The 144179-nt window shown below is 36.2% G+C and overlaps 1 protein-coding gene across 3 annotated transcripts; it reads left to right on the plus strand.

Moving 5' to 3' along the window:
- The first annotated feature begins 18280 nt into the window (after nucleotides 1-18280).
- On the plus strand, nucleotides 18281-94187 carry LOC149559510 (RNA-directed DNA polymerase (reverse transcriptase)). 3 transcript variants are annotated; one of them, XR_016365174.1, is made up of 3 exons: nucleotides 18288-18506; nucleotides 27880-28068; nucleotides 94173-94187. XR_016365174.1 is itself a non-coding variant. In XM_089833421.1 (2 exons), the coding sequence occupies exons 1-2, from the start codon at nucleotides 18443-18445 to the stop codon at nucleotides 21028-21030; spliced, it is 2505 nt and encodes an 834-aa protein (XP_089689547.1). In that variant the 5' UTR covers nucleotides 18281-18442; the 3' UTR covers nucleotides 21031-22051. The 3 variants fall into 3 exon arrangements, 1 of the variants encoding a protein (XP_089689547.1); XM_089833421.1 differs by lacking the exons at nucleotides 27880-28068; nucleotides 94173-94187 and adding an exon at nucleotides 18590-22051 and having other exon boundaries at nucleotides 18281-18506; XR_016365173.1 differs by lacking the exon at nucleotides 94173-94187 and having other exon boundaries at nucleotides 27880-28176.
- Nucleotides 94188-144179: the final 49992 nt, after the last annotated feature.

Raw genomic sequence — 144179 nt, forward strand, 5'->3', positions numbered from 1 at the left:
TGTACACTCACACTTAATTACATTATTTGCAAAAAATACATTTACAAAACAAAGAATAAGAATAGGAATTATCCAAGGTTGAGACACCTTATTCCTAACATTCTCCCACTTGTTGAACACCTTGTAAGAGCAATAGGAACTAACTACTATAGGCCAAAAGGCTCATAGACTCTAAACACCATCTGAACTTCTCTGTGTCCACTGGTTTTGTCAATGCATCTACAACATTCTTTATAGTATCTGCCTTCTCCAAATTTACCTTTCCATCTTCCACCATATCTTTCATAGTGTGAAACCCTAAACATTTCCACCACAAGAAAAAAATTACTTTTATTTTAAAACATAAAACTATAAACTTACACACACACACACACACACACACACACACATTTCAAATTTTAGATTTTAGTCATATTGCATGTCGTCTTCCTATCAAAATACAATTTTGCATTAATAATGGTGTATGTTATCTTCCTATCGCATATGTGCTCCTATACTATACTCTTGAATTTCAAAATTTTCCAAGTCCCTTGGAAACACCTGTAAAACAAAGCATTTGAAAAATGTAAGGAAACTCATGTGTGGAAATAGCTTCCTACACTAATCCCTTAAGGAAAGTATTGTGCAAATTCCTATTAAATCCTTACAATTTCAAATTTGATATTATATAAACAATAATATTGCAGTCAACCATGAATACAAAAAATAGATAGAGAAAGAAAACACATAAATACAAAGATATGCCAGTGGGGAAAAACCTTTTGGTAAAACAACCCCACCCCTCCAAAACTTGCATAATGTATTATCTTCAACATAAAAGGTTACAACACACTTCTAATGCATTCAGAACATAGAAGACCAATCCAATAGTTGCATATCACTCCAACAATACACTTTTTTTTTACTCTCTCCTATCTGTAACCCTAAAAATGCTTATATCATGTACTTTCCATTTTAGGACAACTTCCAAAGAACAATTGTATTAGGGTTTTACCATTCTTGAGAAAAGTAGGAACCCAAAAAAAATTTGGGGCTAGATGGAGACTCGAGTGTATAGTACTCAATGATCAATTGCCACATGTCTTCATCTCTTCACCCATCATCAAATCTTCCAAAGATAGCTCTTCAATGTCATAAGAATTTGTCATAACCTTTTTAGCCATGATCTCCTTACACACAATTCAAGATGTTGACACATACAAGTGGAGTGACACATCAAAATGCCAACTAGACATGTACACTCACACTTACTTACATTATTTGAAAAAAATACATTTACAAAAAAAAAAAAAAAAGAATAGGAATTATCCAAGGTTGAGACACCTTATTCCTAACATTCTCCCATTTGTTGAACACCTTGTAAGAGCAATAGGAACTAACTACTATAGGCCAAAAGGCTCATAGACTCTAAACACCATTTGAACTTCTCTATGCCCACTAGTTTTGTCAATGCATCTGCAACATTCTTTACAGTATCTACCTTCTCCAAATTTACCTTTCCATCTTCCACCATATCTCTCACAATGTGAAACTGCACATCAATGTGCTTTGTTCTGGCATAGAAAGTTGGATTCTTTGCAAGGAAAATAGCACTCTGACCATCACACCAAATAGTAATCTATCCTACATCAACACCAATAACAGAACATAATCTCCTAAGCCAAATGGCTTCCTTACAAGCATGAGTAGCAACCATGTACTCAACTTCTATAGTGGACAAAGCAACCACAAGTTGTCACTTACTCATCCAACTGATGGCACCACCAAACATAGTGAACACATAAGCACTAGTGGATCTCTTGCTATCAATATCACCTGCCCAATTTGAATCTACAAACCCATGAATATAAACTAAATGTAGAGCTCCATAATAGTTACCATGATAACAAATGGAGTAATCTGATGTACCCCTCAAATATCTAAATACTCGCTTAACTGCATCCCAATGTACCCATCCAAGATTAGTCGTAAATTGGCTCAGAACTCCCACTGCTTGGGCAATGTTTGGTCTAGTATAGATCATAGCATACATAAGACTACCAACTACACTAACATAAGGTACTCTATTCATGTCCTCCACCTCACTAGGAGATTTTGGACAATCATCTATAGATAACTTTGTTCCCATAGAAACAGGAACACACAATGATCTACAATCTACCATGGTGAACCTGTCCAACATAGACTTCACATACTTACTCTGACTCAACCAAATTTTTTTGTTAAACCTATCTCTACTAATTTCCATACCCAAGATGTACCTTGCTACCCCAAGATCTTTCATCTCAAATTGTGTTGACAACTAAGATTTAAAATTAGAAATCATACCCTTACCATTCCCAAATAACAAAATATCATCAACATCTAATGCAATAATAAGAAGGTGATCATTTTCAACTCTAAAATAAACACAATGACCTGATTTTGATCTTACAAATCCAATTGACAACACAAAGGCATCAAACTTAAGCTACCACATCCTAGGAGATTATTTCAAACCATACAGAGACTTCTTTAATATGTAAACCAAAGATTCTTTACATTTAACAATGTAGTGCTCAGACCGTGACATATAAATCTCTTCCTCCAAATCACCATAAAGGAAAGTTGTCTTCACATCCATTTGTTCTATCTCTAAATCATATGATGCATCAAGTGATAATAGAAATCTAATGGATGTCAACATTGCAATAGGAGAGAATATTTCACCATAATCTATTCCCTCTACCTTTGAGTACACCTTCACAACCAATCTAACTTTGTACCTTTCAACACTGTCATCTACACTTAATTTCTTCTTAAACACCCATTTGCTACCAATAGGTTTATGTCCCTTAGGAAAAGGCACAAGGTCCCAAGTTTTGTTTTTATCCAATGAAGCCATGTCATCATCCATGGTCTTAATCCAGGAACCTACATCTCCCTTATCCATAGCTTCTTTCATAGAGCTAGGCTCATCAGTATTAGTAATCAAAGCGAAGGCACAACTAGAACCCAACATAGAATGACCAAACCTTTCTAGCTGCTTTCTTACTCTCATGGATCTCCTCAAGGGCTAAGGTTGAGGTTGTTCTTCCTCTTCTTTTGAACTATCAAAGCTACTAGAACTCTCCTCATCATTAGACCCAACATTGTCTTTATGTTCAGTCTTCTCAAGAGTAGGAGGCAATTGAACAATATCTTCCTTCTTCTTCGTTTTCATCTGGTTGTAGCACAATAGGAGAAGATTTTGGCTCTCTAAAAATAACATTTTTTCTATACAACACCTTACTAGTCATAGGGTCCCAAAGCTTCTATCCTTTCACACCAACACTGTATCCGATGAAAATACATTTGACAACTTTGTTTTCCAACTTAGACCTTTTCTCCCTTGGAACATGTGCATAAGCTTCACAACCAAAAACATGAAGATGTCTAATTGAAGGCTTCTTACTAGACCACAACTCCATGAGTTTCTTACCAACAAGAGCTGATGTAGGAGATCTATTAACCAAATAGCAAGCAGTGGCCATAGCCCAAAACCTTTGTTCAAGACTAGCTCCACTAAGCATACTCCTAGCCTTCTCCATCAGTGTCCTATTCATTCTTTCTACAACTCCATTTTGTTGTGGGGTATAAGGAGTTGTCTTATGCCTCTCGATACCTCATTGTTGAGATAATGGGTGTTGCACACATTGCATAATATTGTTATATTGTACTATTTGATATTATTATGTAATGTTGCACCTAGATAGACATGCAATATGTAAAGATGTTGATGGGATACACTTGATGAGTTGTATTGTGGGACTTGCTACTATATAAGCAGCCAAAAGGGTAGTTCTAGAGATAAGTGAGAATAAGAAAGCAAAAAGGAAAGAGTCGAGCAGGACAAGGCTTGACAAGTTATCCAAGGGAGCATTTGTGAAGGTTGGAAGCATGCCATGGGATGTGTGGATTCATGCTTGTTGACATGGATTGCTTAGTTGTGGCTATGGCTTCGAAGGCTTTCATAGTTGTATTACAATGGTATTTTTGTTGAATAATACATGGTGATGGATGCTTTTGGAGGTTGGGTTTTTCCCTCAATGAGGGTTTCCCAGGGTATATCTTGTGTCACATTTTTTGTGGGTATGTTGTCTATTCTCTTGCATGTGGATTTTAATTACATATTTATTTCAAATCTATTATGGGCTATGTGGAAACAATTATATTCTTTATTGCAAGTTTCCTTACACTCATTCTTTATAGAATTGTTCAAACTTTGCTGAGCAAAACTCACCACCGTTGTTAATTCTCACACACTTAATCTTCCTACTAGTTTAATTCTCTACAAGGGCTTTAAATTCCTTGAATTGACTAAATACGTGTGTCTTACTTTTCAGGAAATAAATCCATGTCCTTCTATTTTAATCATCTATGAAAAATTCAAAAAATACAGACTTGGAGATTGAAGGAATTTTTACAGGACCAAATACATCAGAATGAATAAGATCCAAAACATCATAAGATTTGTAAGAACTAGAGTAAAATTGAACACATTTTTGTTTACCATAAACACAATGTTTGCAAAAGTCAAGCTTGAGATTACAATCACTTAATCACTCAATGAGGTTCTTGTTTTTCATGGTTATGAGACCCTTCTCACCAATGTGGCCAAATCTCATATGCCACAACATTGTCTTTTTTGTAAGAAGCTTACCTTCCAATGTGTTTGTACCCTTAGGTACACATGTTGCACTACCATTAGAACCAATAACCACATTCTTCTTTACTGCTTGTTTAGATGGTGGGAATGAAGTGATAATTATTCTCTTCTTTGAAACAAAAGAACTAGTGCATAGAGGAATGCATGCATCAAGCTGAAATAGAGTACCTCTCCTAGTACCCTTAGCAAGCACCATAACTCCTCTCATCATCTTGCATCTATCTTTAGAAAAAACAACTTGCATACCTACATCATTCAACATACTTACAGATAATAGATTTTGTGCCAAACCAGGGATGTGCATTACCCCATTGATCCCCTTTACTCGTCCATCAGGGAATCTGATAGTGACCCATCCTCCTCCAACTATCTTTAGGTGAGAATCATCACCCAAGTACACCTTTCCACAATCAAAAAATTCATACTTTGAGAACCAACTTCGATGAGAGATCATGTGAAAAGAAACACCCGAGTCTATCAACCACACATCATCAGATGCATGCATACCAAGGATACAATGAAAGCATCACCATCTTCTTGAGATTTTTTTGAACCTAAATCTGAGGCCTTCTTCTTCTTCTTTGGCTCTTTATAGTCTTTATGGAAGTGCCCAGTCTTATCAAAGTTCCAACATTTTTCCTTGGACTTTCCATGGGATTTGGATCTACCCTTTCCAGACTTGTTTTCATTTTGCTTCCCTCTATCGTTGGATCTACTACAAAAAGAAAGAGCTTCCTTAGTCGAATCTAAAGACTTTCTCCTCATCTCCTCAGATAACAATGAAGACACACATCATCCATTCTGAAAGTGGCTAAAGTACTTCCAAGAGCCAGCACAAGATGCTCCCATGAGTTTGGCAAGGAACATAACAAGGTCATACATCGATCCTCCTCTATCTTGACACTAGATGATGTCAAATGTGCAATCAGTAAATCAAAAGCATTTAGATGATCTATAACAGACCCTCCTTCCTCCATTCTTAGAGAATACAAATTCTTCCTTAGGAACAACTTGTTCACTAGAGATTTGGCCTGATACATAGAACCAAGCCATGTCCACAAACTGTTTGTGGTCTTCTCATCAAGAACATTTAGGAGAACTAAATCAACTAGATAGAGTCTAATGAGACCCTTAGCTTTCTAATCCTTAAGATCCCAATCTGCTTGAGATATTGCTATAAGTCTCACATCAAGTGAAGCCACCTCCTATAGATTACAATCTTCAAGAAAGTCTTCCATCTTGAGTTTCCACAACTTGAAATTACTGCCATTAAATTTCTCCACCTCCATTTTTCCATATGATGAACTAGCCATCTCAATCTGCAAATAAGATTCAAAATTCTCTGCACAAAACTCCCACTCAACTTGAGATTAGCTCAAAAAACCCTATCCAACAACTAGGATAAAAAGTTGATCAAGCTATGTTACCACTTGTAAGGAAACTCAGGGTGCGGAAATAGCTTCCTACACTAATCCCTTAAGGAAAGTATTGTGAAAATTCCTATTAAATCCTTACAATTTGAGATTCGATATTATGTTAAAACTAATATTGCAGTCAAACCATGAATATAGAAAATAGATAAAGAAACAAAACACATAAACACAAAGATATGCCGATGGGGAAAAACCTTTTGGTAAAACAATCCCACCCCTCCAAAACTTGCACAAAGTATTATCTTCAACACAAAAGGTTACAATGCACTTGCAATGCAAGTTCTTTTGAAACATGGAAGACCAATCCAATAGTTTCATATCATACCAACAATACACTTTTTTTTTACTCTCTCCTATCTGTAACCCTAAAAATGCTTATATCATGTGCTTTCCATTTTAGGACAACTTCCAAAGAACAACAGTATTAGGACTTTACCATTCTCTGAAAAAGTAGTAACCCAAAAAAAAATTCAGGGCTAGATGGAGACTCAAGTGTACAATACTCAATGATCAATTGCCACATGCCTTCGTGTCTTCCCCCATCATCAAATCTTCTAGAGATAGCTCTTACGCATCATAGGAATCCATCATAACCATTTCAACCATGATCTCCTTACACACAATTCAAGATGCTGACACATAAAAGTGGAGTGACACATCAACATGCCAACTAGACATATACACTCACACTTACTTACATTATTTGCAAAAAATACATTTACAAAACAAATAATACGAATAAGAATTATCCAAGGTTGAGACACCTTATTCCTAACAAAAAACATATGGATCCCTTCAACTTAACTTTTGGTTTGTACTTGTCCTCCATTAGAAAACTTGGCCTTGCTTGAACTTGTATCTTTTAAATTTTCCCTTTCTCCTTCATTTTTACCTTTGGTTTGTCATCTATTGGTAAAATAACAATAATTTGTTGCTCACTATACATCCACTTCATAATATTTTGAATTTGTATGGTTGCTACATACACTTGTAACTTCATCACATTCTAAATTTTTATTATTGCTTCATACACTTGAATCAAGCTACACATGCATGCATGCAAAGATATTTTAAAACCTTTAGAAAATTAAGCTACATATGCATGCATGCAGATTTCATAATTTTTATTGAACAAAGAGTCAACACATGAAGATGTTACCCATTCAAATATGCATTACATTTGGGTTTTCCTATAACATGATATGAGACAACAATATGGAAACAAATAAATGCATGAAATTAGAGAGGATCCTACAATGGCTAACAAATACCATTGGAGGATCTTTAGAAAAGCCCCACGCAAAGACCACTCTCAAAATGACAAAGACATTTGGCTGATAGGAAATGAAAAATAAGAAAATGCTAAGCTATTAAGATTTGATTTTTAGATTTCTTCCAAAATGAAGATCTAAATACAAATAGAAAAATTCATGTTGAATACTACACAATCACATCCATACAACACTAGAAACCCAAGAAAATTATAGGAAAACTCAAGGACTTCATTCTATTCACTTTCTCCCAAAACTCTCTCCTAAAAACAAAATCTCTCTCTTCTTTTACAGTATGATCTCCTTTCTCCTTTTGAAAAAACCTTCTAATGTAACTCACACAAAACCATCATAGCTTTCTTGTGGCAGTTACATTTTGAATGTGAACACATGATGCTTCTAGGAATATTTGTCATTTTCTTCCTTTTGATTTTCTCCCATAAATCATTTTCAAAAATTAGAAACTTTTAACACACCCAAAACAATTTAAAATAAACTCATACTAAGTCCTAAGTGGATAATGTTGGGTAGGCTTACAAGAATACCACCTAACATTTCCACCACAAGAAAAAAATGACTTTTTTTAAAAACATAAAACTCTAAACTCACATGCGCGTGCGTGCACATGCACACACACGCGCACACATGCACACACACAAACATTCCAGATTTTAGATTTTAGTCATATTGCATGTTGTCTTTCTATCACCACCAGACTTCCTGTGGCAATACACTTCTGCATTAATAATGGTGTATGTTATCTTCCTGTTGCATAAGTGCTCCTACACCACCTATTGCACTCCCACCATGGTCCACATGACCTTAAACAAACTACTTCCAAAATGCCCTAAAGGCACACACACAACAAAAAAAAAAAACTTGGATTGATTAAGCAATCCTTGGGTACTTCTGCACCAAATAATCTTTTGTGGTGGCTATCATCTTGTCTTCATTGATCCAAATTCTATTTAGCAAAGTGTCTACCTCCATCAAGATGAGAGTCTTATTATTGTATGTATTTTGTTTATCTTCATGTGCTTTAAATGGGTCCTTTCCTTTTGCTGGCATTTGGAAAAAAAATTATATTTTCTTAGCTTTCTTTCTAATCATGATTAGTTTTGTTCTTTCAATTATGGTTGGAGGTGTCTTTTCTTCTACTTTTGTCTACATTTTGCTATCTTTCTTTGTTTGGATAAGTTATGATGCTTTTCTTCTCTTGAAAGGTGTGTGCTCCCTTGGTTGTTCTACTCTAGGGATGATATTTTCCTTGTTTATCTCTACCCAATTTAGTTTAGCTCCCGCCCTAGTTATGAGGATTTTGGGTTTGTGGGGTTTTCCTTGCTCATCCTTCTCTTTATTTGACAATCTTTCTTGGGATGCTCTTTTTTGCTCATGTGTTGTATTGTGGTCTTTTGTTTTGATTATTATCTAATTTTCTATTATGCTTTGAGTTCATGTACATTCCCTTGAACCAGGATCCTCTTTTGACAACCAATCATTCTATTTTGTTGCCCTTGTATTCCTTTGTTGTAGTTTGTCTTGCTAGTCATCTTTTGGGATAATTTCTATGGTGTTTCCTTTACCCTTGTGATTTCCTATTTCACCTTTGCGACTCCAAACTTCTCTTATACTATTTTATTGCTTGTTTTTTCTTCTTTGGGAAGAGAGGGGTTGTTGATATGTTCCTCATGTGGTTTTCCCCAAAGTATAAGTTATTCCTCTATGTCATTTTGGTTAATAACAATCTTTAGTTAGTTTGCTAAATGTAGAGATGTTGCTCTTGATTTCCCCTAGGGAAATGCTTCTCATGCATTGAGTGTAGCATTGAAGGTGACTAATATCCTCTTCAAAATGGCAATAGGTGTGTTTGTTTACTTCTTCTAACCCAATGACCTCATGAATTCATTCTTCCATTGTGTCTTTATTAGTCTTATTTATTGCATATTATTTTCTTCTTTCTACATGCTAATCTTGGGTTTGTTCCCTATTTTCTTCTTCCAATGATTCTACCCTAATCTCTCCTTCATCTAGATCTTCTTCCTTGTGTTCAATTTTGTTGTTGATCCTAAGACTCTTCCTACTCCTTCTTAAGGCCCAATTTTGGGGTTCAAAGTTCAAATGTATGTTGTATATTATCCCAAATATCTCCTTAAGGTTGGTTGTTCTATATATGAATTCAAGATAATGGGGGTTTTCAAGTTTTTTTTTGATGATTTCTTTTATCTTTCCTTCAAAGGTATTAAAAGAGAGATTGTAAATCACTTTGTTAGTGATGATTTTTTTGGTTTGAAAGTTAATTTGGCCAATTTCCATATTTATCAGGAATTTAATGTCGTTAGAGATCTCAAACTCTGAACCAATTCTGATTAATTCTTCTAAGTTTTCTCTTATTTATTTGAGGATTTAGAGATGGTTTAGTTCCAGGAGTAGGGTTTTGCAAGTGATCCATATGGGGGCTATGTGTTTTCTTCCTATCGAATTAGTAAAGTGTGCTTCCCATTTTATAAATTTGATTGAAAAACCTTTAAAGCAACAATATAAAAAATAGGCAAGAATTGTATCTAATTTCTTTATCTTTGCAATGTAAGTAAACAAGTCTTTCAGTTATGGAGGATATACTTACAAGGTCCCCTTAGAAAGTTTTGAGCCAGTATAATATACTATTGTGTTTAGACTTGGGCCCATTCCAATATACATAAATCCCCAGGTCTTGGCATTCTCCTCATCTTGCTTTACTAAACTTGTTGCTAATGATCAACGTGTTCTTTGGGCCTATGAGCATCTAATAGTCTTTGATGAGGTGCTTGTTGAGGGATAGGGATCATAGTTCTTTGTTTTGTGTTGCTATTTCTCTGCTTCTTGCTAGTCTAATATTTGGTGAGCTAGGCCTACGCATTTTCCAAAAATACGGAGGAATCCTTGATTTTTTGTGGGGTGGGATATAGACAATTGTCTTTGGATATTCCTATTATTTGGAACAATTTCCTTGTGATTCCTATTAGGATTTTATTTTCTTCGGACATCCTTGGGGATAGTTGGGTGATAGGGTTTTTGTCTAAATCTTGCTTCCTTTATTTTGGTATGCATCTACTTCTAATCCCTTCTGGGTTGTTTGATCTGATAACATTTGAGGATTTTCTCTCATTTAAGTTCTTACATTCTGCTTTGCATATTTTGTCTTCTTGAAGAATGTTACCTGTTCTTCTAGGGTTTCTCTCTATTTTTTGCACTTTTTGTGGATGTGAATTATTTCTATTTGGAATGAAATGAACTTGTTAGTGGATTCCTACTTTTCTTTCTCTTGTGCACTATTTTTCATCCATTATTGGCATTAGCTTTGACAATGATCTAAATCAAAGATTGGGCTATTTCTTTCTTGTCTAGATCATTTTCCATTTGGGTGTTGCTAACTAAGATCCTGGGGTTTTAGCCAATTTTTTGGTTCTAACCTCATGGAGTTTCGTGAGTGCTTCAAAATTGTTGTAGCAGCGCACTTGGAGATTTATCTTTGTGCCTTGTTGATGCAATTGGAGGCCTTCTTTTTGTGTGATTTGGTTTTTACCAAATGTTGTCTTAGGGTTTAAGCAAGTTTGCCTTGCCTTTTGTGTTTTTCTTGTAGCTTGATTCACTTTGTTTGTTGTCATATTTGCAATAACTCACGATACCTTGTATGTATTTTTCACAATGTTTATAAAACTAGAAAAAATGACAAATATTTATTTTAATTAGGAGAAAATTAAAATAAAATAATATTAGTTTTAGATAACATTTTTTATCTTCTTATATTTGTATATCTATTTATATATAATTTTTTTTTTTTTTTAATATTTCTTTTAGTTTGAGATTTTTTATTTATTTTTGCCTCTATTTATGTTTCTCTTTAGTGTTGTTGCATGCATATGTTAATACATGTATATGTATATGTACATGTTTATCTATATGTAAATTCTATTTCTTTTTTTTTTTTTTTTTATAGTCATTAGTTTTAGATCTTATTTTTTTATTATCTTTAATTTGTATTTATATATACTTATATAATCTTCTTTATTATTTTAATATGTATTTTGTTTTGAGATGATATTTTTTTATTATCTTATATTCATGTTTTTCTTGAGTGTGTGTGTGTGTGTGTGTGTGTGTGTGTGTGTGCATGTGTGTGTGTGTATTCCCTCAATTTATTTAGTGTTATATTATATTATATTTCCTTTATTTTTATTTCTCTTATGGGCTTCTATTTAGGCTAAGGGTTGGCATCATCTCTTTAATTTTTCTTGTGGTTGTATTCCTTTGAAATGTCTAATTACTTTTCTTGCCTTTCTTCTCGATTATTATCTTTTATCTTTTTTCCTTTCCCCCTCGTTTAACACATTTCTCTTTTGGCCTTTTTATTTCCTTTAGGAGAGGTTGGCCTACACATATTTCTTTCTTTTCATAACTATGGCTTTCTTGTCATGATGATGGATCCCATAGTGTGATATGAAATGTTGATGATTAAAAAAATACACAATTGAATCCATAAACTATTTGGTTTATTGAAATGGATTGTGAAAATTCAGTACTGTTATAAAAAAATATATCTCCTCCCACAAATATCCTATTGGCCAAACTAAATCAATACTTAAAGTAAAAAATAAACTAATTTAAAAATTAAAACTTCAATTACAAAAATATTCTATTGACTAAACTAAAAATCAATATTTAAAGTAAAAAAAACTTAATTTAAACTAGTAGTTGCACATTTTTGTACGTGCAACAATAAGCCAATAAGAGTGATATATTTAATGGGATGAGAATTTGATCAAAAAACATACTTCACAAATTTGCTTCCATTCCATTAGATGACATAAAATTTAATTTTTTTTTTAAATTTAAAAGAAAGAGCAAGTAACATTAGCCCAACAACACATGTTTAGGTCTCATGAGGATATTATTTCATATTGTTGAAAATAACATCTTATTGACAAGCTAAAATTTGCATATCCATGCAAATTATCATGTATTTTTTATCTCATTTTTAGATTGTATCTTAATATGTGTACATATGCAAATGATGTTGTCTTGCCCACAGTTTGGCTTATTCCCCTAGCCTTTGTTTATACCTATATACACATAAATAAATCACACATGTTTATGTTAATGAGTCTTCAATAACATATTATTGACAAGCTGAAATTTGCATATCCATGCGAATTCTCATGTATTTATTTGCTCAGTTTTGGACAGTATCTTAATATATGTATAGATACACAAATGATGTTCTTGTGCAGAGTTTAGCTTATTACCCTAGCCTTTGTCTATCCATACATACATTCATATATTTAGCCCTAACTTACCCTTACACAAAAATATTGTTATATAATTGGATATTATTGAAACAATTAAACAAATATTCATACACTAACTCCTAGGACTTGGCAAAATTTAAATTTAAAAATGGGCCAACTCAATTTTTTTTAAAAATGTTTTTGCATTGAGTTGATAATATTTACATTACATCACTTTAATCAAAATTAGTCTTTCAATGCAATTGTACATACTATTAGCCTTAAAATATTAAAAAATAGTTGAGGAAGTGAATATAAGTTAGGAGAATAATAAAGAGAAACTCTACATTACGTAGGATGAAATCTAGATATAAAACAAACCTCTAAAACTTAATCTTGAAAATTTAAAAACAAATAAAGTATAAATTTGACTAGGGTTTGTAAGGCTTCCATCTGAATCCTTTTCTTTTTTCCACCTATCATATCGCATTTACTGTGGGATTTATTCTAGGTTATAATGGCCTCAGCCTTCTTCGGCCCAATAGTTGTTGTTGGTGTTGGAGCTATTGCTATTGGCAAGAATGGATCCGCTGAACAAACACCCACACAAGTTTGTCCCCAAAGTGTTTCACAAGGTAATTCCTCACCTGATATTATTTTCAATGTCATGGAATTTGATAGTGCATGTACTTGGTTAGAATAACAAACCTTGATTGGTTATTTTGTGGGTCATGCTCCTTCTGAAAGCATGTTGCGTGAATGGGTTTCCAAGGTTTGGACACCTTAGGGTGTCCACCTTAAAGGTGTCCAAAGCCTCACCAAGGGCTTTTTTCTTTTTCGCTTTGGCAACCCTAGCCATATTGAACATGTGTTTGTTTGAGGTCCGTCCTTGGACTATTAGGTGTTCCCTACTTGTCTTCTAGCGATGGTCTCATAATTTTGTTGTCTCTGATGACCGTAAACTCAAGGTCCCAATGTGGGTCGAGCTCCCTAGGCTTCCCATTCCATGTTGGTCCTTCTTGCAAGCTATTGTGCAAACTATTGGTAAGGTCATCTACATTGATCCGAACAAGTTTTCTAATGCTTGGCCTCAATGTAGGGCTTGTGTTGAGGTCAACCTATCCAGGGACCTCAAAGAATCTTTGGAAATCCATTTAGGTTGTCCACCTTCACCTAGAATGTGCTTTACCTGAATCTTCCAAACACTTGTTATAGGGGCTAGTCTACGAAACACAAGATTAGGGATTGTCCCTTGCTCAAACGAAATAGTCAACTAGCCTCGAAAGCCAAACTAGCTCCAACTACCAAAAAGGAAGAGTGGACTATTGTTGTAAAGAAGGGAAAAGGCACTGCTTTGACCAAGAGAGGCTCTTTGCCTCCGGATAATGGTCGACCCAGCTCAAGTCTAGTGCCACCAACCTCTTTGGTCCCTTTTCTCATGGCTTCACCCATTTCAAACCTTGGTGCTCAGGGTACGATGGACATTCATACCCCAAAATCTCTCCCCATATGGGTTCAAGCATTGCAAGTGGATTCAATGATCTTGTCACAATCCCTTTGTCATTCACGCAACCTAGAAGGTTAGGACGAGGTTTCTGATAATCGAGAAAATATATAGTGGGTCACCTCTCGTGGTGATCCCTCATTTGATTTCTCTACATTTTTTGTATAACTTCTCCTCTCTTGGGGATGAGGACGACATGCATGTTGTGTTATAATGAATTGTCTCTCATGGAATGTATGGGGACTAACAAACCTCCCTAGAAAATACTATGTTCGTGATACCAGACATTAGTTTGGTAATCTTGATGTTCTATGCCTTCAAGAGGTTAAATTTGTTGGGTTTCTTCTCAATTCAGCCTGCCATATTATTTGGCCAAATAGTGCCATATTTTCTTCCTAGCATGAGGTTGGCTAAGGTGGTGTAGTAACTCTTCTCTCCCCTTGTTTACTTTCTTTAGTTATTTCACATGGTTCTGACCCCATGCAAATGATTGTTTGAATTTTGCTATCTTTATAGAATCATTCCTTTGATATTGTTAATGTTTATGCTCCCAGTGATGCAATTGAGCACTCACACCTATGGTGTTGTTTGGTGGATCATCTGTCACCTATCGCTTGGCTTGTTTGTGGGGACTTCACTATTGTTGAGTTGGCTTCTGATAAGGAAGGGCTCTTGCCTTTTTGATGGTTAGCTGGTGAAAGAGAAGCCTAGTTCTACATGTGTAATAAGATGGGCCTTATTGATCCCAATGCTAACCATCGTTGGTCTGGTGGGGTTTGGCATACTTGGTCCAACTTTCGAGCAGGTTTTAAAAGGGTGTTTAAGAGGTTGGATAGGGCCATGCTTACTACTTAGTCCTTTTTTTCCTTCTCACATGAGTGTGAGTTACCCGTTTACCCTTTATTAGATGTGACATTGTCAAACCATTTCCCTATCCTTTCTTCCATTATTTGCCACATAGCTCAGTCCCATACTTGTAAAACTTAGTTTTATCTTAATATCTCCTTGCAGTCACATCTATCCACTGTTGCACACATTCTTTGTGTATGGAACCTTGAGCCCCAACCCCACACCTCTATTGGGTGGATTCAATGGTGGAATGATGTCATCTATCATACTGCGAGATTTTTGCAAATCTCTTAACAAAGTGGTTCTAATAGGCATATTTCAAATCTCCTAACAAAGTCCTTACTTTATTGTAAGTGTAAAATACTTTAACAAGGTAAGACCTAACAATCTGAAACACTTTTAAAAGAGCAAACCCCTCACAAGGTAGATCATCTGATATGATCAAAATTGTAACCCTAACATGTTAACTTTATTGTTGCAATAGTGAAGATTTGTGGGTTTCATCCCCACCCCAGTTTTACCTTCATATTGAAGTGTTTCCGGGTAACCAACAACATTGTGTTATGTGTTGATAATATTCATGGATGTTAGATAGATTTCATTTGAGAATTACATGTTTATTTTTATATGGTACAAGATTTGAGATATGAGATGGATCATGTGTGAATTATTTTATTAGACAAAGTATTAAAGATCCTAATTCACCCCCCTCCTCTTAGTATCTCGTTTCCCAATAAGATTTTGAACAGTTTGTTTAGTAGTAAACAAATAGATGAAATTTTATTCGTGCCTTGATATAATTGGGAAAATTATAGGGCAAATCCATGAGCATAAAGTAAACAAGAGGTTAGAGGACACAAACTTTGAGGGTAGAGGTAGCGATCACCTTCATTCTCTAAAAACTTTCCTTAGAGAATTCAATCTTTATGTAGAAATGGTAGATAGTATTGTATATTTAAAGCACGTGCAAGAAACAGAGGCATATATTATGATATATTTTATATAACAAAAATTGTCAAAAGTACTTTACGATCCTAAAGTGAATGTAATCTAGAGCATCTAGTAGCTTTCCAAATCTGCAATAATCCCAAAAAAACTACACATTCAAATTGAATTTTCTGTTACAATATTGACAAAAAGCGGTAAATATTTCACACTTTATTATTTCACATGAATCCAACATTTTCTTACATAAATTGGTTCATATAATTTGGAGGCAACTTAGTCTAAGTTTGGTCTTTGACTTCTACAATCTAAAATCTAATACCAAATAATTTTTTACTCGCCAACACAAACCCAAAGGTTGTATACTATGCGATTGATATCATACTACAAGTTTCTAAAATTGGTTTACAATTACAATTTGCACATATTATTTGAATTAGCTAATCAACTGATGCCACTAATTATTATCAACTTGCTAAGCACAAATCTTTGAATCGATTGATAGAATCCCTTTAATATAAACCAATCTCAACTTATATCAATTTAAAAATACCTTAGAGAATGCTATCATTAAAGGAATTAGGTTCTCCACTAAATCTGATATATGAAGGAATGAATCTTTATGGATTTAAATATTAATAACCATTTTTAAAAAAGTTACAATAAATAGAATCACATAACTTATAAAGCCTAAATCAGAGCTTTGGAAAATGTATCGGGTTATACCCAAGTACATTTGAAGAAATTGATGAAGAAGTACCAAGAATTAAAATTGTGAAAAGGCAACCACAAATGTTTACAAAGCATAAACATATCTTAAACTAGACTTTGATGTTAAGATTATAAATCAAAGCCTTATCATTCAAATCAAATTATAGGAAAAGGTCCCTGGAGTCTTCCAAATCCACAATCAATGGATCAACAAACCTAATATCAATGTAGATAAAGAATTTCAAAACAAGATTATTGCATGTAAAAAGGGGTCAACAAGAACATGCAATCTCAAATGGATACACATATTTGATTTTCGATAGCATGGATCAAGGAGATGAGCAATGAAGTGCATAAATATGATATGATAAAGTATTTAATAAAATGCTTGCACCATAGGCAACCCACATTAAACTTTTTATAAAACAATTAAATTTATAATGCAAAAATAGGGTCATTTCAATGAGACTATAAATGTTATCTAAAACCTTTTTCCAAAATTATAAATAAGAGGCATTTCAGTGAGACTGAAAATGCTATGAAAATAAGATGCTCAAATGTACAATCTTATTCCAAATTATCAAAAGACACCCAAAGTGATTTTATCTATAGAATAATAGAAAACTCACCAGATAGAGTAAGGATTGCACAACCCCTTCAAACCATAGCCATTACCACCACTACAGAAGAATTTTTCATAATGCTCAAATGAAGAAATTGAAAACTCCAAATAGCTAGACAATTTAAAAGCATGACAAGCTAAAAATACTTCCCATGAAAAGGAAAAACAAAGGCAAATGGAAAAACAAAAAACAAAGTGATCTTTATGGAATGGGGAAAATTAAAAGAAATAAATATAATAGAAAATATACAAATAATAGAAATAAATAAATAGAATAGAAAGAATACAAACAATATAAATAAATGATAATAAAATAATGAAAGTGACTAACAAAGAATAGGGGCTCCAGTGGCCGACGATTTTGGTGAATTTTAGCTCTCACATATAAGTCTATCAACTTAAAAATAAATTAAAATAATTTAAAAACTAAAACTTCAACCACACAGATATTCTATTGACTAAGTAAAGATCAATATTTAAAGTTTCAAAAAAATAATTTAAAAAATAAAACTTCAATCACTTTTAAAAATCAAAAGTTAAATAAATAAAAGAAAAATATGAATTAAAAGTGAAATAAAATTAATTATTTTTCTAAATATATAGAAAAAGAATAAGTGTTAAAAGTGAAGATAATTTAAGATTCATAAATTAATAAATTCTAATGTAAATAAATTAAATTATAAATGATTTTTAATTAAATTAAAATAATATTTTATTTTTTAAAAATAAAGACTAATAATAATTAATTAAGTTAAATAAATAAATTTAAAAATAAAAATTAATAAAGGAGATAATAGAAATAATAGCTAATTAAACTAAATAAATAGAAATATTTAAATAATGTATTGAGAAAAAAAATAAAGAATTAGAAGTAGTTAATGAAAATCCATATCATTTTAGGAAAACAAAGTTCATTATATTCATTATATTTCAATTTTCAATTTTTATTATTTATAATTAATTAATAATTACAATAAATGGTCCACTTTGGTTGCCGCACAGACGTTACCCTGATTGCAGTACCACTGCTCAGCAAATTTGGAAGGCACGGGAACACCAGATCAATTTTAACACATCGCACTGTTAGAATTGCCTGCACGATGTACTGGCAGTCGAACTCCTGACCAAGGGAGGAAATGAAAAGGAAAGCAAGAAAATGGGAACCCTGGGCCGTTGTATAATTTACAGATTGGGAAAGCCAAAGCCAATCTTTAAACAAGGTATAGTACCCTGAAAACTATATTTCGAACACTTTCAAATCATTAAATTTACACTTCACTCACCTAATATTTTTCATTTTCAGATAGGAGTTTGTTTCATTTTATTGCCTTAAGAACACCAGCTGTTAGGGCACGGATGGATAAAATAACGTATTTGCAATATAGAAGACCAAAAACCACTACGGTTTTGCCGGCCAAGAACATTGTACTGAGAACTCTGAGCCAAGACAAATTCCAAAACCTTGTCAAAAGAAGGCTCAGATATCCTAAATGGCATAATCTGGTTGAAAACGTAATAGCCAGGCCACAAGTGTTGTTGACTGCCTATGAGAAGCTGAGTGTCAATTCTAGTACAAAGGTGGATGATATAGTAGCCAGGGCTGCCAATGATGGCATTGATTATCTATGGCTGAAACACGCCTCAAAACAGCTCAAAGAGGGGAACTTTGATGTGAAGGGCTGCTGTGTAGAAGTGATGCCACTTAGGCGAAAAGGGGAGCCATTGGTTCTTCCTAATTTGAAGCTTAAAGTGATAATGGAGGCGGTGAGAATGGCCTTGGAGGCAGTATACGAGCCTCGCTTTGTGAATTTTGCATATGGTGGGCGAGTAGGGATCGGGCGACATACTGCTCTACGATACATCAAGAAATATGTGACTAATCCAACTTGGTGGTTCACCGTTGCATTTGAGAAAGAGAAGTTTAATTCAGAAAGGGTAGGGATACTTGCTTCCATTTTGGTGAAGAAGATAGAAGATAAATTGCTCGTTGATCTTATATGCAGTTTCTTTCAAGCTAATGTATTGAACTTAGAATTTGGAGGGCTTTCTCTGGGACGCGGTTTCCCTCAAGAGAATAGTCTGTGTTCTATGTTAATTAATATTTATCTGGATTTCTTTGATAGAGAGATTGAGAGTGTTCGGAGAAAAGTTGATGAAGAAAATCTGGAGAGAAGGCATGGGAGTCAAACAGGAGATCCTACGTCACTAGTATTGCCCAGGGAATGTGTGTTGAATGACATTCAAAATATGGAATCTATGTCTTCACTTAGGACGTGGGTGCAAAAGAAAAGACTGCGGCAGAGTTCAGAAGAATTACCCGTTTTCTTTTACAAACCTATCAAGGTTTATGCTTGTCGCTATCTGGATGAAATTCTAATAGCTTCTTCAGGGTCCAAAGGACTTACGTTCGAGCTTAAAAAAATACTAGTTGAATTTCTAGAAGGAAATCTGAAATTGAGGGTGAATCAATCAAAAACAGCCTTACACAATGCCATTGAAGAGAAGATAGAGTTTCTAGGAATGGAACTCCAGGCTGTTACTCGTTCTAAATTATTTCCTCCAATGTCAGACAAAGCAATTCGAGCTTGGAAGAAACTCATAAAACGCCGTCAGGCACGGGCTCAAGAAAAGAGGAATGCTCGGGAGACCATCCGTAAACGCATAGGTATGAAAATACTGTCACGAGTACTAAGGAAGTTGAGGGATGGTAGTCTTCGGGACCCTCAGATACCCATAGTGCCACAAATCAACAGCAACTTCAAAATTTGGGCACAAGAAGTAGTGAACACATTTTTACAGTCAACTGAAGACCGTTGGTCTTGGCATCGACAGTTCACTAGTGGTAGATTTCTGACTATTGAGGCAGTTCGTGATCAATTGCCCCAGGAGCTACTTGATGCCTATGACCAATTCCAGGAGAAAATAGACAAATATCTTAACGTTGATATAAGAAGCTCAATTATAGAAACACAAAGACACACACAACCAGAGGATGAAAATAATGCAGAGCAGACAATCAAGGATCTAACAAAATTATGCATAAAAATCCATGCGCCAATGGAGTTGCTAAGGCAGGCCCTTAGGCTTGGTGGTTTGATAAACTCCATGGGACGACCTCAACCTATAAAGTTACTCATTCCTCTAGAAGACGAGGAGATAATACTATGGTATGCTGGCTTGGGAACCAGATGGTTAAACTATTTTTGCTGTTGCCATAATTTCAAAATGGTGAAGAAAATTGTAAATTATCACTTGAGGTTTTCTTGCATACTCACTTTAGCAGAAAAACATGAAACGACAAAACATGAAGCCATAAGGCATTATACCAAAGATCTAAAACTTGCTGATATGGACGGACTTGAAGAAATATACTTTCCCCTAGAAAACAAGATAAAAATGATGGGTGACCAGAACCTTGCTGATCCCAGGCCTGCTGATGGTCTTCTTTGTTTAACATTTATCAGAATGCTTTCTGATGGAGTACATTCCAGATGCTGGGCTCAATGCTGTAATAAGACTGATATTGTGTTATATCGCATACGTCTCCTTCAATTTCGGCAGAATATAAATCCATGTGATGAAAAAAGGTGGGTTTTTGGATTAGGTGCCATTCATGGAGCTTTAGACAGAAAGTGCCTACCACTATGTGCGGAACACAGCAAATATTTATTCTCAGGCCAACTCACACTGCAAGATATTGACTATTCATTTATTCCAACTTCATGCAATTTGGCACTGATGTAATTCAGACATCATTGTCTCATATTTCTCAGACCATCTAACTGGAGACATGGTTCAGAAAGAACTGTATGTGAACACAATCAGCACATACTTCAGCGATTCAATATATCATATCTATTTTGTTGGCATGTGTGTTCTTTCAGGCTGTCTGTCGGTTAGCATTTAGTTTGGTAGGAGGAACAGTATCAAATGAAAATGTAGGAAACACATTCCTCTGTGTACCAGCTATTATATTGTGCAAAATTTAAATGAGAAGACTACAGGATCTTATGAAATACAGATGAAAGATCAAATATCTAGACTCTACTGGCAATGATAATGATCTAATATGTTCGAACGACTTGGGATTGGCCTTGAACATCTTGATATATTACATTGGAGATGAATCTGAAGGAGATCTTGTATTGTCTTGCACTGTCTGTCAGAAAATCAAGGACAGCTATAACTGTCTTTTTGGTTACTCCGGGGATTCTGTATCTCCATTCATCAGTTACCTGGACACTGTGTCCGCTGTAGCTCTTTTCAACAAGAGGAACTGTATAAAGATACATTGAGTCATTTCAGGTCCAGGCAATCACATCATTCTTCAGACCGATTGGTAATGAAATGAGCAATATTGCCTTTTCTTTGAGTCTCAAGCTCCTCAGTGGAATGGCAGACAGTGCATTAATTCTGCTCACGATTAAACTTGGGTAGGCCTTAGAATGATCTGTGACAGAATGAGAAATTGAAGGATGATCAGGTTTCTGATGTGAATTCTCAGTCTTTGACATCAAATTGCAAAAGAGCAATAGCTATGTCCAAGGTAGTGCTAGTGGCACTGTGGACAGCATATACAGCTTTAACTAAGATTCCAACAGCTGGAGCACATCCTTTACTTGTTTCCAGCCACTGTGAATATTTATTATCAAGTTTTGGGTTACTTTAACACTGTATATAAGAGCTATCTATCTGTTAGTTCTCAACTCTGTCCATTTATTATTCCAAGTTATGTGGAGCGACTTGTTCGGTGTTGGGCCTAGCACATCTTGTCTTTTAAAAGAAATCTATAGGGTATTTGAGCATTATGAAGTAATAATCTAATCTGTGGTATTATGTAAGCTTCTGATGTCACAGTTATGTCCAAACAATGCACTTAAATTTCTTTCTTGGAATGTTCATCCTATTTCCTAATATATCAACAATTTCATGAGCAATAAATATGTCAAAGCTCACAAATTATAGTTGGATGATACATGAAGATCCATCAGCATCGGTGCCTTAAGTAATGCAAAACCATTCTCATGGCTTGCAGTAACTATGGGTAGACTTCCATGGATTTGCGGTAAAGCAAAGCACCTCCCAGGTGCTCATGATAACTTTAATACCATTTGTACATCTGCAAGTGCCACAGAGCACTCTACATGAAGTTATACACTCCTGGAGTAAGCAGACTCCAGTAAAACATTCAAGGGTTTAGACCGTGGTCATAGCAGGGTCAAACACACTTCCAAATCAAATTGTAAAATTGCAAAATCTAACTCTTTTTCTAAGCAACACATTTAGACTTAGAACATCGTAGTTAACACAGCAATCCAGGGAGCACTAATGATGCTTGGCCTATGCCAAAGCCATCCATCAACGCATTGCACACTCACTAGCAAACGGTTCAACACCTCATAACCATTGGGAGATTGGAAGTCATGCATTGAAATGGTTCAACTACCGTAACGGTTCTTGGCTTCACAACATTTAATTTTTGTAACGCCAACAGATATACATAAGACAGAAGTAGACAAATAGGTAAATATATGAGAAAATAATAGGCGTACATCTTCCTCAAGAACATTCCATTTAGAAGCCAATTATATAAATAGTAATAATTAATAATTATTTCAATTGTATATGTCTCTCAATTTTTGCATTATCCTGTATCACAAAGCTTCTGCGTATGAACATAACTTCATCTAGATAGTTGTCCTCTAGGATTCAACCCAGACTGTGGATCAGTTGTATCAGAGTGCTTAACTTTCATCTTGCACAACCTGTCAAACTCAATCTAAGTATGTAAGCCTTTACATAAATTTATAATGCAAGAACAATCAAACTACCAACTCTTTTCAAGATGGCCAAACCAACACAAAAGGAGATACACATGATCAAGAATGAAATTGAAGAGACACTCATGGACCAGTGGAAATTTATGTTCAATGTCATTTTGACTTAATATACAACTAAAAAAATCAGAATTTGGTTGTGAACGAATATAACAGTTGACTGAATTCTGAAAGCAACACTTTTATTATGAAATTAGTACCCCATTTACAAAATATAGGCTTTATAGAGGGAGATTAACAGCTTACACAATTCTTACAAAGAAAATTACAACAATCTAACCTTGACTTCTAATGGGTGTGACATAAGTGTCTTACCTAGTTAGTTCATTGCTTGGGGGTCCTCTTCACACGTGTTACTTATGATCACTTAGGGTACAAATAGGTTCTAGGAATATTTCTAGAAGTCTTAGGTGTCTTCTGATCTTATCCTACATTCCCCGGGGACACGTCCCTGTCCAAAAAGGCCAAGTTTCAGAAACAGGGATGTCCCGAGGATAGGGGAACGGGTATGGGATGTTCCCCCCATCCCCCTTTTCTGAAAATTCCCAGGAAACGTCCTGGAAACTTGTGGGCTTCAAAAAAAAAAAATTTCGGGATGTCTGTACGTCCCAGGAATTCCTTGGAAGTCCTTGAGATAGCTGGGCATCCCCAATTTTACAGACAACATCGGCACTTATAATTTTATAAAATATTTTTTCTTTTTTAATATTAAAGTGGGCCTCTCCTTCCAAGTTCACCCTAACATGCTTATAACTGTTTGGCAGTTAATTCCTGCTATTTGGGGCCCTCTGATTAGTATTTGACAACATTACGTTAAGAATCATGGAATTAGTATTGCTGTTATAGTCATGCTACACACTCAGAATTATATAGCAGACTGTTTGCAAGGTGCTGGGAAAGTCTGAAAAGTGCATTGTAGACCTAGAACATGCATCCTTATGTCATTTTCTGGCAATACATCAGTGCTAGGTTGGTCTTGGGTTGATCTAGGTCCTTTGTAGAAGATATGGTGAATATTAGTTGCATCAAGATACCGTCTTACTATAACAGACCTATATCATGATCAGAACTCTATAGAGGACATTTTTGTATTAATATTAGTCCACTTACAATGAATTGGAAGTGTAGTTTCAGAATTAAATGATAGTAGTGTGCTTCAATTTGAAAGGTGGGTTATTGTTCTTGTTCTATTGAAAATGAATTCTAAATTATGTTCTTGAGTATATTTCAATTTTTTTTGTTATTATTTTAATATTACATGCGCATTGACAATAATTCCAAATTATGAATACATTATAGCATATTGAACATTGAGTTTGATTATTGAAATGTTGTATGTTAAGGTTCTATGATGTTTAAATGGCATGGTTTATCCATGTCTTAATATAAATGTAATGTATATATGCAAATTTTCCTATATATTGTATATTTTCGGATTTTCCCTTTATATATTTAGCCGTCCCTTTTTGTCGTCCCCCCTGTCCCAATAATCGACAAAAACTTTACCATCCCAAAAACCTGTCCCGCTGTCCTTGTTCTGAAAACTTGGGGGAACATAGATCTTATCTTATCACGTTTACTTCTTGTTTCCTAGGTAAACTGATATTTATCATGTTGAGAATCTCAAGTCATAACATTAAAACATGTCATACTTTGCAGCCCTATGGTCACCTTCACCTATTTAAACAAGGGGTTTCTTTTGTAATATTGTTTCATATTTTATCAATATATCATTTGTATTCTTTGATAGAATGACATTAATCTTTCATAGCTGGTCTAAAGTTCCCTTTCCAGCACTTATAGCATGATGACGTCATTACCTATTTCCCCTTGGTCCCATAGGTTGTCCAAGAGATTTAAGCATAGTTCCCAAACACAGACTTGGTGTGGACTGAACAAGGCTAATTTGACTCGGGACTCAGCAAAAAATCTGCAAGACTTGACAAAAACTAAGTTTTAGGGGAGTTTTGCCTTGGTCGAGTTTCTGAAGAGTCATGGGTCACTAGGACTCAACTAGGGTGACTCGACTTGGAACTCACCAGTTTTCAAAGAGTCTTGGAGAGTCTAGGAACTATGCACTTAAGGAACTTAGAGGCCATTTGGCCTAGAGTCTAGACAGTTTTGGTTGCAATTCATTCCGAGGTGATCTGAGGAAGGTTCGGGCATACTTACTATTTATACTAAGTCATTCTAATTGGACATCTAGTGGTAGTCACATGTTAATGGTAGTTGTTTAAAATCAACATGAAGTTTTATTTATCATTGATATAATTTAAATTGTGTTGATAAAGTTATTATAAAGATAAATTAATTATTTTAGTTTATTAATGCATCGTCTATGGTTTTGTGGGAAATATTTAAAGTAAATGGTCCCTTTATTTTATAATGCATTGGAGACATAAAAAAGCGTTTGAGGATTTATGTTTGAAGGAAAATTATTGTAACATTTGGATTTTCCGGGTTTAAATTAACATCTAACATACTCAAAGAATACAGTTACTACTTCGTTTCATAGAAAGACAGTTATATCATTCATGTTCATGTGAATAAGATTTACCGTTAAAAATCAGTTAAACAAAATTTCTTAACTAAAAACTTGAAATACCATCAAATGAATTTACTACAGAAATTGAAAACCACATACCTTGGAAAACTGAGATCGAAATCAAACCAAGGATGCTTCTGCAACCACCCAGGTTAGTCCACAAATACACTATAAAAATTTCACATGACGACTATCATCTAAAGACCGCTCTCTTAAAATCAAATGATAATTTCAATTAAATACCACTATATTTTAAATTAGGGCATCGCATACCACTGTATCAATTAGGGCATCATTTACCATCGGTTCATTTAGGGCTTCTGATACCGCTATATCACTTAGGGCTTCCGCTACCACAGATTTAATTAGGGCTCCCGATACCACTATATTATTTAGGGTTCTAGTCATCTTTCAATATATTAGGTCTTCAGATTCCTTTCCTTCCAATTACTTAACTGTGATAGTATCTCAAGATTAGAATATACTTATATTCGATATTCATATAAATGAAAAGCAATCCATGATTCTATCTCCAGGTGTAAAATAACAGTAACAATGAAATAACTCAATTTAATCTTACCTCCTCATAAAAGTGATATTACTAGTTTTTGTTAAACAATTGACTGCATAGCTTATCTCTGTTTGACTCACGATTGACATCTTGGGGAGAGGTGAAACATTGTCAGGGGCTTAACCACCCAACCTCGGATCACAACTTATCCCCACATGATCTCTAAGAGAAAGGTCCTCCCTACCCGGAATAGACAGGGGACTTCTAGCCATCCATTGGGCTTCCTAGTAATTAACTCACCATACAACTTGGCAGTAGGAGATCACAATAACAGAAATATGCATGAGCTATTATTTTATTCATATTAGAAATGATGAACATTGTTCGGTCATATTTGATACTAATTCATATTATTGATGATTCCTTTCTTTCACCTCATCACCCATCTCCTTGGCTTTACAGCCAAGTGAATTCCAGGTGTAGGAATCCTTAGAACAACCGATTCTGCCAATTTTACATGCATCTAGCATTTCACAATCTGTCATTACATAATTACATTCTTTAAAGATTTCAAAATTGAAGGTTTAATTAATTATTTTAAACATAACTGATTTCTCTTCCGTGTTTTTGTAGATTAACTCCACCTCTTCACCATTTCATGGCTTCTCAGCCGGTGAATTCCTCGGTGTTAATAGTATTGTGAATTTGTTCGGAAAATTGTGATAGCATGTGCATTGATGTCGATTTATAAAATCAATCAAGTTCTTAAACAATTGCCATTTGAATTTATAAATGATGTATTCTCAAGGTTACTCGAATAATAATCTTTGGTGCACTTCAGAAAACCAACAACTAGTATTATATATTTATCACAAACTACTATGCCTAGCTGGCTACGGATGAACAAAAATGACTTATGAGATATTATTTCTACCATTATGAGATATAAAAGGATCTATTTGAATCTAGACTGAGATGAATAAATTTTCTTGGCAAAGTTTACATCAGTATTATAAGTTGTAGAATGATTCTATTTATTATCCTTTGAATACGTAAGAATCAGCATACATAATGCTAAGGACTCGGTATCACAGTATCAGACTATTGATGTTATGCTTAAAAGAAATAATTTAGACCCGGGAAATCCTGATGTTACAATTATGTTAAACAGTAAAGAAAAAATTAAAGAAAAAAAGATCATGATAAAATTGCAGCCAAAAAACAAAAATCTCAAAAAAATAGGAAAGGGTAAAAAAGTGATTTGGTTTATGCCACATTGACAAAATGAATGGATGAGCTCTTAGAAAGTGTTGATGAGCTCTCTTTCACCATGCTTGGAAATATATGAGATTTATGAAATTTTCCAGAGAATTTTTATTATTGGGCTTGGAGAACGAGACCCTTTCTCAATCATTCTCTTTGGTGTTGAAAGACACAGTCTAGAGGGTTTAGAAAGGTACTATTGTCTGATATTCTTTGAATGAGTTGTTGAGAACAATTTACGTATTTGGGTAATTCCATACATGTAGTACAACACTTAAGTCCATAGAAGTTTGCTATCCATACTGAAATTGTTGTCTGAGATATTACAGAAGTGCTGTACATTGTTGGAGTTGAGTTAGAAGTGACATATAGTAGCCACAACAAGACTGTCACTGCAAATAATCAATATTGAGTTGTTGTCTCTGTTTTCTTAACAGCTTCCAGGATGGTAACAGGTCTGCAAATCATCTGGGTGTCATTGACAGGTACATGACTGCTGTTATGTTGTACTAGGGCTAGACAGGTTATATAGATCAGTCACTTATTGATTGGAGCTGCAGCTAGGTTTGGAGGTCCTTTACCAGTGCTATCTGAAGCTTCTATTGTGTATTTAGCAGCAAATATTGGTATGTTAAACTGAGCATTGACATTGCACTGAATGTACTATCATAGTTGTCAAATATGATATAAACATTGCTGCTGTTTACCAATGAAAAGAATACATTTCTGATCAATGTTGAATCACCTTATTACATATATTGTGTTGGCTATTTAACATAATCTGTAACTACTCTGCTGAATACATCATGGTTCTTTGATAAGTGATTAATCAGACTCTTTACATTCTACCAAGCTTTGGTAATCTCATTATATTCAGAGAAAAAAAAAAGAAGTCTAACAAATACAATTTGACAATAAGGGAAGCCTCTTACAGATGATCTCTCTTGCACTTTGGTCAAATGCCTAGACCTTTGGTGGCTATAATCTTTAGCCAATCTTGCAAGGTATAGAACATTCTTTACCAACTCTTATAGTTTTTGTAACGTCCCCAGTTTTGGAAATGGAATCTAATAATAAAATAAAATATATAGTATAATTAAAGTTCAATTAAGTTTGATGAATGGTCAAAAGACATAATATGAAGAGTTGTGACTCCCGACTCCCTTAAACCTGAGATATAGAAGGGATATCATTTCACTCGAGGACAGCCATGGATCATCAACATTGAATCATAAATTGAACAATCAAGGATGAAAGAATGAAAGATACAAATTAAGGAAGGATTAATGAAACAAGAAAGGAATGTGAAGAAACAAAGGAAGGATTATTTCAAAAGGCATAAATTATGAAGATTGTAACTCTTCGAAAGGGCAGACATGATGAGGAGGTTGAGGTATATATTATGATAATAGATAATCGTATATTATTAGTTAATGGTAATCTATTAGTAAACTATTGTAAATATTAGAATGTTTCTAAAATTTAGTTAGCTTTAGTTAGCTGTAGCTTTTTAAGCTTACTTTCAGCTAGAATAGAATGTTTCTATTCTTTATGATTGTTTCCTAAGGAAACATCGTTTCATTCTTTCGTATATAATGACCTCTCGGTCCTTGATAATAATAAGCATCTAATTAACCAATTACTTTGTAATATGGTATCAGAGCCAATACTTCAAATTTTTTTGAAAAATTTATAATTTCTTTTGAAATTTTTTATTAAAATTTTTTGAAATCATTTTAGAGATTTTTTTCACATAAACTTGGCTAGGGTTTCCATTTTTTGTGAAGACTTTCATCCGTTTGAATCTTGGAGATTAGTAACCAAAAAGAAAAATTGCATATGCAATATCTATGGCTAGGGTTTTCAGAGAAAAACATCACAAATTTATGTGCAACTCGAACGATCCTTGGTTCGTGTAGGATCTGTCTAAGTTGCTGATTTGGGTTCGAGGATGGATTTGGGTTCAAGGTTTGAGTTCATGGGTTCAGACAAACTTTTTTCCCATTTGGGTTCATGGGTATATATATATATATAAACACACACAAAAGAAACATGCATAGTTGCAAAACAAAGTCATTTCACAATATGAATAATTGTTGGTTGATCCTTGATCAATGCCAAATGTCAACGATAAACATTAAGTACTTGCTCATTAATCAATCTTCATGATTGTAAAGAAAATTATACATTGAATTACTAAATTGCAAAACATAAACTAGTTCATCAAATAATAAAGTTTGAAACATCATGATAGATGACAAGTGTTTAGTAGTTTATCAATAATCATCGTATCAAATGCCCTTCAAGGGTCAAATGGATCATCATAAAATGAAGAATCAGTGGCTTCATCCCAAAGTGCAACTATATCTAGATCCTCATCATTGGAACCCAAACTGGTTCCACTAGTCCCATATGCTGCTATATCATCCTCCTCAACATAAGAGATTAGATGAGTGAAATATTTTTTATTAATTTCTTTTTAGAGTTACATAAGAAAACAAATAAAAAAACACTCTTTAAAGTTGTTTTAGCCCCAAGTCCTCTTGGGTTCCTTGTGGGTTTGCTCCAACAAGGACCCAAACGAACCCACAGTCCAAACTAAGGACCCTGCCCGAACCCACAGCGGACCCATGGGCGAATCCAGACCCATGCGGACCCGGACCTGAATCTAAGCAACAAGGAACGAATCTGGCAACTTAGGGATCTGCTGATAAAAAATTAGGCCATTGATTGCATCTCACGCAATTTTTCCTACTCACGACTGGAAAAATCGTGTCTTTAGCCCGCACTCACGCGATTTTTTGCCAACTCGTGTCTGGTTCCTCCTTGCCTCATTTTGTGCACTCTGTCTAGCCTTTGGCGTCATTTTCTTCAGTGTATGGCAACTCGCGGCCAGGTCCTCACTACAGGTCATTCTTTTTTGACATTTTTTTACAAATGGCTCTACATTGTTTGAGCACCTGCTACTGCTACATAGACCTTTATTTGGAGGACAAACTCTGTTTTTAAGCATCGTCTTAGTCTATAGTCATGCTCTGGAAGCAGATTGACCATTTTTTCCAAAAAACCACCATTTTTTTTGCAGACCTTCAAAGCCATCGGCTAGGTTTTTGCTTGAAACCCTAAATTTTGAGCTTGGAATTTTTTTTGCTTGTAGATTCTTGGTGGGTTTTACGAGAGCTCAACTTGGTTGTCGTCCATTTTCTCTAGGTGCCTCAATTTTCAAGCCAGCGGATCTAGAAACTGACAACACATTCCTCTTGGGTTTTTCAAGCTCTCTTTTGGGTCACTCTCCAAATTTTCTAGGTCTTCCATTTTTGCCTCAAAGAACATGCCTTTACAGATTTTCACATTTTTTGAAAAACGTGCCATGGCATCTCTGACAAACATTCTTCTCAAACACAACTCAAAATTCAATGGTCGAAATTATGGCACTTGGAAGCAGCGGATCATTGCAATTTTTGAATATCGGAATACCGATCAACTTGTTCTGAGTGTTACAAAGCGTTCGACTGCTCCTAGTAGTGATCAAGATACTTGGGATTTGAATAATCAAGAGGTGGTGATGCTTCTCAAATTATTTGTGGTTGATGATCAACTCTCTCAGGGTCCATTTGGCAAGATAACTACTGGGATATGGACACATCTCAAAGGTCGTCATGAGACTTCTGACAAAAGCAAAGCTTTCTTTTTGAAGAACACCTTATTTTCTATTATCATGGATGAGCTAACCTCACTCTAGGCACACCTGAATAGGATTTGGGAAATTTGTGATTAGTTGCTTGCTATTGGGTGCAAGATGGAGGAAGAGGACAGTGTGGTTATCACTCTTCAGAGTTTACCAAAGTCCTACGAGCATTTTATCGAGACTCTCAACATCTTCTGGTGTTGATTTGAAGTTCACTGATCTCTGCACACTTATGCTTCAGCAAGATTAGTGGAAACAACAATTTGGTAGCAGCTCCAACTCCACCTCCACCGAACAAGCCTTTGCTACTAAATCCTTTCAGAAGGATAAAGGCAAGTTTCAGCAGTCATCTCAACATAATTCTTCTGCTCTAGCTTTAGACGGCTCTCGAAAGAACATTCAATGCAACTATTGCCACAAGTTTGGACACATGAAGGTTGAATGTCGGAAACGCTTAGTTGCACAATCTAAGCAATTAGGTTTGCAGCCCAAAGCAAACAGTGCAAAGCACACTAAGCAGATAAAATCTGCCTTTTACGCCTCCACCTCCATAGAACAAGCCTTTGTTGCTAAATCCTTTTAGAAGGATAAAGGCAAGTTTCAGCAGTTATCTCAACAGAATTCTTCTGCTCCATCTTTAGATGGCTCCTTGAAGAACATACAATGCAACTATTGCCACAAGTTTAGACACATGAAGGTTGAATGTCAGAAACTCTTAGCTGCACAATCTAAGCAATTAGGTTTGTAGCCCAAAGCAAACAGTGCAAAGCACATTGAGCAAATAAAAGCTGCCTTTTATGCCTTTATGGCTAAAAGACCTATAGATCATGTGAAGTCGTTTGCCTGGTACATTGATTCAAGTGCCTCTCGTCATTTCACTCACTGTAGAGACTAGTTTACTGACTACCAACCGTATTCAAACTATTATTTTTGGTGGCGGAGAAGAATACACTGTTGTTGGCAAAGGTAACATTCAAATTCAATCTGCTGGGAGGAATCTCATTTTCCTCTATCTACTATGTTCAAGGGATGGAACTAAATCCACTTTTAGTTACTGCGACATTTTCTACACTTGGATGTCACCTTCAGTTCACATCAGTGTACCATCACTAATTGGGTGACTCAATCTACTGTTGTAGTGGGTCTTGAGGATCATAGTCTTTTCCGGCTCACTGATTTTGGTGATTCTCAAGATTTGGCTATGGTTGCTTGGCGGTCTTCTATTTAGCACACTTTGACATCAGCAATATGGGCACTTAAATGTGCACTCTCTCACAGCTTGCTCAAGATGAGCTTATTCTTGGATTGCCAGAGATTCAGACTCAGCCGCTTGGAGTTGTTGTTGCATGCCAGGCTGGTAAGCAACATCGTACACCATTCATAGGTGGCGATTCATGGCAAGCTTCTCAGGTACTTCAGCTTGTTCATGATGATATCTACAGCCCTATGGCCACTCCTGTTCTTGGGTCCATGTATTTTCTATTGTTTGTTGATGATTTCAGTAGAAAAATGTGGGTGTCTTTCCTTAAAAAGAAATCAGATGCATTTCTTGTATTTCAAAAGTTTAAAGCTTTAGTTGAAAAAGAGTCTGGGAAATCTATTATTACTCTTACATCAGACAATGGGGGGGAATTGTTCTAATGATTTCTATAGGTTCTTGGATTCTCATGGCATCAAATACTAGTTAACAACACCCTACACACTACAACAAAACAATGTAGTTGAATCTCAGAACATAACAATCACCAAGATGGCTCGATCCATGCTCAAACACAAACATGTTTTGAAGAAGTTCTAGGCAGAAGTAGTGAACACTACAGTTTATCTTTTGAACTGGTCACCCACAGTGGCGGTAAAAGGTAAAACTCCAGAAGAGGCTTGGTCAGGTCGCAAACTTAGAATCAGTCACTTGAAGGTTTTTGGCTCCCTTGCTTTTGTTTTGATCCCTGATGTGTCACACACCAAGTTGGATGCCAAGAGTTAGAAACTCATGCTTGTTGGATACACTAGTCTTCACAAAGCCTACTGTCTGATTGATGTTGAGACATCTCGTCTCATCTACAATTGTGATGTAGTCTTTGATGAGCAAAGAGGACCATTCGTGCCTGTTTCTCCTGTTCCTAATCCAACAGATCAGCCTATGAAGGCTCATGATTTGGGAGTTAGACTTCCATTAGGTCCACCTGATGGGAGGGCTCCAGTAGCTCCAGTTATACCAGTGATCCTTGTACAAACACCTCCAACTTCTCTTGCAGGATCACCTCGATTTGTAGATGCTTCACCTAAGTTTGATCCAAGTTCTCCTAATGAGGAACTTGATTACCAAACATCTCCTAATACTAATGTTGGTTGTTTTCCTCTCCAACCTAAGTGGTGGGCTAAGACACTTGTTGATCTTTGTGATGATGAGCTCATTGATGGAAGAACTGCTCAGAAAAAAGAGCAAACCTACAAAGTCTGTCAACTTTGCTTTGATGGCCAACATTTATAGTGCGTTTGAACCTCAAACATACTCCGAGGCTAAAGGAATTCCAGAGTGGAAACAGGCCATGAGATCTAAAAACTAGAGCCTGCTAAAGAATAACACCTGGGTCCTTTCTGATCTTACACCAGGGAAGAAATTCATTGGTTGCAAATGGGTTTACAAAATCAAATACAAATCAGATGGTACTTTGGATAAGTACAAAGCTCGTTTAGTTGCGAAGGGCTTTTCTCAACATTAGGGCATTGATTATGAGGAGACTTTTGCTCCTACTACAAAGATGAGCACCATTAGATTAGTCCTAGCCATGGCTGCACAGTTTGGCTGGAAGGTCCATTAGATGGGCGTCAAGAGTGCTTTCCTGAATGGTAATCTCCATGAAGAGGTTTACATGACGTAACCTCCTAGTAAAGACCATTAGGTTCTTAGATTGGTAAAAGCTCTCTATGGCTTGAAGCAGGCCCCTCAAACATGGTACATAAAAATTGATAAGTACCTCAGTGATTAAGGCTTCAAGAGGCGTTCTTCAGACTCAAATTTGTACATCAAGACTACTAACAGTGACATCATCCTTTTGGTTGTTTATGTGGATGATTTGATCATCACTAGCAGTTCAACATCTTTGATTTAGGGAATCAAACATAATTTATGCCAGTCTTTTGATATGATTGACCTTGGGCTCATGCATTATTGCCTAGGTATTGAAGTTTGGCAACAGTCTTCTGGCATATTCATCTCTCAGTCCAAATATGCCAGGGCTCTGTTAGACAAATTCCCAATGCAAGATGCCCATGGAGAAAGGTCTCAAGTTATCCACAAAGTCTGATTCTCCTTTCGTTGATGATACTACATACAGGGAACTAGTAGGCAGCCTCATATACTTCCCTGCTACTAGGCCTCATATTAGCTTCACAGTCAGCTATATCTCACGCTTTATGACAGCTCCTAAGGTTGATCACTGGATGGCCACAAAACCTGTGCTTCGTTATATGAAGGGCACTTCAGATTATGGACTTCTATACTCTCAAAGTTCTAATCCTAGACTCAATGGGTTCACAGATTTGGATTGGGCAGACTCAGTTGACGATAAAAAGTCAACTTCTGGATGTGTTCAGTTTGGAATCCGGTGCAGTCACATGGACCAGTAAGAAGCAGTAGACAGTTTCTCTCTCCTCTACGAAGGCCAAATACAGAGGGATTGTTAAGGCAGGATGTGAAGCTATTTGGCTTTGTCAGATGCTTGGGGATATGCAGATGTCACCAACAGGACCGACTACCTTGTTTGTTGATAATGAAGCCATTATCAAGTTAGCCCAAAATCCAGTCTTCCATGAACGAACCAAGCATGTGGATGTTCATTGTCACTACATATTCTGGTTGAAGACAGGACAATAGATTTGTAGCATGTTCCTACCATAGATTAGACTGCAGACATTCTTACCAAGCCTCTTGGTCCTGATAAGTTTGTCAAATTTAGAGGACAGCTTGGTGTTGTAGATAGATTAACCATTAAAGGAGGGTATTATGATAATAGATAATCATCTATTATTAGTTAATGGTAATCTATTTGTAAACTATTGTAAATATTAGAATGTTTCTAATATTTAGTTAGCTGTCTTTTTTAGCTTTCTTTCAGCTAGAATATAATGTTTCTATTCTTTACAATAATTTCCTAAGGAAATATCATTTCATTCTTTTGTATATAATGACCTCTCGGTCTCTGTTAATAATAAGAAAGTATTTTACCAATTACTTTGTAATAGTATAAAGGGCAGAAAATTTCATTGAGGACATCCAAGGGAGATTAATTTGGAAAATAATTCATTATTCTCAAAGGTAGCAATGAGGAGTGGTGACTTAATTCTTATGAATGGTGGTGACACTTTCACCGATAAAGTTAAAAAGAGAGATCATTCCAAGCATTCCAGGACCACTTATCAATCATCATTCATGAATAAGCTACAATCCTCTTTCTCATGACCACAAACTTTATCCAAAGCTCTAATCCTCCAATCTATGCCATCCATCTAACCTTTTAACCATAGCCCTTGATTTGCCCTTGATTTTGCCTCTTAAAGTTTTAATATTTTTGGGCCATCAACTAATCCAATCTTATTCTATTGTTGTGTTGCTCATTTTGTCACTCAATCATCTTGACTATAACTTCATGATGCTAGATTTATAAGCAACCACACCTATTCTATCAACAAATCAACATAATTGATCTTTTTTGTGTTTTGGATGTATTTGATTTGATGTAAACTAGATTTGATGCATATTTCAATTATGCCTTTTGCATGCAATACTCTGTCAAATCAGTATTCATTCAACTATCATTCACCAAAATATTAAACTAGCATTTATTGTACCATTTCTCAATAATCACTTCACTCAGCAATACCTCAAACCATCCAATCAAAGCAACTCATCAATCAGTCAATGTCATACAAATATCAACTATTCTACAACAATCACTGAAGTAGTGGATGTCATCAATTTGGAATCGAAACTTACTGCAACAATTAATAATATTTAGAGACATAATTATAGCAGCCACTTGAGAATACATTTAATTTTTCATGAAGATACATTTAGTTGGAGATAGGCTAGCAAATTCCTTGAGAAACTATTTCTTGGATTTGTGAAGTGTCTTGCAAATAGGAAGGATGACCGGCCTTCTGAGTTCATGAGAGGTGAAAGGACAACCAGCCTTTGTGCTCTTTTTAAGCATGCCATCCAAAGATGGAATGAAGGACCAACATTTTGTCCTTGTGTGCCAAGAGGTGTAATCGACAACTAGCCTTCCATGCTCTTGGGCTTGACCAAGGATGACAACCAACCTCCAAGGTGGATAGAGGGATGGAAAGGCAACCCACCTTCCATGGTCTCACAATACAAGGATGAACAGCCTCGAGATTGCTATTTGCAAGAAATTTATGACACAATTTTCTATGAGGAATATGCAATGATGTTTTGATTCTAATATTAACGATGCTAAGATTTATTGATCTAAATGTTATGATGTTTTTAAATATTATGGATTTGAATAATATCTTAATTCCTTGTTACTTAATATTACTAATATCAGTTTAAAGCTATGTTACCAAATTCTTCCTTGGCAACCCCAAACTCTGGTTTGGCTCTTGCAAAAGTCTCGTCTTTGTCATATTATTGCAAAAATCTGCCGCAGAGCTTTAAAGTCTGCCCAAATTCTTTTAGATGAACCCAGTACGAATTTTGCTATTTTTATCACATATTTGCAAATCAGTGGCAGGACCCAGGCTGCATTTGGCCAAAACATGGATTTGTTTTAACTATTTTTTCCATGTTTTTTGGGTCTATGTTAGTCAATCCAACCCTCCAGTTGTTGTGGGGAATAATTGTAACCTTTGGGAATAGTTATTACCTTCAAGAATAGTTATCAGTTAAGTGTGTAAGTTGTTTGGTACCAAAGGTAGCTAGAATGAGACAATTGAGTTGCAACCCTTTGGGTACTATATGTACATCCGCCTGAGCGACATTAGATATCAATTTGAAGTACATTATTTTATATTGTATTGACATGAATATTAATGGAATCAACAGTTCAGTTTTATGAAACTCAATGTTACATTCTTTACTATTCTATTATGCATTAAACATGTTTACCCGTGACGGTAAACATTTGGCACTGTTGTCGATTTCGAATCTGGGGAGAGCGACATGAACAATGGCATACGAAGAATAGAATAAATGGGAATACCTCTTGGGGAGAACATGAGAACTAACAAAAATGGTATAACCGAGTTATATGAAGGGAAGCATGAACTGACCGCAAAACTTCATATTTTGTTTTGTGCAAGTATTTAAACCTTCGTATGGAGAGAAGCGGTACGTGAAGGGGTTCCAGAGGACACTGTTTGGGACTCATTGAACGTGAGCCTCACTGCAAATTGATTGTTGCATCAATTTCCTCGATTGTTCTAGAGGACACTCTAAGGTGGTTAGGGAAACCTTCCACGATCCAATCCTAGCAGTTCGGGAACACAAGCAGCTAGTCAAGGACAAACAAGAAGAATCATGTCGTAGAAACAAAAACTACCCAAGTTTACTGGTGATGGCAAGGAAGATCCTGTCAGACATTGTTGTACGTGCAAAACTATTTGGGCGGCAAATGGGGTTGTGATAAAGATGAATGGATCCAATGGTTTCCTGCAACCCTACAAGGTGGTGTCATCGACTAGTATTCTGACATGGACAAAATCAAAACAGTTTCATGAGATGATCTCAGAAAAGCATTCCATGCAGGATTTATACTGCTTCAAGGCAATAATGAAATCGTCACAGAGATCTACAATGCTAAACAAGGGAAGAAGGAAATTGTCCCAACCTACAATAGAAGGTTGAAGGAATTGCTCGGGAAGATGAAAACCCAACCGGCGGATGAATTGAAGAAGAGATGGTTTGTCGACGGATTGAACACATCTCTGAGAAGAAAAATGAGGATAGTACTATTTGCCATATTGGGTAAAGAGATCAATGCACACAGACAATAGATAATAATAGTAGAACTCCTTGTATTATTTGCATATGTCAAAGACATTATATTATGCTTATTATGATGATTACAATGATCCTGAAGGGTGTATAAATACTTTTCGAAGAACCTTCCCGAAGGGGTCCATCGACTACATGACAATTACCAAAGGCCCCGTCGGCTACATAAAAAGAACCTTCCTGAAGGGGTCCGTCGACTACATGACAATTACCGAAGGGCCTGTCGGCTACATAAAAAGAACCTTCCCAAAGGGACCCATCGGCTACATAACAAGAACCTTCCCGAAGGGACCCATCAGCTACACTATCTACCGACGACATACATCTTGTCGGCTACATAATATTTAGCTACGACATCATCCCCCCCAAAGAAAAAGTGATCCTTGGGCAACAATTACAAAATATCTAAGACAATTAACAAACAAAATATATTAACTGACTAACTACAACAAGATAAATCTACTTCTGTCACATCACTTTGACATTTGTCTCGTGCCTGCACTAAACTGGTCTCCAAACCATGTTGCATCTGCAGCCTCTGCTAACACAATACTCTCCTTAGCTGACCTTGATAGCCACCCGTGCCACTTTCGCTGTTTCCAACTCCTAGTTACCCTGAGCCAAGTGTCATTGTACTACCTCCAATTGGATGATCAGCTCCTCCCGAGCTCTCTATGCATCCACCAAGACAGCCTCACGTCCAACACCTACTCCAAGTGCCTCTAGTACACAGACACTCCATGCCTGCAGCAGCTCCAAGTCTCATCAACTGGTCACACTTCTCACGACTGATAACCGCAACGACTAGGGTGCCAAATGTTTACCATACTGGGTAAAGAGATCAATGCACACAGACAATAGATAATAATAGCAAAACTCTTTGTATTATTCGCATATGCCAAAGACATTACATTCTACTTATTATGATGATTTACAATGATCCCGAAGGGTGTATAAATACTTTCCGAAGAACCTTCCCGAAGGGGTCCGTTGACTACATGACAATTACCGAAGGGCCCGTCGGCTACATAAAAAGAACCTTCCTGAAGGGGTCCATCGACTACATGAAAATTATCGAAGGGCCCTTCGGTTACATAAAAAGAACCTTCCCGAAGGGACTCGTCGGCTACATAACAAGAACCTTCTTGAAGGGACCCATCAGCTACACAATATCTACTGACGACATACATCCTGTTGGCTACATAATATTTATCTACGACAAGTACCGCCGACGTCACATAATGATGCGTATGATAGAGCTATGAATTCGGAAAGCGAAAGTAAAACATTAAAGAAAAGGAAGAAAAGTAAGTCATTGTCCGAGAGTGATGAATCATTAGACAAGGCTAGTGGCAGCGATGTTGAATCCAATAAAAAGGTGCAAGCATTACAAAAGTATATGGAATGCAAGATGCGGGAGTTCAAAACGATGAAAGGAGGCACAGGCAGAGTGACAAAGGAGAATTGTGGTGCACAGTGCAGAGAAAGCAGGCTTGCAAAAGGAGTGTGTCCGAAAAAGTCATTATGTGACATTTGCCAGGTGATGGGCCATTACACCAAGGACTACTCGTATAACTTAAAGACGAGAGGACCACAAGTGCTTTTCACTCTGGAACAACCATCTACCTCCAGGGCACCCACTGCCAGCTAGCAAACAAACAATGCGTCATTTGGTGGGTTCCGAAATAACTAGCAAGGAGGAAGAGAAGGTAATGAGAACAAAAGCCGGATGCAATACAACTTGAAGGGCCGGCCGATGATTTAGTGTGGGGTGTGCAACTAGTAGGGCCACTTTGCTCGAGTCTGCGAGAACAACGACACACTGCAGAAGTTGTGTTGATGGTGTGGTTCCGAAGATCATGAAGAAGCCAATTCCTTGAAGCCTCAACTAAACCTACTTAACATTGAAGATGAAGTATTGATAATCACTCGTAATCAGGTGAAACAAGACGTGTACCCTGATCCCAATACAGAGAAGCAGAGAATACGAGAGGTGAAAGAGGAAATAATGAATGCAATGAAAGTGAAGGGGGATTCACGTGTGGCTACAAGTACCTCCGTGTAATGTCCCTCTTTTTAGTAGGTTCCTGCAGTTGGCTAGGTCAGTTCACCATTGCGACCCTCATGAGCTGACAGTAGGATTTGAGGGTCTCAGTTGTGTGGTTAGAGGCTTTCCAACAGCCTATGGTGTGTTTTGTCTCCATTTAAGGGACTTACTATTTATAGTAAGTCAATCTATTGGTTCCGATGAGCTCACTTGAGTCAAAGGAGTTGGAGGATGCTCTCTATTTTTATTTTGGGCTTCTGATTTAGGCTCCAAGAATCTTAGAGGGAGCATCTATTTATAGTAAGTCACCTCGTCAAGTTCATTCATCGTCTTTCATCATCGAGATCACTTTGGTGTTGTTAGATTTCATTTCTGATGCTTCTTCAGTTGTTTTCGAAAGCGGGTGAATAATAATAATTATTCATCTAAATACGTTGAGGTTATTTTTGTTGGTGTTGTTGGTTGGTCACCTCAGTATCATAACTCGTTGGAATTGGGACGAAAAGTTTTAAATCATGGGAAGAAGAAATTGTGGCCTTACGTGTCAGAATTTGAAGTTATGGTGGAAAAGGTCATTTTTGGAGCCAAAAACAATTAATGAATCAGATTATAATGACACTTTATTATATTTTAATGTTGTGTGTGGGAAGCTTCTTAAGTGAAGTTCATTTGAAAACTTTGTGTCATTTGGAGATTATAAATATGAGTCCATTTGTTGAGTAAAGCATCCAATTATTTGATTATCTTATTTTTCTCTTGTTCTCTTTGTGACATTTCTAAGTCTGAAGTTTGTGCGCTTGTTGAAGTATAAGGGTTTGGGATCTACAGCTGAAGTATCGTAGATTTAATTTCGAGAATCCATAGCTGAGTTATTGTGGACTTTTGAGTTTTATTATCATCTCCTCTTTCTGTATTAACTGTGGCTGAGGAGCATTTATACAATTGAATATTATAATTTCTCTGTTGTTGGACGAGGGTTTAGTTTGCAGATTGGAGTTTGTTTTGGGCAGCATATGTAAGGGTAGATTGTGAACGCCAGATTGAAATTGGACTAGTCAGCTTTTAGTTTGACTTTGCAATTACATTCTACGGCAAAGACTAGGTTCTTAATTTGTAAAATTCAGTTAATATTACATAGTTTGAAAGTAAATAGGCTAGCTTCAAATTCTGATTTATAATCAACTAACAATTAAATTCTCTTTTCATTATATTGCTATATGGTTTGTTGATGAATGAATTCAAAGGCTAGTGTGAATCATTTCAGAATTTTTTATTAACGTTTGGTATTTATTTATGCAAAACTTATGTTACATCCCAATTTTTGACCTAATTTGAAATATAGCCATTTAGGTTCACATGAAGTTAGTTGATAGTTTAATTTGTTATAATCTGGCAAAATGGTAAGATAGTCATTATGATTTCAAGTGAAGATAACATGCTAGTTGATCGTTAATCACGAATTCATGGAATTGAGATGAAGGTTAACTGTTATGATTATTTATGATTAAATAATCTATAATTTAATTACAGAGAATTTCCTTGCAGGAAACACGTTGAAGGGGTGGAAGCATTGTCAAAAAAGAATTAGGCAAGAGCATCATCATCACTGAGCAAATGGGTTGAGGACGTGGTGGCTTGAAATAGGATATATCTGTGGGACCCGGATGAGCTATTTAAATAAATAAATTGAGAACATAATTGAGTTTAAATATAAAAAGTATCTCAAAGGATTTTAATTTACGTGCATATAATATAAAAATGATTTGGCACCATTATAATTTAATAATTTAGTAAAGTGATGTTTATAAGTACATATAAGATTTTAATAATATTCATATTATAATAACATTTGAATTATTACAATTTTCGAATTACAAACTTTCAACTCTATTCTTTCCAATTTAATATTCTTTGCTTTTAAATGATAACACTTGGCATAATTAATCGATTTAATATGTGTTGTCGGTAGAAACTGTGTAGCCGACGGGCTCATGTTGTAGGTAAAGATTTTGTAGCCGACGGTAGATTAGGATTGTCATGTAGCCGACGGACCCCTTTGGGAAGGTTCGGCGGGAAGTATTTATACCCCATTTGGGATCATTATAAATCATTTTATCTTATGCTCTGTATGTAATCTCTTGGCATATGCAAATGATAAAAGAAGTACTGATGTTGCTGTTCTTGTTCATTATCTGTGTGCATTAATCAATTATTCTATGCGGTAAACATTTGGCGCCGTTGCCCGATGGACTTAGAACACAAGCTGGAATGAAGACTAATGCTGAATCAGTTAAACAAAAATATGAATAAGCTGAAGGACAAAGACGAAATTTGCACAGCTCAAGGAAATTTAATTTTGGCGCAGCAGGCCAAACGTAGGTTTCAAAAGATTGTCGATGGACACCGTAGCGCTGAGGAATTGTTGGAGACTCGCCAGTGGGTGGAATTGGTGGAGGAAGCAAGAGAGGAATTTTTGAACTTGTATTCACCGAGGGAAGAGAATCCAGACGGAAGGGAATCGACTCGCACAGCTTGGAGTGCTGAGCGAGCACGAGCATGAACTCTTCGTCCGGGATACACTTCTGGAAGGGACAACTTCAAAAGATCCTTCTTCACCAAGGTTCGCAACTATTGAGACCGTCGGTGTGGGCGTGCAAAGCCACGGTGTGGGAGTGAACAGCGCCAGTGTTGCAGGACTGAACAACGCCCATTTACAAAGTCCAATAGTAATGAAGGGACCAAAGGAAAAGCTACCGAAGTTTGATGGCGATGGTATGGCCGATCCAATCTGATATTGTAAAACATGTGAAATGATTTGGAGGGCAAATGGCATCACCGATACAAACGAATGGGTTCGACAGTGTCCGGCCACCCTACGGGGTGTTGCAATTGATTGGTTTACCGATGCAGATCCACAAAAGTTAAACAGTTGGGACAACATTAAGAAGGAATTTATCACAGAATTTCAACTGTTGTGGGATGACAATGAGATTGTAGCAGAGATATACAATACTAAGCAAGGGAGGAACGAAACTGTCTGAGTCTATGTCAAGAAATTAAAAGACTTGATAAAAAAAAAAGGAAAATAAGCCAGCTAATGGGCTGTAGAAAAGATGGTTCATTGAAGGCCTACACCTAAAGTTGCAGAAGAAGATGAAGATTGTGCCGCCGTCATCATACACTGAAGCATACAACAATGAACTTAGAAAGTGAGCAGAAGACAAAAAAGAGAAAGAAGAGTAGTTCATCTGATTCAAATGATGACGCGTCCTCGGGAGAAGATGGCAACGGTGATGAAAACAACAGCAATAATGTCTGAGCCCTCCAGAAGGAAATGATCCAGATGATGAAGATTCAAGAACATGCAGAAAGAAACAAAGGGAAGCAAGCTATGGTGCACGGAATGTAAGACAGAAGGTCACAAAAGGATCATGTCCAAAGAATCAGTTCTGCGAGATCTGCCAAATCATGGGACATTCCACAAAAGAATGCCCCTTCAATATGAAAACAAGAGGGCCTCAACAACTGCTCTTGACACAGGCAGCTTCCACATTAGGAGGGAATGGAAACACAAACATTGATGGTGCCACTTCGGGGGGTATAGAAATAATAGCAAAGGGCAAAACAACAACAATGCGAACAATAATAATGGCAGCCGAAGTCGAATTCAGTACGATGCAAACAGTCGGCCGATGGTTCAATGCCGAGCATGTAATTTGTGGGGCTACTTTGCCCGAGACTGTACAACAGAAAACACACCAAAATTATTATGTAGATGATGCAGACCCGATGATCATGAAGATGCCAAGTACCCAAAATTAGGAGTAAATTTGATCACCATCAGGACGAACGAGGAGGTTTTGGCAATTACACGGTGGCAAGAAAAACTATACCCTGACCCGACGAAAGAAAGGAAGAGGCTGGAGGAAGCACGGGCAGAAATTGAGAAAGCAACACAGGAAAAGACATCTCAGTTGAAGGACACCATCGGCACCTCAGCAAGGAACTGTGTGGAACAGAACATTGTATAGCAGATACTGCAAACTGAGGTACTTGTCAAAATAAGCGATTTGTTGCTCACAATGCCTCAACTTTGATCGACACTCACAAATATTGCGTCAGCTACCAAGTTACCAAGAGAACCAGGAAGAGGGAAGGAAATTGCCGTAGGTGGAGAAGACCCAATGCTGCTAGCACTCACATCCGGACGACATCTGATGGTCGTCGATATGGGAATTCTGGGAAATGTGCTGACGGACACAATTGTCGATGGAGGGTCCAGCATGAATGTCTTACCCGAGGATACTTGGAAGAGGTTGGGATAGCCGATGTTGTGGCCACCTACCTTCCAGTTGCTCACGACAGACCAACACGGGATCAAACCATTGGGAGTCTTGATGGCACAACTAGTCACTATCAGAACACAATTCTTCCTGCTCGACTTTGTCATCTTCCTGCTAAAGAGGAGAGGATATGACTCCATTCTGGGCCAAGGATGGCTCATACAAGCAAAGGTTAAACATGACTGGAAGAAGAATACCCTATCAATAAAGCGCGAAGGCAAAATATTCATAATTGACTTGCACACACAAATGGTAGGTGAGGAGGCAACGTCGTCAGATTCTAAAGAAGAAGATAAAGGGAGGCAACGTATGGAACTAGATCAAGAGGGAGTCTTGTGGTTGGAAGGAGAATCAACGAACGACAATTTGGATTCTGTCAACGGTCTTTACCACTGACAGATAGACTACGAACTCTTTTCGAGCTGTAAAATGTTAAGGGTGGACGAAGGTGAGAAAGAAGAGAAAAATGAATGTCCGAAGGAATACGGAGAAGCAGAAAAAGGAAAGGCAGTTACGGCTGAAGTTGAGGGAAAGAACATACAGTACGAACCTAGAAAAAGGAAAGATCCCACCGTATGACTACGCAGAAAGAAAATGTTATGACAAACCACTAATATATTAGAAGGGTGCCGGCAGCAACTAAAACACATCGCACAGTCTGCACAGGAAACAAAGAAAACAGGCTTAATAAAAACTTCAGCAATACAGAGTGAAAGTTCTAAAATCAAGAATACAATTATTGATGACAAGGGATGGCAACTAATGAAATTGCATGCACAATGGGCCAAAGAGGTGACATAGAACAAATGCAAGATGTGGCATGATAAACATCTGAAGCTAAACAGGTTTCAGTCGGGCTAGTTGTTACTGAAGTATGACGGACGGAATGAGTTCAAACCAGGAAAGTTTAAGGTCAGATGGGTAGGGCCATACTAGATTCGGGAGGTAGGTGACAATGGAGCTATAAAATTGTGGACCTTGGACGGACAAGAAGTGCCTCAGGCAGTGAACGGGTCAAAGCTAAAGATGTACCATGCAAGGAAGACTTCGTCATCGTTGCAGGATGGTGAGGTCTGGAGGCAAAATTGAGTTGTATTTTTCAGAATTAAAAAAAAAAAAAATTTTAAAAAAAAGTTGGAAAAAAGGAAGCTTGTCCGCGGACACCCCCCCAAAATACTGCTTCGCGGGCTGGTTGTCCCGTGGGCGAGCCTGCAGACACCTTCCCGCGGTCTGCCTTTGCTTCCCGTGGACTATCTATCCTCCCGCGGGTTGAGTTTCTCTTGTGTCCTGTCTTTTCACTCTCCGTAGACGGGTGGCTGGTAACGGGTTTTATGTCCACAGACTTCTTTCTCCTGCGATCTTTTTATTGTCTTTTGTGATTTTCAGTCCCCCGCGACTTGCTTTCCGTGGTCTTCTTCCCTCTTGCAATTGTATTTTGTTCCTCCGAGGCACTATTTTTCTACCCCACGGATGAAAAAAGTTCGTTGATGAGTTGGAGAGCAGTCGGTGGTAGTCTTCTTGCCGTGCCTTCAAACATTTTTTTCCATAGCTAAGCACTCTTTTTCAGCGAACGATATTATGCTCCTGCGGGTGGATTCAAGGATGGGAAAAAAAAAAAAAGAGTCGACAAATAAAAAATGTTCAGAATGCATAACGGATGACGCCAAAGGGAAGGGAAAACATCAGTAGTTGCCAAAAAGAGTGTGGGATCAGAAGAAATCACAAAAATAGTGTGTTCCATGCATTTTTGTGTGGGTTTCAGAGTGCTAATTTGGCTTTGGCGGTGAGGGGCGCTGCCCCTCGACCCTGCCTTGTATCGCGACAGGGAGCGCGCCCAGGACCTCGCTCGACCCCACTGGGGACGATGCCCCTTAGACCCCCAGATGCTGTGGTTATCAGTCATGGGAAGTGTGACCAGTTGATGAGACTTGGAGCTGTTGTAGGCATGGAGCGTCTGTGTACCAGAGGCACTTGGAGTAGGTGTTGGACGTGAGGCTGTCTTGGTGGATGTATAGAGAGCTCGGGAGGAGTTGATCATCCAGTTGAAGGTAGCATAGTGACACTTGACTCAGTGTACCTAGAGTTGGCAACACAAGTGGCTATCAAGGTCAACTTGACTAAGGAGACAGTATTGTGTTAGTAGAGGCTACGGATGCAACGTGGTTTGGAGACCAGTTTGGTGCAGGCACTGGATGAATGTGAAAGTGATGTGACAGAAACAAATCTATCTTGTTGTAATTAGTCAGTTAATGTATTTTGTTTGTTAATTTGTCTCAGATATTTTGTAATTGTCATCTGGAGACGACTTTTCTTTTGGGGGGGATGATGTTGACGGTAGAAACTATGTAGCCGACGGGCTCATGTTGTCGGTAAAGATTTTGTAGCCGACGGGCTCATGTTGTCGGTAAAGATTTTGTAGCCGACGGGTAGATTAGGATTGTCATGTAGTCGACAGAACCCTTGGGGAAGGTTTGGCGGGAAGTATTTATACTCCATCTGGGATCATTGTAAATCATCTTATCTTATGCTCTGTATGTAATCTCTTGGCATATGCGAATGATAAAGGAAGTAATGTTGTTGTTGTTCTTGTTCATTATCTGTGTGCATTAATCAATTATTCCATGCGGTAAACAACTTGGCAATTTGAGTTGTCTTTTAATCTTTCCAATTTTAATCTTTTCTTTTTAATATTCTTGTCTTTTAACTGATTATCACCTAGGAACTTGAATAGTTTATAATCTTGAACCAACGGAAGCCCAGAAGTCATGCCTTCTCATATTTTGGAAGTCATGAGTGAGAGGAGAGGGAGTATGAACTTCGAATAGGGAAAACAGGAAAGATTCACCCACAGGCACAAGGACATGAAAAATCTATCGGAGTTGTACCAAGTTTGTTTATATGAGTAGTTGATAATGTGCAAGCGCATGTTTCTCCATTGCAAATTGTCGAATCCGTCATAGTTCCAGCATAAGAAAATTTAGGATTTATTTTGATATTCTATAAATTGAATATATTTCAAGGTAATTTCTTCATTATTGTGGTTTTCTTTTGTACTTGCTATAGATGTATTAAACTACGGTTCATAGGATCACAGAATCTACACAAGTTTGTTTTTGGGAATTGCTTCATTTGAAAATACACTGGAGACAGATGTTAGGATTGAAGAGTGGATTTAAATTATTTAGAACCATTGGGAAGACGATCTAAGTTATTGGGAGTTTAGTCAATTGAGTTCTCCTTGAATTTGCACATGGCTTTCAGTAAGTTAGAATTAGATGTTGTACATTGCTTAATATGGTTTGAGTTTTCTTTTATAAATAAACAAAGCTTTAGCACAACCCTTTTAGTGAAAGCCCAAACTAGGTCGTGATCATGTTCGGGGAACTAGTATCAAAGTGATCATGGTGTATACAAACAAAGACAAATTGCACCAGACCTGAGATCGATTGAATTGGTCAGTATAATTAAGCTATTTAAGATTGTGTGAATCAATAATGGTCTGAACAATGTACTCAAGCATTTAAATAAACTAAATACTGTTTGAGCTAGATGGGCAGAGTAGATATATACCAAAACGTCTTAAAGCTATAGAATAAATGTTACCTCCTGTAAATAATGCCAATTGAACTGGTCGAATGGTAGACTTTTCTTGAATATTTTAATCTTTTTGATTTAGCTAGTTTTACTCAATTTTACACATAATTAAAACATAATTCAGGAATCAGAAAGATTTCCAAAGCATATAGAGGGAGAAAACTTGAGGATTGCATGACAATATCGGAAAGTACTTTAATGAAAATGAATCAGTTGAGAGTCATAGATTTCAACAATCTAAACTGACTTCATTATCTGGGATTGCTAAATCTAATCCAGTCTTGGCAGCATGTTCACTCTGATAGAATCACAGACTTCAACAAAAGAAATTTAAGCTAGATATGTTGGGGGTAATATTTGAACATTGATGAGCTCTTTACATAACAAGGTATATGTTGACCCAACCATTGCAAATAATCATAATATGTATGTACATTTATCGCTTATTTTGATGTATTGTTGATACTGTAGATTTGTTTCTCTTTCTAATTTTGCCTTGATCATGGCAAGTGAAAGCCAAGAAAAACTTAGTATGGATCCATAATCATTATGCCAATGGATGTTAGATTTACACAATCAATTCTGAAATCTTTAAAGATCATAATTATGTAATCACAGAGTGTGAAAGGCTGGATGTATGTAATCTTCTTGAATAATTGACAGAGCCGTCAGCTCGGAGAAATCCGAACACCTGGGACTCACCCGATTGTGTAGCCGAAAAGAATGGGTGATGAGGTGAGAGAAAGGAATCTACAATAATATGAGCCGGTATAAATCATGGTATAACAAGGTTCAACATTTTTAAAAGAAAACAATTAATAGCTCATGCAAGATCCTATTTAATGTTTCTCCTATTGTCAAGTCGAGAGATGTGTCTAGATACCAGGATGCCCAGAGGATGACAAGATGACCCCTGTCTATTCCGAGTAGGGAGGGCCTTTCTCATTGAAGATCGTGTGGGGATAAATTTGGTCCGAGGTTGGGTGGTTAAGCCCCTGACAATGTTTCACCTCTCCATAAGTTACCAAACGCGCATCAGACAAATATAAGTCATACTTTTAATTGGTTGTCGGAAATAGGTATTATCACTTTTATAATCAATATGTAAGAAGGTAAGATTAATTGAGTTATTTCATTGTTACACCTAGATACAAGAGATAGATTTATGGATTGATTTTAAGCATATTTTCTAATCTTGAGTTACTGCCACAGTTAAGTAATCGGAAGGAAAGTAATCTGAAGCCCTAATTAATTGAGTGGTAACTGGAGCACTAATTGAACCCATGGTATCAGAAGCCCTATTTGAATCAGTGGTATCAGAAGCCCTAAGTGATACAATGGTATCAGAAGCCCTAAAAGATTCAATAGAAATTGATGCCCTAATGATTACAGTGGTAAGTGATGCCCTAATTTTATGTAGTGGTATTTAATGATAATTGTCTTTTGATTTTTGAATTAACAATATTGGATGGTTGTTTTGTGATAATGCTATAGTGGTATTTGTGGACTAACCCGGGTGGAAGCATCCCTAGTTTGATTTCAATCTCAACTTCCATGGTATGTGGATTTCAATTTCTGAAGTAAATTCAATTGGATGGTGTTTTAAGTTTTTAGTTAAGAAATTTTGTTTAACCGATTTTAACCATCAATTCCTTTCATATGAACGAAACTGATTTAACTATTTCCCATGAAAATGAAGAGATAACTGTATTCTTTGAGTATGTTAGTTGTTAATTAAGACCTGGGAAAAATAGGATGTTACAACTTATAAGGCCAAAATCAAATAAATTTGTGATCAGTTTCTTGTACATCCTGATATTGTGCTTGAAAATTTAAGAGATCATATATTCAGTGGTAATTGGGCTGCTTGCCAAGTGTTTGACAAAATGTCAAACCATTGAAATGTGAAAGAAATTGATGCTTGATTTAGCTATAACCAAACAGGGTTATTACACTCCGGACGAACAAAGGCCGAGAATAGCATAGTGGGGCAGATATTGCAAATGGAGACTCCAATTAAAATACAAGACCTCTACACATTACCCCAGTTGAAGACAACATTATTGAATACCTGCACCGTACAACCAAGTACCAGCACCACACAATAGCCAAATGGTCCGGAAAGATTAGCGATAGACCCTATGTTACTCGCATTGAACAATGGACTGTACACTGCGGTTGTTGAGATGGGTATCCTTGGGACAATCCTCACCGATACCATAGTTGACGGTGATCAGGGGTAAATGTGCTCTTGGAGGAGATGTGGAAGAAACTTGGGAAGCCTACCTTGTGGTCCCTCATCTTCAACTTACTTGGTGCAGTCCAACATGGAATTAGACCTTTGGAAACATTGATGGCTTAGCCAGTCACCATTGGAACCTAGCCGTTTGTGCTAGATTTCGTTGTGATTCCATTGAAAAAGAAAGGGTATGATGCCATTCTCAGATGGGGAAAACCATAATTGGAAGAAAAACACGCTTTCATTGGAGAGCGATGGAAGGAAGTTCATTATCGACCTTCGTATGCAAATGGTGAGTGAGGAGATGGCTTCGAAATATGAACCCAACAGAGAATTTGGTGGAATGGACGAGGGAAGAGACCAGATGGAGACTAATGATGAAGGCATTTTGGAACTCGAAGGATGTTCGGAAGATGACTTGGATTCCTTGAACGGACTCTTCCATTAGCAAATGAAAGATTACGAGTTATTTCTAAGTTGCAATATGTTACAGGTGGAAGGAATGGATGGAGAAGAGAAGGATGTGTTTTTGTCGAAGTTTGGGGAATATAAAGAAGCCCGAGTGAAAGAAACTCTTGCTCACAAATTTGACGTAGGGAAACCAATCAAGTACAAACAGCCATCCGTATAGGTCACGAATCTCGGGGATTGGAATCCTGGTTCACGGCGACATACTGGTTGACAATGATTGGAATCCTGTGTTCAAGGCGACAACATTCAAAATCTTCATAGAGTACAAAGATGTGTTTGCTTGGAGTTACCAAGGATGTGAAGGGTGTAGCACCAGAGTTGTGCGTACACCATATACCCCTAGTGCCTGGAGTCATACCTGTGTGGAAGAGACCGTACAGGATGAACAAGAATTATGCATCCACGGTTGATGAAGAAATCCAATGCATGCTTGAGGTAGGAATCATATTTAGAGCTGAGACAAGCGAATGGGTCTCACCCATTGTAATATCGTTAAAGGAGGCGAACTAGATTAGAATCTGTGTTGATTTCCACTACTTGAATGTTGTCACTATAAAGGACCTATTCCCTATTCCGTTAACGGATAGAATACTTGAAGAAGTTGCTGGACACGAAATGTACTCATTGATGGACAGATTCTCTAGTTATTACGAGATAATCACGGATGAGGATAAGTTGAAGACCACCTTCATGGTAGAGGATGTTGTCTATGCATATAACCAGATGCCCTTTGATTTGTGCAATGCGCCAACAGCCTTCCAAAGAATAATTCTTCATATCTTTGATAAAATTTCCATAGGAAATTTTTGCGCATTCTTGGATGATTGGTCTATCTTCAGTGGACAAGACAAGCATTTGGCAGCACTTGGGGAGTGCATAGAAAGGTGTCGTCAAGCTAGGCTTGTGCTAAACCCGAAGAAGTGTAAATTCATGGTACCCCAGGTTAAGCTATTGGGGCACATTGTATGTAAGACGAGACTCAAAATTGATCCAGACAAGATACGCATGATAGTGAAGATGGAAGCGCCGACTGACGTCAGTGGAGTCAAATCCTTTTTAGGACACATTGGATATTACAGAAGCTTCATAAAGAACTTTGCTCAAGTCTCATGCCCCCTCAACAGGCTGACAAGAAAAGGGGAACCCTATGTTTGGGGTATGGAGCAAGGAACCTCCTTTAAGGAATTGAAGATGAGATTGCTAGGGGCACCGATCTTGGCATACCTGAATTGGGATAAAGAGTTTCACATGCATGTGGATGTGTCTAACTTTGCAATTGGTGCTAACACTTGCACAGACAGGTGTCATGGCATAGATCATCCTATCTATTTTGCTAGCAGATTGTTGTCGAGGGTGGAGAAGAACTACAACACAACAGAGCGAGAGGCTCTAAGAATGGTGTACACCGTACAAAAGTTCAGACATTATCTATTGGCAACACCCTTTACATTCTACGTAGACCACCAAGCATTGATGTACTTAGTAAACATACCCATCATTCAGGGGAGGGCGAGTAGATGGTTGTTGCTACTCCAAGAGTTTACATTCACCATTGTGGTGCAACCAAGGAAGAGCCATGTTATAGCCGATCAGCTATCTCGGATTAGGTCAGGGGGACTACGGGAAGGAGTCAATGATGACTTCCCAAATGCGCATTTATTTCGTATAGCCATCCTTCTGGAGTGGTACGAAAGCATTAACGAATATCTATCCACTTCACAGTTCCATATGAAGATGCCAGAAGCAAACGACAAAAGTTAGTATTGAGGATCAGAATGTTTTCGTTGATTAATGGTCTGTTGTGTAAGATGGGTCCAAGCTAAGTATTGAGAAGACATGTCATGGAGGAGAAAGTACAAAGTGTTCTTCGGGAAGCCCACGAAGGCTTGACAGGAGGGCATATGGGACTGGACACCACAGCAAGGAAAGCACTCCTAGCAGGGCTATGGTGGTGCGGTTAGCTGTGACAATTGTCAGCATGCAGGTAAACCCTTGAAATGAGATTTCATGCCACTCAATCCATCACGTGCCCAAGAGTTGTTCGAACAGTGGGGTTTAGATTTTGTGGGGCCCCTCAAGCCAAGTAGGGCTCGGAGATGCCACTACATTGTGTTAGCAAGTGAGTATTTGATGAAGTGGGTGGAGGCACGAGCGTTGCTTGACAACTCAGCCATAAGCACGATGGAGTTTATTTATGAGCAAATCATCACGCGTTATGGCATCCTTATTCAGTTGACCAGTAACAGGGGAAGTCACTTCGTCAATCGTGCGATTCGACTGCTCATGACCAAATTCAAAATTGTTCACTTCCTGTCAAGCTCATATTATCCGAGGGCCAATGGCCAGGTGGAGGCAACGAACAAAATTCTAGTGTCGGTCATCTACAAGTCATGTGGAATGGAACAAGGCGATTGGGAAGAAAAGTTGCCATCAACACTTTGGGCGTACTGCACAACGTACAAAGTTACAATGGGACAAACACCATTCCAACTAATATTCGGCAAGAAGTGGTAGTGCCAATAGAATTTATGGTTCCAAGCCTTCAAATAGCGATTAAAAATAGACTTGGCGGTATGGAAAGTCTTCGAGAGAGATTTTATAGGCTGAACAAGCTAGACAAATGAAGACTAATGGCGCAATGGGCAATTGAGGTAGCACAAACTCATTGTAAAGCATGACATGATAAACATCTAAAGCGGACAAGGTTTCAGCCTTGACAGTTGGTGCTGAAGTACAATGGGCATAATGAGATTAAACTTGGAAAGTTCAAGGTGAAATGGTTAGGACCCTACAAAATATAGGAAGTTGGCAACAATGGAGCCATTAAGTTGTGGACGCTCGATGGACAGGAGATGGTGGATCTAGTTAATGTTTCGAAATTGAAGATCCACCATCAGAGGAACGAGGGTCGTACAGTGAACACCGATTGCCCAAGAGAGAGAAATATATGAAAAGAAAAGAGCAAAAAAAAGCAGAGCCACTGAACGGTGACCAAAGACCACTCACACAAGCACAAAAACACAATAAAAAAGTGAAACACAAACACATCACAAGGGACATAGTTGGGGCAATGAAAACACAAGCACACCAAAGGAAAAATGAAATCCATCCTCCGACGGACAACACAAATAGAACTTGCAGAGAGGGAAAAAATACAAGTGCAAGAGTTGGCGACAATGGAGCCATTAACTTATGGACTCTCGATGGACAGGAGATGGTGGATCTAATTAATGGTTCTAAATTGAAGATCTACCATTAGAGGAACGAGGGTCGTAGAGTGAACACTAGTTGCCCAAAAGAGAAATATATGAAAAGAAAAAAGAAAAAAAAGAAGTAGAGCCACTGAACGGTGACCAAAGACCACTCGAACAAGCACAAAAACACAATAAAAAAGTGAAACACAAGCACATCGCAAGGGACATAGTTGGGGCAACGAAAACACAAGCACACCGAAGGAAAAGTGAAATCCATCCTCTGACGAACAACATAAATAGAACTCACAGAGAGGGAAAAAAATACAAGTGCAAGTTGCGGAGAAGGAGCTAGCTGTCGGGCATCAAAACCGCGGAGGAGTCAGTTGTCAGAGAAGAAATAGGTTGCATACAAAGAAACCAAACACCACAATCGGAAAGCAAAGTCGTATGACCATTGGAAGAATCAATTATTGAATGGAAGAACAAAAGCAAGACGGTTATGGATTCAACCGGACAGCAAACTGCTTCCTAGAAAACAAAGTTACGCACAGACTTGCCAAGTTCGAGTTCCAGGATGACCAAGAATGCTTAGATTTTACTTTCAGGTGTAAAAGTTGTAGGTAGTATGGACAAAGGCAAAAAGACGAGGAGACCGAAAGCGTCTATAATCCCTGCCAAAGAGCACGTGATGCCATAGACAATGATGTTTGAAGGCTTGAATGGTTGGGATTGTTAGAGATGGTGGTTCGAGAGTGCGGCAACACTAGACAACCAGGTTATTAAAGATAACCTTAGGCATGCGCAAGTGCAATGGATGGTTTTAGATGCTGATATTTTGCATCAAAGACTTTGAAGGACCTCTCTGAGCAATGATTGAGACCTTTGATAGCATCTCCATGAAGAGAACAGTATCATACATGGACCACCTGATAGTAGTTTCTTTCACACCATCAAAATTTAGCCGAGTTTTGGGCTTACCAGGGAAAGGGCATAAAGTGGAGTTGAAGTCATAGAAATTGACTTCGGAAGTGAAGGATTTCTACATCCGACTAATCTGCAGAGATAACCTTAGAGAGGCAAAGAGGGAGTCATTTAACAAGGCTTCACAAAATGGGGGGATAAAGAGATTGTTTATCAGAGAGGGGCATTGGAGATGCTTGATGGACTTGGTGAAAAGTCGGCTTTTGGATCCAGTTGCGCGTGCGACATTTCATTTCAGCAGGTCTCCATCATGAATAACTTGTTGGGAGGAAGAGTTTATGATTGGGGCACATTATTATTGGAGCGCATGTACGAATTTATAACCCTTCAGCACAAGACGTTCTACATGCTGCACCATGCTATCATATTGCTTATGGATGCCGTGGTTAACTAGGTGTCTCATGATATTTTGACGAGAGAGATCAAAGTAGTACCCGTAATACCAGACGAGCACCCTATTATGAGAGGGCGACATTTGGACATGTCAAGCGGTCAAGAAGTAGCAAGACAAAAGAGGTCCAAACAGGAGACAAAGGTCAGCTTAGGTCCTGAGATACAGATAGTGGGAGCTAGGAGACGTCCGAGAATGGGAATAACACAGAAGAGGACGAAGATGAGGATGTGGAGGTGATTTCAGCAACCCCACTGTTATTTCCACGACCTATGTTGTCTAGCATGGCTCATTTGACACCCATTGCGACCAATGCCCTTACTACAAGATTTGGTCAAGTTAGAGAAACAATAGATAGGAATCTGCCCATAGTGACGATGAAGAGGGTTCCAAGGGTGGCCGAGACTACGGTGATGGAGGCCACTCTTATGACAGTGTCGACCATGACCATGGAGAGCACTCTAGCAGTTGTCAATATGCCTTTGACAGTCGAAGATTTGGTTGGAAATGTGACAAAAGGAGTCGGGGAGATTGTAGGCAACGGATCATAGGAGTAGGTCCAACTGGAGGTGAATGAGTCGGATGTTGTGGTGATTGTAGAATGTCACATTATTGGCTGATCCAGTAGGAGGCAATCCTGGGGTAAGCATGGATATGAGTATTTCAAAAAAGGAACATCATACACCAATAAGATAGAGCAGTTCATTAGGATGTGCAAGTGCATACTTGGCACGACGGCTACTTCCACATGTAGCACTGGGACCTTCCATTCAGTCCCCTATGAGAGAGGACCTCCATTCGGAGACAATGTTGTTGGACAATGATGTCCTTGGAGATGTAGAGGCACCTTTGCTAGGAGAGATGGGAGAACATAGTAGAGTAGCACTAGGAGGGGAAGTAGAGACCATGGTGTAGACAGAGGATGAAATGCCAATAGATGATGAGAGGGATAAGGATGTACATGCATACCTCCATGCTATTATCGAGGTAGTGGATAGAGGCAAGTTGCTTGTGGAGATGGTGCTCGCAGTGCGACAAGAGAAGGCTGGGAGGAGGCTCTGGTAGCAATAGAGAAATCTCGTAGGAGATAGCTACCTAACTAGCCACTCAACAAACCACTTGGGAAGCAGAGTGTGGAGTACTAGTAGCGCAACTAGAGGCAACCATGCAGGCTAAGAGTATGGTGGAACAACAGTTGGCAGAGGCAATGAAGGAAAAGGAGGTAGCAAAGGTAGCATATGATAAGGAGGCTGAATTATAGGAAGTCACATTGATGCTGAAGGAGGTAGTTGAGGATAATTCGCATATACAAGCAGATTGGGATACTTAGTAGGTGTACCAGTTGCGGAGGAAACTAAACGCTTCTACGTCCCAACCAGCAGCTCCAAGGATGCTTCCTCCCAACTCTTCTTAGTTTGTTTTTCATATATGCATTCAGCATTGTCCCTATTTTGTATTTGTCGTCAAGAGATGACTTTCTTTTTGGGGGGGATGATGCTAGGAGTAATTATAAGCCTTCGGGAATAGTTATTAGTTAAGTGTGTAAGTTGTTCGATACCAAAGGTATTTGGAACGCGACGGTTGAGTCACAACCCTTCGGGTACTATATTTACATCCACCTAAGTGGCATTAGATATCAATCCGAATTACATTATCTTATATTGTATTGACATGAACATTAATGAAATCAACAGTTCAGTTTTATGTAACTCAGTGTTACATTCTTTACTTTTCTACTATGCATTAAACCTGTTTACCCGTGACAGTAAGCACCAGTCCTAAAATAGACCACTAAAAAGGCCAAAAAGGTAAAAATTATGTCATTTGGACTAAAACATTAATATATATGGTGGTGTTTGCAATGTTGCTTCTATTAGCGTAGTGATGTATGAACTTATTAGCTTCTGCATATATACAAATATACTTCATACACATACACACACATTTATATTGAAAAGAAACATGTTTTTATATGGATGAACCCAAAACTAGTTTGCAGCCACCCCCAAAAAAATTTGAAGCGTACAACTCAGGTTGTAAGAATAATATTGTTTTGCAAGCCTAAAATTAGGAATATCACAAAAGGGACATTATAATTTCTCCTATTGGAAGTTTTAGTGTCCACACTATAATAATGCCTCCTTTGTTTACACCATCTTGGGAACAGTTGCTTCTAGCAACTGAGTTGTTGCTGGTCTCTGTTGGGATCTGCAATTCCTGACTTACACCTAGGAAGCCTTTTTTCTGCATTTTTCTTTTAATTAGATGGTGTTGGATTCAAATGTAAAGCTGAACTACGGTGCTGAACCCAAAAAAACAACTATTGAACTAAATTTTAATGCCGCAACTAGGAGGGTGCTAGAGCTAGCTGCTGACTGACTGTGCACCAGAATTGCTAAATTGGAACTATTCTGAAATCTTTAAACCCTATGCAATTCCCAAACTGGAACTACCAACACAAAGGTTTTTTTTCTCTAGTCTCCTTTGGCGATGCTCAAGGGTTTCTGTCCTTGAATCTCCAACAATCCTCAAAGTTTTTATCCTGATATTTTGTGAACAAGTGCTCAAATGAAACTTCAAGAGAAAAAAGATAGTATGCATAACCTTCCTGTTGTCTGTTTGCTTGCCTCAATAAGCTCATATGTCCCTAGGGAAGCGATTACTAGGTGGCCACATCTTTAACTCATGCTTGTAATTATCTTTTGCAAACAAGTAAAAGCAAATCTTTTCTGATTTGAGACATCTACTTTTGGTCTTATCCAAGTTAACTATCTCTCTTTCATTCTTTTTTCTGAAGGTCTTTTAGGTGTCATCAACCTTGTAAATCCATGTAATTAATTATTTCTAATATTGTTTTTAATTCACCCCTGCGGGATGGAGAGTTTCACCTATAGCGGTAATTAATGTTTTATTGGCATGGTAAGTAGATTTTTATTGGCATTAGTAATTGTCTATTTACTGGCAGGAAGCTACTAAGTAATGTTTCATTGGATAGGTATCCTGGTAATAGTAAAATGATGAAGTTACTCTAGGCACCCACCTTGAGAATCAGCTATTTTGGGGTTTATGACATCTGTCATAAGTCATAAATGTTTTTATGACAACTATGACAATGGATATGATAGTTCCTTCCCTTCAATCCTATGGAGGAGAGATGCCTTAAGATAACTGTAAGAGCATCTATGAGAGGCTATTACGGATGGAATTGATGATTTCAAGGAAGTTGACATGGGGTTTCTCAAGTGTTTTTTTCTGCCTATTATTTTGTGATACTTTTGTGACCTTTTCACACCATCACCTCATTGCAAATGGGATCCCCCGCTTTTAGCTTGTTAGGTTTAGGGTTTTGATAACCTGTGTTAGTTGTGTTATCAAGTTTGTTCAAGTTTTGCTTTGTAGGGGTTATGCTACTGAGTTGAAGAACTGAGAGGAGTTTGGAGTGTTGTATTGTAATCTCATATAGCTGATTATACAAGACATTCATCTCTTTGTGGTGGAGTTTTTCGCCAAAAGGATTTCTCCATGCAATCATGGTGTTATGTGTTTCATTTGTATGATGTTTTTGAGAGGAGTTTGGAATGTTGTATTGTAATCTCTTAGAGCTGATAATACAAGTCATTCATCTCTTTGTGGTGGAGTTTTTTGCCAACAAGATCTCTCCATGCAATCATGGTGTTATGTGTTCCATTTGTATGGTGGCTTCTCAAGTGCTTTTTGTGCCTATAATTTGGTGATACTTTTGTGACCTTTTCACACCATCACCCATTGCAAAAGGGAACCCCCTCTTTTAGCTTGTTAGGTTTAGGGTTTTGACAACTTGTGTTGGTTGTGTTATCAAGTTTGTTCAAGTTTTTCTTTGTAGGGGTTATGCTACTGAGTTGAAGAACTGAGAGTAGTTTGGAGTGTTGTATCGTAATCTCTTATAGCTGATAATACAAGCCCTTGATCTCGTTGTGGTGGAGTTTTTCCATCGAAAGGATTTCTCCATGCAATCATGGTGTTATGTGTTTCGTTTGTATGGTGGTTTCCCAAGTGCTTTTTCTGCCTATCATTTTGTGATGCTTTTGTGACCTTTTCACACCATTGCTCCATTGCAAATGGGAACCCCCTCTTTTAGCTTGATAGGTTTAGGGTTTTGACAACTTGTGTTGGTTGTGTTATCAAGTTTGTTCAAGTTTTGCTTTGTAGGGGTTATGCTACAGAGTTGAAGAACTGAGAGGAGTTTGGAGTGTTGTAATCTCTTATAGCTGATAATACAAGTCATTCATCTCTTTGTGGTGGAGTTTTTCGTCGAAAGGATTTCTCGAAGTTGTCGATTCAAGTTCAATTTCGGGTTCGTGGGTTCGGGCAAACGTGTTTCCCATTTGGGTTCGTGAGTATATATAACATATATAGATATGTATATATACAAAAAAAAAGAGAAACGTGCATAATTGTAAACCTAACTTACTAAGTCATTTCACAGTATGAATATATTAGAAAAAATATTAAATTATTTTTAAAATGTTGATTATATAATTTTTTTAAGTTCACTTTTATGGCTCCACGGGCCGTGGGTCCTCCCGGGTCCATGCAAGCACAAATGCGGGCAGACCCACAGTCCCAAACAAGAACCCTACCCAGACCTGGGCTCGAATCCGGATCCAAACCCAAGCTCCAGGGTCTGAACTCAACTTTCCGAGGATTTCTCCATGCAATCATGGTGTTATGTGTTCTGTTTGTATTGTGTTTCATTTTCATTGTTACTGCTGATTTTATTTTCATTTGTTAAACACTTGGATCTGATTTACAGTAGATTTGAAGCTTCTTATATTTTTGTCTGCCTCTTATTTACTAAACCTTTTTTTATTTAAATTTTTTTTTGTAGTTTCTTCAGTATTTAAAAAAAAATCTATTGCTATAATATTTTCAATATTTTAATGGGGATATGACAAACCTTCCCTCCTAGAAATCTTTGTCCCTAAGCATTGCAAATTTGGATGCTCAATTTTTTTGTCATATTCCCCAGGTGGTATCGTCTTCGGTAGGATTATTCAATCTGACCAAGTATTTTGTAGTGTTTTTGTTTCTAAGCCTTTGTTCCCTAATGTCCATAATGGCTCCTGACTTGAGATCCCCTATAATCCAATAGTAGTGATGTTGTAGAAGGTATGTGATACTAGTATACTACCCAGTCAATTGCTTGGGACATGGTCCATGTAAGCCATTATGGATTCTACACCCTTCTAGTAACTATAGTTTATTTGCCACATCTTCAAAATTTTCCTATAATCCTGTATGGTTCATAAAAAAAATGGTTTGAGCTTTTTGTGCTACACTCATTCAAAAAGATGACTACTTGCAGAGCTGTAATCCTAGGAAAACCATGTACCCTTCATCAAAAGTCCTCTTAGATCCTTTTTGATAAACACATTGTATGTAATGACCATGAATTTGCTGCAAGTTTACCTTAAGGATCTTTAACATTTTTCGACTTGTTTATATCAAATACTTTTCTCGTGGCACCTTGGCATCCAAAATGACCAAATCAACATATGTTGGAGCATCATATTCATACGAGGCCTTGAAAGGAGATGTGCCAATAGACATGCGATTCATTGAATTGTAGCAGTACTCTTCCAAGTAGAACAATTTTACCTTTGTCTTTTGCTGTCTTTAAACATAGTTTTTAGAATATCGTTATACTCGTTCTAATTATTTCTATTTGGCCATCTATCTCTAGGATGTAGCTTGTTCTTAGAGTGAGTTTAGCACCCATTAATTAGAACAGCTTTTGTCAAAATAGACAAAAATCTACTGTCATAATCACTTACAAAAGCTTATGATAGCACATGGAGTTTGAAAATATATGAAGGGCAAATCTACCTCTTGTGGTGCCTTATAATCAACTACAAGGGGGGAAAAATGTGCATATTTTATAAACCTATCCACCACCACATAAATATATTCCCTACCTTGTGTAATAGGAGATACTATGATAATATACATAGTCTCCTACATTTGTTTAGAAATAGCTAATGGCTGAAGCAAACCAACTGAAATTGTTTTCTCTAACTTGTTATATCGGCAAGCAAAACATTCCCGTAAATGCTTAAGCACTTCTGCTTTAATACTTTTTCCAAAGACCCTTCTAATGTTCTTTTATGTCTCCAGAATCCTGGATGTTCTACCAGGGGAGAATTGTGAACTGCTTTTAGGATTTTCTTTTTAAACTTTATTTAGGAGTCAAGACGATTCTTCACTTGTACTTGGTATGCCTGTCAACAGCCGAGGCATATTCAACTATTAACAATTCCTTCCAACCAGTAGAAATCTATAAAATGGAACATATGCTTTGTTTACCTCATAGGTTAATTAAGAAATGCACACAGACAATGAACAGTAGAACTCTTTAGATTATTTGCATATGCCAGAACATTACATTATGCTTGATAAGATAAGATGAATGATAGAAGATGAGATACAATGATCCTAGACGGGATATAAATACTATCCGCTGAACCTTCCCAAAGGAGTCCGTCAGCCACAAACATTATGTCACTACAAACTATTTACCCGTCGGCTACAGAATATAGAAACACCGATGCCAATCACCCTGTCGGCTACAGAAACACCGACGACAAACACTCCGTTGGCTACAGAAACACCGACGACAATCCAGTCGGTTGACATTATCTCCCCCAAAAGAAAAGTCGTCTTCGGACGACAATTACAAAATATTTGAAACAAATTAACAAACAAAATACATTAACAGAGTGACTACAACAAGAGAAATCTGCTTCTGTCACATCACTTCCACATTCATTTCGTTACATCTGTAGCCTCTGCTAACCCAATACTATCCCCTCAAGTTGACCTTGATAGCCACCCGTGCTACTTTCTTTGCTTCCAACACTGGGTCCACTGAGCTAAGTGTTGCTGTACTGCCTTCTGGATGACCCACTCCTCCCGAGCTCTCTATGCATCCACCAAGACAGCCTCTCGGCCAACACCTACTCCCAATGCCTCTGGTACACAGACACTCCATGTTTGCAGCAGCTCCAAGTCTTTTCAATTGGTTAGACTTCACGACTGATATTCGCAACGACTGGGGGTCTAGGGGGCAACGCCCCTGCGGGGTCCTAGGGCAGCACCCCAGGTGCGCTCCCTATTGCAATACAGGGCGGGGTCGAGGGGCAGCGCCCCTCGCCGCCAATACCAAATTAACATTTCGAAACCCACACAAAAATGCACAGAACACACTATTTCTATCATTTTCTGCCGATTCTACACTCTTTCTGGCAACCACTAATGCTTCCCCTTCCCTTTGGCATCATCTGCTACTCATTTCGAAAAACTTGAATCTCTCGTCATTTTTTTTTTGTATTTTTGTATTGCTCCTTCCTCTGCCCACCATGAACCCAATGATATTCTGTCTGTCGGTCTCAAATCAAAACCCGTGACCTGGTATACACGCAGCGGGAAAGAACGCGCGGGTTCTCTTTGTCCAAACGGAGATCTGGTGGAGCTTCTTCAAGCAACGCAAACCCCTCAAAGACGACACTTGAATCGGTTTACACATGGAACAAACAAACGCTGTGGTTAATGAGAGGATGCCGCGGGAATACAATGTTACATCCGCGGAAGAGTCTTTGACATCTGGAAGAAATCATTGACGGAGACCCTGTGGACACACCAGCGTGGAAAAAAAAACGACCCTACGAAATAGCTTCCGTGGATCTGTCCTCCAATTTCGCCCAAGCCGAGCAACGCCAGGTGATGCCGAGCTAAATTGGCACTGCTGTTGCCCTTCCCCACGGAATCGAACACCAGCCTGCGGATGCTGATTATTGCGGACTCGCTCTGCTTAGATTGCCTTTTCCTATGCTTTGTATCTCGGGAAGGAAGTGGTATCGCCCGCGGGAAAACTGTTCACCATTGCAACAGGTGAGTTGAAAGTTACCGCGACAGATAAAAATGGACAAGTGCCCGCAGACAGATGCCCGAGGAGCACCTCCCATGGATAGATGCCCACGGAACATCTTCCGCGAACAGGTGCCCGCGACACTTTTTTTTTCAATTTTTTTTTTCGCTTTTTTTTTTCATTTTTTTTTTTACAAAAATAAAATAAATAAACACCTCAATTTTGCCTCTAGGTGTCACCATTTTACAACGACGAGGGAGTCAGCTGACCATTCTGCAACAGCAACGAAGTCTTCCTGGCACCGTATATTTTCAATTCAAATCCGTTCACTGCATGAGGTACCTCTTGCCCATTCAACATCGCCAACTTTATCTCTCCCTTGTCGCCGACCTCCAGGATCTGATATGGTCCAACCCATCTAGCCTTAAACTTTTCCAGTTTGATTTCATTCCGAACGTCATACTTGAGTACCAACTGCCCCGGCTGAAACCTGTTGAGTTTGTCATGCCACGCCTTATGTCTGTTCTGTGTCCCCTCTGTCACCCACTGTGCCTGCGGTCGTTGCGCATCTAGCTTATTTCCTTGTTATCGGCACCCTTCAAGTAATTTTATGGTGCGATGCATTCTTTTTTTCCTATGTGGTCCGTTCACCGTGTATCGGACAGTGGAATTTTTCTTTTTTCTAGGTTTGTATTGTATGTCCTTCCCTTCTTCAGCCATAACCTCCTTTGCTTCCTTCGCTTCTCTGTATTCCTTCAAACATTCATTTTCCTCTGTTTTCTCACCTTCATCGACCCTTAACATATTACAACTCGGAAAGAGTTCGTAGTCTTCTATTTGCCAGTGGTAAAGGCCATTCACCGAGTTTAGGTCGTCGTCATTTGATCCTCCTAGTGTCAATACTCCTTCGTCTGGTTCCATTCTCCTCTTTCCTTCGTCGTCACTTCCTTCGTCGTCACTGTCACCTTCACCTTCTGAGTTTGACGATGTTGCCTCCTCACCTACCATTTGTGTGTGCAAGTCAATTATGAATCTTTTACCTCTGCGCTCCATTAATAGGGTATTTTGTTTCCAATCATGTTTTACTTTTGCTTGCACCAACCAATCCCATCCCAGAATAGCATCATATCTTTTTCTTTTCAATGGAATGACCACAAAATCCAATAAAAATGGTTGCGTACCAATGGTTACCGGTTGCGCCCTCAAGGATCCTAATGGTTTGATCTCGTGCTGGTCTGCCGTGAGCAACTAGAATGTAGGTGGCCACAGTGTCGGCTTTTCCAACTTCTTCCAAGTATCCTCTGGCAACACATTCACTTCGGACCCTCCGTCGACAATTGTGTCTGTCAGAACATTTCCCAAAATCCCCATCTCGACAACCACCAGATGCCGTCCGGATGTGAATGCCAGCAGCATTGGGTCTGTTGTCATCAGTTCCCTACTGTCCCTTCCTATGTCCCCTGTTGCTTTCGAAAACGATGTATGATTCAAAATGGCCATCCGTAATTGGGGCATTGTGAGAAGGTCACTTATCTTGACCGGTATCTCCGTTTGTAAGATCTGTCGTACAATGTTTTGTTCTACGAAGTTCCTTGCCAAGGTGCCGGTGATGTCCTTCAACTTAGATGTCCCAGCTGACAATGCCTTTCCAATTTCCACCTGCGCTTCCCCCAATTTTCTTTTTTCCTTCGCCGGCAGTTTTGCTTGCCTTCGCGTAATTGCCAGAACCTCCTCTTCATCCATGCCAACAATGATCAAGTTTACTCTAGCCTTTGAGCACTTAGCATCTTCATGGTCGCCGGGTCCGCACCATCTGCATAATAATTTTGGTGTGTTCGCCATTTTACAATCCTGCGCAAAATGAACCCACAAATTACATGCTTGGCATTGAACAATCGGCCGTCTGTTTGCATCATATTGGGTTCGACTTCGGCTCCCATTATTATTGTTATTGTTCGCATTGTTGTTGTTATTTTGCCCTCTGTTATTATTCCTGTACCCTCCGGATGTGGCACTTGCACTATTCGTATTACCGCTACTGCTCGACAGGGAAGCCTCCTATGTAAGAAGCACCTGTGAAGATCCTCTTGTCTTCATGTTAAAGGGGCACTCTTTTGTCAAATGGCCAATGATTTGACAAATGTCACAAAATTGGTTCTTTGGACACGATCCTTTAGTATGACCGTCGGTCTTACACTCCGTGCACCACAGCTCACTGCCTTTTGGCTCTTTCTGCATGTTTTTAAACTCCATCATGCGGATCATGTCCTTCTGTAAGGTGCGAACCTTCTTGCTACTGCCTTCATTGTCGCTGCTATCTTCTCCGGCAGGCTCATCGTCATCAGAATCAGATGAGCTAGTGTTCTTCTTCTTCTTTGTTTTCTGCTCACTTGCTAGGTCCAATGCTCTGTTATAAGCTTCTGTGCATGACGATAGTGACACAATTTTCATTTTCTTTCGCAACTTCGAGCGCAGGCCTTCCACGAACCATCTTTTCTGAAGTTCGTCTGCTGGCTTACTTTCCATTTTATTTATCAAATCTTTTAATTTTCTAGCGTAAACGCGGATGGTTTCGTTCTTCCCCTGCTTAGTAGTGAAGATCTCTGCTACAATTTCATTATCATCCCGCAACAATTTAAATGCTGTCAGAAACTCCTTTTTAATGTTATCCCAACTATGATGTGAATATCAGGATCTGTTTAGCTTTTGTGGATTTGTATCAGTAAACCAATCAATTGCTATGCCTCGTAGGGTGGCCGAAAATTGCCTCATCCAGTCGTCTTCATCAGTTATCCCATTTGCTTTCCAGATCATTTCACATGTTTTGCAATGTCGAATGGGATCGGCCGTACCATCACCATTAAACTTTGACAGTTTCTCTTTTGGTCCCGCCATCACAATTGGTTTCTGTAAACATGCGTTGCTCGGTCTTGCAATACTGGCACTGTTCAATCCCACATCGGCGGTATGCACTCCCACACCGGCAGTCTATACTCCCACACTGGCGGTCTGCACTCCCACACTGGCGGTCTGCACTCCCACACTGGCAAACTGTTCTCCCACACCGGCGGACTGCACTCCCACACCAGCGGACTGTTTTCCCACACCGTCAGACTCAACAACTACGAACCTTGGTGAAGAAGGGTGTTCTGAAGTTGTCCCCTGTGAAAGTATCTCCCGAACGAAGAGTTCACTCCATGCTCTTGCTCCGTCGACACTTCGAGCCGTGTGAGTCGATGCTCTTCCGTCTGGATTCTCTTCCCTCGGCGAACACAAATTCAAAAACTCCTCCCGTGCTTCTTCCACCAATTCCACCCGTTGCCGAGTTTCCTCCAATAATTCTTCCGTGCTCCGATTTCCGTCAGCAATCTTCTAGAATCTCCTTCGGCGTTCGGCTTGCTGTGCCAGAATTAAATTTTGCGCAGTACAGATTCCATCTTTTCTCTTGACCTTATTTCGATCCTTGTTAAGTTGATTTGGCATTAATCTTCATTCCTCCCACCTTCCAGGTTCATAAGGCAACGACGCCAAATGTTTACCGCATAGGTTAATTAAGAAATGCACATAGACAATGAACAGTATAACTCTTCAGATTATTTGCATATGCCAGAACATTACATTATGCTTGATAAGATAAGATGAATGATAGAAGATGAGATACAATGATCCCAGAAGGGATATAAATACTATCCGCTGAACCTTCCCGAAGGAGTCCGTCGGCCACAAACATTATGTTGCTACAAACTATTTACCCGTTGACTACAGAATACAGAAACATCGATGCCAATCACCCCGTCGGCTACGGAAACACTGATGACAATCACTCCGTTGGCTACAGAAACACTGACGACAATCGAGTCAGCTGACATGCTTGGCATCTTGGAGAGTGCATCAGCCAATACATATTTTCTCTTTTTGACATATTCAATTTCAAAATTGTAAGCCTGGAGCTTAGTTAACAACTTTGGTTGACAATCATTAAGGTCTTACATGTTTAGAAAGAATTTCAGATTGTTGTAATGTCCCCTCTTTAAATTTTCCTTTTTTTCTTTAGATAACATAATTCCTAACTCGCATTAATGCTAACCTAATTTTTTATTAGTATGCAATTAACCTAGAGATTGTAGCTTAACAATTTCTTAAATCATTCAGATTTAATGCTCAGAATGTATCTTAGAATATAGAGAATTTATTGTCTTATCTCTGATGTAAATCTTTCTCTGATCTGCAGTAATATTTTTTTATTTAAATGTTTTTGAGATGTCTTAGAATTTGCATGAATCAAGAGTATTCTTCCACTAGCTTAGTGATGGGAAATAAGGGATTTTCATCCCATTTCCAAACCTTGAGGGGTTTTATACTCGGGTTGCCGAACTGGTTCACATTCCACAAGGAATAATAATAAAAGAGTACCTCCCTAGTTCATGTCTCCTCCTCCTTGATTGACATTCCTTGTATACCTTTTTCCAGACATAACACTTCATCCACATGCCTTTTAACTAAATTTTATTAAATTGCAGTTTTTATAGTTTTAATTATTCTCCCTTGGCAGTCCCTTTTATTAGTGTTCCTTGAGGAAGCCGCAAGAGAAAGGAAGAGGTGTTACAAATGTTGTGATCTTTCTTTACCATGAACTTGCCATACATTAAGTATTGCTCAAATTTTGCCAAGGCGTGCATTATGGCAAGCATTTCTTTATCATACATGGATAATGCTCTTTCTAGTTTGTTTAGCTTTTGACTCTCAATTTTCTTGAGAAATCTAGTATGGCAAGTACAAGGCAAGCGCTCATTACCTCCTTGAGCCACTCAAATACCCTTTTTGCTTCATTGTTCCATGAGAATGCTCCCTTTTTGGTTAGGCAAATCAATGGGTCAGCGAATTGAGAGAATTGACAAACAACTCTTATGTAGTATCTACAAAGACCCAAATATCCCCTCAACTATGTCAACGTCTTAGGAATCAGCCAGCTAATGATGGCTTGGATCTTTTCTTGATCTGCCTAAACTTCTTGAGCACTAATAACATGTCCAGACTCCAAAGTATAAAATTTCAATCAACCAAAACTCGCATTTGGATTTGTCAGCATAGAAGGATTGCTTCTTCAAAATCCCAAGTACATATTTATGTATTTCAACTGTTATTTGTCGCTATAAACCAAGATAGCATAAAAAAATACCAAAACAATTTTCTAGAGCTACTTACTGAACATGTGATTTGTGCATGATTGAAAAGTGGCAGTAGTATTGGCGAAACCAAATAGCATGACCAAAAATTCAAAGTTTCTATAGCAACAATGGAATTCTGTTTTTGCCACATCTTTTTGGACTCAAATTTGATGATAATAGGATCTCAAATCAATTTAATAAAAAAATGCTGATCCATGGAAATCATTCGAGGAGTCAAATATCTGCACTTTTCTAGTGCCACGTAATTAATGTATTTCCTAATAGTACTGTCTTCTTTTTTTCTCACCAAGACTTTTGAAGAAGCAAATGGACCGGAGTTCAGTTTGATCTTCCTTTCTAGTAACAATTCTTATGTTGTCTGTCTTTCTTTTTTGTGTATTCACAAATTTCTATAAGGAATAGTAATGACTGTTAGGAATAAGGTGTCTCAACCTTGTATAATTCCTATTCTTATTATTTGTTTTGTAAAATGTATTTTTTGCAAATAATGTTGATGTGTCGACATCTTGAATTGTGTGTAAAGAGATCATGACTAAAACTGTTATGACGGATTCCTATGACACGTAAGAGCTATGTTAGGAAGATTCAATGACAGGTGAAGACATGTGGCAACTAAGATATTTGAGTACTGTACACTCTACCCCAATAGTGGGGTTCGGGGCATCACCTCGAAATTTTTTTTGGGGTTCCTATTTTCTCGGAGAATGGTAAAACCCTAATACGGTTTACTTTTGGGAGTAGCCCTAAAGTGAAGCGCATGTTATAAGCGTTTTTTAGGGTTGCGAAGAGAAGTGATGCGAACAAATGTATTGTTGGTACTGCGAGTAGCTACTGGAGTCTTCTGTTGTTGATGTTGAAATTGCATTGCAAGTGTATTGTAACCTTGTGTTGAAGATAATACATTGTGCAGGTTCTAAAGGGGTGGGGCTGTTTTACCGAAAGGTTTTTCCCCACCGGCAAATCCTTGTGTTATGTGTTCCTTTCTCTGTCTATTTTCTGTATGCATGTTTGGCTGCAATATTGTTGTTTACATGATATTGAATCTGTAAGTGTAGAAGATTTTAATAGGATTTGCATCATACTTTCCTTATGAGATTAGTGTAGGAAGCTGTTTCCGCACCTGAGTTTCCTTACAAGTGGTATCAGAGCTTGATCAACTTTTGATCCTAGTTGTTGAGTAGGGTTTTTTGAGCTAATCTCAAGTTGAGTGGGAGTCTTGTGCAGAGCATCCTAAATCTTATTTGCAGATTGAGATGGCGAGTTCATCATATGGAAGAATGTAGGTGGAGAAATTTAATGGCACTAATTTCGAGTTGTGGAAACTCAAGATGGAAGACATGTTGGAAGATCGTGACCTATGGGAAGCGACTACAAGCGCTACAAGACCAACAACTATAGCTCAAGCAGATTGGGATATCAAAAACCGTAAAGCTAAGGGTCTCATAAGACTCTGTTTAACCGATGTAGTCCTTCTGAATGTTCTAGATGAGAAAATCGCATATAGTTTGTGGGAGAGACTTGGGGCCGTGTATCAAGCCAAATCTTTGGTGAACAAGTTGTTCTTGAGGAAGAAGTTGTATTCTCTGCGAATGGAGGAAGGTGGATCCTTAACGGATCATTTAAATGCATTTAATTTGCTGGCTACACAGTTGACATCAGCTAGTGTCAAGTTAGAGGAGGAGGATCGTTGCTACACACTTTTGTGTTCTTTACCGGATTCATGGGACCATCTTGTGATGGCTCTCGGAAGCACATTAGTCACTTTCAAAATGGATGATGTGGTGTCTTCACTGCTATTAGAGGAGATGCGGAGAAAGGCTTCCGTTTCGGAAAAAGAAGCCCTTGTTGTTCGTGGGAGATCCACGGAAAGAGGAAAGAAAAATGACAATAAGTCTTGACAATAAGGGTAGATCCAAATCCCGTGGGAAGTAAAATACTTCCAATAAGTCCAAGGCAAAATGTTGGAACTGTAATAAGACTGGGCACTTCCGTAAAGACTGTAAAGAGCCTAAGAAGAAGAAGGAAGCCTCAGATTCTGGTTCTAAAAAATCTCAAGAAGATGGCGATGCATTCATCGTAGCTTTGGCAGCCCATGCATCTGATGATGTGTGGTTGGTTGACTCGGGTGCATCTTTTCACATGACCTCTCATCGAAATTGGTTCTCAAGATATGAAGAGTTCGATGGTGGAAAGGTGTACTTGGGTGATGATTCTCACCTAAAGATAGTGGGACGCGGAAGGGTCACTATCAAATTTCCTGATGGACGAGTAAAGGGAATCAATGGAGTTATGCACATTCCAGGTTTGGCACGAAACCTATTATCTATAAGTATGCTGAATGATGTAGGTGTGCAAGTTGTTTTTTCTAAAGATGGATGTAAGATGATGAGAGGAGCTATGGTGCTTGCTAAGGGTACTAGGAGAGGTACTTTGTTTCAGCTTGATGCACACATTTCTCAGTGTAATAGTTCTTCTGTTTCAAAGAAGAGAGTACCTATCACTTCATCCCCACCATCTGAACGAGCAGTAAAGAAGACTGTGGTTAGTGGTTCTGATGGTAGTGCAACAAGTGTACCTAAGGGTGCAAACACTTTGGAAGGAAAGCTTCCTGCAGAAAAGACAATGTTGTGGCATTTGAGATTTGGTCACATTGGTGAGAAGGGTCTCAGAACCTTGAAAAATAAAAATCTCGTTGAGGGGTTAAATGATTGCAATCTCGAGTTCGACTTCTGTGAACACTGTGTATATGGTAAACAAAATCATGTTCAGTTTTACTCTAGTTCTCACAAATCTTCTGATGTTTTGGATCTTATTCATTCTAATGTATTTGGTCCTGTAAAAGTTCCTTCAATCTCCAAGTCTGTATTTTTTGTATCTTTCATAGATGATTACAGTAGAAGGACATGGATTTATTTCCTTAAAAGTAAGACACAAGTCTTTAGTCGATTCAAGGAATTTAAAGCCCTTGTAGAGAATCAGACTAGTAAGAAGATTAAGTGTGTGAGAACTGACAATGGTGGTGAGTTTTGCTCAACAGAGTTTGAACAGTTCTGTAAAGAACAAGGTATCAAGAGGCATAAGACAACTCCGTATACCCCACAGCAAAATGGAGTTGTAGAGAGAATGAACAAGACACTGATGGAGAAGGCTAGAAGTATGCTTAGTGGAGCTGGTTTAGAACAAAGGTTTTGGGCTGAAGCTATGTCCATTGCTTGTCATCTGGTTAACAGATCTCCTACATCAGCCCTTGTTGGTAAGACACCCATGGAGGTGTGGTCTGGTAAAAAGCCTTCAATTAGACATCTTCGTGTTTTTGGTTGTGAAGCTTATGCACATGTTTCAATGGAGAAAAGATCTAAGTTGGAAAACAAAGTTGTTAAATGTATTTTCATCGGGTACAGTGCTGGTGTGAAAGGATACAAGCTTTGGGATCCTGTGACTAATAAGGTGTTGTATAGTAGAAATGTTATTTTTAGAGAGCTAACATCTTCTCCTATTGTGCTACAACCAGATGAAAAAGATGTTGTTCAGTTGCCTCCTACCTTTGAGAAGACTGAATAGAGAGACCATGTTGGGTCTAATAATGAGGAGAGCTCTTGCAGCTCTGATAATTCAGAAGAAGAGGAAGAACAACCTCAACCTCAGCCCTTGAGGAGATCTACGAGAGAAAGAAAGCAACCAGAAAGGTTTGGTTATTCTATGTTAGATTCCAGTTGTGCTTTTGCTTTGATTACTAACACTGATGAGCCTAGATCTGTGAAAGTGGCTCTGGGCATGGAAGATGCAGGTTCCTGGATTGAGGCTATGGATGATGAGATGGCTTCATTAGAGAAAAACAAAACATGGGACCTTGTACCTTTGCCTAAAGGGAGAAAATCTGTTAGCTGTAAATGGTTGTTCAAGAAGAAATTCTATGCAGATGGCAGTGTTGAAAGGTACAAAGCTAGATTGGTTGCAAAAGGGTATTCACAGGTAGAGGGAATAGATTATAGTGAAATATTCTCTCCTGTTGCAAAGTTGACATCCATTAGATTTCTGTTATCTCTTGTTGCATCATATGATTTAGAGATAGAACAGATGGATGTGAAGACAGCTTTCCTTCATGGTGATTTGGAGGAAGAGATTTATATGTCACAGCCTGAGCACTATATTGTTAAAGGTAAAGAATCCTTAGTTTGCAGATTAAAGAAATCTCTATATGGTTTGAAACAATCTCCTAGGATGTGGTACCTTAAGTTTGATGCCTTTGTGTTGTTAATTGGATTTGTAAGATCGAAATCAGATCATTGTGTTTATTTCAAAATTGAAAATGATCGCCTTCTTATTGTTGCATTATATGTTGATGATATGTTGCTGTTTGGGAAGGGTAAGGGTATGATTTCTGATTTTAAATCTCAGTTGTCAGCACAGTTTGAGATGAAAGATCTTGGGGCAGCTAGGTACATCTTGGGTATGGAAATCAGTAGAGACAGGTCTAACAGAAAACTTTGGTTGAGTCAGAGTAAGTATGTGAAGTCTGTGTTGGACAGGTTCAGCATGGCAGATTGTAGACCACTATGTGTTCCTATTCCTGTGGGAACAAAGTTATCTGTAGATGATTGTCCAAAATCTCCTAGTGAGGTGGAGGACATGAGTAGAGTACCTTATGCTAGTGCAGTTGGCAGTCTTATGTATGCTATGGTCTGTATTAGACCAGACATTGCCCAAGTAGTGGGAGTCCTGAGTCGATTTATGGCTAATCCTGGATGGATACATTGGGATGCAGTTAAGCGAGTATTCAGATATTTGAGGGGTACATCAGATTACTTCATATGTTATCATGATAACTCTTCTGGATCTCCGCATTCAGTTTGTATTCATGGGTTTGTGGATTCAGATTGGGCAGGTGATATTGATCACAGGAGATCCACCAGTGCTTATGTGTTCACTATGTTTGGTGGTGCCATCAGTTGGATGAGCAAGCGACAACTTGTGGTTGCTTTGTCCACTACAGAAGCTGAGTACATGGCTGCTACTCATGCTTGTAAGGAAGCCATTTGGCTTAAGAGATTGTGTTCTGATGTTGGTATTGATGCAAAACAGATTACTATTTGGTGTGACAGTCAGAGTGCTATTTGCCTTGCAAAGAATCCAACTTTTCCATGCCAGAACGAAGCACATTGATGTGCAGTATCACTTTGTGAGAGATATGGTGGAAGATGGAAAGGTAAATTTGGAAAAGGTAGATACTATGAAGAATGTTGCAGATGCATTAACGAAACCAATGGGCACTGAGAAGTTTAGATGGTGTTCGGAGTCTATGGGCCTTTCGGCCTATAGCGGTTAGTTCCTGTTATGTTCCTATTGCTCTTACAAGGTGTTCGACAAGTGGGAGAATGTTAGGAATAAGGTGTCTCAACCTTGTATAATTCCTATTCTTATTATTTGTTTTGTAAAATGTATTTCTTGCAAATAATGTTGATGTGTCGACATCTTGAATTGTGTGTAAGGAGATCATGACTAAAACGGTTATGATGGATTCCTATGACACGTAAGAGCTATGTTAGGAAGATTCAATGACAAGTGAAGACATGTGGCAACTAAGATATTTGAGTACTGTACACTCTACCCCAATAGTGGGGTTCGGGGCATCGCCTCGAAAATTTTTTTGGGGTTCCTATTTTCTCGGAGAATGGGAAAACCTTAATACGGTTTACCTTTGGGAGTAGCCCTAAAGTGAAGCGCATGTTATAAGCGTTTTTTAGGGTTGCGAAGAGAAGTGATGCGAACAAATGTATTGTTGGTACTACGAGTAGCTACTGGAGTCTTCTGTTGTTGATGTTGAACTTGCATTGCAAGTGTATTGTAACCTTGTGTTGAAGATAATACATTGTGCAGGTTCTGAAGGGGTGGGGTTGTTTTACTGAAAGGTTTTTCCCCACCGGCAAATCCTTGTGTTATGTGTTCCTTTCTCTGTCTATTTTCTGTATGCATGTTTGGCTGCAATATTGTTGTTTACATGATATTGAATCTGTAAGTGTAGAAGATTTTAATAGGATTTGCATCATACTTTCCTTATGAGATTAGTGTAGGAAGTTGTTTCCGCACCTGAGTTTCCTTACAATGACAACCTTAGCCCCTGTCTCCGACTCTATAATGTGCTGAAAACTGAGGTTTGGTGAAAGCCCCACGGGCATATCATTGAAGTCCTTACTATGTTGCTTTAAAATATCACACTCTTTCAGAAGTTGATTCTAATAAGCTGATGAGGCAGTTAAAAACCCATGCAATTTGATCTTTACAATTGATCTCTCCATCCTCTTGGCAATGATTATCTTTGTTGTTCCATAAAAATTCCTCTGAGAACTACTTCCTTGTTTTCTAATATAAACTGGAGTTCAAGTGATTGATAGCTTTGAGTAAATTCTTAAAGGTGCGGCAATTTCACATCTAAAACCATTTTTGTTTCTCCATGTTTAACCACATATAATTACTATTGTATTTTATGGCTGCCTGAGGCATTACCAGGCTCTCTCATCCTTCATGTACAAGGAATCATATATACATTTACAAAAAATAAACATTGAGGCCGATTGAACTCCTTTGTCTCGAGGCCCCTCTTGTCTAATCCTTCATTAATAACTCATGCTGTTGTGATGTCACAATACTTGAAAGTCCACATTGCACGGCTAATATTTCACATGTTGTCAGCGAAGTGTTTCAATTTTGTGAAGTTTCTAGGAGAGACAAAATTGCAAAAGGATATTGAAAATCCACACATAAATTTGACACAATTAAGTATATAAGGAAATATACAGGTCTCTGTAGGGGACCAATTCATAGGAATCTTGAAGATTTTATGCCACCATGATCATATAGAGTGATTCTCCCAAGGTATGATACTGTTTAATTTCATTGATGTCAAAATGGAAAACAATAATAAATAATGTGTTTTCTTATATACAAAGTTTTGAAAGAGTACTTACAAAGAAATTCATATCCCCTATGTTTTTGGTTTCTGTCATCGTGGAGTCTATATTCATGTTGTATGTACAGGATTATAAAAATGGTTGTACGCTCTTTAGACAGGCTTTGTATTTCCTTCTTTGAGTGCTGTCCGCTTGTCTACTAGCCCGATATCGGGTATATGGAGTTATGTTTGAAAAATTCATATGGAGACGAATTATTATCACCACGGAGATTGTTACTGGACATTGTTGATTCTTTGAAGACAGAAATATGCCACGTCAAAGCCAGATAACATTTCTTCTGCCAATAAAGTATCAAAGAGAATAAAATGAATTATGGTCTGCATTAGTTCTGAAGCTTAGTTAGCGGATTTGTGCCATAGAGGCTGGATCCTGAATTTGATCCAATCTGGATCTGGATCCATGGCTGGATTCGTCTGGATTTTTTATAAAGGAGTTTTTTTTTTTTTTTTTTTTTAAAATTTTAAATTTTAATAATTTGTTTCCGGATTATTTTCTTATAATCATTATGGATTTGATCCATAGATTCATACGAGAATTTCATACTATGAAATGATTAAATTTTAGAATTATTTCTCTCAATTTTTTGTATATATATATATATATATATATACACGAATCATAATTGGGGAAAAAAAACTACGAATCCACGGATCCGATTCACGTGCCCGAATCAGATTTGTTTCACGAATTGGTAACTAAGGTTGTAAGTGATTTGTGTTTGACTTGGTTCAATTCCGGTTCAATTCAATAACTCTCAATGTTTTAGTTTGCAGTGATAATGATGTCAGATAATATGTTCTTACAAGGATCACAGGGAAGAACATGACAACTATATTCTCAGAGAATGTCAAACTCTGGTTAATTCATAAGATTGATAATAAAAACATATAGTGGTTGTTCCATATTTGTTAGACTCAGTTTGCCAGAATCCAGTTTGATACATAATACAAATATCATAATTCTAATTTATTGGACAAATACCGACAAATTCAGGAAACAGGAAATTCAACTGATTTGTTATATCCACCTGTACAAACCGCCAAGCATCAACAATTTTTAAATAAGGTTGTTTAATTAAAAAGATTGAGTGAAAGTGTTTAGCTGGCAGTTGTCGCATTATTGTTGGAAGTGGTTGTAACTTCACTATCAATACCTATTATAAATACAAAGCTTTCTTTTGATTAAAAGAGTGTAAGGGAAATGAACAATATAATATTACTATTCTTGCATACTTACGTGAAAATAGAAAAATGGTTTTGTGAAGTAGTAAACTGACACACATCCTGTTAACTGCTGGAAGAAGGCTTTTGACTGAAAAGATTGGCAAGGAAATATTGTAGGATAAAAGGCTGAGACTGGTAACGGGGAAAGGATCAGGTATAACTACTTGTGGTCTAAATTCTGAGTTTGATTATTGTTGTTGGCTTTTAAGAGTGCTCTGTCTCAAAACCTCTTCTAAACTTATTTCAACACAATACATGGTGGCTTTATTCTGTTCTATCAAACTTAGAAGCATTTTGTTCGATACATCAAGAAGAATTAAACATCGAATTTTACTATCACAGAGATAAAAGGTTGCAGACATAACGTCACAAAAAAATGACATATATCAATATTCAGATTGACAAATCATCAGATCTGACAATCAGATATTGAGGAAAGTAATTGCCAGTTTAAGAAAGTATACAGTTCAGATTGCAGGTATAATGCAGTAAAGTGAGAATTCATTTCTGCTACAAGAATATTGGGTGGGTCAGAATTGAATTGTTTTGCAGATTCTCAAGCTTTTTCATATTTATTTACAAAGTTGTAATTATTTCAACTTATGATTCTGATGAGTTGAAGCTCACGTAAGATTTCTGAAGTTGTAATTGGGTTGGTGCTCATGTTAAGCACTATAGGTTGCAGCCTATATTGTGAAGAGTTGATACTCTTAAGAGAGGAGGGGTTTGATGACTCCTTAGGGTTGCAGCCGTTAAAGTTGTAAGAGGTTACAGATTGTGAGGCTGGATTAGGACAGAAGATCCTAGCAGCTATTCTCACCATGGTTCTCCTGCATGGGGTTTCCTCATCATAATTCTGAGAATTGCGTATTGTGTCTTGTATTTTATTTCATGCTATATTCCTTATTTTATGATTTGATGCTCTAGTTCAAACTAATCAAGTTGGATCAACCACATAAACTTCTGATGAAAATTGGAATTTGATTCTAAGGTCTATTCACTACTAATTCACCCCCGTCCTTAGTAGTGAACCCGTGTTGTACAGATACATCAGGCTAGAACAATACTCTAGACTATTACATTTGCTTTCCTTGCGAGACAGCATTACATGAGCAGCAGTAACTTCATCTAACAGCATCAACATTAACTAAGGAAGCAGTTCGATGGCAGTGAATAAGATTGTCAGCATCATAATGGATTAGCATAATGTGTGGCCACATGTCAAAGGATATTAATTTAAGGAAAGAATGATTCAAAATAATGTAAGAGAATTCATGATGAAGAGGAAAGGTGTATTAAGCATTCTGCTATCATAGTTATCATCACTTTTTGCAAGTGCCAAGGGCAGAGACTATTTTAGTGGTTGTACTTTCTAAGGAAATTCATGGGAATAGTTTCTTCTTAAATACTGCTACCATATAATAACGAAGACCAAAGGCAGGACATATGATAATCACATTGATAAGAATGATGCGGGACAATTAGTGTTGCTCAGATCAAACTGTTACATCCCAATTTTTTACCTAACTTGAAATATAGCCGTTGAGGTTTGCATAAAGTCAGTTGGCAGTTTAATTTGTTATAATCTGACGAAATGGTAAGATAATTAGTCGTTATGATTTCAAGTGAAGATGACATGTTAGTTGATCGTTAATCACAAATCCATGAAATTGCGAAGATGGTTAACTGTTGTGATTTTTCACATAATTTATTATGATAATATAATTTAACAGTGGAGAATTTCCTTGTAGGGAGCATGTCAATGTGGAAGCATTGTCAAAAAAAATTAGGCAAGAGCATCACCATCACTGAGCAGATGGGTAGAGGACCTAGCGACTTGGAACAAAATTCATCTACGGGACTCGCATGAGTTATTTAATAAATAATTTAATTAAAATAATTGAGTTAAAATATAAAACGTATCTTAAAGGATTATAATTTATCTTTCATCATATTATTTTAATAAGTATTTATACACGTGCATATTAATATAATATAAAAATGATTTGGCACCATTATCATTTAATAATTTAATATAGTGATGTTTAGTTGTATATTATAATAATGTTCGAATTATAATAATTGAATTATTATAAATTTCAAATTATAATCTTCCAATTCTTCTTTCCGACTTCTTATTTTTCTTTTATTCTTTTCTCTCTTCATAGTCGATTTAATAATTGGGATCCGAATGGTTAGCTTGGGAATTTGAATGGATTTCTTCTAAACCGAAGGGAGCCGATTAGACATGGCCGACCATTATTTAGAATACCATTGATTGTATTGGAGACAACTCTCTTCTTCATATTGCAATTTACTTCTACCTTACATTTGCTAGAAGCTTTGCAAGCCAAGTTAGTCTCAGAATAACTTCAGAATTCATATCTAGCCGTTTTCAGACTGAATCCTTTTTCCTTCTTCATCGTCAACAAGAACTTAGCAAAGGAGGCTATGAGAGTTCTTTTATTCAGGCCGCGGGAGGAAGAAACACCTTGCTATAGGTTGCACTTTTTGCACCCAAATCCGTGCAGTATAGCAAATACAATTACTTTGCTGTTTATCATAGCTGTCAGATAAAAGCCGGATTTAAGCCTTAGATTTGCGAGAGGGCAGGATACAAACGAAACCCAGGTCATGAGTTCTAATGAGTTCTGATAATGATATATTCTTGTTTTATTTTCCCATGATGAGCAGCCTAAAAAAAAAGGATCTTCGTATTTTCAAAAATGAATACCATAGAAGCAATATAAATCATGAATCGATTTTATTGAGTTTAATGGCTATCTTCAGCCGATTCATAATGATAGGGTTGAGAATGAATTAAATATGTTCTTTTTTTTTCAAATTATTTTTTCTTATGTTTGAGTATCCATCCATAGCCGGCTAGGCATGTTAAATAGAGATCAAATTATAATACCAGCTATTTGTATTTTGAAACGTATATGAGATCATTCACCCAGTGTCTCTGAGTATATATATACATCATTTGTGAGTTCATTTGGCAGTTGTATTAAACTTGATTGATTACGTAAATCCACATCAATGCACACGTTTTTATAAATCTTCCAAACATATTCAGAGTATTTGTAACACCAAGGAATTCACAGGCAAATTAGCCATAAAAAAGGTGAAGAAGTGGACTTATTCTACAAGAATGCGGTAGAGGAATTAGTTATGATTAAATTAATTACACATTCAATTTTGAAATATTTAAATAACATAATTATGTAATCACAAAGTGTGAAATGTTGGATGTATGTAGTCTTCTTGAATAATTGACAGAGTTGTCTGCTCTAAGAATTCCAAATACTTAGGATTCACCCAGCTGTGTAGCCAAGGAGATGGGTGATGAGGTGAAAGAAAGGAATCACGAATAATATGAATCGGTACCAAATATGATTGAACAACATTTATCATTTTTAATATGAATTAATTAATAGCTCATGCATATTCATGTTACTGTGATCTCCTATTGCCAAGTTGTGCGGTGAGTTAATTACCAGGAAGCTAGTGGATGGCAAGATGTCCCTTGTCTATTCCGGGTAGGGAGGGTCTTTCTCTTAGAGATCATGTGGGGATAAGTTGTGGTCTAAGGTTGGGTGGTTAAGCCCTTGACAATGTTTCACCTCTCCCCAAGATGTTAGTCGTGAGTCAGACAAAGATAAGCTATGTAGTCAATTGTTTAACGGAAACAGGTAATATCACTTTTATTTATGAGGAGGTAAGCTTAAATTGAGTTATTTCATTGTTACTATTATTTTACACCTAGATATAAGAGATAGATTCATGGATTGCTTTTCATTTATATGAATATCAAATATATGTATATTTCTAATCTTGAGATACTGTCATAGTTTAGTAATCGGGAGGAAAGGAATCTGAAGCCCTAATTGATTGAGTCATAGCTGGAACTCTAAATGATACAGCGGTATTGGAAGCCCTAATTGAATCCGTGGTATCGGAAGCCCTATTTGAATCAGTGGTATCAAAAGCCCTAATTGAATCCATGGTAACAGAAGCCCCATTTGAATCAGCGGTATTGGAAGCCCTAAGTGATACAATGATATTAGAAGCCCTAAAAGACTCCAGTGGTAATCAATGCCCTAATGATTTTAGTGGTATGTGATGTGCTAATTTTAAATATAGTGGTGTTTAATTGTGATAGCAGTTTTTTTAGATAATAATCGTCATGTGAAATTGTTATAGTGTATTTGTGGACTAACCCGGGTGGTTGTAGAAGCATCCCTAGTTTGATTTCGATCTCAATTTTCTGAGGTATGTGGTTTTCAATTTCTGTAATAATTTCATTTGATGGTATTTCAAGTTTATAGTTAAAAAATTTTGTCTAACTGATTTTAACTAGTAAATCTTATTCACATGAACATGAATGATATAACTGTCTTCCTATGAAAAGAAGTAATAACTGTATTCTTTGAGTATGATAGATGTTAATTTAGACCTAAGAAATCAGATGTTACACATGGTATCAGAGTGTTGGGTTCAACGCTGAAACCTTGAGTCCAACACTAGTTCTGAGAAACTGAAAATGTAAATGTTAAAAAAGTTTTATTTTGCATAACATATATTGCAATCAAAACTGGGAAAAAAAAAACAAAAAAACAAAAAACAAAACAAAACAAAACACTGAAAAATCTTTCAGAATAGCCAAGAAGGCCGAGATGATATAAAATGGACAAATGTATAAACTATAATATCATAAAAACAAAACCTAATTAAGAAGATAAAAAGGATTGGCAAGTCGAGTGGTGGAGATCAGGTCTGTAGACCCAATTTGAAATCCTTGGCCAGGGTAGATATGGGCAAATGTGTTGAACATGTGATTTTTGTTGATTATCCAGACGCTTCAATTATTTTGGAGAATAATTGTTGGGACTTCAACCCACCTGATTACTCAAATGGTCAGACAGATAAACATTCCGAGGAAGCCATTCTAAAATTTTAGAATGTGTGAGGGATGAGTATGGTTCAAGGCTGAGGCTTGCACAATCCAAACACAGTTTCTATAATTTGATAAAAAGTTATCAAAATCCATGATGATGGCTAAATAATTCTTTATGCAATTAATGGCAGAAATAAATTGTTACCTAATTGAACTTGAACTGAATGAAAACAAAACTGTGAACCATGATCTTTTCTAATGTTGATTAAACGACAAGATCATTATGTGCTCCAATATGGAGTAAACACACTTGCATAATTGGAACTATCATTGCTTGTTTTCAGATGTAAACTTTGACAAGATGGGCATGGAAGCCTAAATCACAGAAATGGAAAAGATAAACTTTCGGATAATACAGATGAATGATGAACCACTCGATAAGAATCTTATGAATTGTTTCAGATGCCTATGATCTTGCATAGTATATCATGTTTTTACCCTTTGACACATTGCTATACATGTATAATACACATGCAATGTTGACTTTACATATTGAGCTATTGTATATTGCTTGGGAGTGAAGTGTATATTCTATCATGAAATGATTATTATAATGAAATGCCATTGTGATAAGATGGGCAAAGAGGTCGAGGTTACATAAATGGAAAAACATGGATCTAAGAATTTTTTTCAGGTGATCTATAAGTTTACCAGGACGATCTACCCATTAATAAGTGTCTTATGCCAAATGGTATGTATAAGTGATTCAAATTAAGATCAAGAACTTGCTAGTTGAAGAATTTCAATTTTGAATGCTTATCTTACTTTCAGTCATTGAACCCTAAAAATTCTCTTAAATGAAGATATCAATATGGAATCAAACTAACGATATGGTGAGTGCCTACATGAGTATGGCATTAACATGAAATAGAATCAACTCAAATGATGCTAAGAAAACCACAAGTACGGTAAAGAGAACTTAGGTGAGTACATATTTAATTTTATGTTACCATGCAAGTATCTTTCTGGAAACTTTAAAGTAAAAATGGATCTTGAGTTTCAATTATAATTTTCATTCTGACCCAATTGAGAAAAGAAATGAGATCACAATGTTATATATATCTTGTATTTGGAATATTCTTTTAGTGTCTAAATTGCAGAGGTCATTAAGGATGATGAAACACAAGGGGAATGGTACGTTACATTCCAAATTTTTTTTATTAAAATACTCCTTTATAATGTTTGTTACAATTTGAAGTTCATTGAGGACGATGAACCACAAGGGGAATGATATGTTACATCCCAATTTTTGACCTAACTTGAAATATAGTTGTTGAGGTTTGCATAAAGTCAGTTGACAGTTTAAATTGTTATAATCTGACGAAATGGTAATATAGTTAGTCGTTATGATTTCAAGTGAAGATGACATGTTAGTTGATCGTTAATCACGAATTCATGGAATTAAGAAGATGGTTAACCATTGTGATTTTTTACATAATTTATTATGATAATATAATTTAATGGTGGAGAATTTCCTTGTAGGGAGCATGTCAGTGGGGTGGAAGCATTGTTAGAAAAGAATTAGGCAAGAGCATCACCATCACTGAGCAGATGGGTAGAGGACCTAGTGACTTGGAACAAAATACATTTGTAGGACTTGCATGAGTTATTTAATAAATAATTTAATTAAAATAATTGATTTAAAATATAAAACATACCTTAAAAGGATTTTAATTTATCTTTCATCATATTATTTTAATAATTATTTATGTACGTGCATATTAAAATAATATAAAAATGATTTGGCACCATTATCATTTAATAATTTAATAGAGTGATGTTTAGTTGTATATTATAATAATGTTCGAATTATAATAATTGAATTATTATAAATTTCAATTTATAATCTTCCAATTCTTCTTTCCAACTTCTTATTTTTCTTTTATTCTTTTCTCTCTTCATAGTCGATTTAATAATTTGAATATGAATGGTCATTTTGGGAATTCGAATGGATTTCTTTTAAACCGAAGGTAGCCGATTAGACATGGCTGACCATTATTTAGAATACCATTGATTGTATTGGAGACAACTCTCTTCTTCATATTGCAATTTACCTCTACCTTACATTTGCTGGAAGCTTTAAAAGCCAAGTTAATCTCAGAATAACTTCAAAGTTCATATCTAGCCATTTTTGAACTAAATCCTTTTTCCTTCTTTACCATCAACAAGAACTTAGTAAAGGAGGCTGTGAGAGTTCTTTTATTCAGGCTGTGGGAGGAAGAAACACCTTGCTATGGGTCACACTTTTTGCATCCAAATCCCTGCGGTATAGCAAATACAATTACTTTGTTGTTTATCATAGCTGTTAGATAGAAGCCAGATTTAAGCCTCAGATTTGCAAGAGGGCAGGATACAAATGAAACCCAGGTCATGAGTTCTGATAATGATATATTCTTGTTTTATTTTCCCATGATGAGCCGACTAAAAAAAAAAGGATCTTCTTATTTTCAAAAATGAATACCATAGAAGCAATATAAATCATGAATCGATTTTACTGAGTTTAATGGCTATCTTTAGCTGATTCATAATGATAGGGTTGAGAATGAATTAAATATGTTCCTTTTTTTTTCAAATTCTTTTTTTCTCTGTTTGAGTATCCATCCATAGCTAGCTAGGCATGTTAAATAGAGATCAAATTATAATACCAGCTGTTTGTATTTTGAAATGTATATGAGATCATTCATCCAGTATCTCTAAGTATATATATATATATACATCATTTGTGAATTCATTTGGCAGTTGTATTAAACTTGATTGATTACGTAAATCCACATCAATGCACATGTTTTTATAAATCTTCCAAACATATTCAGAGTATTTGTAACACCGAGGAATTCACCGACAGAGAAGCCATGAAAAAGGTGAAGAGATGGAGTTATTCTGCAAAAACACGGTGGAGGAATTAGTTATGATTAAATTAATTAAACATTCAATTTTGAAATCTTTAAAGAACATAATTATGTAATCACAAAGTGTGAAATGCTGGATGTATGTAATCTTCTTGAATAATTGACAGAGTTGTCTGCTCTGAGAATTTCGAATACTTGGGATTCACCTAGTTGTGTAGCCAAGGAGATGGCCGATGAGGTGAAAGAAAGGAATCATCAATAATATGAATCGGTATCAAATATGCCCGAATAATGTTTATCATTTTTAATATGAATTAATTAATAGCTCATGCGTATTCCTGTTACTATGATCTCCTACTGCCAAGTCGTGCGGTGAGATAATTACTAGGAAGCCAGTGGATGGCAAGATGTCCCCTATCTAGTTCAAGTAGGGAGGGTCTTTCTCTTAGAGATCGTGTGGGGATAAGTTGTGGTCCAAGGTTGGGTGGTTAAGCCCTTGACAATGTTTCACCTCTCCCCAAGATGTCAGTCGTGAGTTAGATAGAGATAAGCTATGCAATCAATTGTTTAACGGAAACAAGTAATATCACTTTTATTTATGAGGAGGTAAGATTAAATTGTGTTATTTCATTGTTACTATTATTTTACACCTAGATATAAGAGATAGATTCATGGATTGCTTTTCACTTATATGAATATCGAATATAAGTATATTTATAATCTTGAGATACTGTCACAGTTAAGTAATTGGAAGGAAAGGAATCTAAAGCCTTAATTGATCGAGTGATAGCTGGAACCCTAAATGATACAATGGTATCGAAAGCCCTAATTGAATCTAGTGGTATCGAAAGCCCTAATTGAATCCATGGTATTGGAAGCCCTATTTGAATCAGTGGTATCAAAAGCCCTAATTGAATCCATGGTAATGGAAGCCCTATTTGAATCAGTGGTATCAAAAGCCTTAAGTGATACAACGGTATCAAAAGCCCTAAAAGACTCTAATGGTAATCGATGCCCTAATGATTTCAGTGGTATGTGATACCCTAATTTTAAATATAGTGGTATTTAATTGTGATCATCATTTGATTTTGAGATAGCGATTTTTTAAAAGATGATAGTCGTCATGTGAAATTGTTATAGTGTATTTGTGGACTAACCCAAGTGATTGCAGAAGCATCCCTAGTTTGATTTCGATCTCAGTTTTCCGTGGTATGTGGTTTTCAATTTCTGTAGTAATTTAATTTGATGGTATTTCAAGTTTATAGTTAAGAAATTTTGTCTAACTGATTTTAACGCTAAATCTAATTCACGTCAACATAAATGATATAACTGTCTTCCTATGAAAAGAAGTAATAACTATATTCTTTGAGTATGATAGATGTTAATTTAGACCCGAGAAACCAGATGTTGCACAAACGTTAATAATATTATTGATATATTCCAAAATCAATACAGAAGCTTATATATTGAATAATGATTAACATCCCTTAATTATATCAAGCACATCTAATCAATTATTACGGAGAACATAAGAATAATAGATAATGATTATAATTAGGTTATGTAGAGGCACAAGTTATAATACCATGGCAGAAATTGATGTTCAAATAGTGATTACTTTATCAAATTAACTTGTTGTCATGGAAGGATGTGATTGTTGTTGGAGAGGCATCACAATCAAGAGACATATCTGTAGAAAGGAAATCATATTTGTGTGTGTGTGTGTGTGTGTGAGAGCTTGAATTCATTCTAGTAATGGCCTTGAGCAATTATGATATTTGATAGTATCGTTTGCAAGCACATTGAGTGGAGATTAAGACAACACCATTGTTGCAAGGGTAAAAAGATTATTCTAGACATTGTTGCATGATTCAAAAATTGTACAAATATATTGACATATTAGACACAACAATTATTGCTATAAGCAATAAGTGGAATTGATTGCTTGAATTGAAAGATCATATCTGAGAGAGAAATTCAATCGCTATATGCTATATTGTACCTCTTACTACATAAATTAAAAGATTACATAGGAAGTAGCAATTCAATTGGTATAAGTGATTATAGAAAAGTTTATAGCATATTCCCCATTGTCAAATCAGAGAAAGCTATCAAGATCATCTTGCATATTCAATTTGACATATCAGATATAGTGTAGGTCATTCTATTGCAAGTGCAACCTTACTTGCATGAGAGAGAGAGAGAGAGAGAGAGAGAGTTCACTTAGCATAAATCTTATTGCTCACTTAGAGATAGCAGTGACATTGATAAGAGCAATTGTCTTATTAGTATTTAATATACATATATCTTATTCTTGAAATAATAATGACATGAGAGATACCGCACTTTGTAATTCATAGCAAGAAATTAAGGTAATTGTCCCAAAATCCCAAGATATGCTAAAAGGAAACATTATACATGGCCCCACTATTCAAAAGAATGGTGATGAGTTGTCCCCCAAAAGACCCCATGAACTCTGAGTTTGAAATTTGGGAGCTCTTGAAATTTCAGCCAAACTGTTGTTGATTACTCCTCCCATTATTTCAGGTTCACGTTATTTTGTGGTTATTGGCTCAAGATCTTCTATTTAAGCCCATCATTGAATGAAATTGCAATAACATGAAATTGTCTCTGCCCTAGATAGTGATGACTAGGTGCCCATGGCTCAAGCCAATTGAAGCACAATGACTTCCTTCTCAATTCATTTTTGGTGTCCAAATCTTTTTTAGGTGTCGTAGAACTTTGCTCGTCTTTTTTAATATTTTGTTTATTTTGATTGGAAGGAGGTTGTCTAAGAATGAATTTGTTCCTTGGTCTCAAAGATTATAGATCTAGAGCCTCTCACTATATTTTGCCGAGTTGATGGCTCAAGAATTTTCACTAAGCCACTAAGGGGTTTGGCTAACATTTTGATAAAAAGAACTATTATTCCCATGTCTAAGACATTTGGTACCTTTATTACTAACCTTTGAAATTCAGTCACTTAGTCTTATATTGATCCATGATGTTTTAATTGGGTTAGCTCTCTAAAATAAAATATAGAATCATTTTGAACATGTCCAATAGCATGGCCTAAACTCTACAAGTGTCAAAATCAATAGAATTGTGGAGATATCAACTACTATTGCACCAAAAGTATGAAATATCAATGCCTGATACAAATGCCAATTTTAAATTGATTTGTGGGAGGTTGTTAAGCCATGCCACAAATCTCCAAGGGGGTTGTAACCACCACATCAACAATCTCCCCCTTAGCACTTATTAAGCCTTCAACACCCACTGGAGGGAGAATAGAACCCATGACCCAAGGCTCTATGACTAGTTGTTGGAATCATTTTCCCTTGCGCCAAAAGTATGAACTATCAATGCATGATACAAATGCTAGATTTAAGCCATGACATGAATCTCCAAGGAGGTGTTGACCACCAAGTCAACACTAAGGTCATGATAGAATTGTACATGGGTGATTATCTTGTAATACGAACATGTATGAGCCACCCCTTCTGGTTGAAGAGTGTAATACCCCTTTACCCTTTAGGAATAACGAAATATGATAACCAAATTGCAATGCTTTGGTACTAGTTGTAATGTCCCCATATATGATCTTTTTGGGTTTGAGACTTATCTTTTAGTTGCAATAGACTTCTTTCTATTAAAACCTTTAGTCACAATATACTTGGGGAGTGGAAATTTCTTTTAATGGAGAGAATAATTATTGGAATGCAAAAGATCTAATTGAGATTTAATTACTTTATGTAAACCAAACAATGTATATGAATCTTATTTGATTATTCAATTATTATGGAAGATAGTTAAGAAAAGGTTATTGATTCTATGTTTTATGTATGTTGTATGTATCTTTTGTGATCATGAAGTCATTATTGGCATTAAAATGATGTTGTGTCTCCTTGCACTCAAAATGTCACCACTGTTGTTAGAATTGCATGGTTAGACTTCATTGAGTTAGGTTGGGTAATCTTTCATGTTATCATTTTGGGGAATCATGACTGCTTTGTGGTAGGATGGAATTGCACTTTGACAATATTAGTGCCCTTAATATGTTTGTGTGAAATAATTATCTAGAGTTCCTACTAGGATCATCTTCATGTTTGGTATATTATAATTTTAAGGGTTGACCTAGTGATCTATTGTTCAAATATGTATACTTATATTAGGTTAGTTGACAATTCTTATTCTTTTTCTTTTCTCACATGTGGTTCAAATTTATTGTTTAACCTATTTCTTACTTGATGTCTACTAGTGTATTTGATGAATTGGTTGAAGTTTCTTATTAGTTGTTAACTATTGTATCTGACAAGTTGGTCATAACTATTTTATGGCTATGATGTAATATCTCTTATTTGAGGAAACTATTTGTAATTGATTTAATTTAATTGCAAAATTATTTTCAACATAACTTAATATGTGACTTTGCAAATTTTTAAGAATTTAAATCTATGTGACATGGTAGTCCTTACATATCTAAACTTCTTTTCAAGAATTCAAGGTAATGTTTCTCCATTATCCATGAATGGTCAACATTTATTTCTTATGCATAATCAATGTAATATTCAAGTTTTGGTAAAAGGATGGTCTATTATTGAAGTCTCATCATGAGCCTTAATGTTTTTGACATTCTTTGTTTTTAAGTCCCTCGGTTGAACAAATTTGTGAACTTGAACATTGAACACTTATCTTCAATACAATTGATGATGGATCACGTAGTGTGATTTGAAACGTTGATGGTAAAAATCTTAACACAATCGAATCCAGAAACATATCAATACGATTGAACACTTCGTTCAACATTCAAGGCTCATAAGTTCATTTGTTTCTCTTGGGCGAGTCAGGAAAGTTAGTCGTCCCACAGATATTGTCGCTTATCATCAGTGTTGAATTTGAACATTAAACACTTTGTTCAAGGTTCAAGCTCACAGTTTCACCTTCGTATCTTGTCTATCGTTATGAGCGCAGTTTCCAATATATTGCTTCTATTGAATTGTTTCGTAGTTCAATTGTTCATGTTCACTTGGTCATAAAGATCGATGCCCTCAGTCTCACGTGTCCAGGTGGATAGCTCAGCAGTAGTGCAACATTTACCAAATCTACAGAAAAGATTTGTATTAATTAAGAGTTAAAGGTAATGATGTTTTGGTATGTTGCAGCACGTGCGGATCTCAAGTGAGCTTATAATGATTTAAATACTTGTCATGTCATTTATCTTGTCACCCATCCACATGCTTCAAGTCTAGGTTTATGTTTTAAATGGAGGCCAACTTGTTTTCATTCCCCTGCCATTTCTGCTTTTGTTAAAGATCATTTTGTCTATCTAGATGTACATGGCAATAGCTTAAGCTTTTTTTCTTTATAAGTTTGCATGCACTCAGCATGGTGAGTTTCTAGTCGTCCACCTTTCAAGTGCCATTTCTTTCTGCATTACTTTAAGGTTGTGAATTGTTTCAACTTCTGCTTTGGTTCTAGTTAATTTCTTGTCATGGCCACCCCTTTCTGCCCGAAGCTACCTGATAAGGTTAGGGAGTCTGTTATTAGCAGTATCCTGCCAAATGAAAGACATGTTCCATGCTAAGGAAGACATGAGCATTACTGGCTAGATTTGAAAACCCCAAACCCAATTCCATATCTCAGAAGGTCTCATATAGTGGTTTGTTGCAAGTAACTGCCTTCCCAGAAGCCTTCCCTTGTCCTGAGTTAGTCTTGGCATGTAGAAATAAATATGATGCGACTGAAAAGTGCATTCATACCTTCAATGATGAAGTCCTAGTGCATGTCAATCGAGTCGTTGTCATTGGTGCTCTGAGAATTCCCCCGCATGAAATTTATGAAGATTGGACTATTAGTTCTTCCTATTCCCAATTTCACCAAATTTAACAACATTGCAAAAAGCTAGCTTTTCAAATCCGAGAGACTAGGTTCCCACCTTGCACGTCCAGTGATCAGAGAACACATGATTCTAAAATTAAGGATGTCATTACACTGCTAAAAAGGGTGAAAGGGAACCAACATGCCTTTTATTGGGAGAATTGGATGTACTTTTTCATCTAGACTATTTTGGGAGAAGACAAGTTCATTGATTGGGCAAACATAATAGCTACTAGGCTATAGGATGAACTCTCTCAAGCTTCTGGAATGTCTGGTTTCTATATGACTTCCTATTTGTTTTATATCCTAGCTTGTGGTAGAGAATGGAAAGGCCTACCACACTCAGACTGGAACCCAAGCATGCCCATTTATGAATATTATCCTCTCTTGCAGAAGAGTAGAAACCCTAATGGATTCAAAATAGTCCAAGACACATTCCTAGCCAAGTTGGTGTTTGAATTGCAAGGAAAGGAAATCATGGGGTTGACAGAAGAAGCCACCCAGTTAATTGATATTTATGGCAGTTTCTTCACCCAATTTCCAAAATTTGCCTATCTCAGGATTGAGGAATATGAAGGTAAGTCGTTGACGCTACCCCGACATTGCCCAGACCATTTTGTGTTAATTGAAGTATGCAGACAATTAGCGGAGGTTGAAAAGAATTGTAATACAAGGAAAGGCTTAGGTTATACTTTCCTTGTCGAGCTTGGACATAATAAATGCAAAACCATTCAAGACGCTCTTAAACTCAAAGCTAAGATCAAATCCATGAGCTTGCTAACTTACTCTACTAGGCCCAACTTTGACAATCAAGAGTTTGCTCTCAAGTATTCTGAGCTAAGTTCTTTTGCTCTCCACATTCCCCATTTAGAGGATTTTTGTGCCAATTGTCAGGATAATTTTGGGGTTAGAAGGAAACTATGGTCTAGACTAATGCTAGTGCAAATTAAAGATTTCAACCTCCTATTTGACATCGTAGGGGTAACTGAAGAAGGAAATGAGGAAAATTTTGACCTTGCTTACATTGAGAAAGTAGAAGCTTACCCATTGCCGGAAATAGACTGGACCTTATCAAAGGAAGACAACTTGCATACAAGAACCCTACCTATGCTAACTAGAACAGAGCAATGGCTCATAAGCAAGAAGCACTCAAGATTAGTGGCTTGCAATGTTCAAGACGTTCATGCTAGTTCAAGTTCACCTTTGGTTGTTCTTGGTTCTAATGAAGTTGTTATGTCTCCTGCTGTACGAAAGTTGAAGTCAAGTGTTGAACCTGAACATCACGTTCAAGGTTCAATTCACCTTCCTCCATCCATCAAATGGACCCGTTCTCGTAGCAAGAGGAAGCAGGAGCAATCGAAAGGGTTGAATGAGACTCAAGGAAAACTGGCGATGATAGAGTTGGACTTAAGAGAAGAGATAGAAGAAATAAGGGAGTCCCAAATCGGTGAGATGGAATAAGGGTGTCAACAAGCGATAGATGGTGCTAACACTTGCAATGTCTCTTAGTTCATCACTTGTATTACAAACTCCCCCCAAAGAGAATCCTCTTGTCCCTAATTGGTTTGAGTTATTAGTAATTAAGAAAAGAAGCATAGTGCCAACGAATCTTCCTGTCGGTGACATGGTAAGAAAATGCCTTGGGAAGACTCCTAAGACCAAAAGGCCAAAGATTGAAACTATGCTAAACATCGATGAGGAATAGGGTAATGGGTTGCAAAAGTAATGAAGTCGATGATTGAGAAGGGCATACATGAAATTCAACCACAAGATTATTCAGCGGAGAAGACTATTCTTGGTCTTGCTTCAAGGGCCAATGATATGAAAATATGGAATGCAAGGAACACCATAATTTCCCAGCGAATATGGAAAGATCAAAGGGAGAAACAAGAGCTTACCAATCAATGCAAAAGATGCTTGAATACATTCATGAACTTCAGAGCCCACATGCAAAAGCCTACCTACTGCCATTTTCATTATTGATGTTTTCTCCCTCGAACATCGAGTAGGTTAAAAGGTATCGCTCTATTGCCAAGCTTACAATGAATGGTTGAACATTGTTCACGTTCAGACAACTAGTTATTTCTCTCATTTTACCAATACCAATACAAAAGCTGAGAAATCAACAATAGCTTTAGAATCAGAAATGAATGCTTGGGAATTTGAGAAGATAAAATGGAATGAGTATATCATCAACATTTCTGAAGTTCAAAAATATGGCATAGACAAATTCGTGAAAAAAATCTAGGAGCCAAGTTTCATGCTGACTTCCTATTCATTGCTTGAGCTAATTTGGAGTGGAGAAACATAATGATGGAGCAGGGGTTAGAAGAATGCGTTGAACTGCTAAAGGAGGTAAGATGCCTGAAAGAAATCATGATTTCTGATATGAAATGCATCGATGTTAAGATTATGGGAAATTAGGATCGAGGTGAAAAGCCCTCTAGGGAAGTGAAGACAACCTTTTTCTCAAAATTTAAACTGCTAAAAGAAACGAGCAAAGTCTCGGTACAAGATCTAACCATCATTGCCAAGGCGGACTCCATGATGATTATCTCCACTGATCACCTAGAGGTACAAGACAAAAAGCTTGATCATATCTATTGAATCATGAGGATGTGGAAATTTTGTCTAAAGCAGCTAGGTGTCCCGCTACAGAAGGAGTTGGTCAGTTTCCTCGCAACGCATAGAGTGTGGAAGGAAAATGGTGATGGTTGTTCAGAAACCCAGGAACCTCATGCCAATACCGATGATACAGCTAGAGCCTAAAGGAGAATCGAGGAGTTACTTGCATCTTTTTCTTTAGTTTTAGTTTTCTTTGTTTGAAAGCTCTATTATTTTTAAGAAACATTTGAGCTTTCTTGAGTCAATTTTTGAAGGAATTCAGAAAGCCCTGCATGGCTATATATGTAATGTTTTAATCAATTGAAAGGGTAGACTCTCTGGACTTAAAACCTTTTTGCTTTTGCTAGTAAGTTTTAGTATTTTCCTTTCAATTATTGTTGAACAATATAGTTAATGATAATAGAAGTGATCGTTTGGTTATTTTTGGTGCATCTATTTGATAATTGTGTGGTTATCTTGTTGGTGGCAAAATTTGTGTGAAATTCATTTCCGTATGGATGTTGTTGCATTAGTAGTGTTGTAGTTCTTTTCCTTTCTTTATTGGTTCGGTGAGCTTGATCATAATTCTGAAATTCTAAACTATGTTTCATGTGGCATATATTTCAAATGTTAGTAGTTAAATCTACAACATTCTTTTATGGATATGAGAAAATGTTTTTATTTTCCTTAACTTCTTTCAAGTTAAAAGAACGAATGTAATAATTCATTTACAATTTGTGTGAAAATTGTTTTTCTTATTGATATAAATTCAAGTAACTGGGAAGGAAAAACTATTCACTAACATTCTCCATGGATCAAGCTTCTTCTCCTCATTGGAGGCCTAACAAAGGAGTGCTTTATCAAGGAAGGTTGATTTATCATCAAATTTTTATTTCTCCCTAATAAAGCATTACAAAAAACCACAATGTACATCACATGAGGTTTTGTCTTTCATGATTTCCTTTTGAGTTTTTGTGTTAAGTTAAAGCTATTGCATCAACATATTTGATCACATTCAAAGAAACACTTGCATTACCAAGGCATGATATTATTGAGAGATTTTTAGACATTGTGAATGTTGAGAGATTGTTTGAGAGTTTAATTATTGCTAGTTATGGCTGACATTAATATTGTCATTGATGTCAATATATCTATTCATTAGACATAGTATCCATCATTGTTCAGGTTAGAGATTGGTTCGTTGGTGACACAGTTTGGTTCACCTTTGCTTGGGATCATTATGAATCAATGTTTCAAGTGTCTACATTCTATGTTTGTCATCATACACGGTGGTGAGTTGTTTTACTTGAGTTAAATAGGTTTCAATGTAGACCGATAACTATTAGTATTTACTGGTGAACTATCTTTGATAGTGGTCCGGTTTTGGTTCGGAAAGTCTCAGTGGTGTAGGCTTGCAATATGTGATTTTGGATACTTCATGGAGACATATTCTTATGTTTGTATAGATTTTCTTGAGGATTATTTGTGTGAAGGTTAGTTTTCTCGTTGGACAAAGAATAAAATTTATATCATGGTCAACTCAATCAAGAAACATGTTTCTTTGATTATTGGATTATCTTTTGGAGTGTTAGTGTGTTGATTGTTATTGTAAAGGATTCTATATAGGTTCTAGTCAACGCTTATGGGATCACATTAGTTCATGTAATTCATATTTATTTTAGGTCCTATATTGAGCCAACCTAATATGTGTTTGAAGCTTGTATATATAAGTGGACTCATTTAAGAATTTGACATGTGTGTTTACTAGGGAGATTTGTTGGCATAAATTAATTGTTGATTGTAATGATGACATGTCACAACATATTTTTGATGGTTGTTAGATCAGTTATTGTATTGTCATTGATGGTAACTTGATGGCTGACTATGAACTACTTATGAGGAAGGTACAGTCTATATTGTGTAGGAGATGAATCAAGTGTGGTTGATTTGTACATTGAGATAGATTTAACAATTGATATGGGAGGCTCAGAGGTATCTCGAGTTGTATATTTAATTTCATGTACTGCACATGAGTATTACAAGAGTTATGATTGATTTAAGTGATATATAATGCAACTAGGTTAATTAGTTTATCATACACAATGAATGATTTGATTAGTCTATCAAATCTATGATGTTTTGAGAGATGAAATTCCTAATTTACAGTGTTTTCTCAATTATTTGATCATGGTTATGGTTGTGTATGATTTGGTTTACATGAAGACATATTTTGGATCGATTGAATATAGTTCAGAAAGAAAAATGAAAAACAAGTTGAATGTTTGTATTTGATCTTGAACTGGTAATATGTAGGCTATTTCTAGATGATCTTTCAAGATATAAAGTTGGTTGGTGAAGTGACAATTATGTGGAAGCAATTTTTTATGATGGATCTCTTATACATTGATTATTGTGATGGAATTCCTTGGAAGTGTCTATATTCATTCAAAAAGTGAGTCAAATGTTATTTGTTGGATCAATGTGTGATTAAAATGGATGATCGTAATTGACGATGGATTAGGGTTTGGTAATATATTTTGGTCAAGCCAAGATGGATTTAATGTGTAACACATTTAGGTTAAGAGGGTGGATTGACTTAATGTTGAAATGTATATTTATAATGTAGGATGATATTTTTGCAAGTCTGAGTGGATAGTGAGACTCTAAAGGTTTGTGTGATTGAGCTGGTTGTTGAAGAAGATGTAAATGGTGAATTGAATTCGATTTGCACCAGTAGGATTGGAGTTCTATTGTAGACCATTCTTCTTGGTGAATCCTAATGGGTCCTTAAGTTAAAAGACTCTAAAAAAGTCACTTTTAACAAGGTGAGAAGGATCTTCACAAGTTTTAAGTTAATTATTTCAACAGGGTAAAATTTGATGCAAGAGCATCCAATGGTGTAAGGGCAATCCTGTATCAGCCAAAAATATGCTTAGTATTAGTTTCTGTTTAAAGTGATTTCATTTCTGAATGCCCATTTGGGTCAAATAAAGATTTCAACTCTCATAGTTCCACTATTGGTTTTTTGGGTTAGAGTTTTTGAGTACTTTGGGATACGTGCAAATGCAAAAAATGGGTTATTTTGTAATTGAGCAATAATTATGATGACTTAGAGGGTGTAAGTTGGAGGGATGATTATATTTGTAATTTAAAGTACTCCAGGAAAAAAATCAAGTCAAAAGGCTTTATAGTTTGAAAGTTATTGCAGTTTTAAGTTGCTTGGAGACCTCCTAAGAGCACTTCAAAGTCAGATTTGAGGCACCAAACGACCTCATATGGGCTCAAAAAATGGGGGACAAGAAAATTTGGTCCATGGGGTATAGAGTGCTTAGAGAGCTTTTCGAAAATGTAAACGGTTCGTTAATCAAAGTCCCGGATCAACAGTTATGCCTCCTGGAAGTTGGACTACCATTTCTAGATTCTTCTAATTTTACACCGACTTCTAACGTGATTTCTAGAAACTTTTGTTTTGGTGGTGGATGCGACATGGTATATTCTAGAATGTATTCATAATCTTAAACCTAATTGGGGTTTATTTAAGAACATTTCTAGCATTGTAAAGGCAGTTCTTGGTGGAGTTTGGGAGAAGGTACTAGAGGAAGATTTTCTCCAGATTTAGACAAATTTGCAAGCCCATAAGGTATGTCTTAGAGTCTATTTCAGTGTACTAAATGTAATAGTGGATCACTTTTTGTAATAATATCTCCTTTTCCTATTGTGTTCATTTCATTTTGGTCTTGGGTTGTGCCTCCATCAAGTGGTATCAGAGAAAATTCTCTTGACTGTGTAGACAGAGCGCTGATTGTGAGGCAGTTTGCACCAGGATTGTGTGGTTATGGGTTTTGATACCGTGAGAAGATGTCTCCATGAAGGGAGCATGGTGGAAGGGCAAGAGTTCTTACTCCTAAGGTTAGAGCCCTCCAAAGACCAGTTCAGGCATTGCAGAAGGAGTTCCGCAGAGGGATGATGTTGTTGTAGGCGACGAAAGTGAGGAAGAAAATGAAGAAGGAAATATTGGGAAAGAAGGGGAAGGAGATGGAGAAGTCCTGAACTAGGCAGAGGAGAGGCTTTTTAGGGCCATTGCTAAGCTTGGAAAAAGAGCTAAAATTGATGTCGGCATGTTTTTGGAAAGTGTAAATCCAGATGAGTTGATCAACTGGATCAATGAACTACAAGAATATTTTGAATATGAGGATATTGGGGACCCTGATAGGGTTAAGTTTGCGAAGGCCAAAATGAAAGGACATGCCAAAATCTAGTGGCAAGAGATTCAGCTGGAGAGAAATAGAAGAGGAAAGGAGAAAATTACAAGATGGGACTGCATGGTGGACAAACTAAAAAAGCAATTCATTCATGTTGATTATGAGCTTGATTTGTTTAAGAAAATGGAAGGCTTAAAGCATGCAGGAATTTTTTTCCAAAAATATACAGAGGAATTTTACCAAGTCCTTATTAGGGCAAGGCATGTAGAAACAAACAAGGAGAAGGTTGCATGTTACCTTAGTGGGTTAAGACCTAACATTCAGGAAGAGTTAAGTCTGGTTAGAATGACTAGCATTGAAGAGGCATGCCAGTTTGCCTTACAAGTTGAGGAGAAGCTAAACAAAAAGTTTTATGGAAGGCAAAGAGGGTGCAGTCAAGGAGGAAGAGGCAGTGGCAAGCCATTTAGAGGTCGAAATGATAACCAGAAGAAAAATGAAGATGTGGGTACTACCCAAAACTAGAGGAATGAGGGTTTCAACTGCTCCCATGATCAGAACTTTGGAGATCAAAGAGGAAGAGGTAGAGGACGTGGACAAGGTTTAGGAAGAGGAGGCTTCCGTGGTACTTGTTTTCATTGCAACAAAGAAGGTCAGCGTGCCTTTGAATGCCCTCAGCACCAAGGAAGGATAGATAGGAGAGCTGATGGTCAAGCAAGGATTGCTCATGTGGATGAGGATGTACAGTCATCACATTCAGAGGATGCAGAAAGAGGAGAGGTTCTAGTTAATGAAAGGGTCTTACTAAGCGATGAGACTAAACCTGGACAAAGGAGGAGTTTTTTTTCATACTAGGTGCAAGTGCAAGGGTAAATGTTGTGATGTTATTGTTGATGGTAGAAGCACTGACAACTTGGTTTCATAGGAGATGGTCTCAAAGCTAAAGCTCAAGAGGGAGAAACACCCCCAACCCCATCGAATTGCTTGGGTGAAGGATGATCATAAGGTGCTTGTTAGTGAACAGTGTGTAGTAAAGTTCAAGATTGGGAGTTACCATGATGAGGTTCTCTATGACATCATTGCAATGGATGTCTGCTATTTATTGTTAGGAAGGTTGTGGTAGTTTGATAGGCATGTTGTACATGATGGTCATGCAAATACATACTCTCTGAAAAAGGATGGATTTCACCACAAACTGAAGCACTTGATAAAGGAAGGTGAAAAGTTATGCAATAGTGCTAGGGTATGTCTTGTTGATGGAAGAAAATTTCTAAATGGCATGAAACATCAACATATGTATTATGCTTTGATTCCTAGAAAGGATAAGGAAGGTAGTAGTGAAATTCCACTTGAAGTCTCAGGTCTATTAAGTGAGTATGAAGATGTCATCTCTGACAATGTTCCAGAAGGGTTTCCACCAGTAAGGCAAATCAGTCATCAAATAGATTTAATCCCTTGAGCTAGTTTTCCTAACAAGGCTGCTCATAGGATGACTCTTACTGAAACTAAGGAGCTAAACAAACAAGTTCAAGAGCTATTGAGGAAAGGTTTGATTCAAGAGAGCCTGAGTTCATGTGCAATACCTGCAGTGCTAGCACCAAAGAAGGATGGAGAGTGGAGAATGTATATAGACTCTCGGGCTATAAATAGAATAACCATCAAGTACCGGTTCCCTTTGCTAAGAATGGACGGTCTTATGGACTATTTGAGTGGAACTCAATACTTCACAAAGATAGATCTCAAGTGTGGCTATCACCAAATACGGATACGAGAGGGAGATGAGTGTAAGACTACATTCAAGACCAAAGAGGGTCTATATGAGTGGTTAGTCATGCCCTTTGGACTGAGCAACGTGCCAACCACCTTCATGCGGCTTATGAATAAGGTCCTAAAGAAATTCTTGGAAAAAATTGTTATTGTCTATCTGGATGATATTTTAATTTTTAGCAAATCTTTGGATGAACATTTATTACACATTCATAGTGTCCTTGAAAGGTTGAGGGAAGAGAAATTTTTGATTAATTTGAAGAAGTGTAGCTTTGTCAAGGAGTTGGTCTATTTGGGGTTTGTTGTATCAGCCGAGGGCCTCAAAATGGACCTAGAGAAGGTAAAAGTCATCTTGGAATGGCCTACTCTAAGATATGCTACTAAGGTGAGGTCATTCCATGGTCTGGCTAATTTTTACAAGAAGTTCATTAGGAATTTCAGTAGCATATGTGCACCCCTAACTAAAACAATGAGGGGGGATATAAAAGAGTTCAAGTGGACTACAGGAGCTGCAACAAGTTTTGAATTTTTGAAAAAGAAGGTTACAAAGAAACCTATGTTGGCACTTCTTGATTTCAATAAAATGTTCTAGGTGGATTGTGATGCTAGTGACAATGCTATTGGGGCTGTATTGAGCCAAGAAGGTAAGCCTATTGCCTACTTTAGTGAAAAATTGAATGATTCAAAGAAGTATTTTGTTTATGATTAGGAGTTCTATGCAATAGTTCAGGCCTTAAAGAAATGGAGGCATTATTTGTTGCCAAAATAATTTTTCTTGTATACTGATCACCAAGCATTGCAGTACCTAAATAGCCAAGGTAAATTGAATCAGAGACATTTGAAATGGGTAGAGTTCATGCAAAGCTATACATTTGTGTTGAAACATAGAAGTGGAAGGTCTAATAGGGTTGCAGATGCATTAAGTAGGAGATAGTTGTTGTTGACGGTAATGGAGGTTGAAGTGGTTGGGTTTGATGAACTCAAGAAATTGTACCTTGAGGATCTTGATTTTGTAGAGGCATGAAAGGCTTGCAAAGAACTTGTTACTCTATATAGGACTAGGTCGCTAGATTACTTGATTCAGGATGGTATGTTTTTCAAGGGCAGTCAATTATGTATTCCAAGGAGTTCTATGAGGGAGAACTTGATCAAGGAGAAACATAGCGGGGGGGTGGCAAGACACTTTGGTCGGGATAAGACCATTGCCATTATTAGGGAACATTATTTCTGGCCTCAATTGTCACAAGATGTGAAGAAGTTTGTGTAGAGTTGTCAAATATGTCAAACAGCCAAAGGATTTAGTGAAAATACTAGACTCTATCAGCCATTGCCTATTCCATCAAAGCCTTGGGAGGACATAAGTATGGACTTTGTTCTTAGGTTTTCAAGGACACAATGGGGTAATGACTCAGTATTTGTGGTGGTTGATAGGTTCCCCAAGATGGCACATTTCATTCCATGCCACAAGACTCATGATGTAGTGCATATTGCATATTTGTTTTTCAGAGAGGTGGTGAGGCTACATGGTCTCCCAAAGTGTATTGTTTCTAACAGAGATACTAAAATTGTGGGGTATTTCTGAGGACATTGTGGAAAATTTTGAGGACAAAATTGAAGTTCAATTTTACACATCATCTACAGACTGATGGACAAACTGGCCAATTCGCTGAGGTGTTTAGTAGGAGATAAGCCCAAGGGATGGGATTTGATTCTACCACAAGCAGAATTTGCTTACAATAATTTTGTAAATAGGAGTACTAGTAGAACACCATTCCAAATTGTGTATGGGAGTAGTCTAAGGACTGCACTAGAGTTGAGAAAGATGGAGCAAGGGGAGAGGACAAGTGCCGAGGCAAAATAATTTGTTGAACATGTCAAGAACCTACATGAGGAGGTACATGCACATAGTACCAAGATGAACCAATAGTATAAGGCTACCTAGACAAATCAAAAGAGGAGATATAAGGAGTTCCAAGTAGGGGACCTGGTTATGGTATACTTAAGGAAGGAACAACTTCCAGTGGGTACCTACAACAAGATGAAGATGAAGAAATTTGGCCCCTGCAAAATTTTGAAGAAACATGACTTAGGAAATGCATATGAGGTGGAGTTTCCAGATGGGATTCACATTTTTCCTATTTTCAATATTACAGACTTAACATAATATCATGATGATGGTGCAGATGAGGGGTTGATGTTGGAGCCATGTCCAATTCCTACTTCTGCGAAGGAAGAGATTGAAGAAAATTTTGGATAGTTGTGTGGGCTGGAGTACCAAAAATAGGCAATATGAAGAATACTTGGTGAAGTGGAAAGGATGATCAATAGAAGAGTCAACTTGGATATCTGCAACAGAGGTTGCTCATTTGGATTTTCCTCTACCAGCTATAAAGTGACAAGGTCACTTTTCAATCTACCCTAGGTGTCTAATGCAGGAGCATCTAGTGGTATAAGGGCAATCCTGTATCACCCAAAAATATGCTTAGTATTAGTTTCTATATGCTTAGTATTAGTTTTTGTTTAAAGTGTTTTCATTTCTGGATACCCATTTGGGTCAAATAAAGATTCCAACTCTCATAGTTCCACTATTGGTTTTTTGGGTTAGAGTTTTTGAACACTTTGGAATACGTGTCAATGTAGAAAATGGGTTATTTTTAAACTGAGCCATAATTATGATGAGTTCGAGGGTGTAAGTTTGAGGGATGATTATATTTGTAATTTAAAGCACTCCAAAAAAAAATCAAGTCAAAAGGCTTTACGGTTTAAAAGTTATTACAGTTTTAAGTTGCCTGGAGACCTCCTAAGAGCACTTCAAAGTTAGATTTGAGGCACCAAACAACCTCTTATGGGCCAAAAAAATGGGGGACAAGCAAAGCTGGTCCATAGGGCTATAGAGCACTTGGAGAGCTTTACAAAAATGTAAATGGTTTGTCAATCGAAGTCTCGGATCAAAAGCTATGCCTCCCAGAAGTTGGACTACTATTTCTAGATTCTTCTAATTTTACACTAACTTCTAATGTGATTTGTAGAACCTTTTGTTTTGGCAGTGGATACCACATGGCATATTCTAGAATGTATTCCTAATCCTAAACCTAATTGGGGTTTACTTAAAACATTTCTAGCATTGTAAAGGCAGTTCTTGGTGGAGTTTGGGAGAAGGTACTAGAGGAAGATTTTCTCCAGATTTAGACAACTTTGTAAGCCCACAGGGCATGTCTTAGAGTCTATTTTTCAGTGTATTGAATGTAATAGCAGATGACTTCTGATAATAATATTTCCTTTTCCTATTGTGTTCATTTTGGTCTTGGGTTGTGCCTCCATCAAAAAATTTAATAAGGATAGGGGTAAATCCCTTAATTGGGTGACTCCTAATAGGGTGTGCTCCTAATCGGGCATTGTTGTAAGCTCTTAATTAGGTCAAGTCTTTAACATGAAACTTTCAAAGAGTGCAAAGATTTGTGGGTATTAATCCTCTCCATGGTTTTTCCCTTTCGCCAAGGGTTTCCATGATAAAAAAATATTGGTGTAATGGAGTTACTTGTGTGGATGCTTTTGCTAGTTGTCTTTACCGATAGTTTCACAAGCTAACATGAATGAAGGAATGAAATATTTTAACAGCATAAGTTATAGTAGATTGCTAGAAATAATATCTAAAGGCACTTGATCAAAGTTTTTTTGAAGATCAAATCTCTTGTGAATAATATTCCATGCATTAACTGAGTCAAGAAATCAATCTATTTTGGGCCATTGAGGTGGCAAGTTACAACTAGTGAATTGAGCATTTGAACCAAGTAGTTTGGAACTCTAATCGGATTGTGAAATCTATGCTAAAAATAACTATGATATAGTGGTTGGAGTTAGCAATCCATACTCTACCGTCTTAAATTGGAAGCACTCTAATTTCATGAAAGTTTAGCACCCATTTAACACAATTCTATTATTTATTTTCATTTATCTTCTATTTTCCCTCCATTTAAATAATTCATTTCATCTCATTGGACCTTTTATCAATTTAGAAATAATATAAATGGGTTAGACCTTTATTTTTCTTAAATATTGTGTCCTTGTTTATTAATTAATTTAAGTTGATATTTAAATAAATAATATTTTATCTCCCCTAAAAATTAATATTATGTGTATCCTCTTATTTTATAAATTGGGGTAGACCTTTTGTTAATTCAAATTAATAATCTTTAATTTATTCCCCTAAGCAATCTCATTTTATGCTCCACTTTAAGATGGGTCTTACCTCATTTTAAAGTTTGAGGCATCAACCACTTTGAGATCTATAGAAAGGAGCCTTCTCATTTCATTTTTGTATCATATGACGTCAAACATCACATCAAGACATCCAAGAACTCATGCTTAAGCATTCAAACAATTCTTCCATTGAAGGAGTTTATCTAGCAAGATCTTCTTCGATATCCTTTGTTACATCTTGTACATTTATTTATCTTCATCTTCTTGATCTAGATTATTTGGTGAAGTGAGCATTGTAATGCTCTGCTCGGGAACCCAAGAGAAATAGCCTAACATGATTCAACATTTACTAAACTATTTTTATTTTTATTTTTGTTTAAACAATACAAGATAACAATGCAGAAGCAATCTACACATTCACATCAAGTGCACATAAGCAATTATAGATACAATTTCCATTCCTCAAGGATATGTAAGAATAGATACTAGTACATAAAAAATTACAGATAACATGATAACACATATACATCAATTGAATAGAAATCTCCTAGATAGGAATAAGAATGATAATGGTACAACTACATTCGTGAACATCCAACATGTGTCAAATTGAGGGGGACCCAAATGGTAAGAAGACACTACCTCTCGACCACATTGTCACCCAATCAGGATCCCACTCCCACCATGCAAGAGAGATTATGTACGGTCCACACACAAATAATCAAATCATAAAGCAATCCTAGGCAAGGAATTTTGATAGCCAAATATACCTCAAGGGTACACAAACTACCAATAAAGAAAGACAATCAAAGTCAAACAAGACTCTCAACCAATCATACACCACATACCAAGGTCAACATCAAACACAAAGTACAAATCAAGTCTCAAAATAAAGAGATATAATATTGATAGAATATCCATTCCCAAACCAATTGTCAAATGGAAAAAGCACAATTACTGACAGATAACCAATTGCCATCAATAAAACTAAATCACCAACAATAAGAGTTTCCAACAATAAATAGTTCACACTCGTCAATAAAATTCAATTGTCAACAATAAATGACATCCAATCAATAAGTAAAAAATCCCAATGAATACACTATCAAAAGTAACATCCAACAAGTACACCACTAGAGGCAAATATTTTTTTAAAAAAAGACATAAAAATGATTTAGGCTACATACTATGGAGTGGCATCACATGGTCAAACTACTTGAGTTACCTTGGACTGGTCGCTCTCTAGACCCTAGAGCCTCAAGCATTGAGTGACCCTGGAATGGTCACTCTGGACCCTAAACCCTCAATGTGACACGTGCAGAACTAGAATATCTTCTCATGAAGATGAGGAACAACCAGTCATACCTCTCATTGGGTATCATCACATTCTTATCCTTAGTCTATACAAGCACTCAAGGCATGGTTGAGGCAACATCTCTAACTTGTCTTTTCTAATGTGTGTCTAAATATTCTAAATTATTATGTTATCACTTGTTATACAACTTACAATGAGTTACCCTGGCAACCACTTTGGGCCCTGACCTCCATTGCAAGCTCCTCCTGTAGACATGCATCTAGACTACCTTTGCAAAACTCATAAACTACAATTATGTCTCATACCACAAAAGTAATACTGATCGAATTCGGTTCCTTAACAAGCAACCCAAAAATAACATTAGTTCTCAAAACCCAAGTTCTCATAAATGCTCATCAGAATAAATTTTTAAAAATAACTCTTCATTTGAATCATAAAATACAACATGACATCTAGCCAAATAATTATAAAAGAAATCTCAAAAATGCATTTGGTGCACATCTTAAGTTGGCCAACTAAACAACTCATAAAGAAAACCATCACGAAAATAAACATCACAAGACTACAAATAGAATATAAGAAAAGACATAATTTTCAACCATATGATTGAATTCCATCATTTTCCATTCTTTAGTTTGGGCCATAAAAAATGTGTTTAAAAATAAAGTAAGAATATAAATGTTAATATAAATTGTTATGCTAATATACATATTTAAAATCAATAAATATTTAAATGTCAAATCTCTTTGCATATAAAATATCATGCAATGTTATCATGTTATTAATTTAAATAATCTTAAATCATGAATGATTTAATTAATAACATAAATGTATATTATTAGATTAAATATTAATATCAATTTTATTTCTAAAATACTAATTTGACTTCTATTTAAGTCAATTATTAATATTTACTTTTCATTTAATTCATGATGCAACTAGAGATAACTCAAACTTGAAATTATAATTTTGATTAAGTAATCTGCATTTTTTGTCATAATATTAAATATTTATAACTAGATGATTATATAGTGAACTCCATTATAACTTCTCTTATGATATAATTGGTGGCATGTTTGTCATTGTGCTAAAAGCTCGAGCTATCAACGAATGTCACAAACACTAGACTTACTCAGATCCACAAGAGGTAGTTAAACCATGTCACAAACCCCGAAAGAGGTGCTAACCACCAAGTCAACTCTTATCTCCCCCTCAACACCAAGGATTCCACACGGACGGAATGAAGGAGACCTCCCAAGCTTCGAACTTGTGATCCAAGGCTCTAATACCAATTGTTGGTATGTTTGTCATTGTGCCAAAAGCTTAAGCTATCAATGAATGTCACAAACACTAGACTTACCCAAATCCACAAGAGGCAGTTAAGCCATGTCGCGAACCCCGAAGGAGGTGCTAACCACCAAGTCAACAATAACTAAATCACAATTATATATTTATTAATTTGTAACTCCACTTGCATTAATACATATATAGTAAGGTATATCCCACTAAGAGTAATTGATATTAGAAACACACTTATAAGAAAATAAATAATATTTAGTTATTTAATTTCCAAAATAAATAAATAACTTTAATAATTAATCATAAAAAAATATTTTTTTAATAATAAATAAATCCAAATTAAGTAATATTTTTATAAAATAAAAATAAACATGCAATCACTATTTTCACATTCCTTTGATCTTTCAATTCATGCAAACATAATATATTTGGTTTTCTATCTTTAGTATATTTGTTTTCACATGCATGCATAAGTTTAGCTACAACATATTTTTCTCTCAATTAATCTTTTACTTTTACCAATAAATTTTGCAATATTATTTTAAATGTAAGAATATTATTTATCTTTATTTTTAAAAAAATCATGATAATCACATAGTTCTAATGACAAATTTAATTTTGAAACCCTAACTATTCAATTTGTTGTTTTCTTCTAATTTTCTATAATTGAATTTTCCCTATATTAGAAAAGGTTTTAAAAGAATACAACCATAAGAATTTCTTAGATTTTTCTACAATTTTTCTTAGTCATGTTTTCTTCGTCAATAAGTTTTCCTTTTCAAAATCTACAGCATAATTCTTTATCTATAATCAATACAACAAATTAATAAGCATTATGCAAATACCCAAGAAGACACAAAGTAGACAGAGCTTTCTATAAAGTTCTATAATGGGTTTTCAAACCCTACCTCAAAACCATAGCTAAAATATGAGACAATTTGTGAACACATGCAAATCCAAACCCTCTAAAACTTTTAACAATTCTTTTGATCCAATTCTAATTTTTGTCTCCCAAATCGTGTGTAGATATGAGCTTGAATCTCTTAATAAAGAGTTAACTCTACTTAGGGTTTCTAGTTTTCGAACATGCAAATGCCTCTCCTTAAAATAAAATTTTATTGTTTAATCCTTTCATGCACACTTAAAGAACTTTTTAATTGAAATATTCTTTTATTTCATTTTCCTCCACTTTATTAATTAGTGCAAGCACTATTTAAAGTGTAGTTTATTATTTAAACTAATATTAATAGATAAAGCTCATTATTTAAATGGAACTCTAATTTAATTATTATTAATTAAATAATTATAATAAAATAATTTTTTTTTTGGATAGATAAATGACCAAAGTCTAGATTAATTATTACTATTTATTGTAATTATTTATTTTTATGCGTTAAGCAAATTTGAACCCAAGACCTCCCACATGAGAGGCTCACAACGTACCATTGTGTTGTAGGCTCTTACTTATAATAAAACAATATTAAATCTTTAACCTTTTAATGTTTTAATTCTCTTTTTATCCAACTTCTTAAATTAGACTTCTAAATTAAATCTTCTAAAATGAAGCACACATTTAATTAATTTCTAATTAATTAAATATCATTATATTTTAATTTCTCTTTAACCAAATTTTCAATTTAGACTTCCAATTAAGTCTTTTAAATTAAAACACATATTTAATTAGTTTTTAATTAATTAAATATTCTCATATTTTAATATTTTATCTTTAATCAAATAATATTGAATAATTCTCAATATCATATGATTAGCCCAAATATTTTAGTTAAATCATTTACCAAATAAACCACACAATCAAATCCACATAAAAGCAACATTACTAAAACTCAAATTTAAACAAGACAGGCAAAGATAAACTCATGGGTTTGAAAATGGTGGAATGTTAGACACGTGTCCTCGTTCTCAAGACAAGTAATTAGGCTATGGTTGAGATTGGATCTTAACATTATCTCCCCATTCTTACCATTGAGTTATTGTGATAGGCCACGTTGATCCTGGCAATTCAAGAATTGCAAATTTGTATAAAATACGAGCACGTACATATGCATATATATCTAAGGTAGAAGACATTGGCAGGGAGTAGTACATCATGTAGATCTCGACTTGCAGGTTACTATGACTCCCTCCCTCAACCATATCAGACACGCCAAACATAAATATAAAATAGACACACATGCCATACACATGCAAGTATGGGGTAAGTATAATAGAAAATCCTAAATATAAATAACATTGTATTCTAACATAAACATCTTGTCATCACAAGGACATAATAAACATCTTTCTAAGACACACCATACAACAACATCATAAAAGTAATTTCATTAACTAAGAGAAATTAAAGCACCATTGCAATTAGGAAATTCTTGCAACTTGACAAAATTAATTAGTCAACATATCAAAGTATTTTATTTCTAATATCAATTAAAAGCTAACACATATATATGAGAGTCATATAGAACTTTAAAAACTAAGTCTTCAATGATAGAAAGGAGGGGTATTATAAGCACACTACATTTGATTCAAGAGATCTTACTATTGTAAGGTGAATTAATACATTTACTTTACATGCTATTTCAATTCAAGGTTAGTTCCTAAACTGGGGTTTGATTGAGGCAAACCCCCCATCAACAAACAAAAACCCTTCTTTTGCAGTTTGCAGATCTCAGATTGATGAACGAGTTGCAAATCTAAGTACCCTTTTCAGCTTTTTTTGAAACTATAAAATCAAAATCAACATTGACATTGTCATCAGGGGCACATTGCACCCCTAATGATCTAGTTTTCCCCTGAGAATTTTCCCCTAAAGCTTCTAGGTTGCCCTTGATTGGCTAATAAGGGTCGTCACCCTTGATATATCATCGAACAATTTCGAGGATTTCTCCACAACGCAACTTTCAATCCACATACAAGGTATCAACCATTTTGGAGGTCATTTGACAAATCATTTTTCAAAATTTTCACAACTTATGTCTTTTCCTCTCTTTCATTTCAATACACTTTATCATTGCTTTGTATATCTTAGCTCTACATTTTGCATCTACTTAAGTTCTCTTCATAGATCTTGCTAAATTAGGGTTTTAAGGACCTTTTTATCCTTTCTCTAAACCTATAACCATTAGATATGTGTTTTCATTAGTGCTCCTTTATTACTCGATTGGCTCCAATCTTCCTACATCTAGTTACATTGGAGTTGGGATTCTCTCCTTAACTCCCTCTTTGAGTTGTGTAAGTGGGATTTGTGATGAACTTAGGTTTTGTGTCCTTGATTCACATTTCCTCCTTAACATCTTTGGTGATCTCGACCTCGTGCCTTTTTCTTATTGGAGTTAGATTTTGCTATCTTGTGGAACAAGATTTCCTTCTCTTTTCTTGGTCTATCTAGACATTTGTGGTATTTAGATCTCCTTTCCTTTACATATAGATTGCATTCATATATTTGCATTTGGACAATACAAAAATACTTTACATCCTACATTTTTAGTCATTGCATTTCTTTTCAATGGGGTTTTTGTCCTTATTTTCAAATGTTCTTAATGACTTTAAAGATTTTCCATTTCCTAAATATGATGACACTCAAGTGTATTCTTTCATTGAGGCTCATCTTTTTAAAGACGATTATAGTCCACCTCTATTGAGTCGTGATAATACTACCATTTTGGTTGGGACCTTTGATAGAGACATTTCTTCTTCTTCAATTGTGTGTTCTCTTCCACCCTTAAGTGATTTTTCTATTTTGAATGAACCTCTAGAAGAGAATGTTGATTATTCCCTTCCTCATGGGAAACATGGCATGGTTAATACCTTTTTCTTTTCAACATGACCCTTCTTTTCTTCTAGAGATCTCTTTTGCTCCTAGTAGAGATGAAGAATTTGTGGAAGATCACAATCCTTATGTCCTCTCTTCTAGCCATAACCTTATGAACAATCACGAGCATTATCAAGTTATTACGTCCAATATTCATCAACCTTTTACTAAGCCTCTAATGACTGTTAAAGGTTGTCCTCAACTAATTGTTAAGGGAAGATCTAGTGATCCTTTGGCTTATGATGCAGTGCCTCACACCTATCATAGAAGGAATAATCCGCAACCTACTCTTTGGATTATGATTTGGTGTCGCAATTACGTAATACCCCTGCCAAGATTTCTCTTTGGGAACTTCTTCAAACATCTCCTACATATCATGAAGCCTTGAAAAAAGCTTTATCCAATCTCTCTATTCCACCTGCTCATCAAGATAACATCAACGGCTTTTTACAATGCATGCATACTACTGGTATCCCACCTTCTATTGTGTTTACTCATTAGGATTTTCCTTCTAAAGAGATTCAAGATCATCATTACCCTCTTATGGTTATTATGTATGTTAATAAAATGACTATATGACAAACTCTAATTGTTAATGACTCTAGTTTGAATATTTGTGGTATAGATATGTTAAAGGCTACAAACATTGATCTTTCTATTATTCAACGAAATGACATTTCTATTTTAGGATTTGTTAACATTGATAAAAACACTTTGGGTATTGTGAAACTACATGTAAAAGTGGATCTAATGATATTGGATGCTCTTAAATATGTAGGACTTCTCAATTATAACATTCTCTTAGGAAGACCTTGGTTGGATTCTATGCATGTTGTTGCTTCTAATCTTCATCACAAGGTTAGATTCATTTACAAAAATCTAATGTATACCCTTCATGTTGATGATGAACCTAACCCTTGTTTAAATGCAGAGTATGCTCAACTTTCGCCTCCTACACAAGAAGTGAAGAAACATGAAACTAAAGATGACCCTTCTTCATCTTCTCTATCCGAAGATGATTGGGGTACATTAGATTTTAATCCAACTTTTATTGGAGAGTATAGAGTTAACAACCTTTCATTCATGAGAAATCGAGCTTCTCCTCTCTTTACTAACTTTGTTTCTACTTCTAGTCATAAGGAACCTACTAAACCTAGTATGCCCTTAGGTGATGAAGGGCATAAAAATTCTTTCAACACCATTGCCTCTCATACATTAGGATGTGTTCAAAAAAGTGATCCTTTGTCCACATCCTCTCCTCTATCATCTTCTACTAATCAAGAGCTTGTTTTGCCTGCGCTTCTTTGTGCTAAGGTGACTATTAAACCTAAACATAGAAAGAAACATAGTCAAAAACTTATGAATCTTCCATTTTGCATGTATTATCATTTTCACGATCGCTCTACTAATGATTGTCAATCTTTTACATTACGAGATCCAACAACTTGTTGATAATAAGGTTATTCACACATCTCCTTATAATGAGTTCTATATTAATCCACATTTCTTTAAATAACATTTAGTCCCTATTATGTTTCTTTACGCCATGTAACATTGTTAACCTCTTTCTCTTGGGGGCTCATCGTCATACATGGTCTTCTTTGTGAGTAGCATAATAGCTCCTCTTTTTCTTTGTCCCTACACTTGGGGGGCAAGGCAACTTAATCCATATTTTTCATTCTTTCAAGGATCCACTATTTCTTTTGGTTGAGTGTTATTTGTTTATCATGTCACATCCAAACTTATATTATTAGCAAGTGGGTTTTCATGGTAGATAGATAACTTACCTTGGAGACTCATAATAGTGTGTTATCCTTTTCAAGTATTTAATTTTTCACTTCTTGCACTGTGTCTCATCACATTCTACCCTTCCATGACCTCATAGGAGCTATGACCTCTTTGGTTTGGAATGGGTATTACTTGTGGATACTATCCTAATGCTGAAATTTATTTATCCTTCTTCATCACTTCCTTAAGATGCCAAAATAAGAAATTATTTTCCTATCTTAAGGGGGGATCATACGTATTCCCCTTCTTTCCATATGTCTTGGATTTGGTTGACTACCACGATACACACACTTGCTATACCATTTAACATATCCTTGCGCATTCTCAAATCTTTCTCATGGAGTAGTAAATATGAATTTCGAGTATTGTTTAGGGCACTTCAGCCTTGTGGGCTTGGTATGCTTCCTAGGTTACCTCAAATCTATACATTGTTACTTCATCCTTCCATTTTGCAAGTCTTTTCCCTTTATGGATTAGGCATAATCATAAAGCATAGCTTCTTTGTGGGAAGAGAGCATCCTTGACATTGGCTCTCTCTCTCTCTCTCTCTCTCTCTCTCTCTCTCTCTCTCTCTCTCTCTCTCTCTCTCTCTCTCTCTCTCTCTCTCTCTCTCTCTCTCACACACACACACACACACACACACACACACACATATGTTAAATCTTGTCTATGGGCTACGCATAACAATTTTCTAATGTCTCATATGTGGGTAACACATCCTTACTAAACCTTACCATCATGGTACGAAGAATGTTGATCTATGGGTGGGCCTTCTGATGGGTTGACTAGTGGGTTACCACCTCATTAGACTATTTCAATGCCATCCTTTGCAACAACTCTTTTTAGTGACTCATAGTAGGGCGAGTACTATATTGGGTAAGATAATTAGTCCCCTTCTCTCTCTACTTCTTTCCAGTCAGTGATTTCTCTCTTAATATAATCTTGGAGTTATCAAGGGCTTAATCCCTTGGGAACATGGGTAATTCTTGCTCTCCTTGATCATAATAAGATTATCTAATGTCATGTGCTCTACTTCACTAAGATTTTGGATCAAGTCCATACTCTTGCTAAAGTGGGGGTTAAATGTATTGTCTTAAACTAGAAACACTCCAATTTAATGAAGGTTTAGCACCCCTTTAATGTAATTTTATCATTTATCTTCAATTTTTCCTCTATTTAAATATTTTATTTCATCTCATTGGACTTTTTATTGATTTATAATTAATATAAATGAGTTAGACCTTTATTTTTCTTAAATATTGTGTTCTTATTTGTTTATTTATTTAAATTAATATTTAATATTGGTCCTATCTTGACTAATATTTTATCTCCCCTATAAATTAATATCACGTGTCTCCTCTTATTTTATAATTTAGGGTAGACCTTTTATTAATTCAAATTAATAATCCTTAATTTACTCGCCTAAGGAAGCTCATTTAATGCTCCACTTTAAGATGGGTCTTACCTCATTTTAAAGTTCGAGGCATTGGCCACTTTGAGATCTCTATAAAAGGGAGCCTTCTCCTTTATTTTTGTATCATATGGCATCAAGCATCACATCAAGACATCCAAGTACTCATGCTCAAGCATTCAAGCCTTGAAGCATCATTCGAGAAATTCCTCCATTGAAGATCGAGGATTCAAGCATCAAACCATTAAAGGAGCTTATCTCACAAAATATTCATTAAGATCTGTTGTTACATCTTCTACATTCATTTGTCTTCATCTTCTTGATCCAAATCAATTGGTGAAGTGAGCACACTACATTCGATTCGAGAGATCCTACTATTGTAAGTTGAATTTGTACATTTACTTTACATGTTATTTCAATTATTTCAATTCAATGTTAACTCCTAAACTACAGTTTGATTGAGCCAAACCCCCCCCCCCCCCCCCCCCATCAAAATACAAAAATCAATTTTGCAGGTTGTGAATCTTGGATCGATGAACAAGTTGTAGATTTGACTACCCTTTTTGACTTTTTTTTGAAACTGCGAAATCAAAATCAATGTCGGACATCGTCATCAGGCATTGCACCTCTGATGATCCAATTCACCCTTGACAGACCAATTCACCTCTAAAGTTTCCAGTTGATGCAGGAGCATCCTAGGTGTAAGTGCAATCTTGCATCACCCAAAAATATTTTATTTTCAGTCTTTTCTATTTTAATAAGGACTAGTAGACAAGGTGGTTACTATTTATGGGAACTTTTCATTTTTAGTAAGTTTTTCATATGAGCTCAAAATGTTCTCATTTTCTATAGGAAGGTTCATTTTAGAGTTGTAAGCCTACCATAAAAATCTCATTGCTCAAGCATAAGTATTAGAGAAGTTATTGCAGATTTTCGGTGAAAAAAATTGCTAAAAATCTTCAGGCTCACCGTTGGAGGCCTTGGAGTGACTGGATGAGGTCTAAAACTTCATAGAAGGGTGCAAGAGTTGTTCCAAGCCTATAGATCAAGAGCTAGCATTTTTGAAAAGTGGTTATAATAGCCAATCATAGCAACAGTTCGTGAGTTATGGCCTTTAAAAGTTGGGCTACTCCAAATATCTAAAATAATTGTCAAAGATGTATTTGGCTGACTCTATATTATTGTTAGGGTCTGTCGGCCCTAGGTATTAAGTTTCAATGTCTAGAACCTTCCTAGGTGGCATAAAATTGCCTATTTAAGAAAGGCCCGAACATTGTCTAAGACAACTATGGGTGATAGTTCGTAGCTTGTCTTGCAAATTATTGTACTAAAGGTGCCCATGTGGGTTAGCATATTGTATTTCTGAATTTTGTAATTTTGCACTTGCGGTACAAATAAGAAGTCCATATTTTGTTCTTGCACTTTCTATTGTTTCTATGCTTTTGTTACGAGTTTATGGTGTTAAGGAAAGTGCCCTACATCAAGTGGTATCAGAGCTAGAGTTCTTGAGTGTGTGGATAGATTGCCGATTGTGAGGTAGTTTACACTAGGACAGTGATTTGGGCTAAGCATGTAGACAGATTGCAGATTGTGAGGTAGTTTGCACTAGGGTTTCAGCGGAAGTGTGAAAATGCCTCCACAAAGAGAGCATGGTGGAAGAATTGTAGGTGTTACACCTGAGGGTTTTTGATCCCTCCAAAGGAAAATGCAAGTGTTGGAAGAACAAATGTGAAGAGGAATAAATCTTCTTGTGAGAGATGAAAGCGAGGATGAGGATGAAGTAGAAGAAAATGCCACAGCCACTAGTAAATTTGGAGCCAATTTTTAACCAATTTTGGTTGAATTTTGACCAAGGTTCATCTCTATTTTTCTTGTCAAAATTTTTACCAAATTATAGGTTGGTCAAAATTTTGACGAATAAATTGTAGTTTGGTCAAAATTTCAACCAACTTACAATTTGGTCAAAATTTTGACGAGAAAAATAGTGACGAACCTTAATAGTCAAAAATTGGGTCCAAATGTACTAGTGAGCAGAGGCAGTTCTAAACCCAGAGGAAGAGAGGCTTTTTAGGGCCATCTCCAAGACTAGAAAAAGAACTAAGTTTGAGGTTCCCACATTTTCAAGAAATCTTAATCCAAAAGAGCTCATCAATTGGGTCAATGAACTAGAGGAGTACATTGAGTATGAAGATATTGAGGATTCAGATAGGGTCAAGTTTGCGAAGGAAAAATTGAAGGGAAATGCAAAGATCTAGTGGTAAGGGGTTTAGTTGGAGCGAGATAGAAAGGGAAAGGGAAAAATCACAAGATGGGATCAAATGATAGCTAAAATGAAGTGACAATTCATTCCCAATGGATTATGAGCTTGATTTGTTGAAGAAGATGCAAGGAATGAAACAAGCAAAAAAATATGTTCAAGCGTATACCAAAGAGTTCTATTGAGTTCTCATTAGAACCAGCTATGCAGAAGTTGATAAGGAGAAAGTCGCCTGTTATCTTATTGGGTTAAGGCCAAGCACTCAGGACGAGCTAAGTCTAGTTCAAATGAGCAATATTGAGGAGGCATACCAGTTTGCCCTAAGAGTTGAGGAGAAACTAAACAAGAAGTTTGACAATAAGAATAGTGGAAGAGGTTGTGGTGGAAGATCTGGCAAAAGATCTTATGGAGACCATAATGATGATCAGAAGAACAAGAATGAGGCTGAAATTAGTAATCAATATCAAAGGAAAATAATTCTAATCATTTCTATGAATAGAGCAATAGAGATCAAAGAGGAAGAGGTAGAGGACAAGGATCTGGAAGAGGAGGCTTCCGTGGAAAATGTTTCCACTACAGAGAAGAAAAGCATAGAGCATTTGAATGTACCCAGTGCCAAGGAAGGACAGATCAAAGAATAGAAGGTCAAGCGAGAGTTGCACATGTTGATGAAGATCTAGATCCTCACATTTTGAAGATGCTAAAAGAGGAGAAGTCCTAGTTGACAGAAGAGTCCTACTGAGTGGTGAGAATGAACTTGATCAAAGAAGGAGTTTGTTTCACACAAGGTACAGATGTGAAGATAAGTGTTGTGATGTGATCATTGATGGTGGAAGTACTGACAATCCAGTGTCAGAAACGATGGTCACCAAGTTGAAGCTGAGGAGACAAAAACACTCACATCCATACATCCATACCATATTTCTTGGGTGCAAGATGACCACAAGTTTATGGTCAATGAGTAGTGCTTAGTGAAGTTCAAGATTGGAAGCTACTAGGATGAGGTACTATGTGATATCATACCTATTGACATATGTCATATGTTGTTGGGTAGGCAGTGGCAGTTTGACGGGCATGTTGTACATGATGGGCAAGCAAATACCTACACTCTGACCAAGGATGGAGTGAAACATAAGTTGAAACCGTTGAAGGATAAAGAAGAAAAGGTATGTAGTGCTGCCAAAATATGTTTTGTTCATGGAAAATAGTTTCTTAAAAGTATGAAACATGAGCATATGTGTTTTTCTATAAATCCTAAATATAGTAAAAAAGAAGTAGAGGAGGTACCTACAGAAGTTGTAGATATGTTGATAGAATTTTTTGATATTGTATCAGATAATGTACCTGATGGATTGCCCCCAATGAGGAAGATCAGTCACCAGATGAATTTGGTTCTAGGCACCAATTTACCAAACAGGGCAGGGCGCATAATGACACTAGTAGAAAGAGAAGAGTTGAATAGGAAAGTTCATGAGTTGTTGTAGAAGGGGTTGATTTGAGATAGTCTGATTCCATGTATTGTACCAGCAGTATTAGCACCAAAGAAGAATGAAGAATGAAGGATGTGCACAGATTCTCGTGCTATCAACAAGATCACAATAAAGTATAGATTTACATTTCCAAGGATGGATGATATTATGGATTGTTTGAGTAGAGCTCAGTATTTCAAAAAGATAGATCTAAAGAGTGGGTACCATCAGATTCATATCAGAGATGGTGATGAGTGGAAGACTACTTTTAAGACAAGGGAAGGACTGTATGAGTGGTTAGTCATGCCTTTTGGGCTAACCAATGCACCGAGCACTTTCATGAGGCTCATGAATGAGGTACTGAAGGAGTTTCTAGGTAAGTTTTTCATTGTTTACCTAGATGATATATTGATTTTTAGTAAGATATTGGAGAAGCATTTGATTCATATTCACAAGGTGTTTGACAAGTTGAGGGAAGAAAAGTTGTTGATAAACTTGAAGAAGTGTAGTTTTGTAAAGAAGGAATTTGGTGTACCTGGGATTTGTAGTCTTAGGAGAAGGTCTGAAAATGGACCCAGAGAAAGTAAAGGCTATCCTTAAATGGCCTACTCCAAGGAGTGAAACATAGGTAAGATCTTTTCACAGACTAGATACATTTTACAAAAAGTTCATAAGAAGTTTTAGCAGTATTTGTGGACCCTTGACTGAAACAATGAGAGAGGATAGGAAAGAATTTAAGTGGACTATAGGAGTAGATAAGAGTTTTAATCTGTTGAAATAGAAAGTTATTGGGCAACATGTTTTAGCACTTCCTGATTTTAACAAGGTGTTTCAAGTAGACTGTGATGCTAGTGGTACTGCAATAGGAGTTGTTTTGAGCCAGGAAGGTAGACCTGTTGCTTATTTTAGTGAGAAGTTGAATGATGCAAAAAGAAAATATTATGTTTATGATCAAGAATTTTATGCTATAGTTCAAGCATTGAAGAAGTGGAGACACTATCTTCTTCCTAAGGACTTTGTATTGTATATTGATCATCGAGCTTTGAAACATTTGAATAGTCAATGAAAATTGAACCAAAGGCATTTAAAGTGGGTTGAGTTTTTCCAGAGTTATACATTTGTTTTGAAACACAGAAGTGGGAAGTCTAACAAAGTTGCAGGTGCTCTTAGTAGAAGACAAATTTTGCTAGTAGAAATGCAGATAGAGGTGGTTGGGTTCAAGGAACTCAGTACTTTGTATCTAGATGATCCTGATTTTGGTGAAGCCTGGAAGGCTTGTCCAGAACCTTTTATACTTGACAGGACAAAGTGGTTGGATTTCATGATCTAGGACAATATGTTGTTCAAAGGAAGCCAGTTGTACATTCCCAAAAGTTCAATGAGAGAGAATCTCATCAAGAAGAAGCATAGTGGAGGATTGGTTGGACATTTTGGTAGAGATAAAACTATAGCCTTGGTTGTTGAAAACTATTACTGGCCATAGTTACAGCAAGATGTGATAAAGTTTGTACAAATTTGTCGAGTATGTTAAATGGGGAAAGGAGTTAAGAAGAATACGAGGTTGTATCAACCATTACCTATACCAAAGAGGCCATGGGAGGATGTCAACATGGTTTTTGTTCTTGGATTATTGAGGACACATCATGGGCATGATTCTATTTTTTTGGTGGTTGAAAAGTTTTCAGAGATGACACATTTTATTCCTTGCAAGAAGACTAGTGATATTGTTCATGTAGCGGAGTTGTTTTTCAAAGACGTGGTGAGATTACATGGTCTACCAAAGAGTATAGTTTTAGATCGAGATACCAAATTTGTTGGGTAATTCTGGTGTACATTGTGGAAGAAGTTGAAGACAGATTTGAAGTTCAGTTCCTCACACCATCCACAAACTGATGGATAGACAGAAGTTGTGAATTGCAATTTGGGAAACTTGCTGAGATGCTTGGTTGGAGATAAACCAAAATGATGGGATATGATTTTACGACAAGCAAAATTTGCATATAATAATTCAGTCAATAGGAGTACTGGTAAATCACCATTCTAAATTGTATATGGGAATAGTCCAAGAAATTTCTTAAATTGAGGAAGTTGGATAAGGTAGAGATAAGTAGTGCTAAAGTAGAAGATTTTACTAAACATTTGAAGACCATCCATGAGGAGGTGAGGAAGCACATCATAAAGATGAATACAGAGTATAAGGCTAAGGCAGATGTGAAGAGGAGATATAAAGAATTTCAAGTTGGAGATGAAGTCATGGTTTATTTGAGAAAGGAGCATTTTCCAGTAGGTATATATAATAGGTTGAAGATGAAGAAGTTTGGACCATGCAAGATAGTGAAAAGGCATGATTCTGAAAATGCATATGAAGTGGAGTTGCCTTCTAAATTGAATATTCCACCAATATTTAATATTTTAGATTTGACAAAGTATTATGAAGAAGGTGATGGAGATGAAGTTACAGAAGTGTAGTGGATCATTCCAGCAACTAGTTTGGCTACAAAGGAGATTGAGGAGATACTAGACAGTCATGTTGGAAAAGTTACCAAAAATAGAACTTATGAGGAATATTTGGTCAAATGGAAGGGGAGACTAGTTGAGGATTCATCATGGCTAGCAAAGGAGGAGGTTGACCGTCTTGGTTTTCCTCTAAACACCTGAGACATGATGAGGTCACTTCTCAAATTAACCTAGGTGTCTGATGTAGGAGCAACCTGGGTGTAAGGGCAATCCTGCATCACCCAAAAATATTTTATTCTCAGTATTTTCTATTTTAATATGGACTAGTGGATAGAGTGGTTACTATTTATGGGAACTTGCTATTTTCAGTAAGTTTTTCATATGAGCTCAAACTATTCTTATTTTCTATAGAAAGGTTATTTTAAGAGTTGTAAGCCTACCTTAAAAATCGCATTGCTCAAGCATAAGTATCGAAGAAGTTATTGCAGACTTTCAATGGAAAAATTTGCAAAAAAATCTTCAGGTTCATTATTGGAGGCCTTAGAGTTCCTAGATGAGGTCTGAAAACTCAACAAAAGGGTGCAACCATTGTTCCAAGCCAGTAGATCAAGAGCTAGCATTTCTGAAAAGTGGTTATAATAGCCAATCGGAGCAATAGTTTGTGAGCTATGAACTTTCAAAGTTGGGCTACCCGAAATATCTAAAATAATTGTCAAAGATGTATTTGGCCGACTCTATATGTATTATTAGGGTCTATCGGCCCTAGGTATTAAATTTCAATGTCTAGATCCTTCCTAGGCGACATAAAATTTCCTATGTAAGAAAGGCCCAAGCATTGTCTAGGACAACTCTGGGTGATAGTTCGCAACTTGTCTTGCAAATTATTGTACTGAAGGCATCCATGTGGGTTAGCATATTATACTTATGAATTCTGTAATTTCGCACTTACGATGCAAATAAGAAGTCCATTTTTTTTCTCACTTTCTATTGTTTTTATGTTTCTGTTATGAGTTTATGGTGTTAAGGAAAGTGTCTACATCACCAGTTCGCTCTTGATTGGCTAATTAGGGTCACAATGCACCCCTAATTTGACTAGGTCACCCTTGATTTCTCGCCAAATGATTTATGGGTTTTGTTTGTAGCATAACTTTCTAACCTATGCATATGAATCAACCCTTTTAGAGGTTATTTGAGAGATTGTTTTTCACAAGGTAAATATTTTCCCTTCTTTCATTTCAATACACTTTATCATTGCTTTATATATCTTAGCTTTACATTGTACATCTACTTAATTTCTCATCATAGACCTTGTTGAATTAGGGTTTTAAGCACCTTTTTATACTTTTTCCAACCTTATAACAATTAGATCTTTGTTTGCATTAGTACTCATTAATCACTCAATTGGCACTAATCTTCCTAGATCTAGTTACCTTAGAGTTGGGATTGAAAGGATCAATCTCCTTAACTCTCTCTTTGAGATGTGTAAGTGGGATTTGTGATGAACTTAGGGTTTTGTGTCTTTGATTCATATTTCCCCCTATACACATATCAAAATTGAAAATCAAGATATGTAGTAGTGAATTTCCCATACTATTATGGTATCAGTCAATGATGCTCAATGGAGGGTATCATAATAATGTAAACATTTCAATAATGCTCAACCAAGAAGATATTGTGGAGATAAGAAGATCATTGAGATATCTTTCCTTTCTAGAACCCAATACAACACATGTTTATTCAATGGAATAGGATTCAAAGGGTATGTGGTGGTTTTCATCTAGCCTATGTTTCAATTGAAACATCAACAACTTCCTCCCAACAATTGTCCCTTCTATCATGAATACTTCTAGAAGCAACAACCAAGAATCATGCCTATACACAAAAGGATATTTTTGAATTTAATTGATCACATATATTTGTATCATCACAATATGGTGCAAAGAGAAACAATCCTTGAGAAGTGAGACCTATGTGTGTAGAGTGATTGATTTGTCCCATTAACATCAAGCATAGTGTGACCTTTATAATAAAACTTATGTCTTTGCAAAAGTTGGAAAAGTTTGCAAGCTTGACTGCATACACAACTTGGCACATCTCAAATGACCACACCAACCATATAAAAATAACTCTCCTGAGTTGTAATGACAATGCAAAGCTTCCATCCAAATATACACAAGCTTAGAGGAATTCTTATAGCATACTATAGGCATTGGCTAGATCTATGTAGTGAAGCTAAAGAACTTCCATAAAATTATGATTTTGATTATTGATTTAAATACTTTTTGACTTCAAAATTAGAGGTGTAAGTGATGATTTGGTTTGTACAGATTTTCTTGTGCAAAGAAAGATTGGCATTGACATATTGGGAAATGAATGTGAGGGTGTTAAATTATTTATCATGTTGATTCACATTCCATAGTCACAATAGATTTTGATTATGGTGGCTCTACAAGAAGATGGGCATCATCTATATTGTGGAGTCATTTAAGGAAAGACAAAGACCATGACATGAATGGGTGGTAGAGTTTTAAACTTCCCTTGGGTTCTCAAAGCAAGGATAGAAGTCACATGTGTCGGGAAACATAGAGTGATCTATGAATAATTACTTTGAAGGATGAAGAAAGAGTGTTACATCAAGAAGGATGTTTATGAGCATCTATTCAAGAATAATGAGATAAATATTCTTGTTTTTTTTTTTTTGTATTAAATGTTTATCATTATTTTAGTACGTACCATAAGAGTCATTTTCCTTGCTATGTCCTTGTTCTTTTCTTTGGTCATTAAGGATGTTCTTTTAGGAAAAGAAGAATAAAAATGTTTCCAATAGGCACATACTATGGAGCTATAAAGATACAAGTGACAAAATTGAAGGCTTTATTTCTCAAGGGATTAAAGTATCACTTTGAGGGTATTACCTTTGAGTACAAAAGGTCAAATTAAGAAGCACAAGGATGATAATAGATTGTATAGCTTGATGCATCCATTAAGGAAGTCACAATTAGGAGACATAACATATTGCCATAGGACTACTAGTATGTATTTGTAGACATCTCTCAAAAAGGAACAACCTATATGTTTATTCTAAGATAAAGTCTTAACATTCAAAGGGAATCTGACAAACAATCAAAGTCAACCTTGAAGGAAGAGGTCAAAGACTTGGTATTAGATTCAAAGGGAGTATGAAAATTAATTAGAAGAAACCTTGGATGAGAAGATCAAAATTTTAATATATGCTTAATGATTTCTTCTCTTCAAGGGAGAAATTTAAGGTTTCATCCCTTGGAATGCATTCATCTCCATGAGAGAGAAATTTGAGGTGAAAGTCCTCAATCCACCCTCTGATATGTTTTGTGATGAATTTTAGTGTATGACAACATGATAACACTACATGAGACAATCTATGGCAATTATCCTTTTAGTTGTGATATGTATATCCGTGTGAGCTGATGATATCTCAATAATAAGATAATTGTACACTATACCTTCATTGTGAGTTGATGATCTCACAATGATAGTTAATTGTCTAAATCCATTATGGTGGGTAAATCATGTGGTGGTACCTGATGGCATGTCATTATGGTAGGTATCTTAAATCCTTTATGGTGGATACACATGTGGTGGTCTCTAATGACAAGTCATAAAGGTAATTCTCGAAACCCATTATGGTGGGTAACACTTGTGGTGGTTCTCTATTACATGCCATAAAGGTAGGTATCTTAAATCCTTTATGGTAGATAATACATGTGGCAGTATCCGATGGGATGCCAGTTGGTGAACAGATTTATTTTCAAATAAAAAGAAATGAATAAAAATTTCTATATTGAAGTCCACAAGACAAATACAAATTTCCAATAGTTGAGGAATTTCAACTTTCTCAATTCCTTTGTGAATTTTGGTAAGGTTCAGCTTCCTTATTAGATCTTCAATCAAAACTACCTTTCAAATAAGAATTACATTTAACCTAAAAGTCGTAAGGCTTCCTATCTATTCTTGGATAGGGGGATAATCTGATAAACAACAATTAAATAAACACAAATACATACAAATGAGAGAACATACAGTTTCTCTATCAATTACCCTTCGAAAGACAATCAAAATTGATACACATTTACCATATAAAAGAAGTCCAGCATCAAAGAAATTTCAACGATTCAATATTGATTCGATACTAAACCAATAATGAGTAAATTCAAAGCAAAACATCTTCAAACATTTGACCATTTCTTTTCAAAAAGAATAATATTGTTTAGATACAATACTAGAAAATTCAAAAACTTGCATAGCTATAAAATTCAGATAAAGTGGTCACAGTATGATAACCATCAAAAATTGCCAACTGTTAACACTACTGAGTGTCAAACTTAAATAAAGAGCTACCTGAGAATCTCCCTAAAAACCTGATTCTTGGATAGTTAAGTAGTTATGACAACCAACATAAAAAAAAAGGTACACAAACCCATAGTTTAACTTTTAGAAACAATAAACTAAAAGTCCTGAGTGAAAATTAACAGAAAACACTAATCATCCGCTGATTGGTCAAGTAGTTTCCTCTTCTTCCTAATTTTCAGAATCTTCAGCATCATCATGTCCACGTGCTAGCTTCCACATCCTGAATGCATTCATGAATTAGGTCATGGTAGTTGTATTTGGGCTCTTGATGCTCTGCAGATGACTTTTCTAGATGTCCTTGTCAAGCTTCATCTTGTTCACAGTATCTAAGTAAATGGGGAGTCATAGAGTGCACATTCCTGACATTACTTTAGTTTTGGCCACCTTGGAGAAATCAAATGACCCTAGCTCAACTTTTTATTTTATAGATTTCATGCATTCTTCATGTTGTTTGATCATGATCTCCACATCAAAACTTGCTTCTTTAAGAGGGTTAGGGAAGGTTGAGTCGATGGACTAAATGTCCCTACTTAATTGCTCCAGTAATGCTTTGAACTCTTTTTCACACAACTGCATCCTTAAGATCACAGATGTGGAAATTGGATACCCTCCAAGCTATATTCTTCCTCAGGACTTGAATCAGTCCTGCATCCACATGTTGTAACAAGTTTTCCTTGAGGAATTTCTCTAGTTCAAAATCCTCCACTTCCACTAATTGGGTCACCATGGCTGAGAGTTTCTTGACTTCTATTTTCCAAGTCCCAAATTGAAGACGAGATTCATCAAGTGAAATTTCAGCCAGAGAAATAATTTCATGCAAATTCTACGAGTTTAGTGACTTGATTCGTTACCAGGTTGATCCAATTAGACACTGCAGAAGTCATCATTTTTCCTTTTTTCAAATCTTCTAACAGTTGTTGATTTTTAGGGGCACTAGAATCAAAGATAAGTTGTGATTGATTTTTGGGGATTGAACTCTATCCTTTCAATGAATTTATATACTCAGCCATTGCACTATTGTTAGCTTTCAGATTTTTCTTTTCAATCCCATATTTTTGTGACTGTAGCACAATTTGCTTTGTATATGTTTATACCCAATGTTCCTTTTTCTTATGGTTCATTACCCCACGAAGTTTCTTAGGTCCAACTCGCCAACTCCCTCTTTTTTGTTGTTGGTGGCTACCTTGGCAATACTTCTCTAAGTTGCACTATCAAAGGTTATCCTTGCTATACCTCTAGTCCTTTTAGGTTTGGGAGCCTTGTTGGTATATTTTCTCATGATGTCATCAACTAGAAAAGAAACTAGAACTAGACTCCTCTTACTATTCATCGAAGCCATAAGACAATTAGGGGTGGTAGTATTCCATTGTAATTTAGTAACCTTTTTTAGGGTGTTAACAATCTGCATCCGTAGAGGAGATGAACCCACAGTCATTTGGACTCTCTAGCTATTATCTATGAGCTCCCCACCTTAGTCTTTGTCTGGTTCACAATCTACCTGAATCACTTGGTGAAGCCTTACTGGTACTGACATTTTAGTTTTCTTGTTGGAATGAGTTTCCTGTATAAGAGGAGGATTATGGATCTTCTTCTCAGAGAGCCTTGATGACCTTCTACTACCTGCAATGGTAAGACCAACATTAGAAACATGGTCAACTTGATCATTAGCATGTGTATCCTTTTTCATTCTCAACCAAGACTTTTTCTTTTCAATCACATTTTTTGTTCTTTCAAAAATATTACCTTCTTCTCTGGAATTCCAATCTATAGCAAAATTTACTGGTTCAATTTCTTGGGGAGCTGGTATGTCTATTTTGTCTTCTTCTATGTCTGTAATATCTACATCCAAATTCAATTAAAAAAGATGGATTTTTGAAATGGTGAACCTGGATAAACCCCTTCTTTTCACCTCTAAGTCATCTGTACAATCTTTCCAAAAATCTTCAACAGTGGGTACATGTACAGTCCTTGCATGAGTATCAAACAGGCTATGGATAATTCTTTTGTTGTCAAAGTCTAGCCTAGCCTGATAGGAGCCAAAACCAAACTTAACCAAGTTAGAACTTATACATGTTGCATCTTCCATGCTTTCGCATGTCAATTTTCCTAGCTTAAGTGGGAAAATGATGTCACAAGTCTCCTCGATCGAGAATTTGTTTATTATAGCAACTAGTTGCCGAGCTACTTCTACCAGGACAAAATAATCGAGGGAAAATCTGGGAAGATGTATAGGTTCTTCATCAAAACCTCCTATTCTTAAATAAGTAAACCTTGGAAATTGGATGTACATGCTACCAAAATATTGAATGAGCCTTTGAGACTCAAGTGATAATCTGTGGTGCGGGGAGCTTTTCATATCAAAACAAAACTTTCCAGAAAAGACATTATGGACCTTTCTAAAATCTTCCAAGACTTTATCTTTATGCAATAAAGGACAATAATTATATATGGTGATACTCTTGGTCAAGGGTTCATGTGGAAAATGTTGCAAATTGTGAGTGGTCATTAGGCTCTTCTTCAAGGTTTTGGGTAACCTAGAACCACCTTTAGAGAAAGACTCGATCCAACTTTTTTCTATGATGTTCCTATATTCACTTGCTTTTTCAGAAAATCTAGCAACAGACAAGGCAGGGGTAAGATCGGCAATTGCTGCTCTTCCAGGTGAAATAATCTAGATACTTTCTCCCTATTGACATTCAACAAAACACTTCCATCCTTCTTCAATATATTTCCTTTAGACACATTATACATATTTGTGCACTCTTCAATCAATTCTGGGCAAGGATAAGTTGGTGGGAAAGTGGAGGCCATAAGGAGATTAGTGTCCAACACTTCAGTAGAAAAAGGTTTAGCCAATCTCTCACACAATCTTTCTAAAACACTTTCCAAATCAACTCCTAACAAGTCTGTATCAACTATTATGGGGGACCTACATTACAAACTACAAGCATTCCCAAATAGGTGTAGTGTAGACTTCATGATTTTAAGAGCTTTACTTTGAATTCAAAAGCAAAGAAACAACCACAAATATGTTTTGAAATAACTAGAAAACAAAAGGATTACCTAAAGAGTGATGATTGTTACAACTATGGAAGAAGGCTTGCTTTCTCCAATTTTCCTGTGATTGCTTATCTTAGGCAAGAAACGAAACTTAATGTCCTCTTTTTAAAGGAGAAAACTTTCTTTAGATGCATCTCGAAAAAGAGGAAATGATCATTTATTATGTAGAGGATAGAAATAATTTTGACATGTCACGAAGGAAAGGTGATGAGACAAATTCAGTACTGATATTATGTCAGGAGGAAAGTACTTCAAATAACTACTCCTCTTTACATGTGCCAAATCTTTATTCATGCACCTTTAAATCAAAGTTCTAGCACAATTATTGATGGTGACCTTGCTTGTACTTACCTTTACATCATGACATCACCCACAATCATGTCATACATGATGAGGCATCTAGTTGTTGTGTGTCATATATACCACATGCATACGAGACATGTTAACTATGGCCACCAAGGGACATTACTTTGAGGAAAGAATAAAGCATTGAACTTGTGAACTAGTTCCTTTGGTACAAAGGGTTCAATGTGGCTTAGTGTTCTTTGAACTTGGTACAAGGGGTACAAAAGGTTTAGGGAGTACAAGGAAATTTACATTTTATACCAAGAAATCTTTCGAACTTTTAATACGATGGTACTTTGGAATAAATCACTCCCAATTAAGGTTTGCTAAAAGGAGCACATGGTGAATAATTATCTTGAGGAAAGGATTAACCAAAAGAACAAGGTTGGGTAAAGATGAAAATATCATTAAACCTCATTCTGCATTTGACTTTTGATAGAACCAATGGTCTAAATGAAGAAAATGTTGACACAAGGGTGAACCAAAGATAAAGAATAAAATGGCGACTCTGAAAAACATGAAGTAACAATGCCATAGAGGTAACTCTATAAACCCATTATGGTAGGTAACACTTTTGGTGGAACTTGAAAACATGCCATAATGGTAGAAATCATAAATCCATTATGGTAGGTGACACATTTGGTGGTACCTAATGACATGTCATAATGACAGGTACTTTAAATCCTTATGGTGGATAGTGCATATAGTGATATCTGATAGCATGTCATAAAGGTAATTTTTAAATTCACTATGGTGGCATAAGTTGATATCTAATAACATGTCTCTACCTAATATAAAAGCCTCACTAGCTGAAGAGGGAGTGTTGAAGTTAGCTTCAGGAGGCTTACATATCTGATTCACAATGATGTCTCAATTAATATGAAGTATTACATGAGATATTAATTCATTAATTTGAATCAATTATTCAGCATGACTCATCCATTTATTTATCACTTATAAATTGGTCACAATGATAAGATAGGAAGATGAACTAGATGTTATCAAGAAGAATTCCTCCCAAGCTAAGAGGGATGTCATTGTAGCTATATAGTCTAGTTCCTTTAAGCCCACCTAGATAACATAAATAGCTATGATAATGTAATTATGTTATTGTGATAATATAATCATTAAGATATAATTAATTAAATGCTAATGTAATTATTATTAATTGATAATATAATAACTATAATTTATTTTTATTTTTAGGTGAAAGTGGAAAGCCAATAATAAATATATTTATAATAATAACTGATACAAAATCTCATGGAAAAAAGAACCAGTGGAGAAAACCTCCAATCATCACCAATACAAAAATAAAATGTCACAAGAGGAAGATTATAAATTAGAAGAAGAGAGGGGAAGAATGTTCATATAAATTTGACCTTTACAAAATAGCTCCAAAACTATGAAAAAGTATATAAAGGCCCCAAATATTTCAGCATGTACAAAGTAATTACAAAGTCCATACCAATTAAACTAGGCCCCATTAATATGGAACAATGCTACATAAGTCATTGGTCAATAAATAGATAACATTAACCTAACAACCAAGTAAGCACAAGACTATGAAGCAAGAAAATAAAACTTGAGCTTGAAGAAAGTGATTGTTAGGATAAAGGTGTGTCAACCTTTGAGTCCAAACATGTTATTTATTTTATTTATTTCCTATAGCCCATTTTAGAAGTCCTAAAGTTAAGGAGCTAGTGTCATAAGTGTTATGATTAACCACAAACAAAAATAACAATTACATGCAAATATAAACAATATCAGAAAATAATAAATCACACAGAAGAGAACACAAGACACAAGGATTTAATGTGGTTCACCCAATCCTTGGGCTATGTCAACCAATAGTAAAACCAATATTATTATTATCCAATGATTATAATCTGCAACCCCTTATAGCTCAATACTGCCACAAGAAGCTACAATATCACCATACATTAAGAAATCCCTAACCCTAAGCCATTTTATTCAAGTTTTTTCCACATACAAAATTAGGGATAGAATAACTCATGCAATAGAAAAATAATAGTCGGTGCCTTTACAATAGTGAGTCATTTTTGGCTTTGAGGGTGCTACCCTAGAAAACCCCCGCGGGGGTGTTGCCCCTCGACCCCACCATGTAATGTGACAGGGAGCACACTTGGGGCACTACCCTAGGACCCCACAAGGAGCATTTCCCCTTGACCTTGTCTTGAGGGCATTCCCCCCAAACCCCCATAGAAATAATTTGGGTAGAAACTGCATTGAATAAATCTTTGAGTTTGATTACACTTGACATCACAATAATCTCTTACTTGGAGACTGGTTAGACTCCAAAATAATAAGCTCCCACTTGGAGACTGATCATAGCACTGCTAAACCCATAGCTCCCACTGGAATATCAAGCCACCCTGGACTATATTGTTCTTTTACTCTATTCAGTCTAGAAGTCCAATCGAAGCTGAAGAGGATTTCAACTTCTCCCTTGTTACTACCTTGGTAAACATATCTGTTGGATTATCATCCATATGTATCTTCTCCAACTTTAACTATCCATTATCCAAAACTAACCGAATGAAATGGTACCTCAACTATATGTATTTTGTCTTTGAATGTAGATCAAAGTTATTCACAAGATGAATGACACTTTGGCTATCTATAAACAAATAATTATCCCTCTGTGGGTGCCCTAATTCTTGCATGAATAACTAAAGCCATATCATCTCCTTGGTTTCCTTTGTAGCAACAACATACTCTTCCTCTGTAGTGGATAAAATATTCACCTTATGTAACCAAGAAACCCAACTCAATAATACCCGACCAATAGTAAATACATAACCTATAGTACTCTACCCAGTATCGATATCCCCTGCCAAATATGAGTTAACACAACCCTATAAATCAATAGTAGAGTCCCCTAAATTTAAACACTTACTAGATGTTCCTCTCAAATATCTAAGAATCCATTTAACTACATTCCAGTGCTCAATCCTTGGATAACTCTTATATCTACTAACAACTCCCACTACATGTACAATAGTTGGCCTAGTACATACCATAGCATACATCAAGCTTCCTACAATTGAAGCATAAGGTACCTTGATCCTCCTCTTCTTGTGTCTTTGGACACATCTCCTTAGTCAACTTCAAATGACTAGGTAAAGTTGTGATGATACCTTTAGCATTCTTTGTAGAGAAACGTTGCAACACCTTCTCAATATAATCAACTTGAGATAATGCCAATTTTATGTTCTTTCTATCTTTACAAATTTTCATACCAAGGATTTTCTTTTCTGCCCCCAAATCCTTTATAACAAATGAATGTGATAACTATTCTTTTAAACCCTTAATGTGATCCATGTCAGACCCAGCTACAAGCATCTTATCAATATATAAACATAAAATAATGTAGCTATCATCATATAACCTCTTAAAATAAACATAATGATCTAAATGACGCCTACTATGTCTATGCTCATGCATAAAATTGACAAATTTTAGATACTATTACTGATGTGCTTGCTTCATCCATATAAAATTTTCTACAATATGCACATTAAGTTCTCCTTACCTTTGATCTCAAATCCCTATGGGCATATATATCTTTTCATCCAAATCACCATGAAAAAAGTTGTTTTAACATCAAGTTATTCCAAATGAAAATATTTAGTAGCCACAATACTTAAAACAATGTGAATAGAAGTCATTTTGACAATAGGAGAGAACATCTCATCAAAATCAATGCCCTTTTTCTATGCAAATCCTTTTGCAACTAAGCTAGCTTTAAATCTTCTCTTACCTCCATCCTCTTCTTTCAACTTGTAAACCCATTTATTTTTGTAAAGCCCTTTTAGCTGCAGGCAACTTGCATAAATCTCATGTCTTATTTTTCAACAAAGAGTCCATTTCTTCTTTCATTGTAGAATCCTATTGAATCTTGGTATCCACCTGCACAGCTTCATCATAGCATTCAAGTTCCCAGCATTAGTAAGTAAAATAAAATACAAAGAATGAGAAAATCTTTGTGGATGTCTACTTAGATTCTTGGGTTTTAGATTCTAGGGCTTCATATTATACTACACAATCGTGAAAAGTATATATTGCTTATGAAAAGAGGCCCTTGAAAGGAAGAGATCTTTTTATCAAGACATCTACCTTCAAGAGGAGTGTCTAAACAAACATAGACCTTTAAGACAAAAGAGAGGAAGAAGAAGAAGAATTTCCTTATTTAGCCCCCTTTCTATAGATGAAATAAGGATCCTAGGAGGAAGGTTGACAAACTTTAAAATACATAGTAAGAGAAAATGTTTATAATGAATATAATTTTGCAAATAAAGAAGAGGTGATGATTAAAGACATGCACCTCTTGTGAATGAGAGATCTATTATTAAGACACAATTCCTTGTAATAAAGGAATGTCATATGATAAACAAATACCATTGTACTAAGGGAAGTTAGTCCTTAGACAAAGAGAGATAAATAATGTACAAAAAACTTTCACTCCTCAAGAATGAGGCAAGATAGAGAAGCCTATATTGGATTATGTAATAGAATCTTGTAAGATATAAAGATGAATCATAAGCAAAAACCATAATCTAGTTGTGTACAAAAAAAACACCCTATAGCCAACAAGTAGTATCATAGAATAATGCAACACCATTAGAGAAAATTAAAGCAAGAAACATCATAGGATATGCAATTCCAAACAACATAAGATGCTAGATAAGATATCACATATAAAGTAAACTATAAATGATTATTAAATGAGAAGAATTAAAATCCAAGGCATGAGAAGACATTGTTAGGTAGCCAAAATTGTGTTGTGCATGAAACAAAGCATTACATACCCACAGATTAAGAATGTACCATAAAAAAGAAATGCAAATCTATAAAGAAATGAAAAAGGATACCATTGTTAGAAAGTAAAGTCCACCAAGATAAATGAGGGGGAGGGGTGAATCAATTATATGATCAATATAAATTTTATCAATGTTATCAAACCTTAAGCATGTGAAAAATATAATCACCAACCATAAGAAGATACATGTACACAATAACACCATATATGTTAACTAGGGAAACTCTTGATCTAAGGGAAAACCCCAATAGAGATAGTACCCACAAAATGATGCACTGATACAATATCAATCCATGTTAGGAGACTTTGAATCCTTGTTAGAAGATTCCAACCCTAGTAGGAGTTGGGGAAGGTAGATGGACCCACTATCCAAATAGTTTCAGGGTCAAGACCATCAATCTCACTGTCTATTTGGTCTTTGTATTATGCCTTGTAGAATAATAGAAATAAAAGTAAGCTTTGAAACTTGAACTCTTTCTATTTCCTCTTATTGTTTCAATACCACACCAAATGCTTCTCATATCTCAATACCAAATCTTCAAATTCACATCACACTGATCCCTTTGATCACTTACTAACATTTACAAACTTCGCATATCACTTGCACAAGCACAATTTGCACTTACACATACATACACTTCATTACAAGGAAAATGGCCTTCCTTTATACCATATCCTCAAAATAATTCATTGATTCAACCTTGAGACTTTCCCAATTAATTATACTAGGACCTCATTAAGCTATTACAATTCATTACATCTTTTCGCAATTACAAAACACTGTCAGCTCATAGTAATTACAACTTCTCACATGTGCAACCTCAGACCTTGCACACTCAATGACATCATCATTAGGTTGTCTATTATCACTATCTAACTTCACTCATCATCATTCTATCCCTATTAGGAGATATAGTCCAAACACCAGGAACTATTTCTCAAGTACTTTGTCTACACACTATCTTCTGTAAATCATGAATAAATCTTACATGTCTTCGACTTTTTGTATGCATACATGTCCATGTCATCAATACATACTAAAGAACATATCCTCAACCATGCTTGACCTCATCATTAATATACATTTTGTACAACCTTGTTCTCTATATGCTACTTTTCTAGTCTTTACATAAACAATACTATCTTAACATCAATGACAAACACAATCATGAATGCAACATGTCAATCTCTCCAACTATTCTAGCAATGCTTAGGATACTCTCCCAAAGGAATACCATCTACATTCACACTAACAATCTCCCCTTTGGCATTGATAACAACATAGGTGAAAAAAATCTAAGTTCCAAGAATATTGATTTCAACTATGTTGCTACTACTGCTCTCTTCTTTTTAAATTCTCTTCATCAATCAAATTTGAAACTCATAGGAATAGCTCTTCATATGTGATTCCTCATTCTTACAAGGATGGAATCAATTGTGCACACTTCTCCACCATTGATATAAATCAATGCACTTCTTCTTCCTTCAATATATCTCTCCCTTGTCACACACTCTCCCCCATGCATAGGAGATGTTCTTCATGCAATATCTCCTCTAGTGACATCAATGATAAAGATATCATTATGTCAATCAACTACTCAAAGTCTTCAAAAATTCCAAGTGTCTAAAGACACTATTTCATACCAGCTACAAAGAGTCCTTGATGAATCAACTCAATCACAGATACTCCATCATATAGAAAGCATCAACATTCAGTCCAGATAAACAATAGTGCTCTAATACCACTTGTTAGAGTGGATTTTTCATTGCGCCAAAAGATAAATCATTCAATGCCTGATACAACCACTCAACTTATAGTACACATGAGGTGGTTAAGCCCTTGTCATGAATCCTAAGGGGAGTGCTAAACAAAATTCCAACAATTTTCCCCTCAGCATTACTCGAGGTTCTAAGGATTCAAACCTATGACCAAGCTCTTATATTGCTTGAGTGATGCACTCTTTCTATCATCAACTCAGAAGTAGGTAGTGGCATAACCCCAAGCATACCTCACAAATAATCAAATGTTTCCTTAGGAAAAGACTTCATAAAAAGATCTACAATCTTCTCATTTTATTCACATACTCTAATCGTAAATCTTTCTCTTCAACTTTATCTCTTAAAATATGATACTTAATCGATATATACTTAGTCTTAAAATGTAACACAAGATTTGTAGATATACTCATTGTACTTGTGTTATCACAATATATGATAAGAGGTTCTAAAAAATCTATCCCAATATCCTTCAACATCAATTTCATCCAAATGATCTAATTACAATTATTTGTTGCTGCTACATATTTTGCTTCTATTGTACTCTGTGAACTACAATCTTGTTTCCTGCTCAACCAAGAAACCAATCTTCCTCCAAGGAAAAATCCTCCACCACTTGTACTCTTTCTATCATCCATACAAAATTCTCAATCCACATCAGTATATGCATATAAAGTAAAGTCATTTGATCTATCATACCACAAGCAAAAATTAGGTGTACACTTCAAATATCTAAATATTCTTGTTACTATTGCATAGTGTGATTTCTTAGGATTTTCTTGAAATATTTCTACTATACCAATTGCATTTGCTATATCTGGTCTTGTGTGAGTTAGACATTGCAAACTTTCAATCATGGATCTGTACTTCTTTTGCTCAACTATAGGTGTATCATCTTTGCTAGATAACTTGTGACCGATTACATAGGTGTACTAAAAGGCTTACAACTTTCCAAGCCAAATCTCTTCAACAAGTCTTTCAAATATATTTAGGATAGAAAAATACCATCATTGTTCTGCATAATTTGTAAACCTAAGAAATATTTTATCTCATCAATCATATTCATCTCAAATTCTTTCTTCATTTCATCAAAAAAATTGTCACTTGCTTCATCATTACCTACAAAGATTATGTATCCACAAATACCAAAATAATCAACAAGGCATCTTCAATATCTTCCAAATATAAGTTACTATTTATAGTACCTTTAGAAAATCCCAACTTTTTCAAATACTTGTCTAACCTTTCATACCAAGTTCTAGGTTCTTGCTTTAGTCCATGCAACACTTTTTTCAACTTGCATACTATGTCTCCTTTTGTCGTCAAAGGAAATTGTTCAGGCTACTCAATGTAGATTTTTTCTTCAAGTTCTCCATTCATAAATGTTGACTTTACATCCACCCAAAACACTTTGAATTTCATAATTGTTGTTGTTATTTCTAAAAGTTGCACCTCAACTAAAAACTACAACTCTAGGATTCAGTCACTTTGAGTAACATGGAAACACTCTTAGGTATCGGTAAGTACTAGGGTTATGAGTGAATCTTTGGGTTATAGGATGATTCCTTATGATATTTCACCTATTTACTTCTTCAGACAAGAAAATCAAACTTGAGAGGGAAAGGGATTGAAGGATTGCTTGAAAGTAAATGTTCAAAGGTAAACTAAGGTGATACACCGAAAATTAAGATGAAAGTATTGCTGACCTAACATGATGAAAAAATTCTGAATAGTTAAGATGGTCACAATATTGACCTCAAAACATTCATACATAAATATTTCAAACAAAGGATATGTTTTAGGCAAGATGCTAAAGGGGAATGATAACATTCACAATTCCACAAAACTTAAAATAAATAAGAACATCATAAATTGCAACCTATTAATACTCCAAACCTCACCTATAGATAAATAATGAGACACAGGACTTAGGTTTTAAAGATCAATCACAAAATTTATATCAGATCAGTGTTTTAAACAATAAAATGAGACAACAAGAAGGGCTTCTGAACTGTTCCTTTATTTAAGCTTCAAAGGTAAATCCACAACATTCATCTAGACTGACTATAAAGTAAAATAATCTCTAGAGAAAGCATGAAGGATTATTAAAGAAATCTCGACAGTAGTATTTTGCATAAAAACTTCAAAATTCCAGCCCCTTATCCACATCTTGGAAATCCTTATATAGAGAAGGATTGCAAAAGGCTTCATATGTGAGGGTACATATCAAAAGATTATTGGAAGAATCAGAGATATTTCAAAAAATTACATTCTACCTTTTCATTCAAAATTCTCTGTATTCGAGTAAAACTAGGAAGATGATCATGAAGTTCTCTATGCGGTACTTGTTGCAGGAGGACCTTTAACTAATTTTGCCTTTTGTTGCCTTTAATTATCAAATTCTTCAACTACCACTGCCGACATAGTCCTAACATCTACAACTTCCTTTAAAGAATTTACATCTTTCTTGGTGGTTGTTCCACGAAACTGGTTTTATCTTATTTCGACCATACCCTTACTCCAACTAAAAATCCAATCTCCATTAAAATTGTGTTGCTTGAGTTAGCAACTCATTCCTTTGTTCAGTGTTGACCTATGTGCTGCTCTAGTTTTTCCTTTATATAAATATTTCTACCACCCTAGGGTCAAAACTCAATTGAGTACCAAGTGCAATCTATGTGTCATTATTTAATAGGTTGGACTAACCACCTTTCATGTCCTTGAAGTTATATTTCCATGTTGACCAAGGTTGACTTGTGATGATATGATGTTATGATTTCATGATACACTAGAGAAGAAGCTCTACCACTACTGTTGACCTTTTGTCCTTCCTGGAGATGTACCATATCTCAGCTTTTGATTTGTCTCCTTCTAATTTGGCTCCACCCTATGATTGTCATTATGTCTCTATGGCTAAAAATCTTATAACTTCCATAAGCAGCATAACAACATTCGCCAATCTATCTTTAATTTAATGGTCAAACAAAAAATAGGCATATTATGAACCTGATGGGCTAGTTGGGACACGTGTTGTATCATTGTTATGTCACTATGGCTAAACTTCTTGCAGCTTTCGATAGTGAAATAACGACATTCGTTGATCTTGGAATGATCAAAGGGCTAAATAAAATACCTTTTTCCTCCTTTTTTTCCATATTTGCATCAAATAGAAACTTGATAGCCGGAGCCTCATTCATAATAGAAAATGTTTGGCAACTCCTTGCATGGGCTGGTCCTACCACTTGCTACGTGTCAAGTTGTCATTATGTCACTATGGGTAGAAATCTTGCAACTTTCAATAGTGACATAACAACATTTTTTGATCCTTCTTCGATCTGACAACCAAAAGAAAACCTTAGTTTATCATCCTTTTCAATACCTTGACCAATAAAAACCTTGCCTTACGCCAACTCATTCTGACACCCCTTCATTTGTGGCCCATAGCTGAAATAGGTCCCACAAGATGGGTCTTTTCTTGTCATTATGTCGCTATAAGTCATGACCTTGCAACTCTACAAAGTGACATAACAACAACCTTTTATCTGCTAAAAGATCAAGGGCTATCATGATTTTTGACTTTGCAACATAAGATATAACCCGCAAAAGCTTGAAGATTATAATAAAAATTTGGACGTAAACATGAGACATGTGAAATCAAAGGTTAGAAAAACTTAGGGATATAGGAGATAAAACATGGTCAATCATTTTACATATCCCTTTCATGCACGCATGGTATTTAATGAACCAATAGAAGAACATGAATTATGGCCACCACCCTAAAGAAAAGACTAGTCAATGTTTCTACCCATTTTTGCAAAATGGTAACACTTTTGGCGACTTCTATTAAATGGTTGCCTGCTAGACATCAAACTAGTGGCCTTGGACAATCTATTGGGCACAAAGTCAAATCAAATATAATAATGGGTTTTGAAACTAGTCACTCATACTCAAGTATATGCATTTGGGTCATGTATGGCAATAAAAGTTTTACCAAAAGAGCACCCCTACACTAGCTTGCATGCAACATACTTTTCTTTTCAGCCTCTTAGAACTTAGGAACTTTATTGAAAGTAGGGAAAAATTGAAACTAAACAAACTTGTGTGTAAGGAAACTTGAAACAAAGAATATAACCGTTTCCACATAACCCATAATAGATTTAAAACAAATACAAAACTAAATTCCACATGCAATAAAATAGACAAAATACCCACAAAAATTGTGACACAAGATATACCCTAGGAAACCCTCATTGAGGGAAAAAAACTCAGCCTCCAAAACCATCCATCACTATATATTATTCAACAAAAATACCATTGCAATACAACCATGAAAGCCTTCAAAGCCATAGCCACAACTGAGCAATCCATGTAAACAAGCATGAATCCACACATCCCATGTCATGCTTCCAACCTTCACAAATGCTCCCTTGGCTAACCTGTCAAGCCTTTTCCCGCTCGACACTTGCCTTTTTTCCTTTTGTCTTGTCACACCAACAACTACCCTTGTGGTTGCTTATATAGTAGTAAGTCTCACAAAACCACCAAGTGGTATTACATAAACCATGTGCTACCTAACCCATTGACCCTACATTTAATATTAGAAATTTAATTATTGTCTCTAATATTAAATAATTACATCAACTATTATCACAATGTTACAATACAACTCATCAATTATATCACATGAGAATCTTTCCATGTTGCATTTCCATCAAGATGCAACATTACATAATAAAATAAAATAATACAACGATATTATGTAATGTGTGCAACACCCATTATCACAAAAATCTCCCACTTGTTGTATACATTGCATATGGTTAATCTATAGCCACATAAATAAACAAGGGAACAATCCCTCCTAGCCCATCCACCAACATGGATCAAAGTAGACCATGTTCTCCATCCTATCACCTACAACAAAATCAAAGTATCCAGCATCTCAAACATGAATGATCTAACCTCCTATTATGCACCTACCATTGGACATACATAGAAGACATCCAAAGAGAAACCCACCCAACTTGTCGCATTAGAAGATCATTAAATCTTATATGAACTAAAATGCCAAGAACAAAAAACTTGATCCAAAGGTAATCACATGTATCCGTAGTTGTCAAAATATCCATAGCTGAAATAATGCCCATAGCAAGTGCCAAACACATCCAACTATCCATACCTCCAAAGGTATATCAAGTGAATCTCACATTATCAACATATCCAATGTGCAACCTACAATCACAAACCTCAAGAGCAATACCTACCACATATATACAAAGCAGCTTCCACTACAAAAGATAATGTCAAATCTATAACCAATACACTCACAATATTTCAAAGAAGTGAATCTATGTAGTCTCAAGGATATCCACAACACATTAACTAATAATTGAAAGAATAACTCTCATAAAAAGTCTCCAACAGTCTCCCAAGCTCTCCACAACCAACAATGGAAAGAGATAAAGGAATAACCATGTCATCTCTCACATGACATACATGAGCACAAACTAATGATCACAATCTCTAACCAATCTCAAATCTAATGTAAGCAAAATTGAACATCCAAGAAGACAACCAAGACCAAAGAGAAACCATGCAAATCATATCCTGTATCATGTCCTTCTACACACACACCTAGATGTAAATTGTGCAAGTATGATCTCCTCCATAAAACCCCAAGAAGAAGCCTCAACAACACCCTAACCATACCATATAACTAATCATGAATGTAACCCTCTCACAAGAAGATCAAACTCATAAAGTATTCTTAACTCAAGGAATAACCATTCCTAATCCAAGGAATATGCCCAATATAAAACCATCTCTCAAACTCAACTAGGTTAACAACATATGCAAAAGGAGATAACCAATGCTAAACCATCTCTATAATGAACCCCTTAGAACCAACTTATGTACCATAGCTCAAGATCCATATCCATGAAAGATAAGCATAAACACAATGTATATAAAAGAAACAATGGGTTATACCTCTCAAGTAGAAAACCATCAAATAGACCAAGAGTGGGGAATGAGAATGTTCATAAATATATCCAAGTCTCCAACCAAGACTCATCTAAGAAAAATCTCCTCTAAAGTCCATATTAGGTGAGTGCATGTCATACTTTGTATTGAAACCATCAACCGTCTCAACAAATACTTCTCTAATCCAAGAGAAATCAGCATCACCACTATCTCTAAGTATCCATGAGCACCTATAACCAATTAATTCATGCCAACCTCAAATGCAACATAGTAATATCATGAAGTATCCAGCTTATGATCAATGTACTCAGTACTAAGAAATTAAACCAAGATCATTGTCAAAGTTCCAACCATGGCCTCAAGAACATAAACATGACAACATGATCTAACCATCTCAACCAAAGAGATAACATGCTCCATATGAACATACTATAACATGTCAAAACTCTAAACACGTATCAAGAGTCTACCATGATATAATAATAAAACCATCCTCAGACGAAGGATAAAATGTCAAATTAAAGCATAAACCACACCTTTACCAAGAAACTCATAAATCCTTAGGATGCAACCATCTCCATACACCATGAAGAAAACCATATTCACATATCATGAAGAACCATCTCTACACACCATGAATATAACTAAGAACTCCATGAGTCCTCAAGATCTAACCATCTTCACACACCATGAAGATAACTAAGTGCACCATGTAAATGCCAAAGATGCTTCTGCAGCAACAGGATCTAAGACAAATCTCCAACATCTAGAAACACTCAATAAATATATTTATACCAAGAACTACCACTCAACCATGGTATCGAGTCACCCATGACATTATATAAAATGAATCTCCTACATGAAGATCCTCTAGGCCAATACATAAAACCAAAGTGTCAATACCAAGTGAAACCAAGATCTCCAAATCAAGAAGATACAAACCAAACTAAGAACTAATCTTGCACTATTACCTCATCACTGTCACAAACTCCCACTAAAGTGTGTGTCCAAACTATCTATGACATAATGATAAAAAAAAGCATCCTCTAACCATGAGAATCAACAAAGGCATCAAACCATCAAAGAACTCAAAGTGCACATCATGAGCTACTCAAAAGAAATTAAATAGCCATGATCCTCAACTAAAAAGATATACCACCAAAACCAAATCAGGAATTCAAACCAATGAATATCAAGAATGTACCTGTATACCCAATCATGTTATGCCAAAATATATGGCACCATGATCACATCCCTAAGCTGAGCATTTGAGTCTCAAAGTGTCCAACCTATCAGCATAAAATAGTCAACCACAATCCTCCACCATGATTGTACCTAGTAACAACATCTCATCCCTTCTTCATGAAGACAAATTAGCAAGTCATGTGACTTAGGACATAGACAACCAAATACAAGCCACTAATTTGAATGCATATCAATCATGAAAGATCAATGGGAAAAGACAACCCATATCTAAGCTATAAATGCAACATGTAAGTATAGACCGCTTACAACACTACACAACTTATAGACCCAACAAGTCATCATACATATCCAAACCAAACACTGATTATCATATCATCATGAGAACAATCTAAAATATGAACTAAGAATATAATGACATTAAATCCAAATCTCCAAACATATAATGTCATAAACTCACAATGTTACCATAGTCAACATATACTATAAACTATTTAGATTAATATATTACCAAGTAAAACATGCCAAACCTACACCAAATCTAAACCAATGTGTAAAGCTCTCGAAGACCTTTATGTTGACTACTCTAAGTCCAAAATCCAACTCTGTATGCCCAAGTTATGCCCTAATTTGTGCTCAAAATAAACAACATCTAGTTTTTGGGCTCTTGAAACCTAACAAAATATCAAAAGCATAGAACCAAACCTACACCAAGCTATAGTGCTCTGAATTAGCTTTCCAATGCTTATAAGAAGTTTGAAATCAGATAACTGGAGAGAAAGTTATGGTCATTTTATTAAGATAGTCTTTTTACCATTTTCACTACGATTTTTTTTTTGGTGACAAAAATTCCAACAGGATTAAATTTGAAAGCCATCACAGGATGAAAGTAAAAAAAACTCTTTCATTTCCTTTGAACATGGCCAAACTAGATCATATTATATATCAAAATTTGTGAAAACATCAACCCAGATTCAATGGTGAGGTTTGTTTTTGCCTAAGAGGTCATCTCTGGAAGCTCCCCCTAAAACCCTCATTTAAATGAAACATCTAAAAAAACTCTTTTTTCCAACAATTTCATATACCCAAAATCTACCAATTTCTCATCATAATAGCACTCCCAAAACCCTCAAATATGCAATAAATAACTCATATATCTTGCCCTTTCTAGGGTTACAATAATAAAACCATAACTTCAATACCACTTGTAAGGAAACTTGCAAAAAAGGTATATAATTGTTTCCACATAACCTATAATAGATATAAAACAAATACAGAATTAAAATCCACATGCAAGAGAATAGACAACATACCCAAAAATTGTGACACAAGGTATACCTTGGGAAACCCTCATTAAGGAAAAAAACCCAACCTCCAAAAGCATCCATCACCATGTCTTATTCAGCAAAAATACCATTGTAATACAACCATGGAAGCCTTCAAAACCATAGCCACAATCAAGCAATCCATGTGAACAAACATGAATCCACACATCCCATGTCATGCTTCCAACATTCACAAATGCTCCCTTGGCTAACCTATCAAGCCTTTTCCCGCTTGACTCTTGCCTTTTTTTCCTTTTGTATTGTCACACCAATAACTACCCTTGTGGCCACTTGTATAGTAGCAAGTCCCACAAAACCACCAAGTGGTATTACATAAACCATGTGCTACCTAACCCATTGAACCCATATTTAATATTAGAAATTTAATTCTTTTCTCCAATATTAAATAATTACATCAAATATTATCACAATGCTAAAATACAACTTGTCAAGTATATCCCATGGGAATCTTTCCATGTATGTCTATCTAGATGCAACATTACATAATAAAATAAAATAATACAATATAACAATATTATGAAATGTGTGCAACACTCATTATCTCACTAGAATAATACTTAGGGAAAATGAAAGTAGAAAAGATACATACAAGAAAGAACCAAGAAAATCATACCTCAAAGCAAAGCTTGAGGTGTATCCCATTCACATGGATTGGCAGAATGTCCCCCTCCATATTTGATAGTTGATAGGCATTGTGTTCTTTGCATTCTGAAATCATGAAAGGCTCAGCCCACATGCAATCAAACTTGTTATGGTGGCCCAGTCTACTTTTTAAAACATCCTAGCATAGAACTAGATCTCCTTCTTTAAAAAATATAAGCTTGGATTTCTTGTCAAACACCCTTTTGTTCTAGATCTACTAGTATTCTATTGTCTGCAATGATTTATTCCTCTTCTTCGAGCTCTAGTAACTTAGCATACCTCAGCTTCAATGGATTATCTTCTTGAAATAGCATAAGATTATTAACTAGCTCTAATGAAGGGGACTCTATAGAAATAAGCAGCTTGGCTTGTTTTTCATATGCCAAAACATAAGGTGAATTGCCAAGAATCTGTTTGGGAGTGATTCTATCAAGCCATAAGGTTGATCTCAACTTGGAATGCCAATCATGTTTGTTGTCTACTAAAGTCCTTTTCAAAATCCTCAGCAAGTTCTTATTTGTACTCTATGTTAGACCATTGCCTTCAGGGTAATTGTTTGATGAAGTATTGAGATAAACTCCATTTTTTAAGGCCCATTTAGTTATTCTTGTTCCCATAAATGTCATGGCATTTCAAATATAATGGAGTTAGGAACTCTGAATCTACAAAGAAAATTATCATAGAAACTCAAAAAAAAAGTTTCATTGGCCTCCTTCAAAGCTATTGCTTCTATCCAACACGTAAAATAGTTTGTGGCAATTAGAATCCATTTGTGGCCAGCACTAGAATTTGGATTTATAGGACCTATAAAATAAATACCCCACTTCATGAATGGTTTGTCAATTAGAATAGGATGTAGGGGTAAGACAACCAACCTTCCTTTTCTAGAAAATAATGCACATTATTTTCATTTTCTTGCCTAGGCATGAACATCCTTAAATACTTTGGACCAATAATATCCATCCCTTGTGATCTTATAGGTTATTGTCTTTGGAGAAAAGTGATTTCCTTCATCATGGAATTGCTTCAACAACTCACTGGTATGGTTTTTGTCAATGCACCTGAGGAGGACTCCATTCATATCTTTCCTAAACAAAAGACCATCCACTAATATGTAAGGTACATATTACAATTTGAAATACCTTCACTTGGCTCTGTCAAGTAATGGAGGATATTCTCCATCTTGTAAGAAATAAACCATATCTTCTAGCCAAATTTCTGATTGATCTTGTTGGGGAATATCTTGATTATCTAGGACAATTTGTGCTATATCATCTGTAGTTTGAGTCTTATCATTAGCTAATTTCTCACATAAGCCCTTCCCTCTAACAAGCTTGGTCACCTAGATATCTACGTCATATTCCATAACTTGAGTTATCCAACCAACCCTTTTCTCATTGAGGTCCTTGCTTAACAAGAATTCCTTCACACTAGGATGAGCTACCATAAGATGGATCTTGCTATTAGACAACAAGGGTTTGAACTTTTTCAGGTTTTTTTACCATAGCAAGCACATGTTTTTTATTTAAACTGTATCTTTTCTCATATCCTTCTAAACCCTTACTGAAGAAAGCAATGGGTTGTTCTAAACACTGATCATTCCATTGAACTATACTGC

This window comes from Cupressus sempervirens, chromosome 5, assembly GCF_028749045.1.
Source record: "Cupressus sempervirens isolate cs-2001-9-10 chromosome 5, ASM2874904v1, whole genome shotgun sequence".
Classification (NCBI taxonomy): Eukaryota; Viridiplantae; Streptophyta; class Pinopsida; order Cupressales; family Cupressaceae; genus Cupressus; species Cupressus sempervirens.

What these genes read in the sequence shown, in the direction of transcription:
- LOC149559510 (XM_089833421.1), top strand. Translation starts at nt 18,443, where the DNA reads ATGGGAACCCTGGGCCGTTGTATAATTTACAGATTGGGAAAGCCAAAG. An exon ending in AAAGCCAATCTTTAAACAAG is followed by an intron (nt 18,507 to 18,589) that starts GTATAGTACCCT and finishes TTTCATTTTCAG; the next exon opens with ATAGGAGTTTGTTTCATTTT.